This window comes from Acartia tonsa, chromosome 2 (genome assembly GCF_053477335.1).
Source record: "Acartia tonsa isolate MP-2025a chromosome 2, ASM5347733v1, whole genome shotgun sequence".
Taxonomy (NCBI): Eukaryota; Metazoa; Arthropoda; class Copepoda; order Calanoida; family Acartiidae; genus Acartia; species Acartia tonsa.
Window position 1 is genome coordinate 6,631,026 of NC_137261.1, and position 109,882 is coordinate 6,740,907.

Here is a 109,882-nt window from a genome sequence, read left to right on the forward strand (position 1 = left end):
CCCAGGGCCAGCATCCATTGACTCATTAATCAAAGATTGAAATAAAATTCCAAAAACTACCTGGGATTTATTTGAAGCTTCCCTTAATTGGAGAACTTAATTGGTTCAATAGTCATCGAAATCTTGTGCTTCAGAAAATATAATCTTACTACTTTTTATTATAGTACATCTGCTCTAAAAGTCTCTTTATCCGTTTGTCCATCAATCTTTTTATGCCTTGTAACTTATCTTTATGTAAGTAAGTTAAATAATAAAATTTAAATAGAATGCTAAGTAAGTTTTAACATAATGATTTTTTTATTTAAGATTTTTTAAAAAAGATTAATTAAGAAGCTTTGTAAGTTAAATTTAACACATTAAGGTTTTGGGATAACAGATTAGAGGTTTAGGACTGAAACCAAAACTAATTTAATAGCTTGGAATTAAAGAGCAATGTCAGTTTGGTTATTTCATTTAATCAAGCGCAAGGGATATTTATACACTATTTTTGTCAATATATGTTGGTAAAAATATTTAATTAAGTGCAAAGTGAAATTTTGAATTATATGAGTTTGTTGTACCTAAAAAACGTTTTTTTTCTACTAGCATCTACTACTTCGCATACATTAATTCTTGTAATTTTAATTAATCAATAATTAACAAAGAAAGTTTTAATTATGTATATATTTGTATAAATGAAAATAATCTTATTATTCATAGTGTAAAATTCATTTTCTTATGATTAGTTTACATTATAATAATGTCGAGTAAAGTTATGTAAAAATTACATAATTTTCATAACGGTCAAATTGAAAAGTTCACAATCGAAAAAAAAATATCAAGATTTTGGTAAGATTAGGATTTCTTGCTTTAGATGAAAAATAAAGACTTGTGATATGAAGTTATATTCTAGAATGACTTATATTTTGCAAATTAGAAATAAAATTTAATTCAAATTTGTTTGAATGAAATAAACAAATAATATAAACAATATAAATAATAATTTTTAAATCTAATATTTTGTACTTTTGAAATAGTCAATGAAATCCTAACCCCTCAAAATCTTCTTTTTTTCTTCTATGTATGATTTAGATCATTTAAAGACAAAGCACCTCTTATCAAACAATTTATAATACATTTTTATTATTAGAAGATTTTAAATGACAGATTTTCAAATAATTTTTGTTTGTGCTTTTCAGAGTAAATTTGTGCAGTAATATAAAGAAGAAAATAGGTGTAAATATGATAATAGCAAGTGATATCAAGCAACAAGAATTTAGCTCAACAGTTTTATTTAGTAATTAAATCTAAATAAAATTAAAAGACATTTTAATAAATTTATCCTAGACTTTAAATAAAATAGCATCTTGTTTTACATATTTTTTTTTATAAAATAAATTATATATCAACAATAACATTAAAATGTTTTTAAAAATCACGCCTTGTCTTATATACTTGGTAGGTAATTCAATTCCAATAAATTCGTTAACTAATGTAGAAAAATTAACATTATTATTCTCTGACTAATATTTTTATATTGTATATCATATCCGTTTGAGATATTAAAGAATTATTTAAACGTTTTAAAATCTGCTAAAATTCAAGGTAGTGCAGAGCATTGTTTTTAACTCAAAACCTATAGAAATATCATCTACATAAGCTCATTTAGCAAAACAGATGAACCAAAGTATATACGTTTTTTAATTCAATTTTGTAGCTTTTTAAAGGAAAACTCTAATATTTCAAAATATATGTAAAAAGAATTTACTCAGCGATTGAAAAAAAAACGGCGAGAAATTTTATTTTTATAAGTAAATAATTGCTTTCTTTTTTTTTGCTGTATTTTCAAAACATTAAAAAAGATAAAATGTCATGGTTGAGCTGAGTTATGAAATGCTTTACAATCCCTTTAATAAAATGTAAGGTTTTTTAATATAAATATTGAATATTTTCAAGAATCAATCTTTAAAAATGGAATTGGACCATTAAACAAAAGATTTAATGAGTTTTACCATTTAGACCAGTTAAATAGAAATGTTTTTTTTGTAACACATTTTTAAAAAATTCAGGCATTGTTTGCTTTTGTTAGATCAAGACTTTATTTCTTTTTTAAAAATGTATTTAAAATATACATAATGGCTAATTGGTTATAGATATAAAAATCTTTCACTCGAAAGGTCCCTTTTTGGTACATAAACAACAGCTTTGAAAAGTAAAATATGTTTTAATTGAATTTTTGGTATATATTAGTAACTATTTTTAACAATATGCATTTTGTGCTTTGTTTATCACTGTTTTACATTGTTAAGGAACAAATTATTGACTGATAATACGCCATGCATATCTGCTATAGTCAAAAATTCTCCAAAAGATATTGATCGAATCAAATCATTAAATATGGAAAAAAATAGAATAATTAATTGCCTGATGTTGTTTGCATTGTTTTGTTAAACTAAGAAATCAAGTATATTATCAGTCAACTTTTGCAAAAAAGAAATGTTAGAAAGAATTACATGAGCTAGATGGTGTGTGAAAAGTAATACTGGAAAACTAAGTTCATTTTTCAATCTTAATAATAATTTTAAAATTAATTTTTCTGACAGTGTGTTTGATAGACTTTTCATTCTATTTATAATGTAGGTAGAAAAAGTTATAGTTTAGATCAAATATGCTACCATGATTTAAGCCCTCCAAAAACCCATTTTACCGTTATCCACTTTTTAAATAATTTTAGTAAACGTCAACCATATGACTTGTCTTAGAAATTTGTCATGGCTGATTTATTACTGGCTGTTTTCAGAGCTAATTAATTACAATAAGAATTTACACTACAGGAGAATTTTTTAAAAATTTACTGAAAAATTCCTAGTATAGATTATTTATTTGAAAAGAGGTTTTCTAGAATACTATTTATTAAATTTATATTTATTTTGAATATACTACAATTTAAAAAAGAAGAATCTTATTTTAAAGAGACACCTATGCATATTTTCAAAACTATAATCTTAAAAGTATTACCTAAATATATGAATATAAGTAATAGTTTTATCAAGCTGCCTGTCCTTGCAGTAATAGAAAGATCAATACGCAAAAAAGCAATCTCAACAATAATTTTGTTTTAAAATTAGTTTTAAGAATGAAAAAAGAACTTTAGTTAATGACAAGATATTATAGAATATAGATGGTATAGAATAATAAATGTTTAACAATAAAATTTAAATAAATTTTAGCAAAGAATTATAATAAATACCTTGCAAGTCAGAAAAATAGATTTGATATGATTTTTAAAAACCTTTTTTTCTACAATAAAATTGATAAAATTTACAGATAGTAAATCAACAATCGAGTGAATTATGTAAAATAATTATTCATCAATAACGTTCTAATAAAATTATATGAATTGCAATTTTTTCTTGTGATATTCAATGAAAATATATAAATTTTTCATTGGAAGTAAAAGCATCACTAAAAGATTTTGCAAAAATAATTGTATTAGCTTTTAAATCAACACCTAATGCTTTTTATTCTTTTAGCTTCAATCTTTAACATGTAATACACTTTAATGTCCAAAATTTAATCTTTTAAAAACAGAAATAATACAAAACCAAACAACCCCTTTATTTTGTATTTTTAGACTTAACACTTTTTTAATCTTTAATTTGCAACCTTAAAATTTTTAAAAAAATATAAGGATTTGTTTGCTATTTAAAAACTGATTTGTATACTTTATGATGTAGATTTTTCATAAAATTTGTAATTATATATTTTGTTGTGTGAAAAAGTGTATGTAGTGCTAGAGGCTAAAATAAGAATATTTATGTATGCATGTTGTATAAGCTTTGGCGTTTAATCACTCTCATTAATAATAACTTTGTTCTAGTTTATATTATATTATACAAATCTTTGTATAATATATTTATATATCATTTTATATGTAATAGTTGTATGGAACACTTTTTGGAAGAACAGTCACTTTGTTGTTCACTAGTGCAGTTGTAATTGATCTAATTTTAATTATTTCTTATTTCAATTTTATGTTACAACCCAATCAAATTATACTTTGACTAGCTGGGTAATCTAGTTGAATAATCTTTTCTTTGCTCTATACAATATTGGCAACGATGAAAGTAGACAACAGCTAACAATAACGTGAGAATAGCGGGCCGGGATGACGCGGTCCAAAGTCCGACGCCGCCAGAATTTAATGTCACTAGATTCCAGAACCAGTTTGACTGTATGGCGGGCGCCTCAATTTGCCGCAGGGTCAGGCTTTTGTTGAGTAGGCGCAGCCCGCCCGACGCCGCTGTGCTGTACCCGCTATCACAGTAGGCCGTGCTCCCGCCACCAACACCGCCCGTCCACTCCCGCAACAGCGGCAAGCAAACGGTGGCGTTCAGGTCCACATAGCCGCCGGCCGGTGGGTCGGCTGTGCCGTCGGCTCCGCCGCCTTCAGCTGATGACCCAACGGTCAACTGGACAGGTTGAGCGCAACACTGGGGAGGGGGGGAGGAGGAGGGGAGTGAGGCAGGATGTTGTTGCTGGTTGCTGGGGTCAGACTCAGTCCCGCTACTACTGCTCTGGTGCACAGGATTCACGAAGCTGCTGTTTATCACTATAGGGTCTGAAAATAAGAATGATTGATTAACAAGTCAAAAATATTAGCGTTATTGTCTTGTAAGACTAAGTAAGAGTAGTGAAATTTGTTGGGGTGGGGGAGGGGAAAATAGTTCCGAAACTTCTAACTCATAAATATTTAAGACTAACAAGGTCATGAATTCTAATGAAGGTAATTATTTTTAAAAATTTGCATCACTTCTATCTGGGTTAAAATATTTTATTGAATGCAATATACAAATCTGAACGTTAAAGTTAATTCTTAAAAAATTGTCTTTAAGATAAAAATTGTGTAAAAAGCTAACTCTTTGACCACACGTATGTCCATTAGAGGTCTTCAGGATCGGTTCATGTCGAAGAAAAGAAACCTGACAACTACATGTTTAAGTTAATGAAAAAATAATATCCACATCAAAATGTAAGTTGCTCTCACAAAGTACCTTTACCTGTAAAAATGGAAGAAATGAGTTATAAGTTTTAATAAACTTTAATATTTAGGGATCAGGTTTCTGTACTTTAACATGGCCCAACCCTGATGTCCTCTGATGTATATACATATATATATATATATAAGTATATAATCTAATTTTCCATAATTCAATTTACTTCAGATCAATCTTTTTACTCGGACTCTTCTGGGGAAGCAAGGATAGGGCATGTTAGCAAAAAAATTATCTTTCTTCTAAAGAAACATTAAATGACTGAAGGTTAATCAACTTTTTTTTGTATATATCTATTCAAAATATGAAAGAATGATAAATTTAATGAAAGTTAATCAAATGCTTTGGTGATATCAAGGTGTCTTTAATTCAATGTATTCTTGATATATAAAATGTATAATGTATCTTTTTGTAATTCCATAAAAAATATACAGCAACATTTATTGCAAAGATTTATTTATTAACTATGACCGAAATTTATCTTTTATTAACTTATCCTTGCTTCAATATAATTTTTTGATAAAACTGAAGAAATAAGATTTAATAAACATATCCCCATGATTTTCAGACATATTGATAAACAAACTTTACTACACTTTACTTTATCTTTTTTTATGCAGAATACTTAATAAGAACATACATGACATATTATAGGCATGATACTCTTAGCATATTGTGTCATTCGTCCTTCAAAAAACATCTCAAAATCAAATTTGAAATAAATTCTTTATGTCAACTTTTTGAAATTCAAATCCTTATATAAAAGTAACAGGATACTTGTCTGTCTGTACATTAGAATCTAGAAAACCGCTGGACTTACATTAAGCTTTTCATCCACCCTCTAAAGAAAATCTCCCCTTTTTTCTTTTTAAAAGCGAAGCTTTTCTATAATTAGGGTCGGTCCGTACGTCCGTCCGTCCGTACGTCCGTCCGAGATAGTTAGCTTTTATTCATTAATTTAGGCATGTTAAAATTGTCCTATCGATTTCAAACTTTGCATGGTGAATCCTGTAGTAGTTAGGTGCGACTTAGAAAGCGTAGCAACTCTATAATCGTTACCAGAATGTCCGTACGTCCATTTTAAACATGTTGATTTTTGTACTTTTTAATAACAATTTTTTATGTGATAAAATTATCCGATCGATCTGATTTTTTTATTACTAATTCCTATTACAATAAGGTACAATATTATGAGCGAAGCATCTCTATAATCAAGTATTAAAAATGTCAGTATGTCTTTGAACAGAATTCTATATTTAAGAAGTTTTGCAACAAATTTACGTATAATTTTGTCAAACCTTTTATTTTCATATTTTGTATATTCAGTTCTGACACTCAACAAAAGTTAATGTTCGTCTGTCATATCGTTTCAGAGCTTCGCTTTTATGGATGTTGTCATCTTTGTTTAAACTAAAGTTTGATGAAGGTCGAATCCACCCCATTCCTCTCAAGAGGTGTATAAGTAAGTGTATAATATAGTATGATTTTTGTTTGCTTTGTGATCTTGGCTATAACTTTGTGCGCTTAGGAGATTCAATTTTGTTAGTAATGCATCTTTTCATATATTGCAATAAATTGATCATTTTTAATCCAGAAAAATGATCATGTAGTTTTTTGACAGATTCTAAACATTTCTATGATTTATTTTCAAATACATTTGTAAAAAAAGTGTTACATTTCGTTGAAAATTTGTATTTTTTGACCAAAATTTCATACTTACATAATCTGTAAATTTGTTTATTTATTTAGAGGGTTAAAATACAGTATATATGTTCAACAATAGCGTAGATCTTACACGAAATTAAATGATTATCTGCAACGACTGCATAACAACCAGCTCATGCCGTATTAGCTGAAAGCAGACAAAAATACAACGTATTTGTTATACATCTACTTCTAGTCTCTCTTATTTTATTTTGCTAAAGGAAAAACTAGTAAGCAATTTGGTAAGATAATAAAAACTTGGATTAACTTTTGTATACCTAAACTGTACAGTAGAGTGTAAAAAAAACACGGACTTTTTATATTTTCTTGTCCTGTCTATTTACTAGCTAGCGGGACTGCATTTGGTACAACCAGCAAAAGTAAAATAGATGTGTTTTAGCCAATTTATTCAAAAATGTATGGATGGTAAAAAACAACTGCTCTCTCTCTGTACATCATGTCATAAATACGATGCTGTGAGTATTGGTGCAAAAAATATGACGTAACAAAAAAAATTAGCCAATGAGAGGCCACTATAAATTTCACCATTGGTCAATAACGGCCTCTCATTGGCTAATTTTTTTTGTTACGTCATATTTTTTGCACTAATACTCACAGCATCCATAAATACAACCAATGATGCTATGTTAACATCCTTATAATAGATTAAGAAATGACGAAGCCCATTTTGTTCCGAATTTGTATCAGTTTTGAAAAGTGCGACTCCAGTTACGTCATATTTTTCTTTCCCGAAAAAGGGAAGGTGGGAAGAAAATCTCTTGAAAAGGGATGGGGAAAACCCCCTTTTCTCTCATCTCTTTTTTCTTCCCCCCTTCCCTTTTTTTTCTTTTCCCCTTCCCTTTTTCGGGAAAGAAAAATATGACGTAACTGGAGTCGCACTTTTCAAAAGTGATACAAATTCGGAACAAAATGGGCTTCGTCTTAAGAAATAAAAAAAAAAATTATTGTCATAATAAGTTTATCAAATCCTATTATTTGAAGGGTTTTGGTCTGAAGCTAATGATCTCATTGTCTACTGATTTGGTTCTCTATTTTAGATATGATTCACAAAAGTCCTGTGAGATTTTTAGGCTTTTTCAATTTCAGATTTTCGTCTTGGGATGGTTATAAGTATTTTTCTAGACGCACTCTGTTACTTTCGAATACCGATCCCCTTGATGCTAGAGGCTTAACCGCAGGAAGAAAAAATACCATTATAAGATTAATATTTGTTTGGGTTACCAATGTTTATTGTTTAACTACAGCGCACATTAATCTAACTACTTCAAATAATTTTGAAACCCTCTAACATACAAAAATTATTAAAGAACCAAACGTGATATTTGTAAATTGTTATTTTAGGTATTACATTGTATTAAAAAGGGTGCTTGGAAAGGGAAATTCTATCTTAAAGCATGGCTCGGTAGCCAAGCTTTTAGGTTTTAAAGATGTTTTCTCTTTTTGGTCCGTCTTGAGGCTTATCAGGTGGCCTATATCAAGACTTGGTTAAGCATTGGGATTGAATGCGGCTAACAGCCTAATGTTTTGGTTTTATTCAGTATACTGAATAATATTTGGTAGGTATTGTCAATAAATAACTCATTTGAGTTATGACAGTATTTACATACACTAGTTGTGTAGGACACATTACAAACTTTCCCGATTTTGTATTACTCTTGAGGAACATGATTCCAGTTACGTCATATTTTTCTTTCCCGAAAAAGGGAAGGGAGGAAGAAAATCTCTTCAAAAGAGATGGGGAAAACCCCCTTTTCTCTCATCTATTTTTTCTTCCCCCCTTCCCTTTTTTTTCTTCCCCCCTTCTCTTTTTCGGGAAAGAAAAATATGACGTAACTGGAATCATGTTCCTCAAAAGTAATACAAAATCGGGAAAGTTTGTAATGTGTCGTTGTGTAGCGTATATAGAAAAGCAGCTAAAAAGAATCATAAATCATCAATCTGTATAGGTTAATCTCAGACTTGCAAGTTGAAAATGTTTGTAATAAAATAAAAAAAAATATATAATTTGGTTTTTTTTTATGCTAAATTTATTACCATTTAAATATATTGTTTTAAGTCTGTCCGTTATTAAATGATTTCTGAGGATATATATATATCAAAGTTACACGGATTACATACATATAATTAAATGAAGTCAGGGACAAATCAAGACTGTTGTATAGATTAACTAGCGGCTGTGCCCCTAGCATCAAGGGGCTCTGTGTTGGTTGGGGTAAGAGAGGGCAGAAAAAAATAGCATAAAACATCCAAAGAATTAAATCTAAAATTGAAATAGCCTAAAACTATCCCAGGACCTATGTGAAGCTTCCCTAAAATGGAGAACTTTTACTAATTTATATGGTAAGATTAAGTATTTAGAATATTTTTTTGAAATTAGTTTGTCTGTGCGTTTTAAATAAGTTAGTTTGTAGGGATGTGTGCATTTTTTTGATAAGTAATATAAGCCTATAAAGCTTCTTTTTAACGTAAAATATCTGAAGTTTTACGTCGACTACAATAGCAGCTGCGCTTCTAATGAAAGTTGACTCAAGGATGGAGAGGACAACGGAATTAAACCTTAACCCTTTCCCACTTCAAAACGTATATTCCAGCTTATAAGAAGATAATTAGGTAGAAAATTTATTTGTTGTCTCTAGATCCGTGAAGTTAAATACATCGTGTGCCAAGGTTATGTTAAACAGCCTCATCAAATCTCAGCAACCCTTTCCTTTCTCACAATTTAGAATTCATCACACAATTAAGCAAAAACTAAATAATAGCAATGTAAATGAATTTTTTTAAATTTGTTTTTTAAACAGAAATTACAAATATAAAAGAAGTAGAAAGGATCCCATGCGCATGTATCTTATGTTATATATATATACTGCTAGCTGCTGCACCCCCTAGCATTTAAGGACTCTGTGTTCGAAGGGAAAGGGAAGGACAGGAAAAATAGCCTAATACCACCTAATCTATGAATAAAATAGTCTTAAAACCATCATGGGACTGAATTGGGGATTCACTGAATTTTAGTAGTCATTAAAAACTTAAGCTATAGACATACAACCTTGCTACTTTTTTTTATAATAACATACATAGGATAAGAAGTACAGTGTCTAACTGATTGTCCGTCTTATTGTTATTTGGAACTTTAAAACTATGAGCCCAAAAGTATATTTCAGAATAAGGTGAATCCCATAAGAATTGCAATGATAAACCAATTAATTAGAGAATGGGGTACCTACTACCTTCCTCAGGGGTAATGCCATGGATGCCTTTGCCGAAGCTAATCACCTTTCAGTTTGGCTTATGACACACTTTGTTATATTCTTGCAAATTTTATGCACTTGAATATTTTAGATGTTTTGTTGACACACTACTAAAGTGGGTACTGATGGTGGGAGGGATAGGTTAATGGTGCTTAAATTCAACTATTTTGCTTGCCAAATAAACTACCGGCTGAAAAATTCAGTATTTAACCCACTACAACCTGGGGTATGATTTTTTTCCTGCGTTGTCTTATCCCTGCGTCCCTGGGGGTACTGATCCCGCCTGGAAGCTAATCTAATTGGAGCCTCTCATTTACTAAATCAAAATTAGTTGTTCTCAACATACAAATATCAACAACACTATGTCTATATCCCCACATCATATTTCAGGATAAATTGTGAGACATGCATTTTTAGGAAGTTGCGTGTTTGTCAAAAATGCAAATTGCAACCTATTATTAAAACCTTCCAAAAAAGTAATAATTAGTAAAAATGTCTCTGAATGAAACACCAAAACCAACCATTACCCCATTTTTTCAAATTTTATAAAAACAAACATGTTTTCAGCACCTAAAGCTAGCTAACCCTAAGAAGTACACCGCGCAGGACTTATTTATGAACCTTACTTAACCCACCTAACATCTGAAAAATAAAAACACGTTTTTATTTCAAAAAGTTGGTTTCTGTGCTCTACTAGGCACTTTGAGGGAAAGCACCGATTTGGATCTGTTAATCACCATGAAAGTAGAAATATCGCATAACCCTAATTTCTTTTTTTGTGGCAATAGTATTTTTTGCCTGATATTGGCAATTATTGCCAAGTATGGCAATAAAACTACAATACATTAACAATACATTCTGCAAAATTGCTCAATATTTTATTTAACTTTGTATTAGGATTAAAAAGTTAAAAGCAAAAAGGTTTTAGTTTTACCTTAAACGGCTTTAAAAGAAATAGAGAAAAGCAGGTAAAGAAGGTGTATCAACTATTTTTTTTATAGCTAGCCGGTTCTTTTAGTAAGTAGTAGATGTAAAATTTTTCATAGAATTCAGATATGCAATCGGTTTTTTTGTAGACCTCTTATTTTTTAAGTAATTTAAGTTTAAAAAAAAAAAATTAAGTCGATTTTAAGGTACTAAAATGCAACAAAAAAAGAAAGAAAATGGTCATTATGAACAAAAATAGTAAGATCTTTAATTTGACACCTTACTTTTTCAATTCTGTCAGGTAATTATTGAAAAAATCGATTTTTTTAAACCCACGAGAATAAAAACTTTGAACTTACTTTTATTATTTCACAGGTAAAAAAATATGGGTTCATATATACCTTTAGAATCAGAAAAATATTACGAATCCATTGTAAGCAAAATTGAAAAAAAAAGTTTACAATATAGTATATAAACTACAATAAAAGGAATTATATGAAAATATCATATTATATTGTACAGGCAACGTCTTAATTCTTGAATTGAGTATAAAAATGGGAAGGGGGTAAAGAGGGGGTAAAAAGGGGGTAAAAAAGGGAAGACGATAGTGTTGCCTGAACAAAAAATATAATTGGCCAATTGTTTATTTTTTTATTTTTTTACTTTTTTTCAATTTTGCTTACAATGGATTCGTAATATTTTTCTGATTCTAAAGGTATATATGAACCCATGTTTTTTATGTCTGTTTGAGAAAATATTTAGGTCTAAAGTTTTTATTAAACCGAGGTTAAAAAAATAGATTTTTTCAATAATTACTCAACAGAATTTTAAAAGTAAGGTGTCAAATTAAAGATCTTACTATTTTTGTTCTTACTGGCCATTTTCTTCTTTTATTTTGTTGCATTTTAGTACCTTAAAACCGACTTAATTATTTTTTTTAAAAACTTAAATTACTTAAAAAATAAGAGGTCTACAAAAAAACCGATTGCATATCTGAATTCTATGAAAAATTTTACATCTACTACTTGCTAAAAGAACCGGCTAGCTATAAAAAAAAAAAGTTGATACACCTTCTTTGCCTCTAAAATACAGCAAGGAGGTAGTAGGTGATAACCTTTCAACAAAATGATTAGAGAAATAAAAATATTTTTTTGCATAATCCTCCTCCCTTCCTACTGAATGAACGAATTGAACAATAAATGAAGTCTATATTAACAAGCTAAATTGACGACAAATTTTTGAACACAGTAATAGTGTCTGACTGATTATGACGTAACAAAAAAAAATTAGCCAATGAGTGGCCGTTATTTACCAATTGTAAAATTTATAGTGGCCTCTCATTGGCTAATTTTTTTTGTTACGTCATAATCAGTCAGACACTATTACTGTGTTCCAAATTTTTCCATGTCTATAAATTTACGTATATCCTATACCCTTTTTACCTTCACATATGAAAGTCGGGTCTCCGCCTGCGGTACTGGCGTCCTCCATAATTATGTTGAATGGACAGTGTTCCTGGACTCGGCTGCACAGACTGGAGCAGGGTAGGATCCTATGCCCGCCTAGCCACAGCGGCCACATACTCATACACATCCAGTCAATATACCACTTCTGAAATATAAAAAAAACATTCATCTTAGTTTTTACATTGATTTAATTATTGTATAAAAGTAACAGGATGTCTGTCTGTGTGTAGCTTAAGATCTCACTAATCGCTAAATCGATACGGTTTTTCTTTACAGAAAAGCTTCTTATAATTCCAGAGAAGGTCTATAGTTATTTTTACTCCCACCCTATCTAAAGAAATCACTCCTAAAAAAAGATATCCTAATAAAAAATAAATTTTTTACTTTTTCTTTTTAAAAATAAAATTCAAAGTGGAGGTTCGACTTACCCCAGTCTCACTTTCCCTCAAGGGCCCCTTTAGTGATTCTAATGAACAAATAAATTAGCTATAATCTATCCAAATATTTCTTTAAAAATTCTGAATAATAGCTTAATGTCAATGATTAAATTTTAATCAATACAAATCTAACTAATCTAAAAAAACGGAGATACTTTACTTTTTGCGACAGAAATTCAAAATAAAATGCTGTTCAAGTAAGAAAAAACCTATAAGTTATGATAAAGTTTTCTTCTGACTCATAAAACACCTTTCTCGTATTCATTCGAATCCGGTGGATAGGAACCGATTCTCATCCATACGAAAAAACTGTGTCTAGCATCGTATTATATCCAGCTTTCTACGAATATAAAAATGTACAATCAAAAAATTAAAACCAGTTTTTTAGTAGGTGCCTTCGGCACCTCGAGGCAAAAAAAATAGTTTTAATCTTATAATTGTACATTCTATATCCGCGGAAAGCCGTTTATAATACGATGCGAGAAATAACAATTATATAACAAATAGAAATAATTAAAGTACAAAAATTTAAACCAAATTTAAATTGTTTTGATTTAACAATATCATATAGGAAAATGTAAATTAGAAAAGTCAAAATAACCACCCACCAACCTAACTGAAATCTTTCTCAGTCCAACCCTGTTAACAAATCAAGTTAGTTTGGTTTCCTGTTTTGACATTAAATAACTTTTAATAAACAAGACAGCTCTTATGAAGCTTATACCAACAACGAAATTAATTCGAAAAAAAACAACGAAACCTATACGTGTTTTCAGCTGTCGTTGGGGGGGGGGGGACATATCAAAGAATTGAGGACCTTTGATCTGCCCACTAAAACTCATTTTATATTTATTTCGCTTATTGGATACACCTTATTTCTGGCATTTATGTAATTTTGATGGTAAAGGTTCGTCTGTTTTTGCATGCCTAATATTAAGAAAAATGAAATATCAGTAAGCAACTTTTAATGCATTGGCCAGTATGAATGAATCTAATACACATAGGTAAAAGGGGGTGCTGCCACTTTTACCACTAGCAAAAGTACAGCCACTGTGTTTTTGACAAAAAAGTTGTAAAAGTGGTAAAAGTAGTGTATCACACTGTAAACAAAGGTAGAGGGAGAGTCTTACACCAGAAATTGTTTGCATGTTTATTTTTATTTTGTACCTCAAAATCACACAAAAAAACTACCATTCGAAATCTTGGGTACATCCTCATAATTAAAAAAAACTCATTCGATGCAGATTGTCTTTCAATGAATCAACTGTAAAGTAATTTTTTAATGTTGATTTTTCTGAAGCTATATCAATAAAATTGACAGGGCATGTTTTTGACTCTCTATCAGTTTTCTAAATTGAATTTCAGGTTTTATTTTGGACACACACGAAATTCTAACCTTTAGCAAAATTTACATAATATACATTTTAAATTCCAACATTTTGTGTTAAAGTGAAAGTTTGTAACAAATATTTGCTTAGCAAGATAAATTGTTGAAAAAAGAATTATAATGTTAAGGTTAATGTAAAATTTATAAATTTTACTCGTAAAATTAAAATTCTTGTCTTCATTTTATTTATCAATTTTTCTGTATAAAGTATTAAGGTTTTTTGTCTAAAGCTTAAGATCTCTTTAACCACTGAAACGATTGGATTCACTTTCACTGGCCGACTTCAAATAGGTCCAGAGGTGGTCTTAGACTGATTTATTTTCAGATAGAAGTTTTATGATGGTTTTAAGCTATTTTTCTAGCCCCCCTATGTCCCTTTCAATAAAGCGCCCCTAGATACTAGGGGAGTATGCACTAGTTTTTCTACAAAGCATTAAGTGTATAAAAAACTTCTTGTTTTTTTGGCTTTTTAACTAAACTTACACACGTTACCAGTTAACCTAAATGGTATTAAATAAAATCCTATTTTTAGTAGCAGTGCTTTTAGGGGTTTGTCAACTTAACACCCCTCTTAAAAAAACAATTCGTGAGAACTGCCTTTTCTTATATTCGTAACTCCTTAGCCCATTTTTAAATATCTGTACACTGAAAATATAACTGTTTTCTGTCTTATAAATAAAGTTTCTTTAATATCTATCTTGATTTTTCTTGAGTTATTTATTCTTTTAGTCAATGAAAACAGCCCAGTCGTCAAAATATGTTCAAATTATGCACTACCAGCACAAGCAGCAGACACCGTTCATCCGATTAATCTGTAATTTAGCTGAAACCAACTGCACAGAAAATATACCCCTGTCGCTACAGAACTTTGATATAGATTAGCGGATGCGCTCCCAGCATAATTCTAATCAGTAAAACATATGGTTTGTTAAGAAATAAAAATGAATCTATTCTTAAATCTTTTTGTCTTTGGACAAGAAAATAAAATAAAAAGAATGGAAAAGTAAGATTCTCTGATTCATACATATTATTTTTCAGATGGAAAATCAAAGGATGTTAAGCTTTTATATTTATTTTCATACTTTTGTTTCAATTTGTCAAATGTTATGATTATTTTTATAAAGTTTACAAACTTATAAACGGCTGAACAGATTTCAGAGAAGCTTCTTGTTGGTCTATGGACAGATTTATTTTTTTAAATAATAAGGCTGGTCCCCTAATGCTTGTTTTCATTATAAAAAGCCGCAAGAGCTTTTGTCTCAAGCATAATAACTCAAAAATGGCCTGCCCATACGAAACAGATTAAAACTGACTTTAGGGAAAGCCTAGCTGACAACAGAGAGATAAATCGGCACAAAGTACCTACTGATACACCCCCCCCCCCCCCATCTTTTTTCGAAATAGATTAACAATGTGAGAAAGAATTTCGTTCGTGTGTTTATTACTTTAGTTTAGGATAGGTTATATAAGGTACTGGGTAGCCCCGCAGGGTTAGGGATTCCCGCAGTATTTAGACATAGGGGACAAAAATAATATCCCCTCTCCACACCTATTTTCAATTTATTTGAAAATTGTGAAGAGTTATCAATACTCAACCGGCCCTAAAAACCTAAAATACATCAATTATCTATAATAGCAGCTTAGCAAACTGCTTTATCTTGTTAACATTTCGATGGACAAATGTGTAACAAATGTGTAAATTCTAGATTAGTTAATCTTCTAAAAAGGTGAGAAAAAACTTGTAGTGAGTAATGTGTTTAGTTTTATAATTCACAATTTTGATATAAACAAAATCTATGAAAAATATTCTCAAAAATGTAAATCACTAAAAGAAAGCGATGAAAGGATTTGAACTGAATTTTATATACACACAATATTTGTAAGAAATAGTCTAGGATACTCTGTTGTAACAAGGACAATTATGGCCATATAAAGTATATACAGCACAGTATTATTAACAAGCCATCAATATATTTTTAAAGATATAGAAAGATATTGCTAAAGAACTACAAAATTTCGGTTTTAAAATCTGGTTCAAGGACGGAATGTTGGTCGGTATGACGCTAGCAAAGTTCCAGGGTACAGGAATGACCTAAGTACTTTCTTGATGACTAATAAATTCCTCCCTCTTATTTTTAAATAAATTTAAATAAGAGGGGATTGTTTTAAGCTTGTTTTTTACTTTAGGTAAGGTTAGGCTAGGTTCATAAATTAATGAGTAGTCCCATGTGATTAGGCTACCGCATGTATAGGCCACACAGGGTTAGGGCCCTTTGAAGGGGAAATTCATAAGATGAAACACCCGCCCTATCTTATATTTATTTTAAAAATAAGGGGGCGAAGGGGTTATCAGTGCTTAACCGGTCATTGGTAGAAAAGCATCCTTTTCTCTTTCAACAGCCCATAAAGTGCAAATAAAATTTGTGAAATTATATGATTACTCACCTTACATTCATGGCAGTTAAAACATCTAATTGAGGAGCTCTCCTCCGAACACGAACCCTCCCCCTCCACGTCCCCGGGACTGTCACCCACACAGAATCCACTGGTCATGACGTCATCAATTTGACTAATATCCTTGTTGACCGCCAGGATCTGGCAAAGCACCCAGCTACCCGCGGACACACACGCTTCAGAGTTGTTGCTCTAAACATTAAAACATTTAACTAATTATCTTAATAAATATGTTATAAATAGTGATTACTTAATTGCATAACCTTTATCAGAAAGTCTGAACTGTGTATGGACTAAGGTATAGGTCTAACTCTTACTGTTGGCTATTGTTAAACCTCAAAGTGTATTCTGGTGCCAGGTATAGCTATTAATCGTATATATTTACCTGTATAGCCTCCACCAGTGTATGATTGAGTACCAGTGGTGTACTCTGGTGCCAGGTATAGTTATTAATCATATATATTTACCTGTATAGCCTCCACCAGTGTATGATTGAGTACCAGTTGTGTACTCTGGTGCCAGGTATAGTTATTATTCATATATATTTACCTGTATAGCCTCCACCAGTGTATGATTGAGTAACAGTGGTGTGGTCTGGTGCCAGGTATAGTTATTAGTCATATTTATTTACCTGTATAGCCTCCACCAGTGTATGATTGAGTACCAGTTGTGTAATCTGGTGCCAGGTATAGTTATTAATCATATATATTTACCTGTATAGCCTCCACCAGTGTATGATTGAGTAACAGTGGTGTGGTCTGGTGCCAGGTATAGTTATTAGTCATATTTATTTACCTGTATAGCCTCCACCAGTGTATGATGGAGTACCAGTTGTGTACTCTAGTGCCAGGTATAGTTATTAATCATATATATTTACCTGTATAGCCTCCACCAGTGTATGATTGAGTAACAGTGGTGTGGTCTGGTGCCAGGTATAGTTATTAGTCATATTTATTTACCTGTATAGCCTCCACCAGTGTATGATTGAGTACCAGTTGTGTACTCTGGTGCCAGGTATAGTTATTAATCATATATATTTACCTGTATAGCCTCCACCAGTGTATGATTGAGTACCGGGGGCGGACACTGGTGGCTGGTCAGTGGCGTCGACCAACACCTAAAAAGAAAATAAATATATAGATAAAATAAACTGGCAGTCGAGTCTTATAATTTGTAGCAATTTTACTTTCTTTCCGTAAGAATCTGATTTTTTAGATGCTGTACAAAAAGAATTAAAGTAAAAAAAGTAAAAAGAGTAAAAAGGCACATTTTGAATTGTTTTCTTTTTCTACATAAATTTGAATCTTGCACTGGGCATAGATGCAAAACTTTTTAAAAATATTATAATTAAGTCCAATGCAGTTTTTTAGATATAGTAACATTTATCTACATGAAAAATAAATACAGGCTATGTCTTCATTTCTTCCATAATGTTTAAATTATATTTTTAATAAAAACATAGCACTGAAGAAAGGAAAGAGAAAAACTTAAGTTGTATTTCCATACAGTAATAGTTAGCTTACAAACCGAGTTCAAGCTTTCATATAACTTAAAACTTAAATGACAAATGATGTCGTAATTTGTCAAAATATACTCACGCAACCTTCCCTAAGTTGCTCTTTGGTTGTAAGGAGTTAAATAAAATAAATCTAATAATCGAATTTCTTCTACAAAGATCCTCACTTTAAATTACCGCGTGCATCTGAATCCTAACTTTAGAGCGTTGGGGATACATACATACAGTATAATTGTATTCCAAAAAAGATACAATTTATTTGCAAGGTTTTAAAACTTTTAGCTAATAGGATATTTGGTATAACCAGTGATCAATAGATTCCACCTCTTAGTTAAATATACCTAATTTAGATAAGGGACAAAATTATATTTTTTTCTAAAAAATATTGTTTGCTGAATTATTTTAATTGAATGAAAATTACCTATTATTCTTGTAAAGCCGGTTACTTTAAGCGGTACTGTTTATCTAGAAAACCCAAGGGCATCATCCGCTTGTAATTGGATGCAATATTTTAACGCCCACTAGTGGATATTAAGTTAAGTATCATCCAACAGACAACCAACCCTTTGAATGTATGACCTTTGTCTCCTGTTTATGGACCAAGTCATTCCCCCTGCCCTAACTATTTATGATGTGCACTTGACATAGCAGCAGTATGAACCATTTTTACGACTATATTTATGACGAGGTGTCGGTCCAAGATTCGAACCTATCACCTACTTGACGACGAGCAGATGCGCTACAGCTGTGATGGTTACCTGGACGGGTACAGCGGATGATACAATAGGCGGCGTATCCTTGAGTTGACCGGTACAGAGCTGCAGATAAATTTTGCTTCTCTGCGCGCGTCAGACTCTATACACGACACAATATCCTGCAACCAATGATCATTACGTATTTTAATAAACAAATAAATGCAAAAAAACATTTGCCAAAATATTTTTTTTAAATCTTCCAAAATTAAGTTCTGAGACAATGGATTTATTATTACTTGGATCTTACACCAGCTTATCATATACTAAAATTAATGTTAACCCCCCATCCATCCCCTTTACCCAATCTCCTCCCCTTTTACTAGATGAACGAACTAACCAATAAATGATGTCCATGTTAGCAACCTAAACTGACGACAATTTTACCCTGTCATAATATCAACGTATTTTCTCATTTTATCTTTTTTAAAGAAAACCTTTGTTGCTTGATTTGTCAAAAACAAGATTTTTTTTGAATGGTCTATTGGTATTAATTGGAAAATAAAATAGTTTACATAAAAAGTTAAATTATTTTTCATTTTAAAGTAAATGTAAAAAGTAAAAAGAAACGGAACCTTTTTGACTGTAAAATTCCTTATTAAGGAAAATAGCATGATATTATCAACACAAATTGTAAAAAATTAAAATTTTAATTTCCGTTAGTTCTAATAAAATTAATGATGCAGGAAATATGGTGATTTCCCTGATAGTGCCTGGAGAACGCAAAAAAAGAACGGATTAGTTTTTATATAATTAATGCCTAACCTTTGGGGGGGGGGGTACCCTTCGGGGCTAATCTGTCCCCAATTGAGCCTAACATAAGACACAAAAACTGAACATACTACCCCTTATTTTTAAAATTGTTGGAAATATTTGATTTTTACTATTGTATAAATTAATGAATTAGAACCAATTTCTTTCAGCTGTAATTTTAAAATAATTAAGTAATATTTTAAAGCATATGTAAATGATCATTTCCTGACGAAGGCACGTGGTTGCAAATGTTTGATTGAGTTGCGGTGACGGGGAGTAGCCGGGATCATCCTCCGCAGAATACCCGTAATCCGCGGCTGAATACCCCTGATCCTGTGGCGAAAACGGATCCTGCGAGGCAGAGGACATGTCCTGGCCGCCTCTGCTGCTGCTGCCGCCGCCGCCGCCAGGATGGTTCAGGTAAAAGTAATTAGAAGCACTAGTCTTTTCATTGGCTAACAGCGCATCATGTGACATTGTTTGTGCGTTTGTGTTGATGTTTAAATGCAATGTATCACTGAGTGTTGTGTTGATGATGGCTGAGGAAAGTGTATCTGTGTGTTGTGAGGAGTCACGCTTGTACATCTGGTGAGGCTGAAAATAAAATGAAAATATTAGTTTAACCCTTACAGATCGGACCCCAATTCCCACCTTAATAGATCGGGGGGGGGGGGGGGGTCATATTGACCCCCCCCCTCTATCTCAGCTTCTGTTACAGATAAAGACGTAAAATTTTTTTCTGGTGGTTCATGTGTATTTTTAGAGAAAATTACTTTTTCTAGTCATAGCGGCCAGGCCGCTCCTTAGCCGCTTTTTAGCGGCCAGCCGCTAAATTTTAAAACAGCTGTAGAGCGGCCAATTTTGCAGCTAGGATGACCAAATTTTAGGACGAACTTTTATTTTTCATAACAAAAAAATTACTTTTTCTGATCATCGCCGAAAAACGGCAAATAACGGAAACCGCCATTTTCGGCGGTTACGGCGGTAAAACGGCGGTTGGCGGCGCCAATTAATATTTTTATCTGTTTATTGTTGCTCAAGAATTTACCAAAAAAAATTTCAGGTCTCTAGCTGTAATAGAAGCCACGATATTCAGGATATATGTCTGTAGTAAAAGCCGGACAAAAATCGGTCATAAAGTCGGTCAGGGTGCGGTCAAACGGTCATAACACCACTTTTCTCATAAGGTCATTGATATCTTAGTATTCACCAAAAAAATTATAGGTTTCTACCTTATACACAACACTATTTAGAATTTTTTTTTAATTTTGGTGATACCCAACCGACTTTGACCGGACACCACGACCGACACAGACCAGATATCCTAATAAAATCAACTCTTGCCGACGCATAATTACTAAACTTAAAAAGTCATGAAGTCACAGCTCTCCATCTTACCTACAAAAAAAATGACATTGAAAAAACTAGAGGGGGGGGTCAATATGACCCCCCCCCCCCCGATCTGTAAGGGTTAATAGTTATTCTTCACTTATCATTATAGACAGCTTTTCACGGATATCAAATAAAAAAATTACAAGATTAAAACTATCAAAACTAATATTAATTTTATGCTTTTCATTTTAATATTTGCGGATATTGTCTGTAATACGGTGCTATACATGATTTTTCAGTATGGCTCAGAACCGGTTCTAATTCACAGGATATTAATCAATTTCTAATCAATACTGAAAAGAAATAGTGTACTATGCCTATTTTTCTTCTTTCAATGGGCGAATTCTCTTCTACCCATCCCCCATATAATTGTAAAACTTTCCTAAAAGATTGTGACCTAAAGGAAGCTTAACTGTAAAGGAGAATCGATTCAGCGGTCAGCAATATGATAAGGTCACAAAGTTTTGAAGTGCCAAAAAATACCTAATTCAATAATTAATCAATAATTTACCCATAAAAAGGAAATAAAATAAATAAAAATAAAATAATTAAAATTAATTTTAATAATGTATAACAATTCTAAATTTTAACCAAATTTATTTGTAGTTTAAGAGAGCAACATATAAACCATATCTTTAGAGAAAAATGTATTGTACGTAAAATATCATCTCTTTTAATGCTAAATGACGTCAAAAAGATGTGAAAACTTGTATTCTAAAATAATTCAATAAAAACTGTAGCGCATCCATTGTCCCCCCCCCCTCCCCATCTAAAAAAAAAGAGGACTTATAGCAAATCTACTGACTACTAAATTAAAAACAGCGCAAAAATTTGATTGAGAAGAGTGAAGAGTGGGGGGGGGGGGTAGGTTAAGTAGTCTAATGATATTTAAATTGATTCAACCTTGCATTGTACAATATTTCTCCTTTTACAAAGCATAACGATATATTTTACATAAAAGTAAAATTAAAAATAATATTTCAAATTTGCTAGAGTAAGCCAAAGAAAAGAAAGAACCAAAAAAAATATGAAAGTCTTATTTAACTTAAGAAAATTCTAATTTAAAGCAATCAAAGTATATGATATGCCATTAAATAATAATTTATAGTAAAATCTCTTAAAAGTTGAGTAAAATTGAAAATAATTTAGAAGTACAATGCACTAAAGAAAACTAGGTTTACACGAGAAAAAATATTTTTAGCATCTAAAGTTTTAAAGATTTGCTCCCCCAAAACGTTCAAGCTTTGTTTCTTTTTTTGTATTTTAGAGAGTGTTACTAATACACTTGGTTTGTCAAAATAAAGCGGTAAATTACTTTTAACATCCAACTAAACTCAAGACTGAAGAGGGTGCAATGTCTACTGAAATATATTTCAATAAATAACTGGGAAGTATCAAAGACTTTTTCACTTAGTGAATTCACCATGGAAAGAGTTTTAATGGAATCATTGAAAGAAAACGAAGTCGGGGGTTTCGTCGTATTTTCACAGCAGCTTTTGTTAGGTCACTTTAAGCTAGGTTAGGTTATGTAAATGTTAATGATTGTCGGGCAGGGTTAGGAAATTAGTCCCGTAGGGTTAGAGACCTTCGCAGGGGCTAGAAATATGAGAAAAACTACTGTAAAAATGCGACGAAAGTTTTCTTTCCATGATCCGTTTTTTATCAGGTAATTAAGAATTGGTGGCTAATAATACCCCTCAAATATTTTTTGGGTGCCTGTAGGCTAATTTGTTCTGAGGGGGGGGGGGGATGGGTAAAATTTATCTATTTTTGTAAGGATGTAGATGGGTTATTACTACCTTTAAAAAATTAGTCCCTCTTGTGGTATCGCAACTTAAGGGGCGATTCTTCGTATTTTCTAAATTCTAGCCCCTGCGGGGTGATCTAACCCTGCGGGGCAATTGCCTAACCCTGTGGGGCAATCACCTAACCCAATATAACCTAACCTAACCTAAAATAACCTATGAAAAGCCAGTTTAAAATAAATTAAGGAGCGTTGCCACGAAAGGACTATTCCCAAAACCTTAAGTATTGTTCGTTTACCATTTTATCGCCAAAAAATACTTTGTTAAGGTTATCATAAAAAAATACTAACCCTGTTGCTTTTATAACTGTAGTTATTATTATTACTGGTTTGGTGAGACCTGGCCCCGCCAGCCAGCTCCTGGCGCTCCTGGCTGCCTGAGGAATGTGTCACAGTGCTGGAATGTTGCCAGGTATTGACTGTTGGACTCGAGTCTTGCCAGCTGTTGCCTGGAGAACTGGAATGTTGCCAGGAACTTGGACTGTGGTTAACCCGTACCTGAAATAAACAAAATGGTTAATTTTTCTTCTTAAAAGATTTATTCAAAATAGATTTAACTCCAAACAAATGGCATAAAACCTTATATGTATCAGAATAAATTTATATGAAACAGGTTAACTTTGTCTAGATAAAATGTTGTATCTTAAATGAAAATTACTTAACATTTCTTGGTAAAGTTAAACCTCTTCCCAGAGTATATAGTTTTTCTTTTCAGTTTTTATATAAAGTTAACATTTTACTTGTTCTTCTTATATTTTTACATCACATTAAACTTTATACAATTTAACGAAGACAATTTAAAGCCATTTTGTGTTTAGTTTAATGGCAATCCCATAAAAAATATAATATTCAGAGTATCGGAGGCGATTATTGATAAAAAACGTGTATTAGTTGCGGCTTGAACACAATTTTTGGGAAATAAAAACGGCTGAAATACGTCTGCTTCTTCGGTTGATCGTGAATAGATTTTTAATATGATGATTGTCATATGTAGTGCATTTTTTGGCAACTGGTTGCACAAAATTTGGCAGCTGGATGTGGCTTGCAGTATCAGCAGCTTAGTGCAGATTAATTAATTAAGTACTTAATTATGTAAAAATAACAAATATGCCCGCCGTCTTGGTTGTGAAATAGCAAGAAAAATAATAGAAAATAGAGGAAAAGTGTAGCTAGTTAAACTATAAAAGAGAAAAAAAGACTTATTAATATTACTGTTTATGTCAGCATGAATATATATTTAGTCTATACATGTATGTTTAATACATTGTTTAAACAAACACGGAATAAGGGATCGGTGATATCTAATTACCGGTTTCAATCCGGGGGATTTTAATGGGATTCGGAGCCAATCTGGAAACGTAATTATACATTATGAAATAGTATTTCTTCTGATAATGTATTGAGTTAAACATTTGTGGCTCCAGAAATATTTGTTGTGATGCTAGATCTAGAAACCTTTTAATAATCCCAGGAACCAGAAATCATTAGTTACCAGCAATATTTCACCATGAGCTGCGCTTGACCCTTAAGTTGAATTAGTGCACCTTTGACTTAAGCAAGGCGTATGATGATACAAATCTCAAAACTACCACCCATGCATCTCAATTAGATTGATGATAATTGAGAAAACAAGGACAGATTGATTAATATACCCCCTGTAAATAAGCCTTCACTCTACCTAGAAGGATAAACATGAAGCTTATCTAAAATAAAAGTCTACTTATTTTATCATATTTTCTTTTTCTAAAAAATATTTATGTATATCATCCCTTATCCCGAAAAGACAAGCCTTCATAAAACAAATATGTACATTCTATTTACATCAGGGTAAACTTGTTGTTTGCTAAGCGTTTATTGGACCTTTTTATCAAAATTAACCTAGCAGCCAGAAATGGGAAACTTCTCTAGTCATTTAAATATTTACCTCTTATTGTTAGAGAAATACAATTTAGTCCATTTGTATAAAAAAAACTTAGGGTATAGTCTCTTTCGTGGCAACGCACCATCAGGGGCGATTCGTCCTATTTGTAAAATGGCTTTTAATATGTTATTTTAGGTTAAGTTAGGTTATATTGGATTAGGTGAAAGCCCCGCAGGGTTAGGTAATTGGCCCCGCAGGGTTAAAGCCCCCACAGGAATTATAAATAGGAGAAAAGCTACTGTGAAAATACGAAGAATCGCCCCTTAAGTTAAAGCTATTATTATTAGCCCTTAATATATACTATAGTAATAGGATGTTTATTGTTTATATAGTCTAAGTGTGTTATTTATGTTTTTCAGGGAAGTAGTAGACATTGTGCTCTAAATTATCCCAGAGTTTTTATATGCAAGTTATAATATTTATTGTCTTAATGATTTAATAATCTTGATTGGGTTTTATAAATTATCAGTGCCTTTATAATTTTTACACCATTAATGTCAATCTACAGAAGGGCAATTTTATTAATTAAAGATGTATGTTAATTCTATACAGAAATTTTGTAGCAAGGTCTTTTTGGGTTTATAATTATGCTGTTACAAAATAAAAAGTAAATAATAATGATTGTACTTTGCGACACTAGAGACACCACACAAAGTATGGAAAATAATACATTATTTTTATGATATTTTCTAGGACTTGACAGCCGCCTCAAGCCGCCTCAAGCCGCACATAATAACATGATACACAGAAATTTAAACCTAAAAGCCACCTGCACCGTTTTGGACAATCTGCAAAAATAGTGGTTGCATGTAAAATATCCAATTGCAGTCGCAATCCTATTGTATAAAGAAGTAAGGTTTTTTGTCTGTAGTAAAGGTTCTCGCTAACCACTGAACCGATATGGTCCTCCATTACTCCAGCTTCACGTAGGTCAAATGAAGGTTTATCTATTTTAGGGGAGGTTACCACAAACACCCTTCAAAGAGAAAACGCTTCCAATTTTCGAATTACTTTTTCTTTACAAAACTAAAATTAAAAGTTTAACCACCCTTACCTCCATCAAGTTTCTAGAGGCATAGCCGCTAATTATTTTTTATAAACTGGCCGCTTTTATTTCAATTTTGATTTATAATTTTCATTCACTATTAAAGAAACAATCTGCATCCAAGTTGACCAGAAAATGTTCCGCTGGCCAGCCCTGGTATTTTCTTTATCTCTATTTTTTGGCATTGATTATATTGTATATTTATGAGGGGGATTCCTTATAATCTATGACTTGACGCTGAAAAAATAACAATTATAGGAACAATTTTATTCTACGATAACATAATCCATGATTCTTATATAAAAGTAACATAATTTCTGTTTGTCTGTCTAAATCTTAAGAACAACTCGACCGATATGGTTCTCCTGTGCAGTGAAGCTTCTTAATGACCTATGGAAAGTTTATAACTACTTAGGGATAGGGTACCTCCAAACAACCAATAGTAATCACCACAGGAAAAAAAATAACATCCTTCCAAAAAAATATTACTTTTACAAACGGAAAGTAGAGGGTTTGCGCTGGTCCCCCTTTCCTTATATACCCCTAGAGGCCACAAGTGCTACAGGTTAGAGCTTTTTGAACACAATTTGGACAGGTACTGTCAATAAATAAGGAAGTTTAGGCATACATTTTTATTCTATGATAACAAGAGAAATTACACCCGTTTTTGCTAATGTTATCGAACGTAAGCCCAGGCACAGGTTACATTGATGAACACAGTAATAATGTCTGACTGATTATGACGTAACAAAAAAAAATAGGCAATGAGAGGCCACTATAAATTTTACCATTCGTCAATAACAGCCTCTCATTGGCTAATTTTTTTTGTTACGTCATAATCAGTCAGACACTATTACTGTGTTCTACATTGATCCTTAGCTATTCAAGAAAATTCCGTTATTAACCTACTAACCACAAAAAAATTGTTTTTGTTATAAGTAAAATAAGAAAAAACAAAGATAAAATAAGAAATTATAATTGTTGGATAGAAAGGAAAACAAGAGGAATAGAAAAGGATTTATTTATATTTTTCTGGAAGTTGTAAATAATTAATGTTTTTATGTTTTCACTATTTACTAACATTTTCCTCAATGGGTTACAGGAGGATTCTCAAAGATTTTGTAATTTGGCTTATTTTAACGCAATGAAAGACGTTTTGAATGATTTTCTAGGAAGATTTATGTTCTAATAAGTTCTAATAAGATTTTTATGTTTTATTTTGCCCTCCTCCCCCCCCCCCCCAACCTCTACGCTTCTAGAAATTGCTTACATCGTTTCCGTCGTTTACGAGGTCATACTGAGCACACATACATACATCCAAATACTTTAGTATGCATAAGAATGTTTAAACCATACTTTTCAATAACAGATTTTTATTTTATCAAAATGTAAAAAGTTTGTATGTTGCTTACCTTGTGTATAGAGTTGAGTGTACTACTACTAGTGTGATGTGCTGCTTGATGATGAGCTCCGCGGTGATGTTGTTGTTGTTGTTGTCCTTGTCCTGCTCTGTACTCACCTCCCCCAGTGTCCAACAGCACCAGGCTGAGAATGAGGCTGTGGCCTAACCAAACACATACACATATTCACATTAATTTTGGTATCAAAATTTTCGGATCAACCATCAGAGTGGGTAAAGAAAACCACCCACTTTTTTTTATTATTGAAATAAATTGAAAATGACTTTTATCTATGCATTGCATATTCTATGGTTTGTAATCAAAATATCGAAACAAAAGAACTGTTCCAAATTTTATTTAATTCTTATATCCTAATAAATTATTTTTCCATAAAATGTATGTATCTTTATAATATTAACATTTAATAATACTAGCGGCTACGCCCCTAGAGGCCTCTAGTGGCACTTTAAATGTTTTTGTTTGTTAAATTTAATTTTTTATGTACGATACCACCTTATTTGACGTTGAAGTCTCCCCTAAGGGGGGAATTTTTTTTTTTTTGGGGGGGTTAGGGGTGTCCCGCCCCTCAAGAAAATATCTTAAAACCACCACAGGACCAGTAGGTATATTCCCTGAAGAGTAGAGCCCATTCGGTTCAGTGGTTACCGAGATCTTTAGCTTCAGACGGACAGACAGACGGACAGACGGACAGACAGACGGACAGACAGACATCGTTCTACTTTGTATTATAGATATATAAATTATTGTGTAAAAAACAATATTTGTTTTCTACTATGTAAAGAGTACATTGATGTAATATAATAAAGTGAATGGCGGATTATTAATATGACAAGCATATAAACATATGAATAGGGGGACCATTTTCATAAACATTTTCTCTATTAATATAGAAATAAAGAGATAGGTCAATTAAAGATCAATTTATCTTCACCCATTATTTTGAAGTTAGGCTATTACAAATTTTGGACTGTTGATGGCAGATGTTTAATTTTCTTAAACAGGGAAATATTTTTTTACTTCACTTTTATTTGGTTATTTACCATTGATCTGTTTCAGTATCTTTGAAATTTCTCAATTTTAATATTTTTAATGATATTAGTTGAAAATGAATCTATAAGTTAAAAGTATTTTGATTTTGATACCTCATAAATAAATCGATGCGTCTAATATTTATTGATTTTAAATTCTTTAGGAATTTTTTATGTACTTTTTAAACAACACATTTAGATTCTCCATAACAAGTGAACTCAGGGATAAAAGTGGGGGCCAATGAGAAATTAATTCAATTCTATAGGTGTGACTCTTTAAGGTCGAAAAACTTATATTGGAAAGGGGGAAAGTGATTTTAAGCAGTGAAATTGGATATTTTTTGTGTAAATATACTAGGTTTTGTTTAATAGAGTTATATCAACTAAATAAAATAAGTTTTATACGAAATGTTAAGCAATTTTTGAAGAAATCAAATGTTTTGTTGAGTTCAAAGTGCCAAAAACACAGCAAAACATCATCAAAAGCAAAAGTACATTAATCTTAACTTTCATCAAAAAGTAAACTTTCCAGTCAAAGTCAAAGTCTGACTAAAAATTAAAAATGTATCTATTTCATAAATTAAAGGTTAAAGTATATTAAATGTTATACCATTTGTCAAAGTAATAAAAATATTATAGAAGTTTATCCCTAGTTATTAAATCTGTTACACTTTCTTATTCTAGTTGATTATACAATGATAATAGAATTGTCTCTCCTCCTCGTGCAGTGTAGCTAGAGCGTGTGGAGAGTGTGTGTAGTCCCATTTATCCTCTCAACCGAAAACTTTTAATAATCAAATCTCCTACAACTTTTCTAAGCATTCACATTTCCACTTGATTAAGGAATAGTTCTTCTCTCTGTCATATGTAACAAGATAACAGAGAACTGGACACTAACCTTGCTAACAGTGTTACAGTATAATTGTTTTATAAAAGCAAAGGAAAATAATTTTAACCGGCATTGTGCGCGTTTCCAAAAAAAAACGTTTTACTGGAACATGGTGAAATGAAAACATTAAGCTATTTAGGCGGGTGCACTGGGTTTCAACAGGGAGGGGGGGGGGGGGGTGAAGTTTTGTGAAGGTAAAAAAACGAAGGCAGTACTACACAATTTCTAATTTTAATAGGTATTGACACCCTCCTGCCTACTGAGCTATTAATTTTAATAATACAAATATCCAGTTTTATTTTTCCAATGTATTAAAAAACCGTGGCAGATAAAAAATATTTTTTTATTAAACGAATTTTATTTTTAAAAGCGAAGCTTTTCTATAATTAGGGTCGGTCCGTTCGTCCGTACGTCCGTCCGTCCGTCCGTACGTCCGTCCGTCCGTCACGGATAGCTTTTTTCGTTAATTTAGACATGTTAGAATTGTCCTATCGATTTCAAATTTTGCATGGTGGTTCCTTTAGTAGTTAGGTACGATGTAGAAAGCGTAGCAACTCTATAATCATTACCAAAATGTCCGTTCGTCCATTTTAAACATGTTGATTTTTTTACTTTTTTAAATAGCTTTTTTTTGTTAATTTAGGCATGTTAGAATTGTCCTATCGATTTCAAATTTTGCATGGTGATTCCTGTAATAGTTAGGTACGTGTTAGAAAGCGTAGTAACTCTATAATCATTACCAGAATGTCCGTACGTCCATTTTAAACATGTTGATTTTTTACATTTTTAACAACAAATTTGTATGTGACCTAATTATCCGATTGGTCTGATTTTTGGTATACTGATTCCTGGGACAACAAAGTACAATATTATAAGCGAAGCAACTCTATAATCAAGTCCTAAAAATGTAAGTATGTCCATAATCATTATCCTGTATCAAGCAGTTTTTCAACAAATTTACTTACAATTTTGCTTTGACTCTTATACATTCGCATTCTGATTATTCAGTTCTGACATTATACAAGTGTTAATGTCCGTTTGTCCTACCGTTTCAGTGCTTCGCTTTTATGGATGTTGTCATCCTTGTTTAATCTAAATTTTATTAGAAACAATCTATTGTTATGTTTTTGGAAAAATAATAATTATTATCTATGTGTTCAAAAAATCTAAAATATATTATAGATTTTTTATGAACAGTCTTTTCTTTGTAAAATATTGATTTATTCTAAAGTTACATAAAAAGGATGTAATTTACTAGTTTACTCTTGCTATAATGTTATATTGACATAATAAATGTATGTACTATACAAAACAAAATTGTACAGTTTGCTAACAATTTAAAGGATTATTGGGAATTTCATGAATCCTATGTTGTCAGATTTTCGAAAAATGAAATATAATATAATAACATAACACCAAAACTATTTACCAAACTTTAAACTCTATTATTCCAACTGCATCAAATCTGTATGTTTATTTTAAAGATTTTCCTTATCTCGAAGAAACCTATTTAATGTCTGTCACAGCATAGGACAGGGCCTGTCATTCACCAGTTTAGATTGATTTGCATTATTAAATATTGAGGAATAATATAAATGTTTGAGGGGGGGGGGGGGGGGTTTCCTTACTTAAGGTAGTAGGAATTACAGGATAATAATAAGAATTAAATTAACATCTAAATACATCATTTGTTTTTTTTATTTTGATAAAAAGTTAACGTTTTTATAGCAAATGTACTTTTACAAAAGTGAATCCAAAACACGGTTGTCAACAACAGCATGGCAAAATGAAACCAAATAAACAGGGATCTGGGACCATTTTATTATTCCAAGAATTGTGAATGGACTCTGAGCAACTTTGGGATACCAAACTTTTTCAATTAATCCAGCCCGTACAACTTTCTTCTATTGAATTTGAATTGGAATATATAGATAGATATACATACACCACACAGTCATATACAATATACATATACACAATCACATACATATAATATATTTGTAAAAAAAAGAATGAGAGTAGTACTTGTGCAATCTTATCTGTATAAATTCTAGACCTTATTGTAAAGTACATATTAAAACTTGAAATCTAAAAAAAAATATTCAAGTAGTTATCATTTAATCTCTCTAAAAGAATAAAGAGATGCCATTTTCTTTTTTTTTTGTGTTGATAACCCTTAGAAGTTTTGAACTTTTTAAATACAAATTTCAAAGGTTTTTAACATTTCAACTCAGACTTGAACTAACATTATTGAATGAACACTTAGCTTTAGTTTGGCAAAGTTTAAATTATATAATAGTTCTTATAATAAATTAAAAACATCAGAGTAAACCTATGAATTAGATAAAACAGGGGAGATGTTCTAAGAAATAATAAATAATATCTATTAGCAAGTTTAGTGCAGAATAGGGAAAATTCTGAGAAAAATTCAAAACATGAGAGCAAACCAAACAATACAGATCTGACTTTAACTTTAATTGTCTAAAGGAATTGCATTGTCAATGTTCAAGGGATAGGATGGGGGGGGGGTGGGGTTTGGGGTGGTGATGATTAATATTCATCAGAATATTATGTTTGAGCAAGGTACTTTCCCCTTCCAATTGATTTTTAAATCTGGCATAGAAACTAAAACTTTTACTAGTTGCTACAGGTTAAAAAGTTATTATCATAAAAGTACATAAACCCATATAGAATATTTAGAATTTATTAATATATCTCATATTCATGTTGCCACTTGTACTGTTTTCTGACCTTTAATTTCCCTAAATAAGATTTTATTGTCACTTACAACAAAACTAATATACTATTCAGAAGAAACTACAAAACCACAAATCATATTTTATAAATAAAAAAAACTGAGTAAATCCATTCTGATTGCATAATGATTTGATAGTTTTATTTAAAACCCATGAAGTTGAAAATTGCAAAATCTCTTTTAAACTCTGTTCAATTGAAGCTGCCATAAATGCAGAAATTTTTAACTCTCTAAATCTTTTAGAATTGCTAAATTCATGCATTTTTCATTCATTTCAACATTGGAGTAAAAAACTTGAAAAAGTTTGAAATAATTTTGTGTAAAGTTATTGAAACGACCTGAATATTTTTTTTAGTTTTTCCTGTTTTCTATTTTTTCAAATTTGACACTATCCCATTTTCATCAGTAGATTTCTCTTATTGAAATTTTTAAAAATTAAAATGCAATTAATAATGTTATAGTAAGTTTAAGAAAAATTGCACAGCTTCTTGATGGGTTAAAAGAAAACATATAAACAAGAAAAAGGACCATTTGAAAATCTTAGCGTATTCCTAATTTTTTAAAGTAGCTGGATGTACTTATGTATGTGTGTATGTCAAGAAAGATCTCAGTGACCACTGAACAGATTTTTCAGTAAATTTAACCCCCCCCCCCGTTAGTAATTTTACCTTTCACTGAATAAAAAAGTTTCTTGTTGAAAAATATTGACTAATTTTAATATCCAACTATCATTCATGTACTTAATATTTCATTGAAGAAAGTGTGTAACAGAAACCCTTTCAATATTTATTTTTCATGAATAATGAAATATTTTCACATTTTCTTATGTAAATCTTTTGATCCTGAATGGTTGTAGTAAATATTTCATATTTCTGGAAAATAATGCATGATAAAAATTCTAATTATCAATAAAAATTTTTAACATAAAATGGATTTTGTATTTAGTTTAAACATAGTTTGGCAAATATAAGTATGTTATGATGAATTCACTTTAGTATTTAGAAATATTTAACTTTGGTAAACATGGCACCCTCCTCAGTCTATTAGACACAGTGCGTTCGAAGGTGATTTGACTTTTGTGTCAGAACCTAAATTGGGACATCTCATTACCCTAGGTTAGGCAACTTCATTTCGCTTTTCAATAAAATCTAAAATGCAGCCGTTTTTGAGAAAATAAAATTTGAAAATTTCAAGTTCAATTTTCATCCCCTAGGAGTTACTGCATAATCATGACAAGAAAAGCAAAAATTATTTATTTAAAATTTTGAACAAGTTTGCTTGTATAAAGTCTTTCATAAAACCTCTTGATATATGATTTATTTCAGGCTGAATTTCCGTAACCTTAGCAAAGCAACTGATAAAAATGGCAATGAATCAACTCCCTTCAGGAGTGGTTTACTGAAGAACTTTATAGAAGCAAACTTGTTAAAAATTTTAAATAAATAATCTTTGCTTTTCTTGTCATGATTATGCCTAAATGCTATTAAAAAAATAGTAAAATGTTTTTGTTTGTAGCTAAGGATCTTCCTATATCTGGTTTTGAAGATATTGAGTTAGAACTCTAAAATTGAATTAATTGCCTATTGTCCTCTCCCTTACTCCCTGTTATTATCTTAAATATGGGGAGAAATAACTTAGTCATGCAAATTTGCAAGTTCTACAAATAGAAGCTGAAAATATAAAATATTGAAATTATATTACAATTTTATAATTGAAATTATTTAGTCACCCTGTCTATAATCTACTAAAATCCTGAATAAATTTGCTTAAATGTCTCCAATAAAACAAAATTTATCTGTGAGAAAAATTTGAAGTGATGAGATTTGGTTCTAATTTAGGATTCTCCTTCAAGTATGGAAGCTTAAACTTTATTCACAATGGTGAACCCACAATTTAGCTAAACAATTTTACACCCCTTTGAAGAGATTTAAATCCGCCGAAGATTTTGATCTACAATAGTATGAAAGTATATGTAAGTAAATAAGAAGTATTTTTTTCAGCTTTATATTAAAAAAATAGAACGGCCAAACAATTTATCCTTCAAATTTTAAATAGAAATTTTTATTAAAGACCAAAAGATATTTCAAGTTATTTAATGTAAATTTATAATTTCCTTGTAAAACCATAAACCAAGGAACCACAAGTAGAAGATTCAGAATCCTGCCCTTTATCTTTAACTTTTTAATAAACTGATTTTTAGCTCTAACCATGCATGCCAAGCCTAACTTTACTAAAACAAACCAAAAATAGTCAACAACATATCTAAATATATCAAACAAACTTATGTACAAGAAAGAACTATAGAAGGTTGACAAGGATTAGATGTGACTAATCGAAATATTTTAGCTGTGTGTTTTTCTATGGATAGTGTCTTTTGAACACCAGGGCCGTGTATTATTCTATCTAAATATAATTTCTTTTAAATATGGGATAATTGCAATTTCACTGCAGAGACAAAATGAAGGTGAAACCACATATTTTAATGTGAGTATGTATTTCCTATCCAGTATGGGGTTGGCATGGCAGGCGAGGGCGAGCTGTCTGCAGCTTTGTCCTGAAAATAACACGTTTCTTATTATTAGAACTTAGCTGACCTTTATTTATCATGGATTGGACAATATTTATATGTTTTCAACATATATAAAGTACTGTATATACAAAATAAGTTGATTGTCTCTTGTACAAAACGACAAAATTAAAAAAATGACATATATTTTAAACATTAGCAGAGTTGCTAAATTGTATCAAAATGACATCAAAATTTGAGCTGCTATTTTAATTCTAATTAAACGTAACAGTTACCAGGGATCATAAGGGATAAAACAATGGAGGATAAAATTATGTCCATCAAAATTATTATAAAATAAATACCAGTTCTGCAGATTTGCTAGAACAATGTTAGTCTGTGCGTGAAACCAGAGCTGAGGTGAATTCTTTAAAAAAAATTGCCCCATTAAAATCAGTGAGAATCGCTAAAAATTTAGAGGAAATGATTTTGCCTCACTAAAATTTTAGTGAGGCAAAAGTTTTTTTAAGAATTCACCTCAGATCAGGATTTAATTCAAGGCAACAAAATGTATTTATAAAAAACTCCAGTTTAATATTCAGACCAATGTTCCCTGCCTCCCTGAAAATAACAGACAGGGCTTGCGACTGTATACCTGTGGTATTCTGGTTGATTACCGCCAGACCAGGCATCTCCTTGATCACACTGCAAATCCTAAAATATAAAATGTGTTGTACATTTACTTAGAATTTTAATAGCGAAGCTTTTCTATAAACAGGGTTGGTAAGTACGTCACGGTAAGTTCTTTTCGTTAGTATATGCATGTTATAATTGTCCTATCGGTTTTTTCAAACTTTGGATGATGATTACTTTAAAAGTTAGGTACGATTTAGTAGGCATAGGAACTTTATAATCGCAACCAGAATGACCATCTAAAATATGCTGTTTTTTTAAAATCTTTTTGACAACTTTTTGTTGATACAGAATCATGTATTTACGCAATTTTGTTACATTTTATGCACCATATGTTTATCAAGTATTGATACTCTTTAATGAGGCATGTTCGTTTAATCTACCGTTTTGTTTCGCTTTTATGGATGTTGTCATCCTTGTTTATTATAAAGTTTGAAAATATAAAAATAGTATTTCATTTCACACATTAAAAATGAATACATTTTTATTTTGTACTTTGATTTAAAAAAAATCATATTCAAAACCCTTACTGGGGAACCCAAACCTAACTAAAACATGATATTATTGCAACTGTTAAGGACAATACAAAATCAATTATGACTCCAAATTTTTCTCAAAATAAAGCATATATAAGCAAATAAATAAAGCTTATTTAAATAAGTCTGCAAGCAAAGAAATAACAAAGTAAAAACTTTTTTTATTGCATTCTTTAACTAACTTGCACATACAAATTTAGAACTTGTTAATTGGCTGTGGAAAATATTCATTCTTCTAATGTGAAAGAATTTTTATGTGAGGCATGTAAGACAGAAAATGGGCAAATGGACGCTTTACACCGCAATCATAGGGCTTAGGGCTGACAACCCTATCCCATGTCCATAAAAAGCCACATTGTTACAGAAACACTGACTAATTGTCAGCGGCCTATGCTACCCCTGTGGAGTGAAAAGGGCTTGTTACTGTTATATAAGACAGAAAAGAACACATTAACATGGTGAATTTGTCCATGGTCCTATCCCTGAAATTATTTAGCTTTTAGTTGAGAACAATGTGTACAAAGTTTCTCACATAACAATTTATAAAGTCCAAAGGTAGCGAAGCAATAACAAACTTTGGGTATCGCCTCTTAAGGGGCGTTTCGTCGTATTTTCACAGTAGCCTTTGATAGACACAACCCAACTTTTCCCGATTTTGTATAATTTTTGAAGAACACGATTCCAGTGACGTCATATTTTTCTTTGCCGAAATAGGGAAGGGGGGAAGAAAATCTCTTCAAAAGAGATGGGGAAAACCCCCTTTTCTCCCATATCTTTTTTTCTTCCCCCCTTCCCTTTTTCGGGAAAGAAAAATTTGACGTCACAGAATCGTGTTCCTCAAAAATTATACAAAATCGGGAAAGATTGGGTTGTGTCCCTTTGATAGGTTATTTCAGGTTAGGTGATTGTCCCGCAGGGTTAGGCAATTGGCCCCGCTGAGTTAGAGCCCCCAGCATGGGCTAGAAATAGGGGAAAAGCTACTGTAAAGATACGACGAAACGCCCCTTAAGAGGCGTTGTCACGAAATGGACTATACACCAAACTTTAAACATTGAAATGGAAATAAATAGAATTTTTAGTAAAGTCATAAAAAAGTTTAATTAACAAATAATTGCACAAGAACTTAAAAAAGAAAGAGACTAAAAATTAGCTGCTGAATAGGACTTTATAGGATTAATATATTGACCAAGTAAAGGAAGTGCAAACCTACCTAGTTATGGTGTAGCTACGCTACTAAAAATAGCACAATGACAAAGAAAAGAATCTCATTGCACTCAAAACGTCAACCAGCCAATGAATAGAAAAAAAATCTTTAACCGTGCAAAAAACGCTTCGTTTTCATACATTTCAAATACTCAATAACACAAACCAATCACTCTTACATATTATATTAAGTCACACATTATCTCACAAAATTAAGATAACAGTCTTTATCTATTTTTTTTAATTGTGTTAAATGTTATTTTTGTTTCCTTACATTAGTTTATTAAAATTATGTTTAGTTAGAATATGAATTTTCAATAATAGGGAAAAAACGAAATCAGACATTTCAAAGAAAAACTATTGAAAGGTTTAATTTTTAAGATTTAAATTAAGGTTTTTAACTAGAAAATTAAAAAAAAAAACATTGATAAATTAACTATAGATGATAATCATTGGTGTTTTTAAAGTTTTTTGGGGGGAGAAGGTGGGGGATGAGGTTTCCTAAGGTTGATTTCTCTTTGGAGGGTGGAGGTAACTTCCCCAAAAAAAGCAAAAAACCTCCCTTTATCCTAGAAGAAGTTTCACTCTAAAAGTGAACCATAACGGATCAATAGTTAGCAAGATCCTTCGTTACATACAGACAGACAGACATACAGACAGACATACAGACAGCCATACAGACAGACATACAGACAGCCATACAGACAGCCATACAGACAGCCATACAGACAGACATACAGACAGACATAATGTAGAAAAAAATATTAGGCAAATTAGCATCTTTTTTTTTCTTTTGATATAGTTGTATGGCTATACCTCAATACTTATAAATCAAATACTGCAAATAAATTTTAGATATGTAGAAAGGTGTTGAATTTAAATGCTAGAATGTAGATTGTGTATGTTCCCTCATATATTCATTTAATTCCACGGGTGTCAACACAAAACTACTGGTAATGCATAAAAAAATTTAGCTAATATTCTTTTCATTAGTTTTACTATCTCCACTTAAATGCATATTTTCCAAAAAAAAAAATTATAATTATGTAAATTATATTTGGCATTATAGTAGATGGTAAAATTATATTTATAATTATGAGAAATAGATTTAATTCATAAACAATGTTGGAATTTTTATAGAGTATATTTATCTAAATTAAATCTTTTATAGATTGGTTAATCCAGAAAATGTATTATCTTGTAGAGATTTTAGTAAATGCGCTATTTTGTACAAATTTTAAAAGCTAAAAGACAAATAGAAAACTTCCTGTAAATCAAATACTTAAGTCATAAATGATTAATAGTTTTCACATTGTCGAAACATATTTTCAAATTAATTGAATTGAATTTGTATTTGCTCTCAGCCTCAAACAATAATCTAATCAAACTTAAATTCATTCACTTACAGACATAAATAAACCTTGAATATTGAATCATTTGTCGGTGGTTGAATATGTTATTTAAAAAAATATTCATGCAGTGGCGTACATTAAAAATTTAGACACCCGGAAAGGTATGAGCTTTATGGGGGTGTATTACAGACAACAAGAGGGGTGTATCTTTAGGCTTGGGGATTTGTATACACCCCCATAGGTGTCCACCCAATCACTCATAAGTACAAGTGTCCCTGAATTGGTAAATAAATCTATTTCTCCCTCTCACGAAATGTACCTAAATTTATGAATATATTATAGTTTGTTCTAATATGATGGAAGTATAAATGATGGATTAACTGTGAAACAATTTATTCATGGAAAAAATAAAGCTTTGATAACTTTAATAGCTTGTCGTCTGCAGTGCTTTACAGCCGCAGTTGTGACGAAGTAACTAAAATGCAGAAAGGGCTCAGTCAGCCACAGTAAACATTTAGCAGTCAAATCAACCGAAAACACAGGGACAGGAAAAAGTCTTAACTGACGTCATAAAAATACATCTATTATCCAAATTTTTTTTAGTGATTTCCTTTTCCACTTCTCATCTCATCCTTCACTTCTAGAAAAATTTTTATGACGTCAAACATGACACATTCCGCTGTTCTTTAACGCAACCACACAAAAAAGCAGCCGTTAAGCACTTCATTTCTGAGTTTGTGAACAAAAAAATATATGTAAATCTTTTTTTTTAAGAACAATACTTCTGGTGTATAAAAAGATGCATATATAAAAAAAAAACATTTGAGTTAAGTTAAATAATTGTTTTTTAGATTCTTATACAACTTTTGAAAAGTTTTATAAAATTATTTGAATATATGTAATTCTTTTATCTTTGTTTCACAGTAGAGAAAAATTGTATTATAGATTAAATAAATTGAATTTCCACTGGATAAAAACCGGTTTGAGATAATTAAGATTTTAAATATGTAAAATTCCAAAACATCCTTTAAATAGCTCTGGACAAATCATCCCTCTATTGAAAAGGGTCCATGATTATGACTTGTGTTGGTTAGAAATATTTGTGTCATAATTAGGATGTGGATAAATAAGTGGATTAATTTGAAATCAGAAATAAGGTATAACCAACAAGCAAAATAAATCTAAAATAATATTTGGGGGGCAAATGGAGAGGTCGTCAATTTTACGATGTGATGCCCCCCAACGACAGCTGAAAAACACGAATTAATTTCGTTATTGGTATGAGCTGACTTGAAATAGCCAAGTATCTCTACCTGTCACTGGGACTAACTATTTAAAGGGAATAAATGAGATTTGGAATAGTTGTTCAATACTTACACAACTTCAATAAACTTTTCAACTCCACAAACTTCACTTTAGCAAAATTTAGGGTTTTTTAATGCTTTTTTTTATTTGAAAGAAGTTGATAAAGATTATATCATAAGTTTTGTCATTGTATAAAAGTAATAGGATCCTTGTCTGCCTGTCTGTTTATCTGTACGAACCAAAGGATCTGGCTAACCTATTGAATGATTTGGTTCTCCTTTACAATGTAGCTTCACATAGGTCCTAGGAAGATTTAGAACTAGTTTGGGGGAAGGTACCACCACTCTTCTAAGAGATATCACTCCAAGAAAAAATTACCTCAAAAATTTTTTTTTACTTTTCTTTTTAAGTCTAAAATTAAAAACAATAGGGGTCGACTTCCACCATCCTCCCTTCATCTCAAGTGTCCCTAGAGACATCTAAAGGAGTAATAAATAAACAAGTTTTATTTTATGTATGTCGTCTATTTTAGTTATGTTTCTAATTTAATACTAGTATTTTTATCATAAAAATGCATAGTTATATTCTGGAAAAACCTAGATTTTGTTCAAGTCAAGTGTGGCCAAACTTTCACTGACAATCACACAGAATACAAAGAAAAGTACAATCTAAATTTTAGTGTTAGTGTGTGTGTGTGTGTGTGTGTGTGTATGTGACAATAAAGATTTCAATAGTAAAATGGAAGTTGGTATAGTTAATTTAAATGTAAATGTTTTTTTTTTAAAAAGGTGGGAAACGTGAAATTTTAATAAAAAATATTATTACTTACCCCTTTAAAAACAGAGCCCTAAGATGCTATATAGGGGCACAGCCGCTAGTCCTATTATATACAGTAGTAAGGTTTCTTTGTCCGAAGCTTAAAATTTGATCAGATTTTGTTCTCCTTTTTAGGGAAGATTTAAATTAGCCCCGGAATGTTTTAGGCTATTTTATTTTTAAATTCAAGTCTTTGGTCTGTTTTACGCTATAAATATATCCAATAAACTTATCTTTGTATAAATTAAATCAAATTTTATCATTTTTACGTTTTAAATATCTTAATCAATATAAAGATAATATTATTCAGGATAATTCAAAAAAATTATCCCTTGTAGCCAAATAACTTCCAAAGTACAAAGTGCAAAAAGTGTGATTTTAATAAATATTTGAAGAAAAAGTGTATTAAAATAAAAAGTGTGGCAATATTTGGCATAGAAGCAAATAATTCATTGACATACTTCCTAATTTCTACTGTTTTTAAAAATGAAGCTTCACTATAATTAGGGTCTGTAAGTCCGTCCATGTGCAACGGATAATCGTTAGTTTAGGCATGTTAGAATTGTCCTATTAATTAGAAACTTTTTGGATGATTTCTGTTATTATTAGGTAATATACATAAAGCATCACGACTCTTTAATCGTGATCAGAAAGTACTTTATAATTATTTATAATCATTCTATTTATCTGAATTTTAGAACAAAGATTCCTGGGGCAACAAGTAGAATATTTTAAGCGAAGCATCTATATAATCAGGTCCTCAACAAGTTTAAAATTGGTATAGGGAAGGTTTTAGGTTATTTGGTGGGTAGGGAATTAGACTGTTTAAAAAAAAGAGAAATAAAAGGTATTCTCTCCAATTCGGATTAAAGACCTTAGATTAGAGGGTCTCAGCTACTTCTACGTATAATAGTATAGTGTATATCAAAATTCTGAAAAGTAAAATAGAAATTGTATTTTATTCAAAGTAAAACTGTTGCATAATCCCTTATCGTCCCAAATTACTCGCATTTTCTCTACACTCTCTCTAAAGAAAATTATATGTTATGAAAAATCTATTAGATTTTTGAAAAATATTATTTAGTAGGAAATATTAAGGAAAGTATGCAAGAGCACAGGATTTTAACAAGAAATTTTTAACATCCCCGTAAACAGAGTAAGGGTGTATCGTGAATGTCTAAGAAGCAAACATTTCATCCTATATGAATTGTTTCTGTAAAAATAGCATTAATCAAATTGGCTATGGCTGACATAATATCGACAAGTCATCATTTCAACGTTATTATTGATACATAGTAAATTATTTGGATCTACTGCAGTTCACGGTAAAATATTGCTGGTAAGCAATATTTCCAAATATCTATGAATTTTAAAGGCTGCTAGCTGCTAAACGGCTGAACGTACATGTCATGCCCGCACACTGTTTTAAGCGGCATAAGAAGGCCTACAAATAATCTGGAATAGCCATAAATCAATAATGCATAATTATCTCGCAGTGCAGAGAAATTCGCAAAAAGACCTATTTTACGCGTTTTTTCTTCAGTGAAGCTTTCCCTGTGCATAATTGGATCATGCTATTCCAAATTATTTGTAGGCCTTCATATGCCGCTTAAATGGTGTTCGGGTATGATCTGTACGTTCAGCCGTTTGGCAGCTAGCAGCCTTTAAAATTCATAGATTTTTGGAAATATTGCTTACAAGCAATATTTTACCGTGAACTGCAGTAGATCCAATTACTTAATATAGTAACTACACAAAAAAGTGGGTTTATATATCCATATTATTTCATCAATATGGGTTTAGTGACATCCCCTTCCCCCCTGCCACACGCCACTAGTTGAAAGAATAATTATCTACTTTTTCTATTGACCAGGTTTAAAAAGAGTGAAAATAGTGACCCAAATATGAGCATTGCCAAAAAGATCTCCAAATCAGTCTTCTTAAGAAAAGAAAGATAAGTAACTTTTTTTACAAACTGAAAGTAATTTCCAGTGTCGAGTCGAAACCGATTTATATCCGCTGGCTTAGAACCGATTCTCAGCCATACTGAAATGTATAGCATCGTATCATATCCAGTTTTCTTCGAATATAAAAATGTACAATCATAAGATTATAACCAGTTTTTAGCCTGTGCCTTCGTCAGCTCGGGGAAAAATGGTTTTAATCTTATAAATATACATTTTTATATCCATGGAAAGCTGTTTATAATACGATGCGATAAATAACAATTACGGATTTTATGATAATAGTCCACATAGGCAGAATTTCACAAAAATGAGGGGAAGATTGAAATACTGTTTTTTAGATTGAGTTTTTGTCTGTATTTAATTGACCAGTTCTCTTTTTTTTAAAGGAAATACAAACCCAGTTTTACATTTATCACTTTTCATCACGTGAAAGTTTATTTTTTAAAATTTTTTTAGAGGATTTTTAAAAAATCCACATTCAATAAACCTAATATTTCGGCTGTCTGTGTGTGTACAATCTTATGCTATTAATTTGTTCATGTGCTATTGTATATGTACAATATTAGGTTATGGCATAAAATGAAAGGGGAAGGTTAACGTTGACCCGATGAGGAAAATGACGCCATTCCAACTCCATTCTCAATTTTAAAAGACTGATTAGTTTTTTTTGGTAGGGGCTACATCTATCAGAGGGTTACCTAACCCAATATCCTTAAACCTACCCTGGACCAGTAATAAGCTCCAATAAAAATTGTATATTGAAGACTAAATACAATTATACATATATATTTTGTATATAAGATTGGGCAAAGTAATAGTTATCTCTGAATAATAAAGCACACAAGGGAATAAAATTATATCAGCTATGCTGCAATTATTATTAAGTTAGGGTGTGCAATCAAGTTGACAAAACAGAGTCGATTTTGTCCAAAAAAAAAACCACTTACTCAACACCTATTGTGAAGCTTCTCTAAAAAGCTTAGCTTTATCGTTTAAATAATAATTAAATTTTTCTTTCAACAAGTGTCTTCGAGTCCAGCCTCTAGGGATCTTTGATTATAAGTTGGTTTAGGGTGCTAATAAGTAAATATACTTAATAACCTCAAATTATGTATGAAACTTCCCTAAAAGATTTTGCATAAAACAAAATATTTTTTTTTTAATAAAAAAGTTTGTTTTTGAGTGTATGTATATTGTATATGGACGATACAAAGTCTTATTAGATAACGTTTCTATTAAATATGTATTTTTTTTTTAAAAATACCAACTGCCCTTTTTCAAGGTATTAATTCAGTTTACTAAAATCATATAGAAAACGAAAAGAAAATTGTTTTATCTAAATAGAGTATAAACACTCATCAGCGAAGATATAATTTTTTATTGTTGACATAGTCCGTAGGTAAGACTGTAGTAAAGTACATTTCTGGTGTACTTTGATACCATTAGCAGGGTTTTGTTCAATATCATCAGTTGACGATGCCTTTTCCTTATTCTATTTCTTAGGAGTGTAATTTATCCTTTCCTACCCTGGACCAATACAAAGTTTCTCTGAAATTTTGTTTAAAACTTAATATTTTATTATCAAGGATTATTTATAATTGTAAGTTTAGAATATGAACCTTATGTTTTAATTTACCAGTCAAACACTTTGCTAATTTCAAACTGACTAAAATAAAAATGAAATGAAAAAGTTACTGTGACAATTCAAAAATTCAAAACTTTATTTTTCCCTTCTATTCAAATAAACTATAATTTGTACATTTTATAAATTTGCAACCCTATTTGTAACGCACCTATTTTATTAATTAAGGCATGTCCGTAAATCTATATGTATACTCAAGAGTCGAAATTCGGTTGGTCCAATGATGTAATTAAAACAAAGCTATATTGTAAAATACTTTAATTTTATTCTGAATTGTCTTGGGGGAAATACTTATACAATTTTAGATAGATTAGTAAAGTTTTTGGGAGATGGAGAACTTCATTTAATGGAAGCTTTACAGCGATAATTTTCCTTTTTTTAATGTTTTAAGCTATTTTACTGCACTCACTATATGCTAGGAGTACAGCCACTACTAGTTAGACAAACTAAAAATGAAAGCGCTAGAAAAGCTACCCCACTAATAAACTCATTTTCTTTCAAGTTATTATAAAGCTATTAAGTAAGATAAAGAAGAAATTATTTTCAACTACTTTATGATTCAGTGCAGGTTTGATAAGACTGGTATCTCACTCCAAGGATGTAAAGATTGGATTCTAGGACAGACATAAGGAATCTGAATTCAAACTGTTTTGCCTTCAAATTTTCCGTTGGTTAAAAATGATCATTTTTGCCCAAAAATAAAACTCTAATATATTTTTTTGTTTATTTTTAAAACAAATTTTAATTCTCATATTTTGGGAGATATTAAAGTTAAATGAAAAGCAATAATAAACCTAAAGTTTTTATGTAACGTTTTACTATATTGACATTACGAAGATACAATAATGTAGAATACTTGCATGAGCGTTCCATTTATAAAATTTCTTCATGTGTCACATCCTTATCCCCTGAATTGGATATAATAAAGCGAGATGAAAGGAAAACAATAGTTTTGTCCTGCTTTCTATATATCACACTCTCCTTTAATTTTTTCAAAAACAATTTCTTATAACACATATAAGTATTAAGTTGAACGTCTTATAAGATCTGAAACACGGCTCGAACGATGGACACGCTTAGTAGATGGTTAATGGCATAACAGAAAAATAAATATTTGCCTCAAAAAATATTTACCCCATTAAACCTTTTTTCTTTCTGAGTTTTAAAATAATGTGAGTGATAATATAAAAAGAATATTTTATTGGCATTCGACTGTAAATTATGCTGGTCCCCAAAGTTTTATAGAAATGTTCTCTCATAGTCGGATAAAATTATGGCGGTACACATTATCCATTGTCAATTGTCTTATCACTTATAATCCCTGAACTTTAAAAAACAAAAATAATCTTGATTGCATTAAAGACGAGCGTGTTATTTTTCTATATGTACACAGCCAATACATTCAACAAAACTGATTTATTTTTTATATATTTTCCAGACATTATAGAAAAAGAGATAGACCAATGGTTTTTTTTGGTCTTACATAACCTACAATTACTAATGGTTTATGGCAACTATATGACACTTTTAAAAATAACGTACAGAGAGGAAATGCAAAATAATAAGACAAGAAATTAGAATGACTGCCTTCTCTTTTTTTCTCTCCCAAGAATTCTTTACCCCAATGTAAACGCAATTTTATTAACGTTGACATTATATCTCTAGTTTTTTTTGTTGATATGATAACAGCACAAATGTTTTAATAAAATTCTATTTTGGATTGCTTGCAATAAACAATTTATCTTTCTTATGTTCTTTCATCACTGGTTCAACATTAGCTTTAGAAAAATAATAAAAACTATAAATGAAAGGTTTTTGAAGACAAGTATTAATTTTAAACAAATTCAAACAAAAATTGTCTGGTATTTTTTAAAAATGATCAAAATATTATTTTAGATTTTTGTATAAGTCTATGTTAAATTGTCAAATTAAAAACATTAAAAATTAATAACGAAAATTAATTAGTTATAAAATTTAAAAGGATCACGTCACTATTTTTAAATATATATTAGTAGAGAACCAATTTTTAAATTGTTAGAAAAATATAAAAGTACATTTATTTGAATTATTCTTTATTTTACTATTTGTAAAATTATCAGAAAATATAATTACAATTATATTTCAACTATTTTTATTGGTTAGTTTTCCACTGAACGTAAAAAATAAATGTAACAAGGATGACAACATCCATGTTAACCGAAGCTCTGAAATCTTAAAGTAAACAAACGTCTATGAACACGTGAAGAGTGTCCAATATTGCTCCAGGAAACAAAGTTTAAAATCGATAGGACATTTATAACATGCCTAAATTGGCAAAAAGAGGTAAACTTTACTGGTAGACGTACATATACTAATTGTGGAAATGCTTCGCTTTAAAAGATATCAGTAAATTTTAAATTTCTGCCAAATTTACATCCAGAAGCATAATTTTGATAAAAATACATAGACTGTATTTCAGCTGGCATCAGGTTTAATGTCACTAAAGATATCAAGAAAGCAATCAATCGAATAGAACTTCAATAGCAAGATTTATTTTAGCCATACAAATGTTTAGGGCGGAAGAGCAATTTCAAATGAGCTAAAAATCATGTTTATATTTATAAGAAAAAAGTTAATAATATATTATACATATTATATTGAAATAAATTTATTTAATTAAAAAGGCTTAAAAAGTTATATTTGTTCTTAATCCTTTAGTTTTTTTTGTTAAGTTTATATAATATGCAGTGGCTGCTATTCAGCCAATTAATTCAAATTGAAAATGCCGCAAAATTTAATATTTTGTTGGAGTAAGGTTGGAGTAAAACTTGTTTTTACACGTAACTAAAGGGGGAAAAAAGATAAGGGGGTTGTGGGGAAATTTTCTTTTGAATTTTTTGTCAGTATCACATTCCTTTTTCCCCGATAACATGAAATCTTTAATTTTAATAATTGTTACATAAAAATATAAGTTAACAAGAGCAAGTACATATGTTTAAAGGAGGCAAAATAATATTATACAAAGGAATTCAATTTAGCAGAGATATAATCCCTCGTCGAGGCCAATAAAAAAAGAAATAATTCCTATAATTTTAATGAATATTTAAACCATTCATTTCTTTAATATCAAGTGTAAAATTAAAATTTGTTTCATTCTGATAAATATATTGTTAGGTGAGCAATATTGATTAATTTCTCCAAAAATTTATTTAGATTCTCTTTTTTTCGGGGGGGGGGGGGGAGTTGAAAGGATTGTAGATTAATTAAAACCATCCTAGTCCTGTAACTCCCTGAGAGATAATAAACACATACTACACAAGAATTACTTATTTATTTTATAATTTGGAACTGGGCCAAAAAGTTTGTATCATATTGCAAGCTGATCAAAGATACGTATAGTATACAAATTCAAGAATACAATGATAGGTAAATAGATGATGAATTAATTTCCCACAAAGACGAAGCTGTCTAGGATATGCATATTGTAGTATAGGGATAGATAAAAGAATTTTCAAAAAATTCGCCCAAAATTCATTTAAATTTTAATATACTTTTTGTTTCGCCCCTATTCATTAGGAGGGAGTAGGGGAGGGGAAAAATAGCCTAAAACCACCACAAGACAATTAAGAAGCTTCCCAGAAAACAATCACTTAAACCAGGATTTTCAGAGATCTTCAGCTGCATACAAATGACCTTATGTTTACTTTATATTTTATGACTATCTTTGTACTCTACCAGCCACCTGGAATGCGTTTTTCATTAACAATAGCTTTATAGTGGAACAGGCAACTTCAAGATTTAGATTTTATAAAAAAAAAATTTAAAAATGATTTTGACAGTATTGTAGTTACATGTGAAAGGCTATTGTGTCCCTCCTGTGACCTTAACATTAATCTATGATTGTTCAAGTCAACCTGTAACTTATCTTTTGATCGCTCAAAATATATACATTTTTTATAATCGCACGGAGACCTTATTTTTTCTCCACTCTCCTACCTCCCCCCCCCCCCCCCCCCCACATTTCCTAAACAGCCTTCCTAGCATATTGCTGTATATAGTGTACAATCATTATTTATATAAAAGACCGCTTTAAAAAAAACATTTAAATCCAAATTTAAAATTAAAAGGCTGTCTACACCGCCCCCAGGCGTTTTTCAGTCCTTGGATACTTGTATTATATTGTGTTAAACCTATAGTATTCATTGTTTACAAAAAATAGTTTATTAATAAATTCTTAATGCAATGTAATTATCATTTATAAATGTTGAATATTAAATGTATATGTCGTTTTGTCCCAATAAAATATTTGAATTTGAGTGTTTTTTTTAATTATTACTCCGTGGTTTGATTGGATTCAAATTTGAGAAAAGATAAAAATTTTCTTCAATTACTATATCCTAGTATCACTAGCTAAAACATCATATATATATTCTCTACATTATGTATTGAGAACTCTCTGGTAACAATTTTGATACCTTCACTTTCAAGATGAAACTAGTCTCCTATTATTAAAATAGTTGAGACCTCTGATCAAAATTGAATCAACGCTCTGAAACAAAAATGATTTCCTTCAACCACTATCCTGAAGAAGAATCTGCCCCCACCCCCTGACCAACTTCATGCAGCACCTGGTAAAACTGGTCCTTTCATGGCTTACAAGATCAAGAAGAAGAATTTCAAGAAAGAAACATCTCCTACTCTGCCTCGACGGAACTTCTGGTGCTGCTATATATGAATATTTTTTTTAAATATTATGTTTAAAAATCGTCTAAAATATTAGTAAAAATCCTTTAAATCAAATTTATTTTCAACTTTAGTTTTGCATTGACATCTAAAGAGTGCAAACATGCACGAAACAATTTGTCTGAATAAATATGTAAAATTCATATTTTGTTTGTGAGAAATCAATATATATATATATATATACATATCTTTCTGAAGATTGCGAAAGCATGAAACTTTAAGTTAAAGATAAATAAAATTGAAGTAAAATACGTTGTTTTACTATAAAACATATATATATATATTGATTTCTATAAGGTAGGCATATCTTTACATTCATGTATAGGGAAGAGAGAAACATTTTTTTATTCTATCCTGTAATATACAGTAACTAAATATATAAAAACAATTTTTATTTATCAATTTACTTATAGAATATAATTGTTTCATTAATTAATAGATCATCATTTCCATTAAAGAATAAGATATTTTTGTCTGAAGCTAAAGACCTCTTTATATTGATGTATAGAGTTAGGAGAATCATTAATTAATCTCATATTTTTATTTAAACCTATAATATAAAGTTGTAAGGTTGTTGTCTGAAGCTGAAGATCTCTGATATTAACGGTCCGATTGGGTTGTGTACTTTTTAGGGAAGCTTTATAAATGTCTTGAGGTGGTTTGAGGCTTTTTCCATCCTTCTCTAATGGCTAGGGGCGAAGCAACTATTAATCTATATAAAAGGTATAATTAACAAGAAAAAGAATACGAGAAATTGATTGGAGGATAGTATATCTAAAGTTTTTAAAAATACCAAAATGAGGTTGACAATAGTACCCCAAGCAACTTTATACACCTCCATAAGGAATAATTCAAAGAATTATTTCGCTTTTTGGACAAACTAATTTGAATAATAGGTAACGCATTTTTAATTTAAACTTTAGATGTATAAGCTTGTATCTTATATTTTTGACTGTTAATATTAGATCTATTAAAATGTTTGAAATAATTTGTATCTAAGTGCGGGAATAAGGTATAACCAAAAAGCGAAAGAAATCTAAAATGATAATTTCGGGGAAGATAAAAGGTCGTCAACTCTACTATGTATTGCCCCCCGACGACAGCTGATAATCAAGTATAGGTTTTCTGATTTTTCCCCCGAATTTATTTCCTAGTTGGAATAAGCTGATCTAAGTTTGATTTTAATGCTAGAAAATTAGCTAAAAACAATACAAAAAGTGGGGTTCGGTTTAAAATAAAAAATCAACCATAAACTCCAACATATTCTATAAATTAATAAATAAAGAACTTATAATAAGTTTGATAACTAGGAAACTAAAATTCAAAAAGATTTGGATCACAAAGAATGGGCAGAAACCTATCCAGTTAAAAAAATGGCATATGTTAAAATTAAATTGTTTTTATCTTTGATAAAAATAGAATTTACAGACAGTTTTTATAGTTTGGAAGCAGATTTAAAATCTTTAATTTTTTAATTCTAGGATATATATATACTTTTTCTTTAAATAACATTTTTATACTTACTAATTCGCACTCGACAAAAGTGTGGCCCAATTGAGACTTGGGTGATATCAATTCTAAACATGATTCAAATAAACCTTCAAACATATCACACAAAAAAGTCACAAAATTTTGGCTAGCTATTAATTTTCACTAACTTTAAATAATTCACCATGATGATAATATATCTAATAAATATATATATATATAAAGATTATTCACATATTTGCTGGTTTATCATTCATTGTATAACTATGTAAAGCATAACCAGTCCTTCTTATTGATTCTCACACATATTTATATTTGAATAGCTGCATAGCTAGTTAGTAGGATATGAATATTATTATATTGAGAATATGTATATGTATGTAAATACATATTTGTGATATATAGATAATATTATTATCTTTAATTCTGTATTCATCTTTCTACTCACCACCATTTACACTTGTTTTCCACAACTAGCAAGACACACACACACACAAACACACAAAATCTAAATCATACACACAGACATTTAACTAGGCACACTCTTGTACACAGACAAACAAACACCCACACTCACATACACACACACACGCACACACAAACTCACATAACTTGAAGATTATTCAACTAAGTGAAGATAAACGTATTATATTGACTGCACCGGGCCTTTTGGTACGGCGGCGCGGAGCGGCGGTTACACTTTTTTAACGGTTGGCTGCCGCCTTCACTGTCATAATCACTCTACCTGGAAATATCCTTGACCACTCATCCACTGTAACGGGCAAATGACCGATGCCCGGTCATGTATAATTCACCAGCATTACATTGACACACAGGATCTGTATTATCTGTGTGTGTATGCTGTGTGTACAGATAAAAACACAGAGCTCTAACACTGAGCGAGGTTATTTAGTCCCTCTATATGGGCTGGACTAGTGTGTGTTTATGTGTGTGTGTGTGTGTGTGTGTGGAGGCTGTTAGAGGTCCCACCATCATCTCCCCCCTCCCCTTACCAACATAACCTCTCACCTCCCCACCTCCCTTCCTCCCCAAAACGCCCAACCTCTTCTTATACTAAAGCATCCCATACTCATAACTCCCCTTCCCCTCCCCTTCCTTTCAGTGTATTATATAGTAGGCTCTTTTTCTAGGCTCCTTTGCTATTCCCCCCCCCCCCTCCCCCAAGACGTGTGCATAGAATTTCTTCTGGGGGGTGCATGAAAATAACTAAAAAAATTCCGTTATAAACATGATGATTTTATACACAGTTCAATAAAAAAAAAACATGAATAAATAAAATATAAAATTTAATGAGTTATAAGAAAATCAAAATGAGTAAATTATAAATGTGGATATATGCCCATAATTTCTAGAAATTTTGGGTAATATCCTCTTAGAAATTTTATTTTCAATTTTGAAAATTTGAGTACCCCCCCCCCCTCCGACAGAACTATGAACTCTGGCCGCAGCGCTTGGCTCCCTAGCCTGCCTAGCCGCAGAGCTCGGCCCCCCTTGCCTGCCTAGTCGCAGCGCTCGGATCCCTAGCCTATAACCTAACCTAACTTAAAATAGTTGTTCTCTAACCGGAAGGGGGGGGGGGTTCTTAGAGGATAACGCCAAATTTTGTTAATGAGGTGCTTACACCTAGCTTTTTTTCGTCGAGGGGGGGGGGGGTATCACAACCCTAAACCCCTATAGCACGCCCTGCTTCCCCCCCTTATCGTCCCTACTCAAAAACAAATACATCTTTATAAAACACATACACACTTATGTATGAATGCTTTAGAGAGAGATAGATAGATAGATAGATAGAGAGAGAGATAAAGAGGAGAATAAAAAAGAAAAGATAGATAGATGATATGAGGGAGGGAGGCAAAGGCTTGTGTAAACTCTTATATACTTTTCTCCTCTAGGAATGGTCACTAAGAAATATGTCAATAATATAAAAGCATAATTTCTTTTAAACTTTTGCATTTAGATCATTAAAATTCAAGAAGAATGAAATAAAGAAATAATTCTTTTCATCTTACCAACTGTTAGTTAGCCTGTATTAAATACATTTTAAAAGCGAAGCTACTCTAATATGTACTTTGTTTTACACTCTTTTATAACTTCTTAAGAAGCAAGAATTACATCATTAAAACATATGTTTCCTCTACATTTTATCACAACACCTCTTCTAAAGTTTCATACTTTTTCACCTTTATATTTATCACGACTATGGCCAGGAAAACAACCAGTCAATTTAAGTTCCTTAATTATATCAACAAAATGGATATATTATTATTTGGATCTTACACCAGATTTTCAAGTTCTCTTCAGCCATTGTCACTTTTTGAAAATGCCCAGTAGTCGAAATAAATTTATAAGTATAGATGTATACACTAAACAACTACCTTACTCTTTCTTGAAAATATCGCAGAAAATTTTATCTGAAGAAATGATTGCTTTCTCACTGAGCATGACAACCTTACACTTTGAAAGTTAAAAAAGAACCACAGTAAAATAAAATTCGTCTTAGGACAACGGTAAAAGATTTATAGGATATAAATTTAAATATCAATGAACTTTATTTTAATGGCGATAACAACTCGGATCTTTAAACGTGAAAGATGACAAATCTTAGAACCAACATATACTTTCTAGGTCCTTTCATCGGTGAGGATACAAATTTTTAACTATTGTCCCCTCTATTTTTATACTTTATTGTAGACAATACAAGTAACGCTTTACAGAATTTATTTTTAGTTTTAAAATTTTAAATTCAAACAAACTATTAAATGTTAATAAAATGTTAATGCTAACGATTATAGAGTTTCTTCGCTTCCTTGGTCGTACCTAACTGTATAAGAATCATAATGCAAAGTTTGAAACCGAGAGGACAATTCAAACATGTCTAAATTAACATAAAGAGCTAACCGTTCCGAACTAACGGATCGATTAGAAACGCTCCGCTTAAAAAATTTATTCTTATTTATAGGTTAATTAATTTTGCTATGAAGTATTCTATGGTTGAAAGCAAGGATGCATTAAAAAGAGTTTTGGGAAAGAAAGAAGGAAAGATAGAAAAAGATTGAAGAGAAATAGAATTTTCAACGAATCTGTTTATTTTAACTAGATATTGAATTGAAAGTAGGTTCCTTTTTAATTTGAGTTGAGCCATGGTACAGCCCCTCTTAAAACTTCCGACCACCATGAGTGTTTTATAGTTAATTATGCTTCATAATGATAGAAATGGAAAAGTTTCAGTCTTCTATCTTGAATATCTTAAAATAATGACTGACGAACATACGGACAGACATAGTAAATATACAGTAGCTACTAAAATAAAATTAGGAATTAGGAATTATACAATATACAACAAGTAAAGTGAAGCAAAGATTTAAAGATTATTTAATTTTGTTTGGGCGGAGGGGGCGATAGCCAAATAAGAGGAGATTTAGATACATTTTTATTGAGAAGAGGAAGGGGGTGTAGATCAAACATTAAAGATGTTTAAATGAAATGGGTTTGTACCCTCACAACCTCCCCCCCCCTTCCCCCCACTTACAATATGTATGTAAATGTCTGAATGTCAGGTCCAGTACAATAATAACACGAATAAAAGGATCTAAATAAAAGAATTGCAAGCTTTTGCAGAGAATATGATATATCAAAGTAAAACTAGAAAAAGGGAAGGGGTTAAATAACTGTATGCCCCGACCCCGTGACGACTTTTAATTGGGTCTTTGAATATCAGCTTTTAGTGTCGTAAAACAGCCAAGTCGCTACAAAAAAGGTCCCCAAGACAGGTTCCAGGTAGTTGTCTGGGTTATACATCTATACTTATTATAGTTATTTATAAGATATATCCTGTAAAGATATATCTGCCTTTTGAAGATTAAACGATAGACTGATGGACAAAATTAGTTGAATTCTGGATGCTCATCATTAGTACAGGAATCATCCAAAAAATTTCAGCTGTTTTTCTACATATAAGCAGCCGAGAAATTCACATTTTCCCCCACAGCGTCACGGACGAACTGACAAAGTGAATTAAAAAGTAGCTTCGCTTCTAAACGCTTAAATGATACATAAAATAAATCTATCAAATTTGAATTTAAATATAAATTTATTCCTGATGGAAGGTTGACAATATTTTGTTTAAATCTCCACTAAGCTCAGGGAGGGAATGAGTAATGGCACCTAAATAAATCTACTACCTTCTCCTTCAAATATTAAGCCGCCATAAGGATAATATCACTCATAATATGTTTGTTAAAGATTTTTTTCGTCCATTGAACCATCCCCGAATTTCTGCCTAAACAGAACTGAAATGTTTGCTTTGTAAGTACAAATAACAGTTTTCAACTCAAATATTTAGCCCACAAAATTTTGTAAGATTATAGAAAAGATTGGGTAGTCCCTTTCGTGACAACGCCTCTTAAGGGGAGTTTCGCCGTATTTTCACAGTAGTTTTTGCTAGGTTAGTTAGGGTTAGGTTAGTTGAGCCCTCCAAAGGGGCTAGAAATAGGAGAAAATCTAATGAGGGCGGGGGGGGGGGGGGGGTGGTACTAGAGATTGGGATGCACATTACACAATCCCTTTCGACTGAAAAACTAAAATTTTGATGTTAACGCACTGATTAATTAATAAAGTAGGTATGCGAAAATAAATGAAAAGATTCTTTTAAAAACATTTATTTCACATCTAGCTTAACATATAATTTTGTGTCAATTATAAAACCATTTTCAAATCTAAATCATATTTATGATAAAAAGTGTTTTGTAGGAAAATTTTTATTATTTATAAAATCAATTATGATATGCGCATATAAGCTCTACAAGTGACTAACAACATTAAATATTTTTAAAAAAATTTCTCACATTATTACAAAGCTAACAGTGTACTAAACATCACCTTAACAGCAGAAACAAGGAATTATGTATCTTAAGAAAGAGGGTCATTTTTTTACGTTTTTTTCCCGTAAAGTTGTATGTTATAGTTCAGTCAAATGCGCTTATTAAGTCAAACTGTTCTTAATAAAGAACATTTTATTAAAATTAAAGAACAGTCTGACCTAATAATCGCATTTGACCAAACACTAACACACAACGTGACAGAAAATACGCGAAAAAATTACCCATTTTCTTATTACAAACATCACAAAGCATTATAATGATAAAATAATACAAAATTCAACAACATATATAGCGTTTTTTTTTTTTGAAAAAAATGAATTAAAAAGTTTTTGTTCAGATACACTTTCCCCATGTCCCTGCTTGATTAACAAAATTAACAAATTTAAAATCTTCAATAAAAAATTATCTATTGAAAGAATAATCAAAAGTGATTTTATCTAACTTTTGGTGAAAGTACTTAAAATTCTAGAATTTATATACATTTACAATTTACATAATGACATATATTGCTTACAATATCTATTTCTTGACTACATTTATAATGTGGGATTATTATAATTTTTATTTAAAATAAACAAGCAAAATGGTTCAGAAATGGTTATTTCTCACATCGTATAATAGACAGCTTTCCGCAGATATCAAAATGATTTTTTAGTATGGCTGAGAACCGGTTCTAATCCTGCAGACATTTATCGATTTCAAAGGCATACTGAAAAACTTTTATTTTAATAAAGATCTTTTTTTTGTGAGGCGGGATGACTTATATATGATTGACCTATCCCTGAATACTTTGCTTGTCTATGATATTGGTATTATAGCAGACATTTATCAATATATCAGATTTTTACTTTAGATCTTTTCCAGGACCTTCTACGTTTATATTTGATAGAGTTATACAGTACTCTTCTTTAAAACAAGAAGTTTTATACAAATTTGCAAATATTGATTGTCTTTTGGGTATATAAGACTTTTAGCTATATGAAGAGTGATACGTTAATAAATGATATTAATAAACTTTCCCTTTCTTATGTTTAACTAAGAAATATTTACGAGAAAACTAAGTTTTCCTCCATTAACCTATCCTGTCTTACTTTGTTGTGCTTTCCCCCCAAAGTGCCTATCGAGCAACGCACAACCCATCCCCACTTGTCTGTATGCCTAACCACTGAGGTTCCTATGCCTGCGGTGGATAAACCTAACCAGACCTGAAGTAATAAAAAAATTAGAACTACTCCCCCCCCCCCGTTATTTTAAGATAAAAGATTGGGAATTCATTGCTCAATAAGGCACAGGAGTGAAATTACTGAGTTTTTTGCAAATACGATTAAAACTTATAGAATAAATAATGCGAATCCATATAATAAGTCAAATTAAAAATATTTCCTTAATTAAAATTTTAGTTAGTTTTTTAAATTTTACGCCTTACTTATTTATTAATAAAATTATTTTTTTTTAATGTATGCATGTGTATATATATATTGTATTAATATTGCAGGGACCACAATAACAAATAGATAATTCAGAATTTAAACACAAAAATCACCGAAAAAATCAGCAAAACAAATATTTTCTTTTAGAACAACTCGTAGAATAAGGTTTAAAAGATTAAGAATTACATTCAAGAAATTGATAAAACGCGTGCATAGGTTTTTACTGGGGGGGGGGGGGGAAGGGGATGGAGGTCCCGGACTATGCGAAAATTTAATATTTCATAAAATATATGATTGAGGGGTGTAAAGTAGTTGTTAGATTGGGGGGGGGGGGGTGTAAAAAATAGGCTAATATTGTGAAATAATTTTTAGGGGGGTTTTTCACCATCCCCTGTCTAAATATTTTTTTCTGCCTTGTTCTACAATTAATTGTTGATTCTGATTACGAATTACAACACCGGTTATGTGCAATATTTACCGTAAACTAAGAACATCCAGCGATTTTAATTGGTTTTATCTAGTATATATTTAAGTAATAATCGGCTGAATAATGATTCTATGTTTTCAGGCTGTTGCTAAGTGCAAGAGTATTATTATTCGGGAAGGGAGAGGACTATTGACGACTAAATCATTCCTAGACCTTTTAACCAGAAAAAAATAATTTATCGTGTATTATCCTATCCCTTTATTTCCTGATTATTATAGATATACTTAATTTAGTATGTATTCATATATATAGATTTTATTATTTTTCTTCAGTAAGAGTTTCTGATGGTGCTTCGGCAAAGTCGTTGAGGCTCTCCAAGGTATCTTTGTTATCTTTTCTGTAAAATAATATTTATGTTATTCAGATTACTGTGTAATAGAATAGAAATCTATAATACAAAGTAGCTTGATGTCCGTCCGTTCGTCCGTCTGAAGCTTAAGATCTCGGTAACCACTAAACCGATCGGATTCTACTCTTTAGGGAATATACAAACTAGTATGAGTATAAAGTAACTACTATACCTAGACAGATTATACATGGAGTATCTGGGGTCTCCAGTAATATTCTTCTGGATCTCTAAGAATGGTGGTAGGCTCAGTTCCTAATTAAAAACATTTAAATAAATAAAACGATTTCTAATATCATCTATTAGAATTTATAGATCTACACCTCCTTCTAATGCAAAAATAGCTTGTCGTTGAGTATAATGTTTTTTCACTTAATGTAACGAATGAAAATAAAAAATCACAAAAAAAAATAATTTTAGCTTCAATTAAATTAGATAAAACACTATTCAAAATTCATATTTACTAACAAGGCTCGACAACCGAGCCCCAGCTGCGCAATAAGCCTCAAATTCAAAGCCGTTAGCGTGACAAAATATATGGCTTGTCTCTTTAGGAGCAGGGTTAGACATCTAGCTGAATCTAAAGTTATGATATGACTATTTGACTGAGACTGACGCGCAGCTGGCGAGCCCTGACTACTAATTACCTCAGCACTCATAGCAGAGTAGGTCTCCAGTAACATAAGTCCGGCCAAAGGAGACTAGAAAAATACAAAATCATACATGTGTATACTTTAAAAATAACTTTTATTTCGTATTTAATACTATTAGTCTTAAATAAACTATTATAATAATGTAGTTCTTGTGTGATTTGATGTTTAAATGCGTTAGTTTGATGAAAACCTAACGAGTAATAGGAGGCCCTGCAGGACTACATAGAACCTAATTTGACCTATCCTACGGTTTCCTGGCCCTCCAGGGCTACACAGTACCTATTCGTACCTAACCTAACCTGAAGTAATTTATTTTCAAACTAGGGGGAGGGAGATTTTGCCTCGACTAGGCAGTTTTAGGGAAACCGCCTGAATAAAAAAAATGTCCCTATAAACAGGAAAAGACAGGCAAGTATTAGATGCAGTTAAATAAAAGTCAATATCGAAGATATTCTTTATAGATTTATCAGAAATATTTCTGAACAACGCAGGGACAAGGTATTACTCAAACCTTTCGCCAGTAAAACATAGAAAATTTATTGAGTTAAATGGGGGTTTTCCTTTAAAGAGCCTGTGGAGTATTGACCCGACACAATATTTTCCCACTTATGTCTATCCCCTGTAGTGCCCAAACCCCAAAGGGGCTAACCAGTACATAATCTTGTGATGGGGGGGGGGGGGGGGTTCCCGTGTTCAACAACGGATATCGAGAAAATTAAAGTGGAACTCTAACATAACGAAATGGTTGCAAAAAATAGTTTTTCTTTCAGTTCAAATCACTTCTCCTTGGATGAGAACAGTTTACATATATAATAGGGAAATATGTTTTCTAGTTGACTAATGCGTAGAAATATTTTCAATGGTAAATAATAGTTTGATTATCACACAAACAAGTATAATTATACACATAGGTAGCCCAGCCAAAACAAGCAAATTTCAGATAACTTTTGCGTTTGATAGTAAACTAGTAATCCTATTATATAAAGTAGTAAGCGTTTTTTGTCTGTCCCGAAGGATCTCGCTAACCGCTGATCGATATTGTTCTCCTTTACAGTGAAGCGTCGTATAGGTCCTGGGAGGTTGTAAACTATTTTTTTTAGGAGGGGGGGAGGTTGTCTTCACCCTCCTTCCCCCGAAAAACTTTTTTTTTTACAATTTTGAAACTTGAGGAGAAATGGGATGAGGTCGACTTTCACCCCTCCTACCCTAAGTACCTCTAGAGGCTTCTAGGGGCGTAGCCGCTAGTTAATTTAATAAAGCATAGATGCATATTAACAGAATGATTTTTAAAAACGCTTTTTATTTGAGCTAGCTCAAAGCTGTATGTAAAATAAAAAGGATTCGGCAGCCTTCTACCGACCGTTTCACGGGATAATAATGAAAAATCCACAAAGAAAAACAGCAAAATATTTTCGAGGTAGTACATAAGAGGTCGATATTATTAAGTTTAGACTTAATGTACATCCCTGGGTATTAAATAATCGACCGTAAAATCATCATCTAATATCAAAATTGTGTTTTTAAATTTTATATAAAAAACAATACACCTTCCTGACTCCTTTGACTGAATATTGTTATGACGTTGGTCCATCTCTATTTAAAGCTAGCTGCACCACTAATAATTGGAGATTAAATCAGGAAGAGGGGGGGAGGGGATATTGAACTGTAAATTACCAATTAGTAGAGCCAAATGTTTTATAACGTTGGTATCTTGACCATTAGTCAAAAACTTTGATTGAATTTTAATTGGTTGGATCTCAAGTGGTACTGTCTAAATTTTTCAACCAATAATCTACATAATGGAATTTTTTTTTATCATCAGTTGAATGTTTATCCATTTATCGTTCAGTTTCTAATCTAATAACTAAAAGGATACTAAAGTATAAAGTAGCTACGCAGGGGCGTCCAAGCTTTTTTTTTTGGGGGGGGTAAAAAATTTTAGGGGGGGGGGTAATTCGTGTTTGGGGGGGGTAAAATGGCGCGCGAAGCGCGCCGAAATTTTTTTTTACCCCCCCCAAAATTTTTACCCCGGGGGTAAAATTTGATTGGGGGGGGTAATTACCCCCCCTAAAGTCTGTTGGGGGGGGTAAATACTCCCCCCAAATCTGTTGGGGGGGGTAATTACCCCCCCCAAACTAATTTACCCCGGGGGTAAAATTTTTGGGGGGGGTAATTTAATTATGTAAAAAAAGCACCTACCTAATCTATTAAGTTAATAAGTACTATCTTATAACACTAGCGGCTACGCCCCTAGAAGCCTCTAGGGGCACTTAATTTAGGAGAGGGAAAAGTCGGCCTCATCCCATATTAAATTTGAGTTTCAAAAGAATAAAAAAAATATTTTTTGGGGGGGAGGGGGGTGAAGACACCCTCTCAAAAAATAGTTTAAAACCTTCCCAGAACCTATAAGAAGCTTCCCTGTAAAGGAGAACAATATCGGTTCAGCGGTTAGTGAGATCCTTCGGGACAGACAAAAAACGCTTACTACTTTATATAATAGGATAAAGTAGTAAGTAAGGTTTATTTGACTATAGCTTCAGATTTCATTACTTTTAATACTGAGTTCTCCTTTTTAGGAAAGCTTCACATAGATCCCATGATGGTTCCACACTATTATAGGTCAATCCTTTGAGTGGTTTTAGGCTATTTTTCTCCTCCCTTTTTACGAGTTCTTAGATGCTAAGGGCGCCACTACTATTCAAATATATAGTAGTATCTCATTCTTTAGAACATAAAAATACAATAATTAACTCACTAACCAATGAACCAATATGATTTTACTTTAAAGTGAAGCGTCTTATAGGTCCTGGTAAGTTTTATAACTAGTTTTGAGACACCATGACATCCTCCCAAAAGAAATCGCCTATAGAAATTCTTTTTCATTATTTAATGAAATATTTAATTTAGTTAGGTATCTATTTTATGGAATCTTCAGTGCTTTACAATTACATCATAGATCCCCGGGATGGTTTTAGCCCTTATAAAGGCCCAAGCAAATAAAACATGATCAAACTATTAAATTTTTTGTTATCATGGTTAAGAACTGTTTTAACTGGTTGGACAGTAAAATTTTTTTTTAAGAACATTCAATTTGGGGGGGGGTAAATACCCCCCCCCCAAAATTTTTTTTTTAAAGAACATTTATTTTGGGGGGGGTAATTACCCCCCCCAAAATCGTTTGGGGGGGGTAAATACCCCCCCCAAAATCCAAGGTAGGGGTAATTTTTTTTTGGGGGGGGTATTGTTCACAAAATTTTGGGGGTGCCAAATGGCCCATTACCCCCCCCCCTTGGACGCCTATGTAGCTACGGATACTAAAAAATAAAATATTATTATTTAACTAAACATGTTTTTACCTCATAAATATCTAGATGGAAATAATGGTTATTGTAGACGAAACATTTTCTAGTCTTGACAATTGTAAAGTTGTTATTCGTATCAGCCTAAAAATAATAATAAAATTGTATTTAGTGCGTCAAACGCTTTGCAAATGTCAAACTGTATGAAACTAAACAAAACAATCTTATTTATATATTTATCTAATGGACTGTTATCCTATGGATATTATTACGTAGATCTTACAACAGATTTTCATGTTCTCTAGAATAGTGGGGTATAGTCCCTTTCGTAACATCGCACCTTATGGGGCGATTCTTCGTATTTTTCACAATAGCTTTTTTCGTATTTCTAGCCCCTGCGGGGCAAATTACCTAACCATGTGGGGCAATCACCTAACCCAATATAACCTAACCTAAAATAACCTATAAAAAGCCATTTTAAAAATACGACCAATCTTCCCTTATGAGGCGATGTTACTAAAGGGACTGATCCCGAATAGTGAAACTCGCAGAGGCTAAAATAACAATTCCCCCCTTCAATCCCCTTCACCTCATCCTCTCCCCTCCTACAGAATGAACGAACTGACTGGAAATGACAAAGGAAATAGCAACTTAAATTGACGACAATTTTACCCCTGTCAAAATATCCACGTATATATATCCTACCTCCATTATTTATCTCATTGCATAATACGTAGTTGACTGCGGATAGAAAAATAAAAATTATAGGATTAATTAATGTTTTGATTATTCCTATATACCAAACAACACTGTAATCAATATATGCTTTTTTATTGCTATTTTATGCAATTTGCGTATGTTTATTTCTACCTACTATGCTACAAGATTAAATTCCTGCAATTAAAGGTTTAGTTGTGTGTGTAGGATTAATCTAGGTACATAAAAAGACCATATTGGATATATGTCATCAACCTGATGAATATAGAGTAGTTTTTCTATAATAGAGTTACAAACCTGTGCTAGCAACTGATCGTAGATTTGTCTTGTTATACTCGTCCTAAAAGTAAGACATAATAAGTATTTTAATAAAACAGGTAAATGGACATGATTTTGAAAATATTGTAATTTTAGCCCATATGGGACCCTTTCGTTGTCGTGGACGATAAGCATTGCGGGCCCCTATTAACGCTTACCTAATCCAAAATAGAATAAACATTTTTTTTACAAACATGTATAAGTGGTCAACTTTCTGTTGAAGTGATGTCCGACAAATACTAATTACTAAAAATATAAGGGACTAAAATTTACCACTTGAAGAGTTACTATTTTGCTTCCAGCTTTTTCATCAATACAAGAAACGCTAAGCAATATATTTCTCTTTAATATCAATAGGGTGTAAAAGCTTTTGCGGATATATAATGAAGAGTTGTACAAGCAAAGATTTTGTTTGGAAAAAGAAACATTTTTGAAGTTGGATTATAGTTTCTTAAATAAGCCTTATTTAATATTTTCTTGTTAAGAAATAATGGAATACACTGACCTTGTTTCCACAATCTCTCCCTTCTCCTGTCTTCTAACTGTGTGGGTGTACATCCACTTCTCTCCCCTGCCACGCCTTCTAATTCTAGCCTGTGGACCTCCAGGTATGCATGGTAGATAGTCATGGAGAACCTGAATATATAGAACTAATAATTTCTTTGAGCCACGCCTCCTTATCCAGGCCTGAGGACCTCCAGGTAAACATGGTAGATAGTCATGGAGAAACAGAATATATTGAACTAATTATTTTTTACAACCACGCCCATTAATCCTAGCCTGTGAACCTGAATATGATGAACTAATTACTTCTTTAAGCCACGCCTCCTTATCCAGGCCTGGGGACCTCCAGGTATACATGGTAGGGTGAATCATTTCTTTAAGTCACGCCTCCTTATCCAGGCCTGAGGACCTCCAGGTATACATGGTAGATAGTCATTGAGAACTTGAAAATATTGAACTAATAATTTCTTTGAGCCACGCCCCCTTATCCTGGCCTGGGGACCTCTTGGTATACATGGTAGGGTGAATCATTTCTTTAAGTCACGCCTCCTTATCCAGGCCTGAGGACCTCCAGGTATACATGGTAGATAGTCATTGAAAACTTGAAAATATTGAACTAATAATTTCTTTGAGCCACGCCCCCTTATCCTGGCCTGAGGACCTCCAGGTATGCATGGTAGAAAGTCATGGAGAACCTGAATATAATGAACTAATCATTTCTTACAGCCACGCCCCCTAATCATGGCCTGAGGATTTCTAGGTATACATGGTAGATAGACATGGAGAACCTGAATATATTTAACTAATCATTTCTTTAAACCACGCCTCTTTATCGTGGCCAGCGGACCTCCAGTTATGTATGGTAGAAAGTCATTGAAAAACTGAATAATTATTTCTTATAGCCACGCCCCCCAATCCTGGCCTGAGGATCTAAGAGTATACATTATAAATAGTCATTGTGAACCGGAACATGAAAAAATCAATCCTCTCTTACAGCCACACCCAATAGTTATATATGTGTTGCCATTTTTGGTTTAAATAGGTTGCCCCCAAACAGTTGTAAACCAACCAATAATTTCTTTATATAAACATAAGAGTCATTGATGAGTAAATGTGCAGATATTGCTGCTCTTACTAAATTTGGCCCATCTTACCCATGAATCCAAAGTTTAAAACGGACAAGATGATTAATTAAACTTAATTTTTCCAAAAGAATATTGACTTAGAACATGAAAACTTAAATTTATAAATATTTAGGCCTGTAAGTACAAAGAAAGAAAATACAAATTGACACAAGATAATTTAATTTTTCTAAAAAGTAAAAGTAAGAAAATATAAACTTGAAATCTTTATGACTATCTTGCTTCAAATTCAAATGAAATAGTCCATATATTTTCAAATTTTCTAAGATATTAAAATTTACATATCTTTTCATGTATATTAGCTTATTTAAAAAAATATATAAATTAAATAAGTAATATGTAGATAAAAGGTTTTGTTAGCCGACATTTTAAAAAAATGTTTATTTTTTTGGTTCAATATAAATATATCTGCAGCTTAGCAGCTTGTTAAATCTATGTACTTTACACAAAGAAAAATCATCGTTTAACAGTCCAGCCACTTTTAGCTACAATTGAGCGATTGCGGCTGGGTGTCCCTGTGAGTCTGGTTTAATGGAAAAGATTTCCTACAGAGAGGAAGTGTTCAATTTCATCTCAGGATTCTTAAAAGAATTCAGAACACAAACATTTTAATTTTTTTCTCTTTAGTAGGGAGGCTTCTCTATAATTAACAGTACCTTTTATTCCATCTATGAAACATTCTTAGAGAAATTAAATTTTCTAAAAGGGTTTTTATATGAACACAGTTTTTAGGATTCCCCTGATGTATTAATTTGTCTTTTTATTTAGATGTGTTTGATACTTAGGATCTCCAAAACCACTGGATAATTGAGTTGGGCTTTTCCAGACTTTTCCACAGTTTATTAAGACAAAAAGAATACATTTTGTCTGCCATTGATTTGAAACTTTACAATAGTTCCTAAATTGCACTAAAAATATAATAATAACCGTGTCAGACGTTCTGGAAATATTAAATAACGAAAAAAACGCATTCTGAACTGTTATGGCCTTCCTTTATGGTTTCTTATGTTAAAACATTGTATATAAAGCTATGGCATACATGAAAACGACGTTGAAATTTTTAAAAAAATATTTAACTACAAAGATTACTATTACTGTTTGGCTAAGTTAATGTTATTAATTCACAATTATCCACTTAAAGATAATTTTATTAGAGGGTTGGTTGTCTTTAAAGTATTTTATGATGAACTCACCTTGAAGTCTCGATGGCTGGGGAATTTTGAAGCATCAATTTCTCCAATAACGAGAAACTTCAATTTTCTAAAGAAATAAGATTTATTATTATCTAAAACTTAGAATAATTGATTGTATTGTATAATGGCTAATTCTACTACTTATACAAGTCTGTTTGTCTGTCTATAATATACATAAACTTGTATTCCAAAGCATGACACACAAAAGTATTTCATTCTTTAATCCAGTTTTCATTGTCAAAATTTTGACAATTACAAAAAAAAGATTATTATTTTTTGGTTCAAATCAAAAGCTTTGATTTTCGTTTAAAGGTCTACCTTATTAGCATTGCTCAAAAATTTCTATAAATCTAAAATCAATTTTAAAACTGGACCAATCTACTAAATCTTGTGCAACATAACAAATTGATTTTCTATCAACAGGAAATTTGGAATCCCTTGAATGTCCTAAACAAACATATTGAAGGGACACTCTGATTTTTTAATAAAGTAATAACAAAGTATTATATTTGCTCTTTGATTTTTCTTATTTAAAAACCCTAACAAATATTTTTGAAAATAACTTGAACTTAAATTATTATTCATCAATGATCTTGATTCTAGTTTGACTTTTATTACGATGAAATTAGGTTTGCGATAATTTTAATGAAAAAAAAATAAGTATAACCAAGTAGCTCAGCGTTGAAAGCTAACAAATATTTAATATCTACACTTCAATTGTCGGAGAAGTTAAGTGAATGGAAATAATTTAATCAGTTTTCCTAATATACTTAGTCACAACACAAACAATTGTAGATCAGCTTTGCTATTAAGAAATTGGTTTCATATATAGAATTATTTTTTTTCCATCAAAACATTAATAAAAAGTATTAGCGTGTTCTTCTAAAGGTAAACTCCTAACTTTAATAAATAATCCAAATATACAAATTAAAGGTAAACTTATATACTCCCTTTCAATATTCCAACCCTCTATTTCTTACACCAGCCTCTAAGTGTCGGCCACTTTTCTTAGAGTAGCTTCATACAACTTGAAGACTTTTTATGCTATTTAGAAGCAATGGTTTTCTTTAACTAGGATTCTTCCGACCAGCTGATCGTCAACCATAGTAAAGTAAAGCCACACAGTTTAGTGATATGTGTGCTCCGTTGTAGCTTATGGAAAAAAAACCTTGTTTTTTGTAATGTTACTAGAGGAATTTTTTGCCTTTTTACATATATACAAAAATGTGTTTTTTTTCTTTCCAAAAAGTACCTATCAAGAAATGAAACCTTCACCCCCTTTATTTTTTTTTAAATTGAAAATAAGGGGGAGAGAATATTTTTCAATGCCTGCAACAACCCTAATCCAGAGGAACTACCCAGTAGCTAATATTATCTTAACTAACCTGACCTAGAGAACCTAAAGAAATACCCCCCATTCCCCCTTATTTTAATTTATTAAAGTAAAGAGGAAGGGGGAGGGATTCTGTACTCGGTTGGACACTTTGAGGGAAACCGCCAAATTTATTTTACCTTGAATCCTGTCTGAGCCAATCTTCAGCTCCGGATATGGATAGCTTGGTTGTTACAGCCTAAATTCATAATAATTAACGTCACTTTTGAAAAAATTTTAAAATGTTTTCTTTGACATTTTTAAAATAAAATTTCTACATATACAAATATCTTGTGTACAATTTTTTATTTAGTTTCTCATTAAAAAAAATTCTCTAAAAAGAAAACATTTTGTAATTGTTATTAAATTGTAAATTTGTTATAAACACACCCAAGAATAAAAGAGATAATCAATAATTGAAAGTAAAAAGATGTCATTCAGTCATTTACTGAAAAATACATTAAAAAGTTGAATATTGCGATTACCTACAACCTTCTCTGGGAGGTAAGTTTCAATAATTCACAATTTGTAGAAATTTTAATTTCTTAAAATGTATCTATGCTAATTTTTAAAGAATTTTTAGCATTTAAATTTCCAATGTATTGTGCATTTTTATGTATCTCTTTATCTGTAAATTAAACGTATCTAATTACAAAATATGACACTTTTATCTAACACATATCAAGTTATATAGTATTTAAAAAGAACTTACTTTAGTTAATTTTCTCATTTTAGTTTCAAATTCAGTTGTATTATCAATGACATCATAGTATGGATGACCCACCCACGCCTCTCCAACCTAATATTATAAATACATTTAATAAGCTAGATAGATACCACATTGGCTTAAAGAAACAACTTTCTCGTATTCATTTGAAACCGATCAATATCTGGTGGATTAGAACCGGTTCTCAGCCTTACTGAAAAATTATGGTTAGCATCGTATTAAAACCAGTTTTCTACGAACATAAAAATGTACAATCATAAGATTAAAACCAGTTTTTAACTCGTGCCTTCGGCATCTCGGATTTTATGCTTATAGTTCTTTTTTATATCCGTGGAAAGCTGTTTATAATACGATGCGATAAATAACTATTAAATATTTTTTTGGTTGCGAAGCTTCTGTACAAGTTTTCTCTTTTTCTAGGTCTTCATCTTTCTTTAGTATTATAATGTAAATCACGCATCATTTTAACAAAGGGAGAGGTCATTTTCTAGTAAATCCCGTAAAGGTGTGTGTTATAAGGCCTAAAAATAGTAGTAGAACGATAAGGTGCTCTAGATATATGTATTCCCTATTGAATAGAACAATAGGGAATTTTTTTTTTTTTTTGATAACCGTACCTGGATTATCTAAAAAAAATACGAAATTTCTATCAAACGCTTTGTTTGGCTCAAACTGACAAAAATTAAAAAAAAATATAATTATAATAATAATGTTTTCTATAGGTACAAGGTAAAGGTTAAGAACAATCTATACCATTAAACAAAGGAAGAAGTCATTCTTTACAGGTTGATTTATTATAATTATATTTTTTTTTATTTGTGTCAGTTTGAGCCAAACAAAGCGTTTGATAGAAATTTCAGATATTCCAGGTACGGTTATCAAAAAAAAAAAAAAAATTTCTTCCCTATTGTTCTATTCAATAGGAAATACAAATATATAGAGCACCTTATCGTTCTACTACTATTTTTAGGCCTTATAACACACACCTTTACGGGATTTACTAGAAAATGACCTCTCCCTTTATTAAAGCAACATTTTTACACACATGATTGGTCCGTCTGTCTGTTTATAACGGATAATTTAGGCATGTTAAAAATTCAAATCGTGTAACATTTAAACTATTAATACTTATTCATCCTCTGATTGCTTGAGCTTCGCTTTTAGGATAATGCAATCCTTGTTTAATGCTTATTTCTGTCTTTATGACTTAGGAGAAGAGTTAATGTATAATTATTAATGTAAACATATAAAAAAATATTTAAAGAAAAAAATTGAAATTTATTAACGAAAGATATATTTTTTGTCATTTTATGTCTAATTAAGGCTTATATTATCTATCATATATTACAATTTTTGATCATAAATCATATGACATTTATGAAGAATAATTACTTCAATTTAAGATGTTCTAGTCCACGCCATGCTTCAACTGAATCAAGACAAAGGTAATTGCCAAGTTCTGGGACCTATTTAAGGTAAAATTAAACATAAAACCATTTCAGGTAAAACTAAAATATTTCAGTGGGGTCTTTTAGAGAAAATTAGATTTGAAAATTTCAAGTTTAATTTTCATCCTCTAGGAGTTACTGTATAATCATGACAAGAAAAGCAACGATAATTTATTTAAAATTTTGAACAACTTTGCTTTTATGAAGTCTTTCATAAAACCTCTCTATATATGATTTATTTAAAGCTGAAATTCCGTGAACTTAGCAAAGCAACTGATAAAAATGGCAATTAATTAACTACCTTCAGGAGTGGTTTTATGAAGAACTTTATAAAAGCAAACTTGTTCAAAATTTTAAATAAATAATCTTTGCTTTTCTTGTGATGATTATGTGGTAACTCATAGGGGATGAAAATTAAACTTAAAATTTTTAAATCTAATTTCACCATACATAGGTCCCAGAGTTCGGAACTTACTTTTGAGTTTTGTCTTGATTCAATTGCAGCCTGGCGTGAGTCCTATCTTTTGAAACTGTACCTTCATATCCATTTTAGCAGCTTGTTCTATACTTTCAGATCTTGTCTTATTATTGGATCTTGTATAATGTTCTTCTGCGCCCCTGCAATTCAATTAATCAGCGTATTCCCAAAAGTGTCTGTTGAGCACTCATACCCCCCTTTTCAAAAATAAATTGTAAATAAGGTAGGGGTAGTTTTTGGTTTGTTACTTTAGCACAGATTGTATTACTCTACATTAGTTACTAAGTATCTCCATTTTTTTTATAAAAGATGAGAGGGGGAGGGGTTGTTCAATATGTTGATAAATTTTTTTTTAGGTAAGGCACCATCAACTCATTTATTGTATCTTTAATTTAAATAGATCAATTACCAGCTCTGATAGGCTGGAATTGAAAGTATAAACAAAATGTTGAAATCTGTGACTGGTTAGCTAACCTTATGGGGCTTTTTAGAACATTTAATATCTATTTACCTGGCGGCTGTTACAAGATGAATAACTTGATCATATCTGTTGTCTCTGATATCCACTTCATTCAGATGAAGCTTCTCTAAAATCTTCTCCCATTCAGCTCTTAATAAACAAGGATGACAAACTCCACAAATCAAAACTATAAAGCGGTACAACAAAATAACTATTAATATTTGGAGAATGTTAAAACCTATAAGTAGAATATAAATGTATGAAAGTCTAAAAAATACCTATTGTATGTAAATTTATTGTTAAACTGCTCAAGACAAGATACTGAAATACTTACAATTTTTAGACTTTATTATAGAGATGCTTCGCTTATTACATTGTACTTTGTTGTCATGGAAATAATTATTCAAAAATTCAAATAAGTAAGATAATTAAATTGTATAAAAAATTTTACCCAAAAAAGATTTTAAAAATCAACACGTTTTAAATGGACGAACAGAAACAATTATAAAGTTGCTACGCTTCCTAAATCGTACCTTACTGTTAGAGAAATCAACATGCCAAGTTCAATTTAATAGGACATCAAATATGTCCAAATTAGCCATAAGAGCTTTCCGTCACGGACTGATGAACTGACGTAAAGACGGACGAGCCTACCCTATTTATAGAAAAGCACCACTTTTAAAAATAATTGTTGTAATAGCATAGCCACACAGTAATTCTGCTGGTCAACTAGTCACTTAGTCGTAAATTCAACAGGAATCATCAAGCAAAGTTTGAAATCGATAGGACGAACGGATTGACCCTAATTATAGAAAAGCTTCGTTTTTAAAAATGTTTAGCGTTAACATATCACAGTATTTCTATTATTTTTACGAAGTAGATTAGAAGAGTAGTAAATAAAAAAAATTCTTCTATGTTTCAAAATCACCAGACGATTCCATCAAGACTTAGCTTTATTACCTGGGAAGATAAGCGGAGCAGTCCATAGCTCCTCTGTCACATATAACAAGACAATTGCGAGAACAGGTGTCTGCTAGCTCAAAGAATGTATCCTCTAAAACAAAATATATTCAAATTAGATTAAGAAAAAAAATACCACACAAGTTTTAGTATATACTAATAAGCCCTTTTTATTTTCATATTAAAAAAAGGTTAGGTTAGATAATGTTCTTTAGAGCTAGGCAGGGTTATAGCTTTCTCGGGACTAGGTCAAAGTTTAATACTAAAAATAAGGTTTTTTCTAGGAAGCTAGACAAAGTGTCTAAAAAAATGAGCCGTGTGACGTAATGCAAGGGAGAGATGAGAAAAGTGGTAAAGGAAACCCCTTAAAAAGAGATGGATCTATTGACGTCACACGGCTCATTTTTCGGAAACTTTGTAGAGTCTCGTTTTCTATGGTTTTTTTTAACGGATCAGCAGTCTTAGCCAAAGCTGCATTCAGACAGCCGTTCGGTTTACGTGAGCCACCATGTAAGCCTCATCTGCAGCCGCATAATTAGGAATTTAGCAATATTGCACGTGGCAGCCACTATATGCCACTCATCTGCGCTACTGAGAAAATTTATTTTTCAAAACAAAAGTTAGGTGGATAAAATGAATTACCTATTTGAAACATGGTTTTCAGAAGATTTTCTTGAAATATTGCCACCTAAAAATATTTATGGTTGGTTATTACCTGTTTTACGGATCATATGAATTAAAGTATGTAAATTGCATCTTATTTTGCAATAACAAACCGCAATTGCGATTCTTATGTTAATGTTTTAGAAAATAAATATTTTTTTAAAGTCTAAGACATTATTAGCTACTTAACCCTTTAACTAAATCAATCTTCGCCTACTCGGCCACTCGGGGCTAACAAAACACTGAACTTAATCTAATAATTTTTCATTTTCATATCCGCGGAAAGCTGTGTGTAATACTATGCAATTAAACAATTAAATAATACAGCTTTTTTATTACAGTTTCTTCACTAATTGGTTGAAACCTAGTGCGTGTGTTTGATTTAATTTTCAAATTACTTGCTTCTTCAATTTAATTTGAAGATATAGCAAATTAAATTTTATTTCATGGCAATAAACAAAGTAATTTGAGTAAATTGTATTTTTCTATACAAACAAATTTTTAACCAGTTCAGGGTGATTTCTTGCTAATCAGATTTTCAAGAATATTTAAAATTCTCCATACATAGAGACTCTTTAAAAAGAAATGAAAAAACTAACCGTACCATGACTGGAAATTAATTCCTAATTAGTCGCAGCCTCAAAAGTTTTAGAAGTCGACGAAAAAAAATATGTAGAGGTTTTTTTAAAGCTTTAATTGATGTTAGCCTATGAAGAATAAATAAATTGGTGGAATTTTCAGTTCTAAATTAATAAAAAAGTATCAAATATTTTTCTTAAAAGAATTGTATGCTAAAACACAGATGTAAGCTTGTTTGTTATATTAATCATCATTTTACATATTCTTTAAAGCCACTTTAAAAACTGTTTAGAGTTTTGTAATTCAAATAATGTTAAAGGTATATATATGGGACCCTGTAGATATTATATATTTTGTGTAGTCAGCTTTTCTATGAAATGTTTACCACTGCAGCAGTTCTTCTATCCCAGCCCCAGGAATAGGGCACTAGTAGAAAAATTTTCTGTCAATCAAAAATGATGGTAACTTATAAATTATTTCTGTGTACAAGAGGTTTAGGGTATATTTCCTTTTTGTAACATCGCACCTTATGGGGCGATTTTTCGTATTTTTCACAGTAGATTTTCTCCTATTTCTAGCCCCTGCGGGGGCTCTAACCCTGTGGGGCAATCACCTAACCCAATATAACCTAACCTAAAATAACCTATAAAAAGCCATTTTAAAAATACGACGAATCGCCCCTTATGGGGCGATGTTACGAAATGGACTATTCCCGAGGTTTATTTATTGTAAATGGTACTACGGGTTTTAGTACAAGGTCTTGTATTGAGCATCAAGAACAACAAACTGTTTTCGTATAATCAAATTCTTAGGCCGTGACTTGTACTTGTCATTTGGCTAAGAAATTCTCCCCTTTTTTACTCCAAATGTCTGATACAGCGAAAAGGGTTTAGGTTGGACGTCTTTTTGGCTTTGGCGCTGTTTTGATCGGGGGTTTGAACCCACCACTTACTATTAAAAAACTGGCAGACTTGTAACAATATTTGGGGGATATGGCGGATTTTTAAAATATACACATAAATATTATTTTGATAGAAGAAAAGTGTGAGACAAAAAAAGTTTTTTTATTGGAATGCAATATCCTTGTTCCTGGTCTATTCTGCCATATCAACAATTTTAATATTTACAAAGAAAATAAAGACTGACAAATATTTTTCATCAGTATTAGACCTGCCAATATAATATGAAATTATTTTAAAATTAAACAATTTCATTTCTCTTAAAAATATGTATGGACACCCTTGATGTGTGTAAACTCAAAGCATTTTAAGGAAAATTGTAAACTGTTAAAAATAATTTTCTTTACATGGGCGAGTTGTTGACCTATTACTTTCCAAAACAAAAATATAGACTTTAGGTTCAGTGGTTAGCGAGATTATAATGGACATATTCTAAAGCATTTAAATCTCTAAAGAGTTTATTTGATGGCCTGATTGTAAAATAAGGAATAATTTTTCAGAATTCTATGTAGATATGCACTTCAAAAATTATAAAATTTTCTTGTTGGAAGAAGTTTAAAAGCTCCTAGCTATCGGATAGTTTCTAATTATAGAATAAACACGCTACAACATTGTTGCTTTGAGTTAATAAAATGATAAAATTTAAAGAAATAAAATAAAAAGAATAAATAAAACTAAATACAAACATATATTATAAGAATAAAATTACTGAAAATTCTAACTTAATAACATAAATATTCTCAATTAATTTGGTGTAATACTGAACAAAATTGAAAAGTACAAAAATAAATCCATATATAATATAAATCCTGATAAGTAAAACAACATATTTGCTCAAAAACATATTTACAAAAACATTATTTGGCAGTACGTACATATGTAATATGGATTTTCTTATATCTATCTATCTCTATTTAATTTATATTACTTTTTCGATTAAGACAAAAAGAAATAATTACTTTGATTAGTTATATTAATTTGTTTAATCATATAGATTTTCTTATTGTCTATAATACAAAGGAAAACGGTGCCATCGGTTTGCAGAAAGTTTAGTAAAATCAATGTGACTACCCAGCAAAACACCTAGTACCTGCTGTGCAGAAATTTTAGTAATATCAATGTGACTACCCAGCAAAACAACTAGTACCTGCTGTGCAGAAAGTTTAGTAAAATCAATGTGACTACCCAGCAAAACACCTAGTACCTGCTGTGCAGAAAGTTTAGTGAAATTAATGTGACTACCCAGCAAAACAACTAGTACCTGCTGTGCAGAAAGTTTATTAAAATCAATGCCACCACCCAGCAGAACCGTTGCAGTTTCAGGTACACGGAAAACGACCCATCCAAGGGATTCAAAAAAGGTTGCCAATCGATTCTAAAAATTTAAAAGATTAATTCGGGCAAATTCAATAAAAACTTTAGATAGTATTTTAAGATTATCAGAATTTTAAGGGTGATACTTTGGTCTATTCGTAGACAGTGAAGCACAAAAAATCATGTACGGACAAAGTGATTTATAGAGCAGATGTTCAGTGTTCATAAAAATGAGAGAGGGAAAAAGAAAGAGAATAAGGGATAATATAAAATAACGAATGCTTTATTTGTAGCATGAACGACAAATGGATAGACCAAGAAAGTTGTATACTGGAAGCTCTTGATAAAAAAATCAGCAATCTCTCAATAGCGTTACAGACTGACGTACGTTCGGACGGACAAAGTGAGTTAGAGATTATCTTCGCCACTAAAAAACATAGCTAAACAATACTATAATGGCTTCGAAACCGATTAATATCCGCAGGATTAGAACCGGTTCTCAGCCACTCAGAAAAAATCATGTATCGTATAATATTACACCCAGTTTTCTACGAATATTATTATGTACAATTATAAGATTTAAATCAGTTTTGTTAGCTCTGAGTAGCCGAAGGCACGGGCTTACAAAAACTGGTTTTAATCGTATAATAGTACATGTTAATATCCGCCGAAAGCTGTTTATAATACAAGACGATATATAACTATACCTGGGCAGTAGTTTTGCCCCCACAAGGTCCTCCAGTCAGAACAAGTTTCCATACTCTGCACATTGTCATAATTTTGATACTAATTAATCACAAGTCAGTTCTTGAAAAAATACTATGATACAGGATTCATAAAGAATATTGTGAAATGATAATTATTGTCGTCAATTTAGGTTGCTGATATAGTCCGCAGATATTTGTCAAAAGGTTTCTCTATGGTGAGGGGAGGGGATTGGGTAAAGTCCAGAGAGGGCTTAACAACTTAAAGTACTTATATTGAATTTGATTGGTTCGTTAATTAGGTTGAGTGTCCAAACGTTTCAATCACTAGTTGTAATCTACAGAAGAGGAAATTTTGTGTATCATCATTGGAGATGTTTATCAATTTATCTGCCACTGTATTATCCCTTTATGTTATATCCCTGGTCAAAGTCAAATGGGGGGGGGGGGATATCATATATATTAGCCTGCTGGGAGAAACATTGTATCAGGGTATGTGTATCACAATATCCACGTATTCTAAATCCATTAATGCTATATAATAAAGCATGATTTTTTATTAGTGAAATCATTATTTTTTAAAAAGATATTTGTTAAATATTCTTAAGATAAACTTATTTTCAAATAAAAGCCATAAAATTGCTTAGGAATTGCCTATGCGTTTTAAATTTAATAAAAGTTAAAATTCAATTTAATATTTTATTCCCGTAAATACAAAGAATATGAAGAAATAAAAAGTTGAAATGAAAATCTTTTAAAGTTGAAGATTTTACCAATTAAGAGTTTTCATTGAAGTTATTTAACTAATTCAACGTATGAAGAACCGATAAAAAGATTTAACTAGCTCGTTTCAAAACATTGAAATTGTAATTTAATTTTTGCGAAATTTTAAAAAGAATTCTTTCAGATTAAGAAAATATATCCAAATTAGTCTTATAATTAATTTCATTCTTTAAAACGTACAATATTTTAATATAGAAGAAACAAAACAATTTAAATCCTAAACCTTTATAAACCAAGGGCCTAAGAATACAGAAGCTCAGCCTTAGCCATGGATTTGGATTTGGATTGACGGTATTTACATATTTCATTTTGGTGTATCTCTGAAGAATACTGAACCAAAACGAATACGAAAACTTTGGGAACTAGTGTAATAAGCAGCCCATTGTCCCCTCTCTCTCTCTGAGAAAGTCCAGAGTAGATTTTTAAAGATATTATTATTATTAAGAATTTGTTTATCTTTTTACTATCAGATTAATCTTAAAAGTGCAAATTAGCTAGAGGTAGATATTAGTATGTGCTTTTATACAAGGATAAAAACATAAAGAAAATAACAATTTTAAGTCACTTAATCTATAATACAAAGTAGCTTGATGTCTGTTCGTCCGTCCGTCTGTCCGTCCGTCTGTCCAACCGTCCGTCTGAAGCTTAAGATCTCGGTAACCACTGAATTGATTGGATTCTACTCTTCAGGGTATATACCTATTGGTCCTGCGGTGGTTTTAAGCTATTTTCTTGGGGGGTGGGACACCCCTAACCCCCCAAAAAACAAAAAAATCCCCCCCCCCATTTTTTTTTTTTTTTTTTACAAATTTTACGAATTTTACGAAATTTTACAAAATTTACGAATTTTGCGAATTTAATCGCAAAATGTTTTCCTGCTGGGTAGGTGCGAAAATTTGTGATCCGTTCTGCTGGGTAAGTAATAGAAGATGTAATTATACCTCTTGGGGCAAAGCCCCTAGAGGCTAGGGGCGAAGCCACTAGTAACATTATAAAACAATGAGAATTATATCCATAAAAAGCGCATCAACAAGGAAACAAGAAAGAAAATTACCATTAAAGTAGATTTTTAAAATTGATTACTGTTTTATATTTATTTTTTAAATCCATTAATTAACAATAAATCAGAAATTTTTTTTCATCATTATTGTAATATCCAGTGACTGACCGACAGACCAACCGGACGGACGTACGATTTTACCTTGATTAACAAGTAGTAGCGCTACTTAAAATCACTCTTTTCACTATTAACTTTTAACTTAAAGATATTACTGTTTCGGTTTCTTAGTAGTTGATCACCAGTATAAATTCTAACAATAACTAGGTTACTGCTGAACTAAACAGCAGTTATAGAAGATTTACAACAATTCATTAACCAGTTGTGGACTTGAATACAACTTTATAGTAATAGAGATTTATCTTGAGATAAATGTCATCATTCCTTAATAGAGTTAAGTGTTAATACTAATAACAAACAAGCAACTATTTCATTGCACGACCATTGTCTGGAAGTCCAAACTGTGCATTAAATTCGTTTAAAGGCTAAATAATTGTTTTTTAACGTCTTTAGTATGAAGCTTTGTGATCAAGACTCGTTACAAATACAATCCAACAACAAGCTGATGCCATTCTATAATTTCACGAGTTATTGCCTATATTTTTTTAACTACAAAGTTTGATTGAAGTCCCTAACTGTAAGCATTCCTAAAACATGCTAATGACATTAATCACTCTATTTATACATGTTTTTTTTTAAAAGTAAGAATACGTCTGTTTGGAAAAATTAAACAAAAACTTACAAATCTTTAATAGACATATGTTTATACTTTACTGTAAAATATCACTTTAATAGCATGAAAGCCAATTTTGTATATCTGTCTAAAGTATAAATTTGTAGATTCCTTTTCTGTAAACAATGATAACTTTTTTTGCAAGTTGATAAAAATTCTCCTTTAGTGAAAAATGTAATCTTGCAATACATCCAATCTTCAAAAAAAATAATTTCTCGTATTCATTCGAATCCGGTGGATAAAAACCGATTCTCATCCATACGAAAAAACTATGTCTAGCATCGTATTATATCTAGCTTTCTACAAATATAAAATTGTAAAATCATAAGATTAAAATCAGTTTTTTTAGACCGCACCTTCGGTACCTCAGGGCTCAAAAAAATGGTTTTAATCTTATAATTGTACATTCTATATCCGCGAAAAGCTGTTTATAATACGAGAAATAACTATTCCAGTATGGCTTCGAAACTAATTAATATTCACTAGATTAGAACTGCTTCTCGGCCATACTGAAAAATCGTGTATACCAGATCGTTTAACAGATAATTTTCCATTAATTAAATAACAAAATAAAAATCTTAAAATGAATACCATTTTTGTTAGACAGTGTCTTGAGGCTAACAATACTTTTTAATCTTTACAATTTTTGTTTAAAATGTCAGTTTTGAAGAAACATCTTTAAAATATTCACCGTTAAACATTACCCTTCTTAAAATTATAAAAAAAAATCAAAGTACACTGTAACAATGGATTTATTATCCCGTGGATCTTATACCAGATTATCGTGATTTTTTTTAAAAAAGTGAGTAAATCCTGTTACTTTTATATAAGGATGGTAATTTCAAAATATTAAATCATTGAAGGTGTGTCTTAAAAAGGACGTTCGGTGGTTGTTGATTTAAACAAACACTTTAAAAAACAGCGGCTTGACTGGGACTGCAAATTATTAGTTATCTAACGGCTGCAGCTTATGATTGTCCAATTAACCGTGCCGTTTGTCTTCCGTGCTGTGGCTAGCTGAGGTTCCGGCTCATGTAAAAAAAATGTGTGGCGGAACGCGGCTGCGGCTGCTAAGCCCTCAAAATAAAACACAAGACGTACTTTTTGATTAAATGAAAATGTTATTTTGATGAAATAAGATATTACCATCATCAAAAAACAATATATTTGCATTTGTAAAATTGATTAAAACAAATCAACACAATAAAACATTTACAATATACATCATCAGCAATTTTTTTTAGTCAAAAAATTAAAAACAAGTAAGATTAAAGTCTTAGAGGCGCAACGTGTAAAGGCGTAACAGTAACGAAAGTGTAATAGTCTAGGCAAACAGTTGCTCTTTTTATGTGCCTAGTGTTTTAAGTAAATTAATAGTTATTATATCCTTATACTAAAGTAACAGGATGTCTGTGTGTCTGTGTGTCTGTCTGTGTGTACCGAAGGATCTCGCTAACCGCTGAACCGATCGGGTTCTCCTTAACAGGGTAGCTTCTCATAAGTCCCGGGAAGGTTTATAACTATTTTGGGGGAGGGTACCACCACCCTCCCAAGAGAAATGACAAAAAAATCGAAATTTTAAAAAAATTAGGGGAGACTTCAACGTCAAATAAAGAGGTATCGTCATAAAAATTAACTTTAACAAACAAAAACATTTAAAGTGCCACTAGAGGCCTCTAGGGGCGTAGCCGCTAGTAATAATATATAATATATAATACGATGCTAGACATAGTTGTTTTCGTATGGATGAGAACCGGTTCCTATCCACCGGATTCGAATGAATACGAGAAAACCCATTAAACACTTATTGAATTTTACGACCTTTGTCTATAAAGCATAATTTTGTATATTGCAATAAGCAGTGATCTTAAGGGATAAGACAATGGATGATAAAATGCATGAAGTACTTCCCCAATGATGATAATCGAAATTACGCATTTTTGTAGATTAAAGTTATTAGTTAGAAATTTTGAACCAATCAACAACGTCCAAGAAAAGTACACAAAGTTTTTTAGCCCACAAATAAGATAATGTTCAAAATAAATTGGCTTACCAGGGTAATTTACAATTCAGTCTCCACTTCTTACACCAGCTATGGGAAAAATTTACAATCTTTAGTTTTGAAACGGTTAAGAAAAAAATTATTTTTAAAATAATCAAAATTATATTCCTGTTGTCACCGTTAACACTGCCGTTATTAACGGTATAACTGCCTCTCATACCGTTCATCATGATTATCTCTTGCTTGCTAGAACTTCTAGAACACTCCCTAGAAACTCTAGAACTAGGCCTAAGAACCTGAAAAAATATAATAATTGAACAAAATAATCAAACATCTAAACTTATATATAAATAGCGAGGCTAATCTAAAGTTACAAATGTCTGTCCGCCTCTCCGTCCGTTCGTCAGTCCTCTGTTAGAAACGTGAATTACTCGGCTGCTACTCAAGTTAGACTTTTGGAACTTTCTTGGTCCGTCGAGTCTATCGGTAATGCTCTGAGAGCCATTTGATTTGATATTTATCTACGGTGTGTTTCCATTAACATTAGAGTAAAACACTAGAGGGAGAAAGGGTTAAAGGACTGTATCTCCCCATCGCAACCGTCTTGTGGAACATTTCTATTGGGTCATTGAAAATCAACCAATGGTATCGCTTATATTACACAACCAAGTAGCAGAAAATATTTTACAAGCAGATGAAAGAGGTCTTTGAAAAATAAAGGAAGGTAGTTGTCTGTATATACATCTATACTATAGATCTGTTCCATTAACAATGTTCAAATAATATCTAATTAAATTTTCGCTACTTATAGATGTTGTCATCCTTGTTTTATCAATCCAGAAACAAATGAAATAGAATAAATGTTAAATTTCCTTTTTCTTTTTATTTCTGGATGAATAATTTAATAATGTATCAAGTTTTATGCAAATGGAAGCGAAAAATCATTAAGTTTGAGAATAAACAAGGACAACAACGAGAGTAGCAATAGTACAGTATTATGCAGCAAGAAATGGATCTCAACAAATCTCGAGTCATAATACTTTATCATTTATTCAAAGTTTTAATCAGAGATCTTATTAAATGTCAATTTATGCTTAAAATAATAGAAATAATTCCTTTGAAATTTTAAAATCCGGTAATGAACAAGGACTACACTTTTTACACAATCTACCACTGACCCTCATGTGTACGGACATTAGAGTAAAACACTGGAGGGAGAAAGGGTTAAATAACTGTATCTCCCCATCGCAATCGTGTTGTGCAACCTTCCTATTGGGTCATTGAAAATCAACCAATGGTATCGCTTTTATTATCTCAGCTAAGTAGCAGAAAATTGTTTAGAAGCGGACGAAAGAGGTCTTTGAAGGGAGGTAGCTGTCTTTATATACATCTATACTATAGATCTGTTGTTCGGACAAACCATATTTATAGAGTAAGTGCGCTACTAGTGTAAATGGAAAAAATTATTATACATATGTTGATTTAATGTATTGTATCTTTCACTCCTAAATCTATTTTTCCAAAATTTCCTTTTTAATAATTTATGAGAAAGATGATTATATCCAAAGGTAGCATAGACTACAAATGCATAGAATTTTACTAATATTTGCGACATATAATAGTTATCTGTGTAATTAAATATTTTTCATAGAATTACATATATTCAACTATAAATATTTATATGTTATGACAATCGATATATTATTAATTAGATGTTTCGCCAGATTTCCATGTACTTTGATAAAATGGAGCTCGCAAAAGTCTAACATAACGATCCAACCTCTTTACCCCATCCCCTCTCTCCTACTGAATGAATAAACTGACCAGTAAATGAGGTCCATATTAGTAAGCTAAATTGACGACATATTTCTCCTGTCAATATATTAATCAGGTTTATCCTATATTCATTATAATGACTTAATTTATATAGAAAGAATTATATTTACATAATGTTCTTGGAATTGTCTTTTCTTTCTTTATATTTTTTCCTACAGGTACTATTTCTAATCCCTATACATAAGTAACAAGATGTCTATCTGACTGTCAGTGTAGGTAGATGACGTTGGATAGGTTATTTGATATGCAAGCAATTCAAGTTTTGTTTAAGGTTTTTAATGCTAGTCAATATTAATGTTACAGTCAGAGCTACAGACAGACTCAGGAAAGTAAAAAAAATATTTCAGTGCTTCGCGCCTTATTTCAAAACCTTTGTTCTGATTAAACAGGTATTTTTTTAGCATTTCACACCCAAAATATGTGATTTTACTTAATCCCACCCCCCCCCCTAATTGTAAATTACCCATCCTTACTTAGATATTTAACCATCTTTCTTAATACAAAGGCTTTGACGTCCTTGGACGGACAAACCTTATTTGAGGATTTTTGCGTCAATAAATATCGGCTATTATGAATTGTTATATAATTATAAAAGTTTTGTGGAAAATATGGTTTGAGTACATCCAAAACTAGAAGAGGTATTAAAAACTTTTAGCACATAATGTATCTTTGTTTTCTTATATAATTATCTATCAGCCAGGGTTGTGGTTCACCAAATTAATTTCATTTGAAATTGCTAATAATTTTGATATTTTGTCGTACGCCACTTGCGTAAAACTTGTTTTCTGCTGTAACTAATGCGAAGTGGATAAAAAAGGGGAAAAGAAAAAAGTGAGTTGTGGGGAAATCTTTATCAGAACCTATGTTTTTTATCTCTCCTGATTTATAAGAATATACCATATCTTATGTTGATGAACTGAAATTTAATTTCCGAATGTGTACACAGTTTCCTCAGTGTTTCCTCATCGTATCTCAATATTTACTATTAGCTAAAAAAAACTTCAAACCAAAAAAAAAATTAAACAAATTAGAAAAATTAAAATTTTGAATGTATAATGTATAAATCGTTTATACATTAAAATTTAGATTTTGTTTTGGAAGTTTGAAGTTGTTTAGCTAGTAGTAAATATTGAGATAGGATGAGGAAACACCGCGGAAACTGCGTACACATTTGGAAATTAAATTCAGCACATCCTTATGTGAATATACTTGACTAGTTTGGATTTCATTATTTTCAATAAAAACACACTAAAACACAAATAAATAGATTATTTGGGTTAATTTTTTTTCTTATGCCTAAAGAGGGGTTTAAGCATGCGGGGCCTATACCTACGGTGACCTAATATATCCCAATCTAAAAATGTATTGTATCCAGGGAGTAAGGGAGGGACAATGGATCGAATATTAAATTTTTAAGAGTCTCAGACTTTGGGTACTGGCTTAAAGGGAATGTGCACGAATTCAGCAAGTTCTGACTGACTTTGGCTATTAGCGCATCAATGCCCCGCTAACTAGCTGAGTTAGTTTTGAATATTGCAGACAGAAAAATTTGTTGTTAATTGGCTGGTTTTAACAAATATTTTTTCCCAATAAAATGTCATTTCATGTATAGAAACTCTACTGTGATATTTATGTATTAAACAATTTAAGAGACCCTTGAATTTAGGTAGCAGTTAAAAATATATGAGAAGGGTTGATGAAGTTCTAAGGGTGATTTTTCTAGTGATTAATTACAGAATGTTTACTACATTGTGATGTATTGGTAATTTAATTTTCAAGTAAATGATTTTTTTCTTAGAACTAATTTTGTTCTAAATTATATTACCAATATATCCCTTTACAATTTTGGTCAAATTTGCTGGATAAATCTGGTTTTCATTGCTTTTCAGTGGAAACTCTTAAATTGTCTCCTCCCTTACTCCCTGATTGTATCATAAGAAAATATACAACACATCCCTATAATTTTTCACTTTACTATCCGTAGAAAAAAACTATATTAGATGCAGTAAATTAGAATTCGTGTTTAGCTACATATAATTATTGTATTATAGACAGTTTTCCGCGAAAATTAAAAACTGATTAAATCTTATAATTTTCATTTTAGTTTTCGTGGAAGATTGTCTGTAATACAATCCTTTTCATTGTTTTTCAGTATGGTTGAAAACCGAATATTAATCGGTTTAGAGTCCATACAGGAATAGACATCATTAGAAAGTAAAATATAGAATAGCTGTTCACGTAAATATGGTAACCTGTAGCGTCCAAGCCTATTAGTATAGCACTACAAGTATACTGACCTAAGTTTAACTGATTATTGTAGAAGAAAGCTGGAGCAGGCAGAGAGTCAAGTGGACAGCAGACTTGATTACACACTTCAAGCATAATTATACTATTCTAAACACAATCTGAAATCTGAGATACACCATATAATTCTTATTTTCAAATTCAATTAGAAAGGCTGGTCATTGCATTAATAGTCAGGGAGGAAGAGGACAATGGCAATTAAAATAAAATATTAACAAGTTACTAAAGAAAACATTTCGCACAAACACAAAGTTATTTTTTGTCAATTATTTTTTTTCAAGCTTCCCTGAATCCTTTGAGGGGTTTAAAAAAATAAAATAAGCTGTTTTAAAAAATTACAAAAAAAGTTAAAACATAGTCTTATTTTTACTGTAGCTTTGGATAGGTTATTTTAGGTTAGGTAAATGTTAATGATTACCCCGCGGGGTTAGGATATAGGCAGCACATGGTTAGTAGAGCCTCCCGCAGGGGATAGAAATAAGAAAAAAGGTAAAAATAAGACGAAGCCCGCTACTTCGTATTCTTTCCATGATCCAAAACATCTTTAGACAAAATATGAAGGTTTCCTGAAAGGCAAAAATAATAGCCGCTTAAAAGATATTCTGATTTTGACAAAAAAAATTATATTATATTCATTATTTATAAGTAATATTAAAATTTTGTCGCACTGAGCTAAAAATAAGCAAAACTAATTTTGAAAATAGTTTTTGACACAAAAATTAGTCAACATTAATCTTCATTTGTTAAAGTATTTCCCCCTGCTTTCATTTGTTGACAAATTTTATATTTCATTTAAAATAACAAGAACAATTATTTCCAGTATGGCTTCGAAAACGATTCTTATCTGTTGGTTTATAACCGGTTCTGAGCCATACTGAGAAATCGTGTATCCTATCGTATCATAGACAATTTTCTACGAATAATAAAATGAAAAAAATGGAATGATAATATGACAAAATTAATCACATAATTTTTCAATTTAATATGCGCGGAAAGCTGTCTATAATACAATGCAATAAATAACTTTTTATATGAATAATGTTTAAGTCGACTCTATAATTTAGATAAAAAGTGTTCATGGCTGATATTATATCGACATAATGAAAGTATAATGACATTTCTCGTATTCATTCGAATCCGGTGGATAAGAACCGGTTCTCATCCATACAAAAAAACTATGTCTAGCATCGTATTATATCCAGTTTTCTACGAATTTAAAAATGTACAATCATAAGATCAAAACCAGTTTTTTTAGCCCCGAGGTGCCGAAGGAAAGCTGTTTATTATACGATGCGAGAAATAACTATTATTTATTGTCATAATAACGACACAATAACTTGACAGGACAGGGAGGGAGGAGACAATATTGGATATAAAAATATGGGGATTTTATGATAGTGTAAAAATTGTCGTCAATTTAGGTTTCTAACATTGAACTCGTTTACTGGTCAGTTCGTTCATCCATTACGAGGGGAGGGGGTGAGGTAAAAGGGTTGGACTGGGGGGTATCAATATTTAAGCCCGCTGTGAGTTTCACTTTATTCGAGAATATAAAAAATCGAGAATAGTCCCTTTCGTTACATTTGTCGTATTTTTAAAATGGCTTTTTATAGGTTATTTTAGGTTAGGTTATATTTGGTTAGGTGATTGCCCCACAGGGTTGGGTAATTGGCCCCACAGGGTTAGAGCCCCCCGCAGGGGCTAGAAATAGGCAGGGAGTAAGGGAGGGGACAATGGATCGAATATTCAATTTTTAGGAGTCTCAGACTTTGGGGACTGGCTTAAAGGGAATGTGCAAGAATTTAGCAGTTTCTGACTGAGTTTGGGGACTTGCGCATAGAATGCCGCTACTCGTTATGTATGTTTTGAATATTGCAGACGGGGAGAAGGGATAAGGGAAGTGGGGGGAAGGGAAATAAACACTCGTTGTGTTAGTTTGGAATGTAGCAGACAGGGAGAAGGAAGAAGGGAGGTGGGGGCAAGGGGCAAGGGAAATAAACAGAATAAAAAGGGGCAGTCATATTCTTGCTAGCAGCTGGCCGGGTTCAATAATCTTTTAATATAAAAATCACACCAAAAACCTCAATATATTTCATCAAAAACAAGTTGTGATTTCACTTTACATGATGCTATGGAAATCTATTATTCAATTAATAATCCCTTTATAATTTCCTAATAATTTATTGGATTAAACTGGATTTCATGCCCTTTCTTTGATAACTCTTATATTGAATTAATTGCCCATTGTCCCCTCCCTTACTCCCTGAGAAATAGGAGAAAAGCTACAATGAAAAATACGAAGAATCGCCCCATAAGGTACAAAGTTACAAACGGGACTATACCCGAAAAATCTGGTGTAACATCCAAGAAATAATATATCGATTAGGCATTGATATTAATAATAGTAAATCTATTTAACTCTTATTCCCATGATCAATTATACCCTACCAAATTTAGAATTTAGTCACGCAGAAAAATTGGAGGGAAGATTATTCTTCTTTATTCAGGCATACTTCACAACAAATTTAGGTGAAATACTTTTGTTATTAAATAAGAAACCAACAAAAACAATGTTATTTTCATAGAATGTTTGGCCAAGACTGCATTTCTAAACTGACTTTGAAAGGCTTCATTTAAAGGAAAAATGTATATGTACTATGTAGCAACATTCTATGGAAAAATCTTAAAGCAAGAATTAAAGAGTCGAAATAACGATCCAACCCCTTTACCCCATCCCCTCTCTCCTACTGGATGAATGAACTGACCGTTAAAAGACATCAAGCTACTTTGTATTATAGATAAATTCTTTATAATTAAAAATATTCAATGACCATTATGTCTAATAATAATGAAGTTAAAAAATGAGCCAATTAAAATAAAATTTTTTTTTGCTATTTATCTTTTATCTCATTTTCTCTATGTAATTTATAATACAAATTCTTTAAATCTTATTGTTATGTTTTAGCTTTAAAAGGCGCGTAAAAACTAAGAAAAATGGTATTTTCCATACTATATGTTTTGAATATAAAGTAGAGTGATAATGAGCTACTAGAAAACAAGGACAGGCACATTTGTAAGTTGCGAAAATCGAATTTTATAATTTATTCACGCATTGAAGTTTAATAAGACGAAATCTAACTTTTGCTCTAGTAGTATATTCCCTGATATTCCATCCCATTTAAAAATTACATTGCCGATAGCGAGTAATGGATATCTGAAAATACGCATTGACGCCATTGAGTACAAATGTTACGCCAATTGTGATCACAACTCTCACGTTTATATAAAAATGCAACATATAATAATAGCTATTAAAACAATTTTCAAGCATAACTTTTATCTTTTTAGGATAACAATTAAATAAGAAAAATATTTTTACCATATGAAATTCGTGATCAAACACCTAATTGAAAAAAAATGCAAGACATAGCTCTTATTTTAAGAAAGACTAGGGGCAACGAACGCCCCCAAGAAGCCTCTAAGTGTTCTTAAGGTGGGAGGAGGATAAGTCAACCGCCCTTCTACTTTTTAATTTGAGTTTTAATAAGAAATATTCAGAAAAAAAATTTTGTGGGGGATTTTAAATTGGGAGGGTGGAGATACGCTCTCCCAAAATAGTTAAAAACCTTCCCTGTACCTAAAAAAAGCTTAATTGCAAAGGAAAACCAAACAGATGTTATTTTCAAAAAAATTTTATAAAACAAAAATTGGCGCATTTGTATGAACACCAGAATTATAGGTTTGAAAGGGGAAGGAAAAAAAGAGAGGGGGAAGAGAGGGGGTAAACTAGTTTGAAGATATCTGAGAATAGTTATGATCGCCATCTTCCACTATCACATTGCCACCCTTCTCTACTTATTCATCCCCCTGTCAAAACCCTGTGCACGCAACTAATTCCATCCCAGTAATTTGGACAGTATTGTATGTAAAATAATAGACCGATGATAATCTAACATCATAAGAGTTTTCCTAACTTTGTTAGTTGAGGGCAAAAATTTAGCAAATGATGCAAGTAATCGCAATTATATCTGATAAAAGGATATCCTCTAATACTGAAACAAAATTATAAGTGCAGGGATAAAAAATTGAATTTTTATGAAATTTTTTTTTATTCTATTAATATAAAATATATGAAAGAAAAGCCTTGTCAGTTCCACAAGAAGTGTAGTAGATCCTGCATGACAAGCTCAATACACACACAAACATTTTAGAGTATGTATTGAAGAGCAGCTGCGCTCCTACCATAAGAAGTTGAATCAAGCTTGCCTAACTTGCTCACCTACACACACACTCACGCTAATATTTGCATACACGTAAATAGGGTAGATTTTCAAACAAAAATTATTTGTTTTTAGTTACTCATATTTTTACTAATTTTTATTATAATGGCAATTTTATTCTTTTTTAAAACGAAGCTTTTCTATAATTAGGGTAGGTCCGTCCGTCACAAACGGATAGCTTTTTTCGTTAAATTAGGCATGTTAGAATTGTCCTATCGATTTCAAACTTTGCATGGTGGTTCCTTTGGTAGTTAGGTACGATTAAGAAAGCGTAGCAACTCTATAATCATAACAAGAATGTCCGTACGTTCATTTTAAACATGTTGATTTTTTTTACTTTTTTAACAACAAATTTTTATGTGATCTAATCATCCGATTGATCTGATTTTTGGTATGTTGATTCCTGGGACAACAAAGTATAATGTTTTAAGCAAAGCAACTATATAATAAAGTCCTAAAAATGTAGGTATGTCCATAAACATTATCCTGTATCAAGCAGTTTTTCAACAAATGTACTTACAATTTTGCTCTGATACTTATACATTTATATTCTGATTATTCCGTTCTGACACTATACAAGTGTTAATGTCCGTTTGTCCTACCTTTTTAGTAATTCGCTTTTATGGATGTTGTCATCCTTGTTTTGTTGCGTTTTAGTACCTTAAATTCTAAGGATCATTTTACATCTACTACTTACTAAAAACACGGACAAGCTATTTTTTTAATACAAAAGTTACGACTCGTTCTTTAGAAGTTTTGCCATCCTTTAAAAATTATATTCAGAATGTTCAATAAAAAATAAAAGTACAGAGGTGGATTCTTAAAAAAAGTTTGCCCCACTAATCGCTTAGTAGGGGCAAAATAGTTTAAATCCACCAAAATCACATTAAAAATCTACAAAAAATAAACAAAATCATAGAAGGGTTATGAACATGAGATTTTATTTTATTTTTGTAGATTTTTTATGTGATTTTGGAGGATTTTTCACGAAAACAATTTTGCCCCACAAAGCGATTAGAGGGGCAATTTTTTTTTGAAGAATCAACCTCAGGTTTGGGTTTTGTCCAGGGAGGGGGATCATAAATCATACCAGTATCCAAAGTTTTAAAAGCTTGCTCTCTTATTCGTTGGCTAAAAACTTTGGGTACTTTTTTACATAGATCTTGATTGGTAGGTAAAAATAAAGTGTCCAAACTATTTAACCAATAAATTTTATCTACAGATTAATAATGCCCACAAATGTTTTATCTCCCGATAAATTAATTCTCCAAATATTTTATCTCTCTTCTTAATGATGTATTATGCCAATTTTTTAGTTCATTGACCGTAACAAAAAAAACCAATGCACTCCTTCTTGAATTTCGTAACTCCATGATTAATTCCCTTATTAACTTCTAACGGCTAGGGCCCCTAAGCGCACTAGAGTGGAAGGGGAGATGATGCTTGACCCTACCCTTCAAAATTTCAAAACTGTGTTATCTTAACACGAAAGGGGAGGTGTTCTAGGGGCGATAAAGGTTTCAAGTAGATCTTACAAAAAAAAATAAAAATGAAATAAATAAAATTTATTGTAACTGATATCACAGACATAAACAAAACAAAACAAAATAAATAAAATAAAGTAATTAACTAATCAAATAAAACAAAACTGAAATAAATTATTAATGACAAAATAAAACCACAAGAAATAACATATCAAAAATTGAGATAAGGATTCGGTGTAAAATTGTGTAAAAAATCTATTCATTATATATTCTAAGTTGAACCTCTTTGAAATTTAAAAATAGTTTAGATAAAAAAAAGTAAACTGTTAGAAGTTTTTAAATTAAATAAATGTAGTAAAATATAACAAACAGCAAAAATACATAAATATCTAATCCAAAATCTTTGAAGTGAAAAACTTTAAATTTAGGAGACATACGGACATAAAGAAGAGATATAATGACGGAAATGTCATTATTATAGAATAGCTGCGCTTCTAATTATATAAGTTACAAAATATTATATTAAATATTAAAAGAAAATAGTTATGACAGCCTTAGGTATTATAAAGACAGTGTCTCATTATCAGTCCAAACGCCAAGGGTCACGTATTGTAAACCCTTTTCATTGCACGCCCTTTGACTAGGAATCATTACAGTACTGTATTACTTTTTGTGTGTATCATATAATCAAAAATATATTTGAATGTAATGCCATGTCACTGAATTAAATGAATGTTACGTAGTGATTAAGAAACAAATTAAGTAACTTTATATAACAAAACTAAACATTATTAAGGCAAAGTTGTAATAATAAGCCAATGCTTGTCCTAATCGATCGGAATGTCACTAGCTATTTCAAATTAAAAAGTTTGAAAATCAGATAAGTTGCTCCTTATAGAATGTTTAAGTACAAATAAATCGTAAAACTTTATGACAGTTATCCCAGGATAAGAATATGAAGAATTTAACCCGCAATATGATCCAAGAAGCTTCGCAAATCGGTCCAGAAGTTAGCTAGATGTTACGGCAAAAAATACTTGAACATATTTCTTTTAAGTTGTTAGGGTTATTTATCGCATCGTTTAGTTAACAGTTTTCTGCGGATAGTAAAATGAAAAATAATTATATGAATTCCAGATTTATTGGCCCCGAAGGTAGGGTAAACGAATAAGAGATTATTTCTTTAACCTCTACTTGATTTATTTTTTGAAAAATTCTCTGTAATACAATACGATATTATAGAATTTTTTAGAATGGCTCAGAATTGTTTTCGAACCAGCAGAAACGAATCAATTAAATTCAGAGCAATACTGACTAAACCACTCTGGAAATGGTGAGTTGAGAACTAATATAAAACGAAGCATATTTATTCATTTCTATAATATCCGCAACAAAAATTCTTTACTTTACTACACAATGGACTCAAATTGTTCAAAACTTTTTATTTTGTGGCCCAAATTTTACTCATCTTCCACATAAAAAAAGTATCCCTCAACGGTAAAGGAAAATAATGTATGTCATTATTGATAAAGTTGTCCACATATACGTAAATACAAATTTGATGTTTAATTTCTTTTAATAGGTATTCAATCATTTACGTATCGACGGACAACTGTCAGTAAGAACCATGTAAGAAATACAAATATTAGACTTTAATTTTGTCATTTTTCTTAGTCTGTTTATTATATCACTAAATATAAGTACTTTTTTAAATCAGTCCTCCCATTCATAAAGAATTGTTGACGAAAACTTTCCAAAATTTTAGCAAAGCCAAAAATAGGTTATATTAGAAAAATGGGATCTACTGCAGTTCACGGTAAAAAATTGCTAATAACGAATATTGATAAAAATTTATGAATTTTAAAGGCTGCTAGCTGCCAAACGGCTGAACGTACAGATCATACCCGCACAACATTTTAAGCGGCTTAAGAAGGCCTACAAATAATCTGAAATAGCCAAGATCCAATGATGCACAGGGAAAGCTTCACTGAAGCAAAACCGCGTAAAATAGGTCTTTTTCGCGCATTTCTCTGCACTGCGAGATAATAATGCATTATTGATTTATGGCTATTCCAGATTATTTGTAGGCCTTCTTATGCCACTTATTACAGTGTGCGGGCATGATCTGTACGTTCAGCAGTTTGGCAGCTAGCAGCCTTTAAAATGCATAAATTTTTAGCAATATTCGTTATTGGCAATATTTTACCGTGAACTGCAGTAGATCCGAAAAATGAAGGAAACGCATAAGAAAGTTTACTTTTATTATGACATTGAACTAATAACCAGAGAATTTTACTATAAAAATCCATTGCCGCCAACTTTTAATTTACTAAATAATTTTATTTTTAAAAATTTAGTAGTTTTCGGTTAATATTTCATGCACAGCTGTACGATATTTTAGCTGCCGGGGAGTTTATTACGCCCCATAAGCCGCTTAAAATTTGGCATCAGCCAATAACTGCTTGATCATAAATCTAAATTATTTTTAAAAATGCACCAAAAATATGAATTTGAAAAGTCATTGTGAAATTGCAAACTATATAAAACATGGCCTCTCTGGAACTTTAAAGTTGAAAGGATGGAAATATTTCTCCTTTCTTTTGTAGAGCTTGAAAATGATGACTAGAGTTTTACCAATAATTAGATATGTCTCAACCATGACACTTTGGTTGAGCTTGACTTCCGAATTAGCGGGAAGTTCACGAGATCAGTTGGCGAACATACAAACCCCCAATACCAGGAACCATCAAGTTTCAACAGCAGGTTTGAATATAGATTTATTGATGAAATTATTTCAAAGACCTGAAATTACAATATCAATTAGTTCATAATTCCAGTTATTTATAACCACGTAATCTTATTTGCTTTTTAAAAATCATTTTTCTCTACGGTAAAAAATCTTTGGATACTTTGGCTTTAAAGGAAAATTATTTGGTTTAATAAATCATTGTTAAATGCAACAATAAGGCACATAAAAATTACTAAAACATATATTAATCATAATTAAGTTTCATGCTTAGCTGGCTAAAGCCTTTTTTAAAACTACATATAATCGTCCTATACACCATTCTTCTTAATAAAATTAACAAATTCTACCTGAAGTTCCTATGGTTTCAAATCCCTGGTATACTAGGGTCGTTCACACACTATGAGACCAATGATAGGCCCAATTTTGTTCTCCGAAATCTTCACACACACATGTCTCATTCAAAAGTGAAAAACGTGGGCGCATATAAACAATCCATGCTGCGTCACTTTTGAAGGGAAAGTCAAAAAAGACGACATTTGGTTTAATTCTCAAATAATGATAAGGAATTAATTTCGCACTTGATAAACACAAAGCTTCCTCGAAAAGAGGTTAAGACACACCCCCCGTTTGAAAGTCAAATTAACTTCCTTAACGAGATTCAAGGTTTTTTTCGCGCTGAGCATTAGCAACATTTCTCACTAAACTCAACTCACCATAATCACATGAGAATGGCCACATCCCGAAAACATGACAATTTTGCTCCTAACTAAATGAAACCCCGTGAAATGCATACACAATATTATACTCCTCACTAGGACTCATAATACCTCACATTTTAGGATAGAAGGATGGGGATTGGTTTGTACCATACAACATTCCATGCACATGACAATCACAAGATCACATACACAAATCCTAAAATGGATAATCCTATTAATCATGATGTTGTAAATATAACAACTTATACTAAATAATAATCATTTCATAATCAATAGGTAATAAATCATTATTAATAAATCAATAAGTACCTACGAAATCAGGTCGAAATGTAAACAATAATGGTAAAATAAAACGAAATAAATCTTAGACAAGAAAATTAAGATTTATAGGTACTTAAAACTAAATTTGTTAAGCATCAAAAAGAGTAGTAAGAAAAAATGTTTCAAAATCCTTGGGCAGAAAGTTTTTCAAACTTAATGAATAAGAACTGTAATATCTTAATCAACAATAAAACTTTTTAATACTTAAAGAATAGCAAAATAATAATATCTTCGTTAGAATTTTCATTGAAATTATGAAAAAATACCAATTTTTCTTTGTAAAAAAATATGAGACTTTAAATATGAATTTTCAATCATTCCTTGATCTGAATAAAATGTTTTACTTGATTGAAATTCATATATAATTTTAAAAAAATCTGCTAAAAAATACTTGATTTTTTTCTTAGAATAAATATCGAATCACGCAACCTCGACACATTTATTCCTTTTTGTTAAACTTTTCAGGTAAGTTTTATAATGAATTGTACTTTTGAAAAGAAATTAAACTCAATAAAATTAAATTTGAGCATATGAAATAGAATAAAATTTTATCGCATTTCATTTGATTCTTATTTTAGGCATAAAAATAGGCATATGAAAATGTAGCTTTTTACTAAAAAAATGTTCTTAGTTTTCATAAAATAAGAATCAATTATTAATCATAATTTTTAATAACCGCTTTTATTTTAATATCTGCGATAAAAATGAAGGAAAGGTTAATTTAAAATATGCATAGTTTATCTTAAATTAATTCTGTGATATTCATATAAATAATAATCAATAATTTAATAATATCATACATCGTGTTCATTATTATAAATGCTTATCTCATAGAAAATAGAGTTTATATTTAAACATGAACGAAAATATATGTACCTAGGAAATAATTGCTATAAAATACTTCTCAAGGTTTAAAATTGCCTTGTCCGAAATCGCTAGGTACATATATTACTACGAATCTCTGCTCTCGGAATGAAGAAAAATCTTTACGCGTGGATTATTAGGAATCCTTGCCTCCGGAGTGAAAGAAAAAACTTTATTTGCTTACAAATTAAAACAAATCTTGATTTTTTGCGATAATCTTTTTAAAATAATAATAAGAAATATTTTAAACATTATCATAATAATTTTACATGTTGTGTTCTTTACTTTAATGCATTATCTCATACGAGAATCTGAGAAATAACATTTTTTTAAGCAAACGTGAACCATGAAAAAAAATACCTCGAAAAATAATTTTAGAAAATCTATTTTTCTCAATCTAAAAAAAACTGCAAAAATCATTTGGTAGTTAATACACACAAACTTTTGCTTTTCAAAATCATACTTAAAGAAACAAAATCTTTTAAAATCTGCTTTAAAAGTCTAAACAATTTTGTAGAATTTTTGTGCTTAAATATGAACAATAAAATTAGTTGAATAATGAATACTTATTCTTTGCAGAACCTTTTTAGGTTCCCTTCACAAGCTTAATATATAACTTGTAATATTTTTTCTTTAAAGATCATTTTCACATAAATAGTTATGTTGTAGATTAGATATGTGTGGTTTGAAATTTTTCAATGACTTTCTGGCGGCAACACCCGCCATATTTCCACCCGCCATTTGCAGGCCTCTTACCCTGTGTCGGGCGGCAAGGTTGGCAGCAGCCAAGTCGATTCTTGATTCATGACAGCACCAGGGCAAGTAATAAAAGTGTGACTGTCATAAAATTTAGAATCATCTACCGGCTTTTGTCCGGCCGGAACCGAAACTCCCGTCGGCTCTTGTCCGGCCAGAACCGACTTTCTTATTGGCTCTTGCCCAGCTGGAACCGAAACTCCCGTCGGCTCTTGTCCAGCTGGAACCAAAACTCTGATCGGCTCTTGTCCAGCCGGAACCGAAACTCCCGTCGGCTCTTGTCCGGCTGGAACCGAATCATTCAGCGGCTCAATACCCGCCGCAACAATATTCTCAACGGCTACAGTATCGTTACCAATATCATCAGGAATAACTGCAGCACAACTAACATCATTATCAATATTAGCCACGGCAACACCCACCGTAGCCATGTTGTCAACGGCTGCGGCACTAGCAGAACCAAAAGGTTCATCAGCAGCGTTACAAGCGGAACCAACAGGTTCAATAATAGCAGCTACGGCAGACCCAACCGGCTCATTATCAACAGCTACGGCAGAACCAACCGGCCACGCACTCTTATCAACAGCTACGGCAGCTTTATATGCAGATTTCTGCTGACCAGCTCCATAGTCAGCACTTGTACAGATAAAACCACTACCAAAAATGGTTCGCCACAACATAGACTGGCCCACTTTCTGGTAGGTTGATGGAAACACGTCAGGATGTGTATTTCCAATGATGATATCTAAACCTCCACTAATATATGTAAATCTTTCTGGGGGCATCTTAAATATTTCGGCGGCGGTTTCCGGATGGACCGAGCGCATCTCGTTGCCACCTCCGAGGTTAGGCATAACAGCTGCCTCAAACTCTCTCAAATTACCATCCCTGTCCTTCAGATAGAACACCACATTGCGGCAGGATGATTCACTACCGTCAGCAACAGAAATGTTTGTATATCTGCCGGTAGATTTCAGCTTCAACTTGTGGGACATCTTCTCAGATATAAGTGGTAGACTCGCACCAGAATCAAACATGACGGCGGCATGGCAGGCGCCGCCGCCAGGTGCTACAACTGGAACTATTTGCAGCAGGAAGGTACATGTGCTAGGCGCAAAACTTGATTTGTAGACTGTATTCACACTAGCACTAGCCTCATGCAACATACGACTATGATAACCGTCGCAATTATTGGTGCCACAGACACCAAGCTTATCCGATTTATTACAATTGTCAGCAGCATGACCCTCACACAGGCAGAGTTCACACAATTTATTCTGCTGGACAACTTTTTTTCGGTCAACAACATCCATCTTCTTAAATGTGGGACAACGGAAAATAGGATGTTTATCCTCGCAACTTTTAATAGGACATGCACTATTCCACTTGGAAGTTTTGTCCTTTCCAGCCCATCCATTCTCATTGTCACTGCGGCCAGACACTTGCGCGGCGGCAGCTCTGTCACGATTTCTCTTGCCGGCATTAGTGTCATAGGACATATCACCGGCCAACATGGCACCCCTGGTCCTCTCCAGCAGTTCTACAATCTTCTGGATGTTTGGTTGGTTCATGCTACCTAGCTCCATCATAATTTTGTCTCTCAAATTTTCAGGGCACTTGTCTTTAAAAATATGAATAAGAGTTAGGTGATTGTAATCCTTAGCTGCAGAACCAACGATGGCTTCTACCTCCTGCATCATGCTCTTGAAGGTAGCAATTGCGCTAACCACGTCCACAGGTTTATCCACAGGTTTCATCTTGTTCAACTTAGTTAAAATCCTCATGAACCGGCGAGTGTTTGATAAAAACATCTGATCAAGAAACGCCCATTGTTCATTATGATCTCTAATCGCTGACACTTGCTTGCGTAGTTCCGGGTTGGTTATCACCTTCTCCATACACAACATCAGACTTAACCTCTGGTCAGCAAATCCATAACCAGAGCATAGATCCTTAAAGACCTGTTTAAAGTTTGGGTAATCCGTGTCAGTACCGTCGAACGACGGCAACAAACTGTTGTCCCAGCGCCCATACTGCGGGTTGGAACTCCGAATATCCACGGCAGACATACTTCTGGAGAGAATGGCAGGTGTCCCACTCTCATCCAAATTAGATGAACGACGTTCCATCTCTCTAAGCCTTCGGTACATATCACGTACTTCTTGGCGCAACTCCACGGAAATTTTAAGCACTCCCATGTCCATCTTCACCTTCTCAATGACGTCGAGGTTCCTGGCGACAGTGCTTGACCTCGCGTCGTCTGAATCATTGTCAAGCCAGTACAGAATTTTTGTACAATGCTCCAACGACGCATAAACTTTATCAGCAACAGTTTTCTGCTCACTAGCTTCATCCAAATCACGCTTGAACTCGCGCAGCTCACTAGTATCCACGGCAGGTTTTAGACTTTTTATTAGGTCAGATTGGTCCTTGACCTCACTAAAAATGTCACGAATTGATTTTAAATTCACATTTTCACATGAACTAAAACTTTGGCAGGCTTTTAGATTTTCATAAAACACTTTTATCTGTTCATCAAACACTTCTAGCCTTTCACTGCCAATAGCAATAGCTCGCTCAATTTTCTGCTTTTTTGTTAGTGGCATATTGATTCACTAGGTAATTATTTCACAGAAAAATTGTCAATGTTTTTTTTCATCAATACACTATATGCTATTGATCTATTGAAGAATGCTAACGCCTATTCTCCAGCTTCTTTGAAGAATGCTAATGCCTATTCTTCAGAACCATTTGAAGTTGCTTGTGCAGCTCCTTCAAACATCAGGATATTGAAATTTGCTAACGCCTAAACTTCAAGTCCTTTGAAATTGTCTCAACCATGACACTTTGGTTGAGCTTGACTTCCGAATTAGCGGGAAGTTCACGAGATCAGTTGGCGAACATACAAACCCCCAATACCAGGAACCATCAAGTTTCAACAGCAGGTTTGAATATAGATTTATTGATGAAATTATTTCAAAGACCTGAAATTACAATATCAATTAGTTCATAATTCCAGTTATTTATAACCACGTAATCTTATTTGCTTTTTAAAAATCATTTTTCTCTACGGTAAAAAATCTTTGGATACTTTGGCTTTAAAGGAAAATTATTTGGTTTAATAAATCATTGTTAAATGCAACAATAAGGCACATAAAAATTACTAAAACATATATTAATCATAATTAAGTTTCATGCTTAGCTGGCTAAAGCCTTTTTTAAAACTACATATAATCGTCCTATACACCATTCTTCTTAATAAAATTAACAAATTCTACCTGAAGTTCCTATGGTTTCAAATCCCTGGTATACTAGGGTCGTTCACACACTATGAGACCAATGATAGGCCCAATTTTGTTCTCCGAAATCTTCACACACACATGTCTCATTCAAAAGTGAAAAACGTGGGCGCATATAAACAATCCATGCTGCGTCACTTTTGAAGGGAAAGTCAAAAAAGACGACATTTGGTTTAATTCTCAAATAATGATAAGGAATTAATTTCGCACTTGATAAACACAAAGCTTCCTCGAAAAGAGGTTAAGACACACCCCCCGTTTGAAAGTCAAATTAACTTCCTTAACGAGATTCAAGGTTTTTTTCGCGCTGAGCATTAGCAACATTTCTCACTAAACTCAACTCACCATAATCACATGAGAATGGCCACATCCCGAAAACATGACAATTTTGCTCCTAACTAAATGAAACCCCGTGAAATGCATACACAATATTATACTCCTCACTAGGACTCATAATACCTCACATTTTAGGATAGAAGGATGGGGATTGGTTTGTACCATACAACATTCCATGCACATGACAATCACAAGATCACATACACAAATCCTAAAATGGATAATCCTATTAATCATGATGTTGTAAATATAACAACTTATACTAAATAATAATCATTTCATAATCAATAGGTAATAAATCATTATTAATAAATCAATAAGTACCTACGAAATCAGGTCGAAATGTAAACAATAATGGTAAAATAAAACGAAATAAATCTTAGACAAGAAAATTAAGATTTATAGGTACTTAAAACTAAATTTGTTAAGCATCAAAAAGAGTAGTAAGAAAAAATGTTTCAAAATCCTTGGGCAGAAAGTTTTTCAAACTTAATGAATAAGAACTGTAATATCTTAATCAACAATAAAACTTTTTAATACTTAAAGAATAGCAAAATAATAATATCTTCGTTAGAATTTTCATTGAAATTATGAAAAAATACCAATTTTTCTTTGTAAAAAAATATGAGACTTTAAATATGAATTTTCAATCATTCCTTGATCTGAATAAAATGTTTTACTTGATTGAAATTCATATATAATTTTAAAAAAATCTGCTAAAAAATACTTGATTTTTTTCTTAGAATAAATATCGAATCACGCAACCTCGACACATTTATTCCTTTTTGTTAAACTTTTCAGGTAAGTTTTATAATGAATTGTACTTTTGAAAAGAAATTAAACTCAATAAAATTAAATTTGAGCATATGAAATAGAATAAAATTTTATCGCATTTCATTTGATTCTTATTTTAGGCATAAAAATAGGCATATGAAAATGTAGCTTTTTACTAAAAAAATGTTCTTAGTTTTCATAAAATAAGAATCAATTATTAATCATAATTTTTAATAACCGCTTTTATTTTAATATCTGCGATAAAAATGAAGGAAAGGTTAATTTAAAATATGCATAGTTTATCTTAAATTAATTCTGTGATATTCATATAAATAATAATCAATAATTTAATAATATCATACATCGTGTTCATTATTATAAATGCTTATCTCATAGAAAATAGAGTTTATATTTAAACATGAACGAAAATATATGTACCTAGGAAATAATTGCTATAAAATACTTCTCAAGGTTTAAAATTGCCTTGTCCGAAATCGCTAGGTACATATATTACTACGAATCTCTGCTCTCGGAATGAAGAAAAATCTTTACGCGTGGATTATTAGGAATCCTTGCCTCCGGAGTGAAAGAAAAAACTTTATTTGCTTACAAATTAAAACAAATCTTGATTTTTTGCGATAATCTTTTTAAAATAATAATAAGAAATATTTTAAACATTATCATAATAATTTTACATGTTGTGTTCTTTACTTTAATGCATTATCTCATACGAGAATCTGAGAAATAACATTTTTTTAAGCAAACGTGAACCATGAAAAAAAATACCTCGAAAAATAATTTTAGAAAATCTATTTTTCTCAATCTAAAAAAAACTGCAAAAATCATTTGGTAGTTAATACACACAAACTTTTGCTTTTCAAAATCATACTTAAAGAAACAAAATCTTTTAAAATCTGCTTTAAAAGTCTAAACAATTTTGTAGAATTTTTGTGCTTAAATATGAACAATAAAATTAGTTGAATAATGAATACTTATTCTTTGCAGAACCTTTTTAGGTTCCCTTCACAAGCTTAATATATAACTTGTAATATTTTTTCTTTAAAGATCATTTTCACATAAATAGTTATGTTGTAGATTAGATATGTGTGGTTTGAAATTTTTCAATGACTTTCTGGCGGCAACACCCGCCATATTTCCACCCGCCATTTGCAGGCCTCTTACCCTGTGTCGGGCGGCAAGGTTGGCAGCAGCCAAGTCGATTCTTGATTCATGACAGCACCAGGGCAAGTAATAAAAGTGTGACTGTCATAAAATTTAGAATCATCTACCGGCTTTTGTCCGGCCGGAACCGAAACTCCCGTCGGCTCTTGTCCGGCCAGAACCGACTTTCTTATTGGCTCTTGCCCAGCTGGAACCGAAACTCCCGTCGGCTCTTGTCCAGCTGGAACCAAAACTCTGATCGGCTCTTGTCCAGCCGGAACCGAAACTCCCGTCGGCTCTTGTCCGGCTGGAACCGAATCATTCAGCGGCTCAATACCCGCCGCAACAATATTCTCAACGGCTACAGTATCGTTACCAATATCATCAGGAATAACTGCAGCACAACTAACATCATTATCAATATTAGCCACGGCAACACCCACCGTAGCCATGTTGTCAACGGCTGCGGCACTAGCAGAACCAAAAGGTTCATCAGCAGCGTTACAAGCGGAACCAACAGGTTCAATAATAGCAGCTACGGCAGACCCAACCGGCTCATTATCAACAGCTACGGCAGAACCAACCGGCCACGCACTCTTATCAACAGCTACGGCAGCTTTATATGCAGATTTCTGCTGACCAGCTCCATAGTCAGCACTTGTACAGATAAAACCACTACCAAAAATGGTTCGCCACAACATAGACTGGCCCACTTTCTGGTAGGTTGATGGAAACACGTCAGGATGTGTATTTCCAATGATGATATCTAAACCTCCACTAATATATGTAAATCTTTCTGGGGGCATCTTAAATATTTCGGCGGCGGTTTCCGGATGGACCGAGCGCATCTCGTTGCCACCTCCGAGGTTAGGCATAACAGCTGCCTCAAACTCTCTCAAATTACCATCCCTGTCCTTCAGATAGAACACCACATTGCGGCAGGATGATTCACTACCGTCAGCAACAGAAATGTTTGTATATCTGCCGGTAGATTTCAGCTTCAACTTGTGGGACATCTTCTCAGATATAAGTGGTAGACTCGCACCAGAATCAAACATGACGGCGGCATGGCAGGCGCCGCCGCCAGGTGCTACAACTGGAACTATTTGCAGCAGGAAGGTACATGTGCTAGGCGCAAAACTTGATTTGTAGACTGTATTCACACTAGCACTAGCCTCATGCAACATACGACTATGATAACCGTCGCAATTATTGGTGCCACAGACACCAAGCTTATCCGATTTATTACAATTGTCAGCAGCATGACCCTCACACAGGCAGAGTTCACACAATTTATTCTGCTGGACAACTTTTTTTCGGTCAACAACATCCATCTTCTTAAATGTGGGACAACGGAAAATAGGATGTTTATCCTCGCAACTTTTAATAGGACATGCACTATTCCACTTGGAAGTTTTGTCCTTTCCAGCCCATCCATTCTCATTGTCACTGCGGCCAGACACTTGCGCGGCGGCAGCTCTGTCACGATTTCTCTTGCCGGCATTAGTGTCATAGGACATATCACCGGCCAACATGGCACCCCTGGTCCTCTCCAGCAGTTCTACAATCTTCTGGATGTTTGGTTGGTTCATGCTACCTAGCTCCATCATAATTTTGTCTCTCAAATTTTCAGGGCACTTGTCTTTAAAAATATGAATAAGAGTTAGGTGATTGTAATCCTTAGCTGCAGAACCAACGATGGCTTCTACCTCCTGCATCATGCTCTTGAAGGTAGCAATTGCGCTAACCACGTCCACAGGTTTATCCACAGGTTTCATCTTGTTCAACTTAGTTAAAATCCTCATGAACCGGCGAGTGTTTGATAAAAACATCTGATCAAGAAACGCCCATTGTTCATTATGATCTCTAATCGCTGACACTTGCTTGCGTAGTTCCGGGTTGGTTATCACCTTCTCCATACACAACATCAGACTTAACCTCTGGTCAGCAAATCCATAACCAGAGCATAGATCCTTAAAGACCTGTTTAAAGTTTGGGTAATCCGTGTCAGTACCGTCGAACGACGGCAACAAACTGTTGTCCCAGCGCCCATACTGCGGGTTGGAACTCCGAATATCCACGGCAGACATACTTCTGGAGAGAATGGCAGGTGTCCCACTCTCATCCAAATTAGATGAACGACGTTCCATCTCTCTAAGCCTTCGGTACATATCACGTACTTCTTGGCGCAACTCCACGGAAATTTTAAGCACTCCCATGTCCATCTTCACCTTCTCAATGACGTCGAGGTTCCTGGCGACAGTGCTTGACCTCGCGTCGTCTGAATCATTGTCAAGCCAGTACAGAATTTTTGTACAATGCTCCAACGACGCATAAACTTTATCAGCAACAGTTTTCTGCTCACTAGCTTCATCCAAATCACGCTTGAACTCGCGCAGCTCACTAGTATCCACGGCAGGTTTTAGACTTTTTATTAGGTCAGATTGGTCCTTGACCTCACTAAAAATGTCACGAATTGATTTTAAATTCACATTTTCACATGAACTAAAACTTTGGCAGGCTTTTAGATTTTCATAAAACACTTTTATCTGTTCATCAAACACTTCTAGCCTTTCACTGCCAATAGCAATAGCTCGCTCAATTTTCTGCTTTTTTGTTAGTGGCATATTGATTCACTAGGTAATTATTTCACAGAAAAATTGTCAATGTTTTTTTTCATCAATACACTATATGCTATTGATCTATTGAAGAATGCTAACGCCTATTCTCCAGCTTCTTTGAAGAATGCTAATGCCTATTCTTCAGAACCATTTGAAGTTGCTTGTGCAGCTCCTTCAAACATCAGGATATTGAAATTTGCTAACGCCTAAACTTCAAGTCCTTTGAAATTGTCTCAACCATGACACTTTGGTTGAGCTTGACTTCCGAATTAGCGGGAAGTTCACGAGATCAGTTGGCGAACATACAAACCCCCAATACCAGGAACCATCAAGTTTCAACAGCAGGTTTGAATATAGATTTATTGATGAAATTATTTCAAAGACCTGAAATTACAATATCAATTAGTTCATAATTCCAGTTATTTATAACCACGTAATCTTATTTGCTTTTTAAAAATCATTTTTCTCTACGGTAAAAAATCTTTGGATACTTTGGCTTTAAAGGAAAATTATTTGGTTTAATAAATCATTGTTAAATGCAACAATAAGGCACATAAAAATTACTAAAACATATATTAATCATAATTAAGTTTCATGCTTAGCTGGCTAAAGCCTTTTTTAAAACTACATATAATCGTCCTATACACCATTCTTCTTAATAAAATTAACAAATTCTACCTGAAGTTCCTATGGTTTCAAATCCCTGGTATACTAGGGTCGTTCACACACTATGAGACCAATGATAGGCCCAATTTTGTTCTCCGAAATCTTCACACACACATGTCTCATTCAAAAGTGAAAAACGTGGGCGCATATAAACAATCCATGCTGCGTCACTTTTGAAGGGAAAGTCAAAAAAGACGACATTTGGTTTAATTCTCAAATAATGATAAGGAATTAATTTCGCACTTGATAAACACAAAGCTTCCTCGAAAAGAGGTTAAGACAAGATATGTCTTTAGTATCAACTTTGATACAGTATTTAGAATTTCTCTTTCCATTTTGTCATCGTAAGCGATTAATATCCGGTGGATTAGAACCGGTTCACGTATAGCATCTAATAATTTTCAACAAAATTATAAGATTAAAACAGCATTGTTAGCCTGTGCCTTCAGGGTTAATAAAACTGGTTTTAGACATATAACTTTTTCATTTTATTATCCACGGAAAGCTGTCTATATCAAAATCACGATTACCTCTTGTGTAGATTAAAACTGTTGGTTGGAAAGTGTATTTATTGCTAGTTAAAAACCAAGCAATAAAAATTAAATAAAATTTTTTTTGAGCCAACGAATAACATAATGTCATATATTTAAGTTGTGATGTCATATATTTAAGTTTGCAGACATGTTTTAGTTGTTACTCTCAATTACTCTTCAATTGCTCTCAGAAAGAATAAAGAGAAAATGTATTAAAGACAGTTGATATTGAGAGTCCTAACACAGAACATTATCTGGTTTGGGTTCGAGTCTTATTAAGACCAATTCAGCTATTTACAGACATACTGTTACTTTAGCTAGTTTGCATAGGCAGATATTCTACCCCTTCAAAGTGCATAGTTAATTAATACATTGTATTAATTAAACAGACAGTCATCCTGTTGCTTGGTGTCCTGATATACAGACAGACATCCTGCTACTTCAGAACTTTCCAGCTTAAATAATCAGTAGTTTTGAATTATTAATATATTTAACCATTTCTAAATAAAGTATATATATCTAATCTTATTTACTCAAAAACTGCATTTAATCCAATATAATAAATACTTAAAAAACTGTTTGCATTTTGAATTAAATATTAAGTCTACTCTATCATTAACTTATGAAAGTCTGTCTTTATCTCAATAACGTGGATTTAAGACATTGGCAACCAGTGTAATTTACATTCCAATATCTTCACCATTTCTACATTTTTTGTGACTTAAAATTAACTTTAAAATTGAAAAGGAAAGCAAATAAAAACAATGAAATATTATTTACGAGAAAGAAATATGTCCACCACCCAGCTGCTCAATGCACAAATATCGATTAGACTTTGGTCAGTATACTTTGCATTGAATTCTTAACACTTCCCATATCTTTATATTCTTTCAACCAACTAGTAAGAAAAAAAACCAAGTTATATAACCAGGGCTCGGCAGCCGCGCGTAAGGGGCGTCATGGCTCAGTGGTAGCACACTAAGCTACGATGGTGAGAGTTCGAGTTCAATTCTCCATGTGTTGACTCGAATTTCTCATTCGCAATAATATTCACGCAACTTCCCCTGGTTGTGTAAGAAGGGGATTATTGAGTAAGTTTGGATGCTCATTTAGTCACGTACATAATATCAGTACTACCCTCATCCCAAGCTCCTCTGCCCTAGTGGCTATACAAAAGTGTCTCAGCCTACTCCATGACTACTTAGGTCCAAACCCTAAGAAACTATGGCTAATCAATCAATCAAGCCGCGCGTAAGCCGCCTGTAAGCCTTAATGAAAAAAACCTTTCACAGTTTTAAAAGATAAGCTTGAAGTTTAATCCTGACATAAACATGACAATCCATCTTATCTAAAATAAATTTCAAATCACCCATTTATGTTAGAGGCTTTGTCGTGGCTGTCGCGCGGCTGCCGAGCCCTGTATATAACAACAAAAAATAAGCGGACTGTCGTCACTTCTCAGATTTGGGAAAATTTAAATGAATGTAGCTGCTCTATGAATACCTTTAGAGTGCATTTCTTTGAAATCATTATTTAGTGATCCAATTATTGATATTTTATTATTTTAATCTTTGTAGCTCTCCTTTAAAGAGAAGCCTCTTACAGGTTGGAGAAAGGTTTATATTTATTTTGGAAGAAGGTACCACTTACAAGATAAGTCACCCCTAGAAAATAATCTAACCACGTATATTTTTCTCATTTTTAAATAGAACTCCAAAGTAGTTTGTTGACGCTCAAACCTATTTTAAAAAAATCTTTCAAAATCTAAAATGAGTAAAAATCTAATCTGATTTTAATACTTTATAGACATTGGCAGGGTGAAAAAAGGATTGTAAATTAATATATCAGGCTTTATCATGTCTATATATATATCTATATCAATAATATTTAATACTACTTTTCTACAAGGAAAAGCGACAAATAAAAATATGCTGTATAAGAAACTGAAGGGGACAATGTAAAAAATATTAATCTTTATGGAATGATTAAAAATGCAACGTTTTTATAAAAAGTATCTACTCTACAACTTCCATGTGTTTGTTTGACTAAGGATTAAATGTTTAGGAGTTTTTTCTCGTATAATGTAAATTATACTGGTATCAAATGCTCTATTGCCTTGTTATCTTATCAGCTGGCTCAAAAACTATGGCTAATGTTATAAAATTAGTTCCAAAGTAGTAGTATCCAACCCAATATTCTAGGGTAATTTTGTTTATAATTCTTGGGGGTATGTATTAGTGTGTATGAAGTTCAAAATTAATATTTATGATTTAGAATTCAACACTATACCTATCTTTTACTTTTACTATAATCTATATTAACGAAAAGCACAATGAAATAACCTTTCTTCAAATAATATAAGTTTTGCTAATATCTTATGGTCTTTTTAAAATAATTATAAAATGCATTTAAATTGTATATTCTTAATGAAATGTTCCATTTGACCCACAACTAAACACATGCTTACCCAATTCAAATTAGGTTTATAAAAAAGTATGCTTTTAAAAAAGACAATTAAGTTTGGTAATATCAAAATGTATGGAAACGGTCCTACCCCAAACGTAAGAGTCCCAAACGTCAGAGTGGACAAACGCAAGAGTCCCAAACGCAAGAGTCCCAAACGTCAGAGTGGGACAAACGTCAGAGTGGGACAAACGTCAGAGTGGACATTGCTTAAGTAAAACATCAGAGTCTATGCTATTTTAATTATATGACAATTTTGAAAGTTTTTTATACCACTGTCTACAAAATAATGGTTATGGCCGCAGCGCTCGGCCCCCTAGCCTGCCTAGCCGCAGCGCTCGGCCCCCTGGCCTATAACCTAACCTAACCTATCTAAGAAAAATAAGGGGACCGAATAAAGGGGGGGGGGGGGGGAGGGTGGATAAAAAAATTCAAAATTGAAAAAAAAATTCAAAATTGAAAAAAATTTCAAAATTGAAAAAAAAATAAAAAATTAAAGAAAAATTCAAAATTGAAAAAAAATTTTGGGACTCCTGCGTTTGTCCACTCTGACGTTTGTCCCAAAAATCCTGCGTTTGTCCACTCTGACGTTTGTCCCACTCTGACGTTTGGGACTCTTGCGTTTGTCCACTCTGATGTTTTTCCACTCTGACGTTTGGGACTCTTACGTTTGTCGTGGAACCATGGAAACCATTATTCCATCAAAAAGAATATTAATATTAGCAAAAAGGATTTAAAACATCAATTTTGTGTAGTACAATGTTTAATGTTTATATTTCCAACCTATAAAGCACTTAGGATTGGCTTTTTATTTTTATTGGCCTAAAGATGTTAAAAATTGTAAGCTTATATTTAAAAGACATTTGAATAAATTTTATGCGTAATTTTAAAAATTTTGTTTAGTGAAACATAATTTCCATTGAGAAGGGGGGTGTTGAGTACAGCAACACATCAAGTTAAGTTGTTGTCAAAACTTTGAGGCAAGAAAACAAATTTGAATGTGGCAAAGTTTTAATCTGCACTGGGAAAACTAGGAATACAAAGCAATCTCTCCAACAATTCTCCACCTGGGTGAATCCGCAACAACTTGGATTTACATTTACATCTTTATATATTTATGTGCTTTGTCTATTAACCTTTGGCTGCGCCCCTAGCATCTAGGGGTTCTGTGTTCGATGATTACAAAATAGCCTTAATCCATCCCATGACTTAAATCTTAAAATAAAATAGCCTAAAACCAATTTGGGACTTGTGAAAAGCTTCCTAAAATTGAAATACTTAATCGGTTCAGTAGTCCTCGAAATCTTGAACATCAATCAAGAAAACCCTTCTACGTTATACTATAGGATTAGTTTTTAATGATCTTAAAAAAGCAAAACATCACACATGCAAGAAAATAAAAGCTTTGACTCTTTTTCAGAAAAGGGGAATGCTTATCATAAAATTTCAGGAAAAACATACAAACTACAATTAAAGTGTTAGATATATTAACAAGAAAACAAAATAGAAATATATGTGGATTATTTTCCTTGACGCAAAAAAGCCAAAAACTTTGCCATTAACTTTTTATCTATCTCGAACAATTAAGGTTTTTTTTTTATTGCAACCATCTCGTAATCAATGATTAAATGGCACTTAGAATTCGAATTTCGATCTGAAATTTTGCATGAATAATCCTTGGTAGGTCTATTTTCCCTAAATCGTACAAAAGGTTAGAAAAGTAACAGGTAACGGCTCAGCTGTTTTGCCATTGTTAAGCTATCTTAAGAGCATATTAGTCACGAAACCTATCTCCACATAATACTTTTTGTCGCTCAAAACCCTTATTAAACGGTTCTAGCCGGTAGCTGTTGGTACTAGAAATTTCAAAAACGATTATTGCTATAATTTAATATGAATTAAACCAAAATTATGTTTTAAAAAGTTGATTCCTACGTAATTAATGATGAATTTGCCCTGAAAACGGGCAAAAAACGGCTAAGCCGCCAGCCGTTACTTTTCCAACTTTTCGATCGGTTTAGGGAAAATAGACCTACCAAGGGTTACTCATGAAATAATTTAGATGGAAATTCGAATTCTAAGTGCCATTTAATCATTTATTACGAGATGGTTGCATTAATCCCCCCCCCCCCCCTTGGTGAACGTACGGATACTAAGTATAACAGCTGGTAAAGTTTAGGAATATGAAGCTTTTAAGAAAGTAATAAGAAAAAATTATTGCAGATTTAGGTATATAGTTTTTCATTTTAAATGTTATACCTACTAAGTTATTAGTTATTGTTTTTTTGTAACTATAATTACTTGGGTATTACACCAGATACTCGTGTACTCTTATAAAATGAAACTTGTAGCTGTCTTAACGTCTCCCCCCCACCCCATCCATCCTCTTTAACCTATCCCTTCCCCTCTTACTGGATGAACGAACTGACCAATAAATGAAGTCCAAAATAGCTACCTAAATCTAGGACAATTTTTTCCTGTCATAACAACCTCGAATATTCTACATTCATTGTTTTCGCGTTTACTATGCTTACTGCTTTGTTTCTACATATACATTTCCTTTTTTTTCCACTGATCTTTTTGTATCTTTTTCATTCATGATTAGGATGCCTTATCAGCGCTGTTTGCATTCAACTCGTTATGCAATACAAAATAACATTATCTTAAAGTCTTAGTGTAATTTCCAAATAGTAGTAAAATATATCTATATAAAGTAATTTTCTAGGTTGTGCTTGTGCTACCCCTTCCACAAATCAAATTGCCATATTCGCAGTGTTTAATATTAATAAAAAGACACAATAGAAATTAAGTAAGAGGAGGTGTTAAATAATTAAAGTTCAGAAATAAGAAAGGACCATTTGGGCTGTCTAATAATTTGCGGTTCTGATGATTAGAATTTTACTTTTGGCTAATAAGTAAAGAAACTTCATTTGCTAGACTTAGAGCATAATATAAGAGTTTTTTGTAAAAATTAAGGTTTTATAATAGAGCACTGGTTTTCTACATTTTCTTAATGCATCTTTAAACAAAAACATTTTGACTTTGGAAAAAAGGGGATTGTGGAAATATAGGAATAAATAAATTACATACTAATGTCCTCTCCCTGTTCCATCTTTAATAATTTGTTGAGGATAATTTGAAAAATTCTAACATCATGATTTCAAAAAATTGTGAACAATAGTTCCAATGGTATTCTTAAATCTTTTAAATTGTTGAAATAAAATATGAAAGAATAGAATAACAAACTGTTACATAATCAGGATTTTTGAGGATTACTATGTTTAAATTATGCAAAGTCTAAATA

General features: G+C 31.8%; 2 protein-coding genes across 3 annotated transcripts; both read right to left on the reverse strand.

Annotated features, from left to right (window-relative positions):
* Window positions 1-966: 966 nt before the first annotated feature.
* Window positions 967-51,083, reverse strand: LOC145335337 (uncharacterized). The gene is made up of 11 exons (XM_080181075.1): window positions 50,220-51,083; window positions 35,115-35,173; window positions 34,452-34,507; window positions 27,273-27,423; window positions 23,186-23,392; window positions 19,922-20,292; window positions 18,952-19,065; window positions 17,719-17,794; window positions 16,669-16,869; window positions 12,376-12,544; window positions 967-4,600 (listed from the first exon to the last, which is right to left on the reverse strand). The coding sequence occupies exons 3-11, from the start codon at window positions 34,472-34,474 to the stop codon at window positions 4,044-4,046; spliced, it is 1,869 nt and encodes a 622-aa protein (XP_080037201.1). The 5' UTR covers window positions 34,475-34,507; window positions 35,115-35,173; window positions 50,220-51,083; the 3' UTR covers window positions 967-4,043.
* A 3,763-nt stretch (window positions 51,084-54,846) lies between these two features.
* On the reverse strand, window positions 54,847-84,704 carry LOC145335028 (TRPL translocation defect protein 14-like). 2 transcript variants are annotated; one of them, XM_080180710.1, is made up of 17 exons: window positions 83,546-84,704; window positions 79,581-79,708; window positions 74,841-74,895; window positions 74,081-74,194; window positions 71,261-71,306; window positions 70,619-70,712; window positions 69,710-69,808; window positions 69,257-69,338; window positions 67,258-67,344; window positions 66,686-66,744; window positions 65,174-65,240; window positions 62,840-62,970; window positions 62,314-62,356; window positions 61,357-61,443; window positions 57,995-58,048; window positions 57,523-57,602; window positions 54,847-57,338 (listed from the first exon to the last, which is right to left on the reverse strand). In XM_080180710.1, exons 2-17 carry the CDS (start codon window positions 79,640-79,642, stop codon window positions 57,260-57,262), a joined length of 1,239 nt encoding a protein of 412 aa, XP_080036836.1. In that variant the 5' UTR covers window positions 79,643-79,708; window positions 83,546-84,704; the 3' UTR covers window positions 54,847-57,259. The 2 variants fall into 2 exon arrangements, with proteins under 2 accessions (XP_080036836.1, XP_080036845.1); XM_080180719.1 differs by having other exon boundaries at window positions 83,501-83,557.
* Window positions 84,705-109,882: the final 25,178 nt, after the last annotated feature.

What these genes read in the sequence shown, in the direction of transcription:
- LOC145335337 (XM_080181075.1), bottom strand. Translation starts at nt 34,474, where the DNA reads ATGCCAACCCCATACTGGATAGG. An exon ending in CCAACCCCATACTGGATAGG is followed by an intron (nt 27,424 to 34,451) that starts AAATACATACTC and finishes TGTTTGGTTAGG; the next exon opens with CCACAGCCTCATTCTCAGCC. An exon ending in ACCACGTGCCTTCGTCAGGA is followed by an intron (nt 19,066 to 19,921) that starts AATGATCATTTA and finishes TTGGTTGCAGGA; the next exon opens with TATTGTGTCGTGTATAGAGT.
- LOC145335028 (XM_080180710.1), bottom strand. Translation starts at nt 79,642, where the DNA reads ATGATGAACGGTATGAGAGGCAGTTATACCGTTAATAACGGCAGTGTT. An exon ending in GAAAACCATGTTTCAAATAG is followed by an intron (nt 70,713 to 71,260) that starts GTAATTCATTTT and finishes ATTTTGTTTTAG; the next exon opens with AGGATACATTCTTTGAGCTA. An exon ending in GGAGAGATTGTGGAAACAAG is followed by an intron (nt 62,357 to 62,839) that starts GTCAGTGTATTC and finishes TCTTACTTTTAG; the next exon opens with GACGAGTATAACAAGACAAA.